This window comes from Notolepis coatsorum (assembly GCF_963971535.1).
Source record: "Notolepis coatsorum genome assembly, chromosome: 2".
NCBI classification, from domain to species: domain Eukaryota; kingdom Metazoa; phylum Chordata; class Actinopteri; order Aulopiformes; family Paralepididae; genus Notolepis; species Notolepis coatsorum.
In genome coordinates this window covers 167953321-168088039 of record NC_140166.1, presented here as the reverse complement: position 1 = coordinate 168088039, position 134719 = coordinate 167953321, and the positions used below count along the sequence as shown (strand labels likewise).

Sequence of the window (134719 nt, the reverse complement as noted above, 5' to 3'; positions counted from 1 at the left end):
CGGCGAGCCATATGCAGATTTTGCCTAGTTCCGAGCTGAGGGCTTTTTCAACCTGTAACTTGTTCTTGTCAGAGACCAGCAGGGCTGAGTCGTCCGCAAACAGGAACAAGTTGCAGTCACAAGCTGACGACATGTCATTTGCATAAATTAGGAATAGTAGCGGTCCTAGTATGCTTCCTTGTGGAACACCACAGCTCACTGTGAGGGGGGGGGATAGGGTACCGTTTACTTCCACCATCTGTTCCCTCCCCTCCAGGTAGGATTGTATCCAGCTCACTGATAAACTATCAAAACCAATTGCTTTTAGCTTGTCAATCAGAATGGTGTGATTGACAGTGTCGAAGGCCTTTTGTAGGTCCAGCATGACCATGCCGCAGTATTTGCCCGCGTCCACCTCTTGTTTGATGTAGTCGTTCAAGTAGAGAAGGCATGTACTTATATTAACTATATGAATTGAAAATGGGGGACCCTGATGGAAACAAGACAAACGTCTTTCTCAGGTCTGCATCCCCTTAACAATTGTATGTATTGAGCCGTACTGTATTGTACCCATTCTGCAATCTGTTAAATAAAGTTTTCATTCATTCATTCATTCATGTGTCAGTGGAGTGGGATGTTCTGAAGCCAGATTGGAATTCGTAGATTAGATTTTTTTCCGCGAGGTATTTTTCGATCTGTTCGTATACTATTTTTTCCATGACTTTCGAGATGGATGTAAGGATAGAAACAGGGCGGTAGTTACCCGGGTCTAATTTGCTGCCCTTTTTGTGCAGGGGTGTTACTCTCGCAATTTTGAAGTCCTTGGGGACGTGTCCCTGTTTTATGGAGAGGTTTATTATGTGTGTGATGACTGGGGTGATGGCTGCTGCTGAGTCTCTGAGGAATTTGGAGGGGATGTTGTCATGGCCAGTGGCCTTGTTTGGTTGGAGGGCGCTCAGTTTTTTGAGTACCTCATCTGTAGTTACTATTTCCAGTTTGAAGTCGTCTTTGTGGACGCCTAGGTTCATGTAGTATGCTACTATGTGTTCTACCCCATACTGCCCTGAGTGGGAGGGTAGTTTGTTTACCAGTGTTGTGGCTATGTTTGTGAAGAAAGTGTTTAAGTAATTGGCTACATCCAGCTTGTCTGTGATGAGCGTGTTGTCCGTCTTTATGTTTATGTTTGAGAACCTGGTTTTGAGTTTTTTACTGCAGCCTACGTAGTTGATTGTTGAGTAATTTCCAAAGTTCAAAATACTCTACACCCTCCCCATGCCGACAGTGGGGCAATGCGCGCAACGAGCAGGAAGGGAATTGGCATAACGACTAAATTAGGATGGGTGAAAAATACAGAAAGCCCAAAAATATATAAAAAAAATAATACAAAAAAGAATAGTGAAGTAAATGTAGGCGTTCAGGAGACCTGCCACTGGAGTCGAGCAGAGTTGACTCCGGCGTTGGAATTGGGGCGTATTTTGACCATTCTGGTAAGAAGGTTGCTGCTGACTTAACCACCGATGCTTCAGTAAAAGGGCCTCTACTCGCCACGAGCTTTGTTGTGTTGGGACATGGACAACAACTCTTCAGAATGTTGGGAGTTGAGGAATCGACTCTTTTGGAGTCCACTCTCCATCGTGATGTAAATATTTCATTATGGTATAATCTGATGAAATAAATAAATAAACACACGTGGGTCAACAACTGAACAGGACTCCCACTGACAACATGATTATTTCTGAAATCGAAGACAGATCATATTTATTACCTACTTTATTATGGTACATTGCACTTTGCATCAATTTCCACCCTGAAATTACACATGTTTAGCAACAGTTTATTTTCGCCATCATCACATTATTTTTGCTGTTAAATGTAAAGTTAGCATTTAGACATCAGCACATAGAATTCAAGGAACACCCCCACCTCCCCAAGCATTATACTGGAGGAACAACTGTATAGGCACAGCTGTGTTGTGCACTTATGAACAAATGTAGGCACTCATGCTTACATTGATTTATGAAACATTACTCTATACACGAGTAACAGGTCACATAATTACAACAAAATAAATGTGTTTGTCTAAAGCTGCGATTGAGCACTTAACATCAATTAAATATACTAGAGTTCACATTCAAAGCAGTCATTGATACGGTCTTGAATATTTCTGGATGTATTATCTTGAGGACTGTTTGACAGGTGGGCACCTACATGAATTTCCAATGTACAGTAAATACAAGTTAAATGTTCCGATTGTTGTTGTATGAATGTCACTTTATCAGTTTGTGAAATCAATCACAATACTGTACATGCTTGAAAGTAACAAGCAGTATGTGCCCCCCCCCCACAAATATAAATGACTGAAACAGAATCCATTTTCCATAATCCATTTTTATCAACTTTATTCAGTGTAAATCTTGACTCACTGCACTGTTACACTAGTCTCCAGTTCCTAACACACACCTTGATGTCACTACTGTAGTGACTTTTCAATTTACAAACGCTTCAAGGATAGGACTCTCAACCCGAGTCCTTAACCAGCTGTATGCTACGGTAATTACGACAGGGCGGCTGTTTCCATCGCAACCATTCATGTTTCTACACTAAAAGATGTGTTAGGAACTGGAGACTATACTGTACGTTCCCTGACCTTTTCACTAGACACCCTTTTGTCTCAATGCTCTCAATGTTCCTTTAACAGCTCCCTAATCCGACAGGAAGGAATGGACCGATACCGCGTTTTCACTGCCGATACTGATTGCCAAGTAGTCTTAAAGTACTGGCCGCTACCGAGTACTGATGTGATTCTTTATGTTCTTTTTACGTGAATAATACGGTCTTCGTCTATTTGTTTGGAGTCATCTGCTCCACAGATTTAACGTTGTTCTACAACACAGTCACTTGTTTTTGTATTGGAGTTTATTGTCATCTGCCCACTTTTAGCCTAGTGGCCAGATATCCACTATCAGTATCAGTGCTTTCCTACTTACTGATGAACAGTTTTAGGCTAGGGGACAACGGGGGGATGGTTGTCACACGGGTAGGTTGTCACATTCATTATATGTTGCTACCAAAAGGCGCCATCTCCCATATTTTGGTAAGGAAATGTCCAGAATTGGGATCAGAGCTCACCTACATAGTCTTCTTTGGAGTAGGACAGCCGAACTTGAGGCGAGAGGACTTTTTGTGTTTTTCATGTAAAATTGTAAATATTCAGCTCCTCCGTATTTTTCTTCTAGGTTTTTACACAATTGGTTTATAATGAAACAATTGTTACCCTTAAAAAGTGTGAGAGTTAGATGGTTATTGGCCTTGATACTAGCAAGACATTCCAGTTGGGGTTGGTCGTCACAATGTGTCAGTGTCTTTGATAGGTAATTTCCTCTTTGGTACAATACGTTGGAAAATGAGAGGGATACACATTTCAAGCCAACATCTTAAGCTTCAATTTAATGTAAGAATGACTATTGAAAGATGTTTTGATGATGAGCAATTAACACTAGAGTAAAAAGTGTGACAGCCATCCCCGTTCTCCTCTACTTGCCAGCTAGCTCTTTAGATCTACCTAAACCACCCCAGATTGTCCGCTCTAAACACTGACAAAAAAGCGAGTTATCTTTTAATTACAAGGCGAGCACAGCAGAAATGACTGGCTAGTTACAGTTGCTACCTGCTCTCAATGTATTATCTTAGATGTGCAAAAATATATTAAAGGAACACACCAACATTATGGGAAATGTGCTTACTGTCTTCCCCAGAGCCACACAAGAAGATATATAACAATTTCCTCTCTGTGCGTTCAGTAGAAATCTATCAGGCTGCAATCTAGCCTACAGTAGCTTAGCACAAATTAATGGAAGCAGATACGGACCACTAGCCTATAGCTTAAAACTCTGGGAGAGGTGTTTTGGTCAATTTGGCGTGTTCCTTTAAGGTGTCAATGATACGGATAAATATCCAATATACAGTAGCAGTGACCTCAACTGGTAATGAGTTTACATTGGATAAGTGCCCACCACCATTACTACACACCAAAGTGCATTTGAGTACTTATGTGCGATTCACTAAAACCCCTTCAGGTGTACGATCTCAGATGTGAGACTGAATTCTAGAACTGAACATTCTCATGACGACGTCAGTCAACGGCCACCGGTCATTGAATATGGAGTTCTAGAATTCCCAAATAGGTTTCTGGGAAAACGTTCTGAGAACTTTACACCTGGAAGGGTTAATGGTGATTAATTTATATTATATTTTCAAAATATATCTTTACATTAGCAGCAGCACTTCCAACACATCCTTATCATGCAGGCCATCATTTACCGTATAGCTGAATTACGTACAAAATCGTATTTATCAAAAATGTTACGCGTTTTATGCTTGAGGCGACGCACCTATAAGAGTCTAAATAGTTTTTAGTTTAACAAAGTAAAAACAGATTAAAAACTCTGTGATAAACCACTTGTTATGGCAACTCTGTGAACTGCATGTTACAGATGAGTGCTAAACATGTCTACAAATATTAACTCAGTGAATCATACAGAAAAGTTAATAATTTTGATTCCTGGTTATAACTCCACTTGTTAAATATAGTAATTGTTAAATGTTAGTAATTTGTTATTTATGTTTGTTATTTAACCTATATTCATACGTACCCTTTGATATTTCTTCTTACTCCTTACCTCCCACCCCCTCCCAATGTACAGTTTCCTCCCCCTCGTATGTATATATTTTCTGTTAGGATCTCTGTTTAACAGTACTGTATATTTGCATATCTTGTATGTCACAAATGTAACAGTATTGTATATCTGTATGTCATAAATGTCATGACATACTGTATCTGTATGTTGTGTATGTCATAAATATCATTATGAATTTTAAATGGGGGACCCTGATGTAAACAAGACGAAAGTCTTTCTCTGGTCTGCATCCCCTTAACAATTGTGTGTATTGAGCCGTACTGTACCTATTCTGCAATCTGTTAATAAAGTTTTCAATCAATCAATCAAACTTACAGCTGACTTAATTTTTTTCTTTTTTACTTTGATAGGACTGACTGAAAATAGTATACACCATAAAACATCAATCATAATAATCTATATAAGCGGCTTATTTTCTTATTTGGTTCTTACAAATGCGCCTATTTTATCAGGATGCTGAGGTGAGAGTTGTCTGTTTGGGCAAAGAAGGAGGTGAGACAAATTGTAGTTATGTCCTATGTTTGCTTTGTACAAGTGGAAGGATGCCATGAAAATGTGGCAAATGTTTTTAAAGTCTTTGGCAAAGCACCAAGTATTACCTTTCCTGTATTAACATCAGTGGTGGAAGAGGTAGGCCTACACAGTGCCAGAAATGTAAACGATTGTACTATGGTAAAAGTCCTCGATTCAAAATTCTACTTAAGTAAAAGGGGAGAAGTATTTGAAATTGGATATACTTAAGTATCAAAAGTAAAAGTACCCATTCAACACAATGTTTGTGCAGTCGTTGGGAGCATTACATTCTTGAATCATTGACCTCTAAAGGTTATGTTAAGAGTGGTATGTGGTCAATTTGTGCAACAGGCTCTGATTATGTCCTCTTGAAGTTGGCAGGCTTCATACACATTTGCCATGTTAAAAAAAAAAATTATAATCTTCAAAGTAACTAGTAACTGATGGGTTCAGATGAAGGTAGTGGAGAACATTTTATAATATAACCCTTTTAAATGTAGTGGAGTAAAAGTACAAAGTCCCCAGAAATAAATATTCAAATAAAGTATCTCAAGTACCTCAAAATTGTAGTGCAGTACTTGAGTAAAAACACCTAGTTACTTTCCACCACTGATTAGTCTATTTATAGCCTGGACATAATGTATGTTGACTTGACATTTTATATCTGCATGAGCAAACACAGAACATTTCATTTTTGTTCTTAAATGTACCATCAATCAAAAGTCAACTTTCACATTGCATAGTCTGTTTTCCTGTTTGAAAACGAAAATGAACTGTGTGGGTTCGACAACATTACACATTATGTTTAGAGAGGTTTGGAATACAATGATAACGACTTGTCAAGTGAATGGAGACCCAAAAGAAACAGGATCCCATTTTGTGTCGCGTCCCAATAGTTTAAGAAATGCTGCTCTACACTAGCCGTTTATGGCTACTGTGATTGTTGGCGCTTTGCATAACTTATAAATATAACTTATGTATAAAGTATATTAATTAAGTTGATAAAACTAATAGAATATCTGATCATATAGGCTAAATAATCTTTGATAATATATAGTTAACTATTTGTTGCAGGATTGATATTAATGGTGCTATTAGTACTATTTTCTATTGTTTATGATGAGGACCGTGTAGACAAACACGTTAAGTTACGAGGAATAAGGACAACATTTTGTGGTTGTGTTTGGTCTGTTTAGCCCGTCAAGAGTGAGACTCAAGACTCAACCATTAAATTAAGTGCTTATCCTCATCCCAAATTATCAAAAGATCTTACTTTACCTTATTTATGGATACACCGGGCAGTTTTGAGAAGAAAAAAATTACCTCTACAATAACTAGTTACATATGCTTGAATATTGTTTATAATCTCGACACAAATCCCCCAACATCACCCTTTGAAACAAAGTGAAGCAACATTGTGCTTAGAGGAGGCTTCTTTGTATGGTAAAGGTGGAGGGAGGGTAGGAGCACCACAGCCAAACAGATAATTTCTAGCCTGTTCAGCAGGGAGGGGATCTGGGGGAAATAGCGTGAACCTCCGCATGCGTTACGTTCCCCTAGTGAAACTCCTCGCTGTTAGGTGAAAAGAAGCGTCTGGCGACTCCACATGTATCGGAGGAGGCATGTGGTAGTTCTATTGATTGATTGATTGAAAAGTTTATTAACAGATTGCAGAATGGGTACAGTACAGTACATCTCAATACATACAATTGTTAAGGGGATGCAGACCAGAGAAAGACTTTCGTCTTGTTTCCACCAGGGTCCCCCATTTTCAATTCATCATAACATATATGACATACATGACATACAGATAGACAGTACTGCTACATCTATACATTTATGACATATCAGATTTGCAAATACAGTACTGTTTGTGATACAAAAGTGTCCAGAAAAGGAGTGTATATACATTTGGCGTAGAAACTGTACATTGGAGGAGGTTGGTGGGGTGGGGTTGGGTGGGTTGGGTGAGCACTGTACATTGGAGGTGGGGGGGGGGGGGGGGGTTGGGTAGGGGACACACACACATTTTACACTGTACATTGGAATGTTGACAAAGCCTTACTTGGTCATTTACTGTACAACTAGGTTAGGACATTTGTAGGGGCCAGTTTCGAATTGCAGTCTCACGTAGGTGTTTTTTGAGAGTGTTTTTGAAGGTGGGTAGTGATTCACATTCCTTTACAGCTTTAGGCAGGGCGTTCCACATTGATGTGGCATAATTGCGAAACGTGTTTAGTCCCTTGTTTGAGCCGAATCTGGGTTTTACATGATTTGTGGAGCTCCCTCTGGTGTTGTGATCGTGGTATTCACTGACCTTTGGGAAGTATTTTGACATGTACATGGGTACCTTGGTCGCGTAGTGTATCTTGTAGACCAGGCCCATTGCAAGTTGCTGTACTCTGTCGTCTACTCTAAGCCATCCTAGGTTGTCAAAGTGGGCAGGGGTGAGGTGGGTTCTAGGAGTCAGGTCAAGTAGTAGTCTGACTAGCTTGTTTTGAGATGTTTGTAATTTGTTTTTTAGTGCCTTTGAGGTGCTTTGGTACCATGAGGTGCAAGCATAGTCGTAGTACCCTTGAATGAGTGCTCCTGCTAGAGTCTTCAGGGTATTCTTGTTTACCAGAGAGGAGATCCGGTACAAGAATCGCGTTCGTTGGTTGACTTTTTTTATTACATTGGATGCCATTTTGTCACAGGAAAGATTAGCCTCTAGGATGGAACCCAGGTAGGTAATTTCATCTTTCCTTGTGACAATATTGTCACCCACTGTAACCGAGAAGTCGTCAGTCTTGCTGAGTTTGTTATTTGAACCGAAGAGAATGGACTCTGTTTTGCCCATGTGTAATGATAGTTTGTTGTCGGCGAGCCATATGCAGATTTTGCCTAGTTCCGAGCTGAGGGCTTTTTCAACCTGTAACTTGTTCTTGTCAGAGACCAGCAGGGCTGAGTCGTCCGCAAACAGGAACAAGTTGCAGTCACAAGCTGACGACATGTCATTTGCATAAATTAGGAATAGTAGCGGTCCTAGTATGCTTCCTTGTGGAACACCACAGCTCACTGTGAGGGGGGGGGATAGGGTACCGTTTACTTCCACCATCTGTTCCCTCCCCTCCAGGTAGGATTGTATCCAGCTCACTGATAAACTATCAAAACCAATTGCTTTTAGCTTGTCAATCAGAATGGTGTGATTGACAGTGTCGAAGGCCTTTTGTAGGTCCAGCATGACCATGCCGCAGTATTTGCCCGCGTCCACCTCTTGTTTGATGTAGTCGTTCAAGTAGAGAAGGCATGTACTTATATTAACTATATGAATTGAAAATGGGGGACCCTGATGGAAACAAGACAAACGTCTTTCTCAGGTCTGCATCCCCTTAACAATTGTATGTATTGAGCCGTACTGTATTGTACCCATTCTGCAATCTGTTAAATAAAGTTTTCATTCATTCATTCATTCATGTGTCAGTGGAGTGGGATGTTCTGAAGCCAGATTGGAATTCGTAGATTAGATTTTTTTCCGCGAGGTATTTTTCGATCTGTTCGTATACTATTTTTTCCATGACTTTCGAGATGGATGTAAGGATAGAAACAGGGCGGTAGTTACCCGGGTCTAATTTGCTGCCCTTTTTGTGCAGGGGTGTTACTCTCGCAATTTTGAAGTCCTTGGGGACGTGTCCCTGTTTTATGGAGAGGTTTATTATGTGTGTGATGACTGGGGTGATGGCTGCTGCTGAGTCTCTGAGGAATTTGGAGGGGATGGGTGTTAAATGCACTCAAACTGGGATTCAAAAAACAAAACGTTGCAGTAAGAATAGTGAAGTAACGAATCCAGCTGTCAGCGGTACCTCCTGCTTGGTCAGTCGTCTCTACTAACACAATTGGCAGTGTTAGTGGATGGGAAGCCGGTTGGGTATGTGTCCTGGTCGTTGTAAACTGCGACTCCTACTGGTCGGTCGGGGCGCCTGTTCAGCAGGGAGGGGATCTGGGGGAAATAGCGTGAACCTCCGCATGCGTTACGTTCCCCTAGTGAAACTCCTCGCTGTTAGGTGAAAAGAAGCGTCTGGCGACTCCACATGTATCGGAGGAGGCATGTGGTAGTTCTACACCCTCCCCAGGCCGACAGTGGGGCAATGCGCGCAACGAGCAGGAAGGGAATTGGCATAACGACTAAATTAGGATGGGTGAAAAATACAGAAAGCCCAAAAATATATAAAAAAAATAATACAAAAAAGAATAGTGAAGTAAATGTAGGCGTTCAGGAGACCTGCCACTGGAGTCGAGCAGAGTTGACTCCGGCGTTGGAATTGGGGCGTATTTTGACCATTCTGGTAAGAAGGTTGCTGCTGACTTAACCACCGATGCTTCAGTAAAAGGGCCTCTACTCGCCACAAGCTTTGTTGTGTTGGGACATGGACAACAACTCTTCAGAATGTTGGGAGTTGAGGAATCGACTCTTTTGGAGTCCACTCTCCATCGTGATGTAAATATTTCATTATGGTATAATCTGATGAAATAAATAAATAAACACACGTGGGTCAACAACTGAACAGGACTCCCACTGACAACATGATTATTTCTGAAATCGAAGACAGATCATATTTATTACCTACTTTATTATGGTACATTGCACTTTGCATCAATTTCCACCCTGAAATTACACATGTTTAGCAACAGTTTATTTTCGCCATCATCACATTATTTTTGCTGTTAAATGTAAAGTTAGCATTTAGACATCAGCACATAGAATTCAAGGAACACCCCCACCTCCCCAAGCATTATACTGGAGGAACAACTGTATAGGCACAGCTGTGTTGTGCACTTATGAACAAATGTAGGCACTCATGCTTACATTGATTTATGAAACATTACTCTATACACGAGTAACAGGTCACATAATTACAACAAAATAAATGTGTTTGTCTAAAGCTGCGATTGAGCACTTAACATCAATTAAATATACTAGAGTTCACATTCAAAGCAGTCATTGATACGGTCTTGAATATTTCTGGATGTATTATCTTGAGGACTGTTTGACAGGTGGGCACCTACATGAATTTCCAATGTACAGTAAATACAAGTTAAATGTTCCGATTGTTGTTGTATGAATGTCACTTTATCAGTTTGTGAAATCAATCACAATACTGTACATGCTTGAAAGTAACAAGCAGTATGTGCCCCCCCCCCCACAAATATAAATGACTGAAACAGAATCCATTTTCCATAATCCATTTTTATCAACTTTATTCAGTGTAAATCTTGACTCACTGCACTGTTACACTAGTCTCCAGTTCCTAACACACACCTTGATGTCACTACTGTAGTGACTTTTCAATTTACAAACGCTTCAAGGATAGGACTCTCAACCCGAGTCCTTAACCAGCTGTATGCTACGGTAATTACGACAGGGCGGCTGTTTCCATCGCAACCATTCATGTTTCTACACTAAAAGATGTGTTAGGAACTGGAGACTATACTGTACGTTCCCTGACCTTTTCACTAGACACCCTTTTGTCTCAATGCTCTCAATGTTCCTTTAACAGCTCCCTAATCCGACAGGAAGGAATGGACCGATACCGCGTTTTCACTGCCGATACTGATTGCCAAGTAGTCTTAAAGTACTGGCCGCTACCGAGTACTGATGTGATTCTTTATGTTCTTTTTACGTGAATAATACGGTCTTCGTCTATTTGTTTGGAGTCATCTGCTCCACAGATTTAACGTTGTTCTACAACACAGTCACTTGTTTTTGTATTGGAGTTTATTGTCATCTGCCCACTTTTAGCCTAGTGGCCAGATATCCACTATCAGTATCAGTGCTTTCCTACTTACTGATGAACAGTTTTAGGCTAGGGGACAACGGGGGGATGGTTGTCACACGGGTAGGTTGTCACATTCATTATATGTTGCTACCAAAAGGCGCCATCTCCCATATTTTGGTAAGGAAATGTCCAGAATTGGGATCAGAGCTCACCTACATAGTCTTCTTTGGAGTAGGACAGCCGAACTTGAGGCGAGAGGACTTTTTGTGTTTTTCATGTAAAATTGTAAATATTCAGCTCCTCCGTATTTTTCTTCTAGGTTTTTACACAATTGGTTTATAATGAAACAATTGTTACCCTTAAAAAGTGTGAGAGTTAGATGGTTATTGGCCTTGATACTAGCAAGACATTCCAGTTGGGGTTGGTCGTCACAATGTGTCAGTGTCTTTGATAGGTAATTTCCTCTTTGGTACAATACGTTGGAAAATGAGAGGGATACACATTTCAAGCCAACATCTTAAGCTTCAATTTAATGTAAGAATGACTATTGAAAGATGTTTTGATGATGAGCAATTAACACTAGAGTAAAAAGTGTGACAGCCATCCCCGTTCTCCTCTACTTGCCAGCTAGCTCTTTAGATCTACCTAAACCACCCCAGATTGTCCGCTCTAAACACTGACAAAAAAGCGAGTTATCTTTTAATTACAAGGCGAGCACAGCAGAAATGACTGGCTAGTTACAGTTGCTACCTGCTCTCAATGTATTATCTTAGATGTGCAAAAATATATTAAAGGAACACACCAACATTATGGGAAATGTGCTTACTGTCTTCCCCAGAGCCACACAAGAAGATATATAACAATTTCCTCTCTGTGCGTTCAGTAGAAATCTATCAGGCTGCAATCTAGCCTACAGTAGCTTAGCACAAATTAATGGAAGCAGATACGGACCACTAGCCTATAGCTTAAAACTCTGAGAGAGGTGTTTTGGTCAATTTGGCGTGTTCCTTTAAGGTGTCAATGATACGGATAAATATCCAATATACAGTAGCAGTGACCTCAACTGGTAATGAGTTTACATTGGATAAGTGCCCACCACCATTACTACACACCAAAGTGCATTTGAGTACTTATGTGCGATTCACTAAAACCCCTTCAGGTGTACGATCTCAGATGTGAGACTGAATTCTAGAACTGAACATTCTCATGACGACGTCAGTCAACGGCCACCGGTCATTGAATATGGAGTTCTAGAATTCCCAAATAGGTTTCTGGGAAAACGTTCTGAGAACTTTACACCTGGAAGGGTTAATGGTGATTAATTTATATTATATTTTCAAAATATATCTTTACATTAGCAGCAGCACTTCCAACACATCCTTATCATGCAGGCCATCATTTACCGTATAGCTGAATTACGTACAAAATCGTATTTATCAAAAATGTTACGCGTTTTATGCTTGAGGCGACACACCTATAAGAGTCTAAATAGTTTTTAGTTTAACAAAGTAAAAACAGATTAAAAACTCTGTGATAAACCACTTGTTATGGCAACTCTGTGAACTGCATGTTACAGATGAGTGCTAAACATGTCTACAAATATTAACTCAGTGAATCATACAGAAAAGTTAATAATTTTGATTCCTGGTTATAACTCCACTTGTTAAATATAGTAATTGTTAAATGTTAGTAATTTGTTATTTATGTTTGTTATTTAACCTATATTCATACGTACCCTTTGATATTTCTTCTTACTCCTTACCTCCCACCCCCTCCCAATGTACAGTTTCCTCCCCCTCGTATGTATATATTTTCTGTTAGGATCTCTGTTTAACAGTACTGTATATTTGCATATCTTGTACGTCACAAATGTAACAGTATTGTATATCTGTATGTCATAAATGTCATGACATACTGTATCTGTATGTTGTGTATGTCATAAATATCATTATGAATTTTAAATGGGGGACCCTGATGTAAACAAGACGAAAGTCTTTCTCTGGTCTGCATCCCCTTAACAATTGTGTGTATTGAGCCGTACTGTACCTATTCTGCAATCTGTTAATAAAGTTTTCAATCAATCAATCAAACTTACAGCTGACTTAATTTTTTTCTTTTTTACTTTGATAGGACTGACTGAAAATAGTATACACCATAAAACATCAATCATAATAATCTATATAAGCGGCTTATTTTCTTATTTGGTTCTTACAAATGCGCCTATTTTATCAGGATGCTGAGGTGAGAGTTGTCTGTTTGGGCAAAGAAGGAGGTGAGACAAATTGTAGTTATGTCCTATGTTTGCTTTGTACAAGTGGAAGGATGCCATGAAAATGTGGCAAATGTTTTTAAAGTCTTTGGCAAAGCACCAAGTATTACCTTTCCTGTATTAACATCAGTGGTGGAAGAGGTAGGCCTACACAGTGCCAGAAATGTAAACGATTGTACTATGGTAAAAGTCCTCGATTCAAAATTCTACTTAAGTAAAAGGGGAGAAGTATTTGAAATTGGATATACTTAAGTATCAAAAGTAAAAGTACCCATTCAACACAATGTTTGTGCAGTCGTTGGGAGCATTACATTCTTGAATCATTGACCTCTAAAGGTTATGTTAAGAGTGGTATGTGGTCAATTTGTGCAACAGGCTCTGATTATGTCCTCTTGAAGTTGGCAGGCTTCATACACATTTGCCATGTTAAAAAAAAAATAAAAATCTTCAAAGTAACTAGTAACTGATGGGTTCAGATGAAGGTAGTGGAGAACATTTTATAATATAACCCTTTTAAATGTAGTGGAGTAAAAGTACAAAGTCCCCAGAAATAAATATTCAAATAAAGTATCTCAAGTACCTCAAAATTGTAGTGCAGTACTTGAGTAAAAACACCTAGTTACTTTCCACCACTGATTAGTCTATTTATAGCCTGGACATAATGTATGTTGACTTGACATTTTATATCTGCATGAGCAAACACAGAACATTTCATTTTTGTTCTTAAATGTACCATCAATCAAAAGTCAACTTTCACATTGCATAGTCTGTTTTCCTGTTTGAAAACGAAAATGAACTGTGTGGGTTCGACAACATTACACATTATGTTTAGAGAGGTTTGGAATACAATGATAACGACTTGTCAAGTGAATGGAGACCCAAAAGAAACAGGATCCCATTTTGTGTCGCGTCCCAATAGTTTAAGAAATGCTGCTCTACACTAGCCGTTTATGGCTACTGTGATTGTTGGCGCTTTGCATAACTTATAAATATAACTTATGTATAAAGTATATTAATTAAGTTGATAAAACTAATAGAATATCTGATCATATAGGCTAAATAATCTTTGATAATATATAGTTAACTATTTGTTGCAGGATTGATATTAATGGTGCTATTAGTACTATTTTCTATTGTTTATGATGAGGACCGTGTAGACAAACACGTTAAGTTACGAGGAATAAGGACAACATTTTGTGGTTGTGTTTGGTCTGTTTAGCCCGTCAAGAGTGAGACTCAAGACTCAACCATTAAATTAAGTGCTTATCCTCATCCCAAATTATCAAAAGATCTTACTTTACCTTATTTATGGATACACCGGGCAGTTTTGAGAAGAAAAAAATTACCTCTACAATAACTAGTTACATATGCTTGAATATTGTTTATAATCTCGACACAAATCCCCCAACATCACCCTTTGAAACAAAGTGAAGCAACATTGTGCTTAGAGGAGGCTTCTTTGTATGGTAAAGGTGGAGGGAGGGTAGGAGCACCACAGCCAAACAGATAATTTCTAGTTTCAAACAGTGCTCCAGGGATCCCGTTTTTCTCTTGTAACACTTTATGTATTCAATACTAAAGATATATCACACTTTATTTGGACTTTTCAGAGGTTTGTTTCCCCCCTATACAAAAGAACTACCCGGAGCACCGTCAGGTGATATGGTGAATGTGTAAACAACCCAGTACTTTAGGAGGCCACGGGAAGTTCCAGGGGGGATAAGTGCTGTTCAAGGCTTGGGTGCGGAGGGGGCATGGGATGCTTGTCTTGGTGAAGACCCAATACCTCTACCATCCCCGTCCCTGAGCGAGGGACACTTGTGTGCATGAGGTGTCTCTGTAAATGCTTGATCCAGTCCTCCTGGACAGTCAGGGGACCTTGGAAGACGAGGTCGCAGAATCTGTAGAACACAGAATTGAATTTAGAAAAATTAAGTCTCTGGAAGAGTTGCGTCTTTTCTTTTCGACTGAAACATTATGTCCATTTTTACAGCCTGGCGCATCCACGAGCCGCCTAGATCAGGGTTTGGGAGGGTTTGTCTGGTCTGGACTTTAGTCAAGCTAACATTATGCAATGTTAGCACCATTAGCAACGTACATTAGTCAAACTAACATTATCAATGCTAGCAACGTACGAAGCTACCGTTACACAGCGTTCAAACTGTATAGTAACTTGCTATCCATAGCTAAAGATTGCACAGGGAAGCCACACTGTCTTGTTTCAAAATGGGTCATTTTATTTCAAGGTTGTTTTTAGTACCTGCAGGTGAGTCTGTAGATCTCCTCTACAGTGTTTAAGGAAGGGAAGACCTTCTTCTTTAAGCCGGGTCTTGATCTCGGCTTCTTTTGCTTAAAATCATAGGCTAGGAAAAAGACAGAACAACTCTACTAATTACTATGGAGTACCCAATTAACCTATCACGGTATTCCTGGAGGATGGTTTAGAATGGAGTATCCATAACTCAATAGTCAGCTAAACTCATATTTCAGTGAAATGTACTTATGTGGTGCCTACTTATGTGATGCTTGATGGAAAGGCAAAAAATACAAGATTTCTTAACATGAATATTCTAGTTTCCTCTGCTTCTAAATTCCGGATACTACTTGTAGAGTAGTAGTCATTTGTTTATTTTTACTCATACTTGAGCAATACTGCCTTTAGTGAAGCTGGCACAGCAACTGACAAGCAGCTGTTGACATTATTTTCCATTCACCAGAGTCTTGAAACGTACTTGTTCCTTCCAAAATGGCAATCCTCTTCCTCCGTGCATAGGCTCTAAGATGATTGGACAGACTCACAGCACTGGGGAAGATGGTGTTGCAGTGAATGCAAATCCTCTTATTTGAGTCACACTCCCCTGAAAAGGAAGACAGTGAAGGTAAACTCCAGAGCTAGGTGTACAGTACACTAGATGCAAATTAAGCTTAGAACATTGATTGTGTAAGAAAGGGCATTTTCCCCAGAATTACCCAGATTGTTATATAATCAACTTCATTATATTTTGAGTTATTGACTTTATTCGAATTGTTGTAATTTCATTATAAGCTATAACTCAGTTGCTGTATTGCCATAGAAAAGGATTTGAGGCAAACTGAAACCCTGTGTAGCAAATCATTGTTAACACATTCAGCGCCGACCCCGAGTATAATCGGGTTAACTCACCATCGCTTGAGCGCCAATCACGAGTATAGTCAGGTTTCAATCGTTATTTCTTTTATTAGCGATATCCATTCATTTTCATCCATCCAACCTGGTGTTATCGTTGGGAATGGGTCTGAGCTCGCAAAAGGGCAAATACCGCCGCCTATCGTCTCCCGGATGGTATTGCACATCATTGGATTGGATTGGCTGGGGATGTGCATGTGTTTTGGATATATAACATTTGATCAATAAACACGATCAATATTTGGAATGGCGATCAGGAATTGGATTAATCTTTTTGCAGAACATCAGATGTGAGGTAAGGAATCTATGTTACCAGTCTTGGGTTAATCAGATGTTCCTTTCACCGCCATCGGAGCGTGCGTGCGTGTCTGTGCGTGCCATTGGCGCTGACAAAGGCACGGATAAGCGATTTTTCAGCCCGCTTCTGTATTGTGCATAAGGACACATATACTATAGATAATCTAGCGTTTATTTGAAAACAATTCATAAATCAGCCGAAAAATTACAACATGTTTTGTGTATTCCACTAAAGGGCTATTATCACGTCTTTCTCTGGAATGACTAGAAATCACCAAAACTATACCCGTACTCAAAACGGTATAAAACGGAAATGTAACGATGAAAAAACAATCCGTTTCGTACATGTTGACTGCAAGCAAGTCATTGATAAGCGACAGGTGTATTAGACCCATAGCCATAATTTAAGATATATTTTAAGCACTCGCAAATATCCCCGTCCTCCCATTGATTAAAGCGTTGGCGTACTAGGCCTAATTTCCCGGAAGGGGCGTGGTGCTCAATGTGTTAAGGGTCTCAAATGTTTACGTAGAAGTCTTTAGTGGGCGATTCTCTGTCAGCTGCAAGTTCCATGCCTGTAAACCACCACTAGAAGCAGATTGGCGAACTGTGAGTGAGTGAGTGAGTGAGTGAGTGAGTGAGTGAGTGAGTGAGTGAGTGAGTGAGTGAGTGAGTGAGTGAGTGAGTGAGTGAGTGAGTGAGTGAGTGAGTGAGTGAGTGAGTGAGTGAGTGAAATTGTGAGCGAGTGAGTGAAATTGTGAGTCTATGATATATTTTGCATAGAAAAATCGATAATAATAAAAAACATTCAAATAGACATGAATTTATATCTAGTTATGAATTAGTGCACAGCTTAAAAGCATTAATCCCCAAACAGCCATTTGCTCCTGAAAAAAACAATGAACAAGGAATGATGCAAAAAATATATTCCACGTCTCCAAGGGTGTATAATGCCACATAGTGTACTACCCATCATCTCTGGTTCACTTCGTTCAGCAAATACATAAGTAGTTCTTTCCAATTTTCTGTCAGCTCGCGAAGTATACGGTTAGCAAGCCCACAAAAAGGCTAACGCCGGAACCAACTCTTTTTAGGAAAGGAAGACCTTGGCGTACTTGGTCCAGGAAGCCTTCAACCCGGGAGACCTTCAGAGACCTGCCAGAGATGACTGGAACTGAAGCCCTGGATCTGGGTTGATACAGCATGTTTTCGTCGTTGATGAATTCCATGACACATGTCAGCAGGAGGAGAAGAATCGGGACGCAAGCGCCACTGCCGCATACTTGACGGCATCAAAGTTGAATGCTTCGCCGGTGGTGGACGAGTGTGGAGCACTGGGGGCCGGTGGGTCATCAATATTGGAAACAATATGGGATGGCTGCATGAGTTCAGGAGATTCACTGAGCTCAGCCTCGACACACTGATTCACCCCACTCAGCACTCTGGCTGGAGGAATGGGGAGGATGATGAACTTGTCACTGGAGCCTCTCCCTTCCTCAGGCCATCTTCCTTGGGGGCAGAAGTCAGCTGCAAGCTTCACCTTCACCACAGAATAAGCGATCCCCCCGCCTGCACTATGAGTGTAGCACAGCAGGATGTTGTATCGGGCGCTCTTATCTGCTGCGACAGCTTGGCCCCGTCTTTGCAGGTGGTGGGATCTTCAACACTGTGCAGTGTGTAGTCCAGATCAAGACAGGTAATGCAGCGATTGTGTCAGTCGCATGTCTGCGCCACTCATTGTATATGATTGGCTGGCTGGTAGGTAGACTGGTGTTCAGGAGCCAGTGGCTGTTTGGGCATTAACCATAGTGCTATCTTTGAAGCAAAGCTCTAATGACATATAACTAATATTCACTTATTGTCTAGTTTTAGTCCTTGTATCAAGAGCTCAGTCAGTTTCAATTGCTTTTAGATTACGGCTCTGGCCTTTAAATGAACTCAGAAAAGGTTTTGATGTTACAAAAATCACTTGGGATGTCACATTGTAGGCTAAAGTAGGAATTGAGTGCAGACTTTACAGAAATGATTAGGTAAAACTGTTACTCCCTGTGTGCCATAACCTCATCCTTCCTCCATCTGGTTTCAAAGTCTTAAGGATCTGTTCTGCACAGTGTGCAGACTTAAATGTGTTGTTGGTGATGTTTAGCACAATCTCGTCTTCAGGGAGCCTATTTTCACTTCCATCACCTCATACAAGACATGGAGACATTCAGAATTTCACAGATCTGTGTTGGTCTTGTAACAGAAAACACAATGGAGCTGCCAACAGCACATATATATATATTCTATAAAAATTGCCCATTCATGAACATTGTAAATTAATTGAGATGGATAAATAAATGTTTCCCAGGCAAAGGATGTTTCCCGGAAAGCCACTGATATTTCAAATAAAGCTTCAAATTTACAACGAATTAGAAACACGTGTCACAATGATATGGTACTTTCTTCACAATAAGACTAAATGTGTCCCAGTTTGCTACAAATGATCAATTGAAACAATGCGTTATACATTTATTAGATATCTTGATCTTAATCCACCTCCATCTTAATCAGGAAACGGGAAAACATTTCAATTACCTTCTGTATATATATTTATTTTATTTATTAAAATGTTTTTGGACTTTATGGTGTTTTTGTTTTATTCTTGATTTATTGTGATGTTTCTTCTTGACTTGTTTAAAGAACACGTGTCTGGCCCATGGGGACATTAACGTGTGTTGTCGGGCCTTACAAATAAATTTGATTTGATTTGATATGTATAAAGGCATATCTGTCATGGTTCCTGCCGGGCAGTGCTCTCTCTCTCTTTTCCCTTCTCCCGCTCTCATTATTGATAAAGTAGGTGTGGTGTTCAGCGTGGCAGCTGATCTGACATCTGTGGGCCTATTACGTCGGGGATATAACCCCGCCCCAGATGTTGAGAGGCTGCCAGATCGTAACCTTACCAGTTAGTCATGTTACTTTGCTCTTGTTCCCTATTCTTTTTTTTACCCACTTTTTCTCCTTATTTTCAATTTTTCTCCCATCCCAATTTCGTATTGCCAATTCTCCCCTCCCCTGTCTTGAACGTTGCTAGACTATTCCCCCCACTGGTCGGTTGTAGTGAGGATAGAAGCCTTGCATCACATGTCCCCTCCGGTACATGAGGAGGCAGCCTGTCTCATCTTTTCACCAGACAGCGCGGACTCTCAGTGGCAAGGAGTAACGCGTGGGAGGCTCACGCTGCCCCGATACTTCCTGTCTCTGCTATGCAGGCGTCACCCAACCGACCTGTAGGAGTCGCTGTCCACAACGTCCAATCCCCACCCATCGACTTCCACCTGCTGACTCTGCCAAATGAGCCAGTGCGACGGCCGGCCCAAGCCAAAGGCAATGCTGAGACTGGGATTCGATACCGGAATCTCTTGCATTGGTGACGAGTGCAATCTCCGCTACGCCACCCAGCCGCCTCTTGTTCCCTATTCTGATACATCTAGTTGTTCGCCTGGACCTCATGTACTTCTCTCTTGCCCCCGCGCACGCCCAGACTATATGAGTACCTTTCCCGTGTATCGACCCCTGCCTGGACACTGACCACTCTAATTAAATATACCCCTTTGGGTTTTAACAAAGACCTGTCTGCCGTTTCTTTGTCTGCACATTGGGTTCCAAACTAAACTGTGATAATATCATTAAAATGGTTCATTATGACTACAGCTGCGGGCAGGGCCATTTCTAGCTTTTTGGGGGCCCTATACAAAATGTTGTTTGGAGGCCCCTATTTTGTGAAACTATGGTGGGGGGATTCCAAACCCTTTAAGGTGGGCATGCATTTAACATTTAAATGCATCAATCTGGTGCACTTTAACTCATTCAACGCTAGACCCGATGATAGTCGGGTTAACTCGCCGACCGTTGAGCGCCAATCACGAGTATAGTCGGGTTTTAATCGTCATTTCTTTTATTAGCGATATCCATTCATTTTCATCCATCCAGCCTGATGTTATCATTGGGAATGGGTCTGAGCTCGCAAAAGGGCAAATACCGCCGCCTACGCCTTCCAGCTGGTATTGCACTCCATTAGGAATGATGTAGTTTATTTTCTGGGACGATCCCAGCCGTGCGGGCACGGTTTAAATACTCAGGCGAGGTAGGCCTATACAACGATGGCATGGAACAGTAACCCTGCCGGCCCGTTCGTGTGTAACGCTCTGTAATGTGCGACGGACCTCCATGAGCAGTGTTTGGAATGGCGATCAGATCATTGGATTATTTCTTTTGCATTACATCAGATACCAGGTAAGAACACTATATATAAAAGCTTGCGTTGATCTGATATGTCTTTCTACCCCAATCGAAGCTGTCTCTGTGTGTGTGTGTGTGTGTGTGTGTGTGTGTGTGTGTGTGTGTGTTTGTGTGTGTGGCTGTGTGCCGTTGGGTGGGAGGAGGTGGCGGGGGGAACATCGCGCTACGAGGCTCTTTTCATTCTTGCATGAGGAAGGATAATAATGATGATCTAGCGTTGATTTCAGGAAGATTCGATAATCAGACGAAAAACGATTCATAAATCAGCCTAAAAATGACAACGTGTTTAGTGTATTCCACTAAAGGGCTATTATCGCGTCTTTTCCTGGAATTACTAAGAATCACCAAAACTATACTCATAATCAAAACGGTATAAAACGGAAATGTACCGATGAAAAAACAATCCGTTTTGTACATGTTGACTGGAAGCAACTCGACTGGTGTATTAGACCCATAGTTATAATTTAAGATATATTTTAAGCACTCGCAAATCTTGCAGTCCCCCCATTGATTAAAGCGGTGGCGTTCTAGTGCCCTCTCGCGCATTAAGCGATGGCGCAGAATGAGTTAAGAGGAGGCTAGATCCATGAAAAAAACGTATATATCTTTTTTTCTCACAAATTCAAATCAAACATCTCAAGTTAACCCCAGCAATGACAGAAAATTATAATAAATAGGAAACACTGGGGCTCCCCTACATCAAGAAACTCCAAGAAAACGTACAGGATTTACCGAATCTGCATTATCTCCCAAATGAACATAAATATGACAGATGCATTTTCCTTAAATTTCTGACTTACAATATTGAAATTTAAATGGAACTATTTAAGATAAAGTTAAAGATAAAAGTTAACAAGCTACTTGTGTATTTTCGTTTTTTATAAAGAAACGCCCACTTGCGGTCAGCAGTAGCCTATCGGTAAACAATTTTAAGCTGATGATTTGTTATATATACACATACAGTATACAGTGTATTGAGTAAATAAAAAAAAAATTATTATTATTATTTATTTATTTGCATTTTAGGGGGGCCCCTGGTGGCTTTGTAGGCCCTATGCAAACGCATAGTCCGCATGTGGCAAAAAACGGGCCTGGCTGCAGGTTCCGAAAGGAAAACATCTTTGTGAGTCTGTCATTGCAGCTGCCGCAACAGCATGAAACAACGCACGCCATTTACTAGGTTTTAACTTGAACTCAAAGGACAAACAAAAAAGCAATTTGGCTTTAAATCTTTATCAACGTCCTTCTCTGCACCTGATTGAAAGTTTGATTTGGATAGACATTAAACAAACGTGTGCAAACACAGCTGATGTGCTTCCAGCTCGACATCAAACGGATCCCATGTTTTTTTTATTTCAATTTCAAAGCCACTTCGTCGACACTCATTCTTTATGTGCGTTAGAACAAATAAATAGGTTTTGAACTTTTTCTCGCACGGTTTGCTGGCCCCAGCATGAAGCTCTCTATGTATCGCAGATTTATAATGGAGCTTTGTTTGATGGAAATTATGTGATTGAACATGAACATCAGCGAGGGATGGAATGCTGTGTAGAGGTAGCATTGTAGAGCATCCTAACAGCCACGGTGTAACATTATGAATGCTGTGTAGAGGTAGCATTGTAGAGCATCCTAACAGCCACGGTGTAACATCATGAATGCTGTGTAGAGGTAGCATTGTAAAGCATCCTAACAGCCACGGTGTAACATTATGAATGCTGTGTAGAGGTAGCATTGTAAAGCATCCTAACAGCCACGGTGTAACATCATGAATGCTGTGTAGAGGTAGCATTGTAAAGCATCCTAACAGCTATCCTAGCACCTCAAATGCGATAAAAACAAAATTACAAACATCTCAAAACAAACTGGTCAGACTACTGCTTGACCTTACTCCTAGAACCCACCTCACCCCTGCCCACTTTGACAACCTAAGATGGCTTAGAGTAGACGACAGAGTACAGCAACTTGCAATGGGCCTGGTCTACAAGATACACTACACGACTAAGGTACGCATGTACATGTCAAAATACTTCCCAAAGGTCAGTGAATACCACGATCACAACACCAGAGGGAGCTCCACAAATCATGTTAAACCCAGATTCGGCTCAAACAAGGGACTAAACACGTTTCGCAATTATGCCACATCAATGTGGAACGCCCTACCCACAGCTGTAAAGGAATGTGAATCACTACCCACTTTCAAAACCACTCTCAAAGAGCACCTAGGAGAGACTGCAATTCGAAACTGGCCCCTGTAAATGTCCTAACGCAACCCCCTCCAATGTACAATACATGTCCTATTAAACCCAATAATACACAAGACCCTCTTCTTGGGACCAAGTAAGGTTTAGTCGATAATCTAATGTACACTTACCCCCCCCACCCCACCACACCTACCCACCCCCCCCCCCACCCCACCACCTCCAATGTACAGTTTCCCCCCCACCCCACCTACCCAACCCCCCCCTCCACCCCTCCTACCAACCTCCTACCTACCAACCTCCTCCAATGTACAGTTTCTTCGTCAAATGTATATACTCTCTTTTTTAGACTCTTCTTGTATCAAAAACAGTACTGTATTTGTAAATCTGGTATGTCATAAATGTATAGATGTATCAGTACTGTCTATCTGTATGTCATGTATGTCATATATGTTATGAATTGAAAATGGGGGACCCTGATGTAAACAAGACGAAAGTCTTTCTCTGGTCTGCATCCCCTTAACAATTGTGTGTATTGAGCTGTGTGTATTGAGCTGTACTCAAGGCCAGATTAAGACTTCAGAGGCCCCTGGGCCAGATTCTTGTGGAGGCCCCCCCACACACACATACATGTGCACGCACGCACAGTGGCGTTTTTATATGTCACTTTAAAAAATATATAGAATATTTAGAAGTGGTGGGCTCTGAGGGCCAAGCTAGGATGGCTTAGAGTAGACGACAGAGTACAGGAACTTGCAATGGGCCTGGTCTACAAGATACTGCACGACCAAGGTACCCATGTACATGTCAAAATACTTGCCAAAGGTCAGTGAATACCACAATCACAACACCAGAGGGAGCTCCACAAATCATGTTAAACCCAGATTCGGCTCAAACAAGGGACTAAACACGTTTCGCAATTATGCCACATCAATGTGGAACGCCCTACCCAAAGCTGTAAAGGAATGTGAATCACTACCCACTTTCAAAAACACTCTCAAAGAACACCTACGGGAGACTGCAATTTGAAACTGGCCCCTGTAAATGTCCTAACACAACCCCCTCCAATGTACAGTAAATGACCAAGTATGGTTGTCAATATTCCAATGTACAGTTTTGCTTGTACAGTTGTACAGTGTCACCCACCCACCCACCCCTCCTACCCCCCCCCCCCCCCCCCACCCACCACCTCCAATGTACAGTCCCCCCCACCCCCCCAACCTCCTCCAATGTACAGTTTCTATGTCAAATGTATATACTCTCTTTTCTGGACTCTTTTCGTATCACAAACAGTACTGTATTTGCAAATCTGATATGGCATAAATGTATAGATGTAGCAGTACTGTCTATCTGTATGTCATGTATGTCATATGTTATGATGAATTGAAAATGGGGGACCCTGATGTAAACAAGATGAAAGTCTTTCTCTGGTCTGCATCCCTTTAACAATTATTGAGCTGTACTGTACTGTACCCATTCTGCAATCTGTTAATAAAGTTTTCAATCAATCAATCAAGAAGAGAAAAGAAACACATCATGTTTAGATGGGGGGATGACGCCATCCTCAGGAAGAGAAAAAACATGCACACACTTTGGAGACAAGAATATAATATTAGAATAGTAAGCTTACTTTTACGTGAATGTTAATTTAAATTATAATTAGGGAAGGGAGGGGGTTGAAATGTGTTTTTGTCCTGTGTTACTGTCTGTGAATGAATGAATTAATTAATGAAATTTTTATTTAACAGATTGCAGAATGGGTACAAATAATACAGTACGGCTCAATACACACAATTGTTAAGGGGATGCAGACCAGAGAAAGACGTTTGTCTTGTTTACATCAGGGTCCCCCATTTTCAATTCATCATAACATATATGACATACATGACATACAGATAGACAGACCAGATTTATCTGACTTACCTCTGGGGAACGAAGATCTCACCTACTATTCTTTTACCAACGGATTTCCAGTTCCGTGTTCGCGTTCTGCGATCTGATTGGCGACTGACGTTTCTTACGCGACTCTTTCGAAGTTGGTTAAGGTTAGAGTATGGAATCAGGGCTGGTGTTCTATCGCCCTGCTCTAAGACAAACTCTAACCTTAACCAACTTCGAAAGAGTGCCTAAGTTTAACCGGTGAAAGAAAGAGGCGTCACACGATTGTCTCTACCAGAAACGGCAGTGGCCAATCAGAGCACAGAACGCAAACGCGGAACTGGAAATCCGTTGGTAAAAGTATTCAGGCGTCGGGGCTGGGATGTGGAGATGCAAGTTTTGACTTTTTATTGCTGTTTTTACCTCAAACGGAAAACCTCAAACTCTTATGAAGAGGAGAAAAAATACTCAAGATTAGCCACTTGCAGACGGCAGGGTGTGACATACTGTATATTTTAGTTGATGAAATATTTTTGTTGACTAAATATTTTAGTTGATGAAATATGTTTTCATTTCAGTGTCACAGTATGACATCGATCTCCAAAATAAGAAAACAAATAAAAATTAAATGTGGGGCCTCTAGTGAGGCCCGTGGGCCTCACTAGAGGCCCACGGGCCGCGGCCCGGACGGCCCGGTTGTTAATCCGGCCCTGGCTGTACTCTATTGTACCCATTCTGCAATTTGTTAATAAAATGTTCAATCAATCAATCAATCAAACGGTGTAACATCATGAATGCCCATGTGAAATGGAGCAAAACAGAGCAGCTGCTTCCGAATTGTGAGTTTTCACACCTCCACTTAAGATCAACTTCTTTGAGCTTTTAATACGCTCAGTAGTGCAGCTATTGTAGTAGTGCACTAGCTCTTTCTCAGTGCTCAGACTGAACAAATTGACACAGGCGTGCACGTAAGAACACCAGAGAGCTCGTGGCTATGGAGGGGCTCCTTTCTGAGGACGTAATAGCGATTGCTCTGATTCCAGAGGACCAAATGTGTGGCCAAAAACAAGGCTTAAACCATTTTAACGGTGATGCCAGAGACCGCTGGCACATTAGTATTTTCACAGGTTTAACTGCTGATCTATAATGAGTTAAATACTTTGAAACTCAAAGTATTAAGAGCGATGCACTGCTCTGTTGTATGTTAGAACTTTGTAAAGAAAGTGTTGTTATATTCATTTTTATTTAACTATTTTTATAATTTTTTGCCTATTTTTAAACTGAATCAAACCGCACTTTTTTACTCTGTCTATTCTATTTTATTATTTTTATTACTGAATGAAACCGTAAACAGAGAGGCCTATTGGGATGCTAGATCCTAATGTGAAAAACTGTGATTTACCTTACCTTGCTACCTCTATCTTTTTATGCTCGCTTATCCCTGTATTTTTTACTGCTGTGAAGCACTTTGAACTGCAATATCTGTATGAAAAGTGCTATACAAATAAAGTTATTATTATTATTTATTATAAATCATAGTAAAATGTGAAGAAAAGAAAAAGCTAAGCTGACAAGTTGTTTTTCCTTACAGTAGATGTGAAAATATATTCTCTATATGCTTATATAATATATACTCTATATACTGAATGTATATCCGCTATATACTTACTCTCATTGCATACAAATCTATCCACACCTGTCTGTACTACCTGCACATAGTCCTTTTACATATCTGTAGATACTAGATCTATACCTGTACATATCCTACTCTTATGCTGGATGCTGGCCAGTATGACTACTACCACACTGTCTTTATATCTGTATCACTGTGCATATTATACTACAACTCTGTACATACATCTGATTAGCACTACACTCTGTAGTATTCTTTTATATATTTTATACCCAGTTTAATCACCTGTACATTGTATATTGCTGTTGCACTTTACTGTTAAATTTGCACTCTGGATGAATGCCAAACTTCTTTTCGTTGTGCTGTATAATGACAATACATATTAATCTAATCTGATCTAATCTAATCTAATCTAATCTAATCTAATCTAATCTAATCTATAAATACTGGGGGAAATAGGCTTGTATGACACGTCAGGATCCATGATTGTATCATGACAGCCCTCTCTACTACCACACTACTGGCTTTGTTTGCGTAGTAATTTATTGTATTGATGTTTTTTCTCTCTGAAATGTAGCCTTTGATACTAGGGATGATGCAGAAGTTAAAGATTTATTTTAAACTAGATTTACAGTATGCTTTCGATTATTATGCAATTTTCTTAAATGGTGGTCTACAGATACCATACAAGAAGCTTGGAAAAAGTGAATGGCCTAGGTCTTGGAGGAGGAGGACTTGTTTCTGACCAAATCGAAATGGTGGCCATAATGTTTTACGTATCACTTTTGTCAGTGATATCAGTAGGATATCATAAAGGGACAGCTATGTTTACATTTTCATCATGATCCGACAAACCGTTGAAGACTAGTTCAAGTTGTCAAGTTTGTTGCAAATCTGACAAAGCTGTAAAACATGTTTAAACATGTTTAACAAATGTACTGTATAGACCTGTTCGCTGTATACGTCAGACTCAGTGTGCGCACACATCACCGGAGCAGAAAATAACGTAATCCTGGTCAGAACAACGGGGCAGACTACAATATAATTTGCATTTGTTAGCCATGCTAGCGATCTAAACAATCAATCCATACCAAAGCTAGATATGGAAAAGGTGAAAGACTCACACTCACAGCCATGCTGATTTGGCAAAATGACATCCAGCCGTTTTCTTTTGAAACAACTCTTAGTCAGGGGAGTGCCATGATTTCTCCATAGAGCCCCGTAGGATTCTTTTAGCGCAGCAGCTCGCGCTGTCATGGTTTTTGCTTTATTTGGCGTTTCTGTGAGGGACAGATATCTATTTCGTCTTCCTGTGAGGGATAGCTGTCAATCACTGGCCTCTATTGGTTAATTGCCTCATGGTAGGGCTGGTGTGTGGGCTTGATTGCACCTGATTCAGTGCAGCTGTGCCTATGGTAAAGCTGAGTCTATTTAAGTTTGAATCTCGCAGTGTTAGCTTTAGCTTTCTCATTTTCCTCCGTGTTGGCTACCCTTCCGGTCAGGCTTTGCTATATTAAAGTGTAGTGCTGATCTCTGCCCTATTCAGCATTTAGCCTTTTCCTGTAGCCTGTGGAAGCCTCAAGATGAGTATTTTAAGAAAATAAATAAAACAGGACAACACTCAATAAAGAGGTATTATAGAAATAACTGAAATAAGCCACAAAGGCACCTCCTAATAACGGAGTTCATACAAATAACCTAAATAACAATAAACCTCCACTAAGGGAGTTTATGTGTAGTAGTGGACTAATGACAGTTCAAAAGGAAACAAAAGAAAACGGTCATAAAAAGAAACACACTACAATAAAAGGCTCAGCTACTAGAAAATAAAGTGATAAAATAAGCCAGTAGCTTAAAACCAGAATGGTAAAGGTTGTTTTTTGTTCTTTACTTTTCCCCTAATGCAGTTTAGTGGTTATTCGTTACACAAATAACTTATTTAGTCCCTATTATCTGCTTGTGACCCAAACACCCGCAGCCCTCACACGCGCAGGTCCGAGGCAACTTTTTAGTCACGTGACCAGGCATGCAGTTGTGCAAAGACGCAGTTAAACTCAGTTTAGGTAGGTCACTGAGGCAGAAGTGCGCGCAATGATGTGCACGCGCGCACACAAAAATGCGTTCACAATTGTCACTGGACTCGTCGCGCCGTGCGATAAGTACCCGGCCGGCACTTATCACCTAGACTTTGCATAATAATAGGATACCGATAGCATAACAACGAGAAGTGCCAAACCAAAATACAAGCCCTGTAGGCTACCAATTGGTGGGGGGTTGCTTGATCTGTGGTCCCAACTGGAAGGATGAGACAAGTTGTGCTTCAGTCTGAAGGAAACTGTCCTTCTGTAAACTAACTCTAAGTTACATTATTTAGTTTGTATTTACTTTTCTAGTTTAAGTTAATTCAATTAAAGAAATTGTAACTACAATTACATTTAAAACATTGTTATGCATAATAATCATCTGTTCTGTGCGCAACCGAGGGAACATGTATGCGTGTGCTCGTGCGTGCGCGCGTGCACATGGCGTTTGGGCAGTTCCCATATTACGACTGCATCACTGCACGTGACTCAGTTGGTATTGCTGATTGGCTCGAACACGGTATGTTTGTATACAGCGAACACGTCTATTCTCTATTATAAGCCCTTCAAATTCCCATTTTGGTTTCAGTTTCGGTTTCAGTTTCTGGGTGCGCTTGCTGTTAACTCCCCGGTGCTCCCGATTGATGTGTGGATATGAATGGCTTATAATACAGTAACGTTAGCGGAAATATACTGTAGGAACAAGTGGTTTATACAAGGGTGAATTAAGTTAAGTTTAACCTATATTAATCCCCTTGGGGAAATTCGTTCTCTGCATTTGACCCATCCTAACTATTCTAGGAGCAGTAGGCAGCCACACAGTGCAGCGCCCGGGGACCAACTCGAGTTGTAATGCCTGTACCTTGGTCAAGGGCAATGGCAGGAAACCTATCATGCCTAGTGACTTTCAAACTACTTTCAAACTACTTTCACATTGCCAACATCAATGGCAATGTGAACGCCGTTTAGGTAGGCTGAGATCAGCTAAAATACACACCGTATACACCTATGAACACAAAACGATTAACTCAGGGGCAATCTCCTGTAATGGCGAGAAGCCACCTTTTGGCTGGTATGGTCCTTAATTAAATAATAGATCAATTAAAAAAATTATTAAATGTTGAAGACGTAAGTTATGAGATTGCTTTACATAAAATCATAATCAAGCCCAAAATGGGAACTGATTCCAAACCTGTTGGCTGTGTTTCATCTCTGCTCTCTTTGGTCGTGTTAAAGTGCTTGCTTGTTGCATACGGGAGGTCTCGTTCATTTGTCTCCACGTCCCTCTCCTTTGTCTTGAGCAGCTCTACTAAAGTGCTTAGAGGCGGCTGATTGGCTCCTTGCGTCTCTACTAAAGTGCTTGGAGGCGGCTGATTGGCTCCTTGCGTCTCTACTAAAGTGCTTGGAGGGGGCTCATTGGCTCCTTGCAGCTCTACTAAAGTGCTTGGAGGCGGCTCATTGGCTCCTTGCGTCTTTACCTGTGGCTCCTTCCACTCGGCGCACACCTCTGCTTCCTGTTTTGGTACAAAGCTGCTCCATGGAGTAATGTCCCTCATCCCATACTGGATCTTCACCGGAATCCCTGTGGGCATCAGGAACAGGCCGGTGCTGCTGATGAACTTCTGGGAGACGAATGGACGGGAGGGGAACTGCTTCCTGTTGAGGATCTGGAGAATGTTCTGGTGCTCCTCCTTGTCCTGGAGCAGTTCATTTAGGATGCACACAGGGGATTTGTTGACGCTGGTAACGGTCTTACCTATCCGCTTCAGATGGCCCCTCACGTGGTTGGAGAGGCCGGTTTTGGTGTCGAACCAGCCCCAACACAGAGGACACGTGTGTTCTCCTTGTGATTCTGGCTTGTCAGCTGTAATACCAGTTCAGAAAAAGATTAGATTAGTGAACTGAAAATGGAAATATTAGATGGTAGAAACCTCAATGGTCACTATTTATAAATTAAATACTGTATATGCAATTGATCATATATGCCTGTTAATATGATAATATGATCTAAAACTAATTAAGACTAACTAACCAAATATTATCTTGGATGAAATTAAAATAAAAATGTTGTCAGAAGATGCAGCGACAACAAACACTGCTTATTGGAGCTCTTCAGTAATGAGGCCATTCAGACTATTACATTATGTTTTGGTGACTGAAACACATTTAAATACTGGGCCAGAATGTATTACACCAATCACAATCACACTATTGTGACCACAACAAAAAGTGAAATAGTACCATCACCTTTCTTCAGTCTCCGCATGGCGGAGGGGATCTTTCTGCGGATGCGTGGCTGGCAGTCCTGTAGCGCCACTTGCTCTGGCGAAACCATGTGACGAGCGTTATAACTTAACCCCACTCTGTGAAGGTGGCCTCGCACGTGATTGGACAGACCCACTCCGGACTCGAACACAGCGGGACAGTAGGGACAGGCCTTGTGCTCTGCCTCCGACATCCGGGGCGGGACTTCCAAGGGGTTACTTTTAGACACGGCGGGTGATTCTGGGGAATCTTCGCACACTGCACTTTCAATATACTCCTCTTTGATAATGAGTTGCTGTATGTCACTGCAATCATCATCTCCATCCTCCTCCTCTTTGATAGGGCGGTCGGTAGCTTCTGTGTCGTCTTTGACTGAGAATCTCTGCCTCCGTATGAAGTAGCTGCGTGCGTACGGGTTCTTGTCATTCTCGCTGCAGTCCAGGAAGTTGGCTGTAGCTTCGCTGGTGTAATCACTGAAGTCGTAGCTGTCCTCGTCGTCTTGCTCCGAGTCCTCAAGGTTACATGTACTCTGCTCCTTTAGCCTTCGGTTACATTTAAATAACGTGTCGTTATTCATCATATTGATGGCGTTGTTGTGCAAGGGTGTCGACATTTTTCTTTTGGAGGGAGACTTGTGGGTTGCTTGCTCTTGCGAACAGAAGCTTGCCATGGCATTCTCTGTGTTTCCCTCACAGGACATCTCGTCTGCTTTAAAAGTCTCGCCAGCGAGCGGAACAGTAGCGTTTGAAGGATAGTCTGTCTGCTCTGCGTCGCTTGAAACCCTGTGGTCATATTTGTGCTTATTTTCCTCTACATAAGGGAGACATGTTGTCACGTTGATTCTTTCTACTGGCTGCACAGGTAACTTTCTGTGCGTCTTCCACAGATCCGGTGACGGCGTGTTTGCGGTGCTGACGCTGCTCTTGAACTGTGAGGCGTTGAGGCTTTTGTATGAATTTGGCTCATCCAATTTCTTCATGTAAACGTCAGCTTTTCGACTGGACCAATAGGTCAAGTCAGCACTTCTCAAGAAAGCAGGCCGCTTACTACAGACGCTTGTCTTCAACAGCGCTGGTTTCGAATCATCAATTTCGGACTGTTCAGTGAACTTTAACTGATTGACCGTGGAATCTGCACAGGCAGACATTTCCTTTGTCACCGGGGTTTCACATTTGCCATGAAGCCATTCCTGATGCTCTAATTCAGAATGTCTTTTTAATGCTTGTTTGTCTTGGCCAGTGAAGAAACACTGAAACCGAGCAGGGTCCGGTACCTCAGTACCATGAGTAGGAGTCAATCTCAAATGTTTGGACTGGTGTGTATTTAAGTGCGCAGCATGTAAGTGGGCTTCAAGTGCATGGCGGGTTAGTGCAAAGTAGTTGCACTCCTCACAGCAGTAGCGCTTTACATTCTCATGTGTTTTGGCATGATGGACAAAGGTTTTCCGGCAATTACTTTCAAACGCACAGTGAGGACACTGTAGTTTGGCATCCTTGCTTTCATTTTCCAGTTTCTTGAGCCCCTTGATTTCTTCCATGAGTTTCTCTAGCCTCTCTTGATGAATAATGATGTGCTTCACGAGGGAGTTGCTGTCGCAGAACGAACGCCCACACTCCCTGCATATAAAGGGCTGTGGAATATTCTCATTGTGCACCCGATTATGCCCGTCTAAATGATACATCATATGTCTATGCAAATGCCCTTGTTCCTGGAAATTAACATTGCATATCGCGCACGGAAACAACGGTTGATCTCGCTCCGATTGCTCCGTCTTCAGCCGCTCGAGTTTTGGGCTAAAGCCGTCTTCCGCTTCTGGGTCATTCTCCTCATCGCAGTCGTTCTCTGCCTCGCCATGTACACGTCGGTCAGTGTCTAAAGAGAGGTTCCTGGAATGACCTTTGTGTAACTCGACAGAATATTTAGCGCCAGACGTTTTACCCGAGGGGGCACGTTTGTCGCCGACGTCAAAATAGCTAAAGTCGTCATCAGTACGGAAGTGTTTGTGCGTTTGATTTACGTCGTTGTGAACCTTTTCCGGAGAGCCCAGTGTTCCCACAGCGTGCGTGTTGTGCTTCTGCTCCCGTTGACTCATTAAACGCGGCACCGCCTCTGAACTTTCCTCTGACCTTCTGTTAACGGTGATCCCGTTCCACAGGGAGCATATGAGCTCTTTCTGCGAGTACCATCCGATCACTCCGCCGCCATCGCCATCGTCGTAACCGTCCGAGGAGCTCTCCGACAGCTCCACGTTCAGGTCCCACAGAGAGCTCGTTTTCGCCGCCTCGCTCGTCGCGGTGCGGCCAACCCGCTTTTGGTCCGAACCGCCGCCTGACGGGGCAGAGTAGGCCGGTTCAGACTCGTTCTCTTCAGAGTCAAACAGCGGCACGTCGGCGGCACCTGGCTGCGTGGCCGGTGTTTTTAGGACACGCCCCGCTGTGCTCCGCCAAGCGTCAGATTGGAGCTCGGCGGGTGGCGGTAACGCCCGAGGGCTTCCGTCCTTCCTCTGTCGCCGCGCGGCATCCGGGACGTTGTTGGATAAAATGCCACCTTTGTTCGGGACACGGCGTACCTCTGAGGTGGGGTGTGAACCAGGTCCATTAACAAGTGGCCCTGGAGGCAGATCGCCCGCATGGGGAACAGCGGGGACACCGCTGCGTACAAATGGAGTCGGCCGGGCTCCATTTAAAGGGTTTCCGTGTTCATCATCCGAGGACGGGCCTTCGGCATTGTTCTTGGGGGACAGAGTGTGACTCTGTAATGGCTCCTGAGTGGGACCTGGGCTGTCACACGCCAACTCCACGTCTTTGTCCTCTTGTGCATTCGTTTTCAGATCAGACATAGCAGCAATACTTTCTGGGGGGGGGGGGAGGAGGGAAAGAAACCCATCAGGAAATCATCAAGCATGCTGAACATTTTTTAAACATATTCGACACAACGTGAACCATACAGAATCTCAGTCACTTCTATCCATCAAGTACATGCCGTTTTGGGAAAGAAATAATTAATAATAATAATAATGAAATGGCCTTAAAGTACCAGATGAAAGGGTTTACGGATGGAAAATGACACACAATATCAACGTTTCACAATCAAAATCCTAGTACATTTCCAATTCTAGTGCATGTAATCTGGTCAAATCTAAATCTTTGTTGTTGTTGTTTTTTTGTTGTTTAATCCACATGACAAGTGGCCGCCCTTTAAATTCAGTTCTGGTGTATTCCCAGCACTCTGGGAAATGAGGGTGGTATTATTCTGTGCTGCATTATGGTTTTCTAACACCATTTCCACCACCTCTATTCACAACAAACCCTGCTGTTAGCCCCGGATACCCTGGTGAGGACGCTTAATTATGTGACTACATCTCTGGGACTCAACCTTCCTGCCCCCCCCCCCCCCGCTAAAGTTCTCCTAAAATTGACCAATTTCCAAGGGAACAAAGTACACTTCCAATGAGATCATATTGTGTCTTGTCACTTTGCGATGGTGCCAACACAGATCCCAGCACGAGACTGTTGTTACTTAAATCCTGACAAATTGGCAGCCACACACTCCTCTGTTTAAAACACACACACACACGCACACACACACACACACACACACACACACACACACACACACACACACACACACACATACACACACACACACACACACACACACACACACAGGTGTACACACGCACACACACACACACTCAGACACACACACAACACACACTGTAATTCAGTTGGGGCAGATTGTCGGATGTAAGCCACATCCTACTTTTCATTGATTGAAACAACAACAACAACACTAAAAGAATAGACAACTAAATAAATACAAAAATATACCTGGCATGATTATATCTGCCAACGCAATATGTATGTGTCAGCTTTAAAAACACACGAGGTGTCCCGGGCTGATTTAGCCCCGCTAACTAGTCTAAAATGTGTGCTCAGTGGAGTTGACATCCAGCGCTGGTCGCACTCTACAGGAAGCTGCCTTGCTAACGAAGTGGTAAATTCAGTGTTAATGAGTGGCTTCACTGTTACCACCTCAGAGGTAAAACCTTCCAAGCCCCATATTCTCCCCATCTGCTGTGGTGTGAGGGTTTTTTTTTTCCACGCGAGAACAGACGCTCCACATTTAAAGAGGAACTTCACCGCTACCCTCCCCCAAACAGCAGGGAGGAGGCAGCATCAAATATCTAAAGCTCGGAAATGTACGGGCCTCATTAGCAGCCGACTCACACCAACGTGGTTCCACATACATATAACAAATAGTGGGTTCAAAAGAAATGGGATTTTTTTTTGTTTAATTTGCTTCTATTTACGTCATTTAGTCAATGTTAAAAGGCTGACTTTGCCTTGCCTGGAGATATTTACAGGGATTATGAGCTTAAATACATTTAAGCCGTACGCATGGATCGATCTGCTGCTATATGAGCTTTTACTAACTCTGCCCTGGTTATTTTCCCCGAGACATTCGCCGTTCTCTAAAGCTTGGTAAAAACGAGGTTTAGTGGGAGAATCACTGTGTTCTGTTTAGCCAGAGAGTCGTTTGTTATGCATGGGGGGGGGGGGGGTGGAGGGCTGGGGGGTGGAGGGCTGGGGGGTTGTGGGGTTTCTTTCTTTGATTTCATATTTTTTCCCCCTTCCTTTTCGTCTTTCAGCACTTGCAGTAACACTCATGTTGCACCTCATCTTGAGGTTACTGCAGAAAAAAACAGTAAGGTGATAATTGCACATTATCATAATTATTCTGTATACCCTAAAGATAAACCTTTCTCCTCCTCTGGTCTTTGAGCTGGTCTCATTTACCCATTTCCTCATAACCACCATCAGCAACAGGGAATCAATTCATAATGATGAGAAATATCTCAAGTAGGGTGTCCTGGTAAAGTGTGCCGGGTCAGTCTACATCCTGGTGACTCAGTCTGCCGGGTCAGGGGTCAGTCTACATCCTGGTGACTTAGTGTGCTGGGTCAGGGGTCAGTCTACATCCTGGTGACTCAGTGTGCCGGGTCAGTCTACATCCTGGTGACTCAGTGTGCTGGGTCAGTCTACATCCTGGTGACTCAGTGTGCTGGGTCAGGGGTCAGTCTACATCCTGGTGACTCAGTGTGCTGGGTCAGTCTACATCCTGGTGACTCAGTGTGCTGGGTCAGGGGTCAGTCTACATCCTGGTGACTCAGTGTGCTGGGTCAGTCTACATCCTGGTGACTCAGTGTGCTGGGTCAGTCTACATCCTGGTGACTCAGTGTGCCGGGTCAGTCTACATCCTGGTGACTCAGTGTGCCGGGTCAGGGGTCAGTCTACATCCTGGTGACTCAGTGTGCTGGGTCAGGGGTCAGTCTACATCCTGGTGACTCAGTGTGCCGGGTCAGGGGTCAGTCTACATCCTGGTGACTCAGTGTGCCGGGTCAGGGGTCAGTCTACATCCTGGTGACTCAGTGTGCTGGGTCGGTCTACATCCTGGTGACTCAGTGTGCTGGGTCAGTCTACATCCTGGTGACTCAGTGTGCTGGGTCGGTCTACATCCTGGTGACTCAGTGTGCTGGGTCAGTCTACATCCTGGTGACTCAGTGGCGTTATTTTTTTCCGTAGACGCATTTTGCGGAAACGCTCTCTGATTGGCCACTGACTGACGCTCTCTGATTGGCCACTGACATGTGCGCCCAATCGCGTGACGAGCTGTGTCTTTGCCCATTTCCGGGTCTAACAGCCTGCAAACTACCTAATGCCTAGTTTATCACTGGTTAAGCTTAGGCGACTCTTTCAAAGTTGGTTAAGGTTAGAGTTTGGAATCAGGGCTGGTGTTCTATCGCCCTGCTCTAAGACAAACTCTAACCTTAACCAACTTCGAAAGAGTGCCTAAGCTTAACCGGCGTATAAACAGGCGTCACACGATTGGGCGCACATGTCACATGAAGTGGCCAATCAGAGAGCGTCTCCGCAAAATGCGGCTACGGAAAAAAATAACGCGACTCAGTGTGCTGGGTCAGTCTACATCCTGGTGACTCAGTGTGCTGGGTCAGTCTACATCCTGGTGACTCAGTGTGCTGGGTCAGTCTACATCCTGGTGACTCAGTGTGCTGGGTCAGGGGTCAGTCTATATCCTGGTGACTCAGTGTGCCGGATCAGTCTACATCCTGGTGACTCAGTGTGCCGGGTCAGTCTACATCCTGGTGACTCAGTGTGCTGGGTCAGTCTACATCCTGGTGACTCAGTGTGCTGGGTCAGGGGTCAGTCTATATCCTGGTGACTCAGTGTGCTGGGTCAGTCTACATCCTGGTGACTCAGTGTGCCGGGTCAGTCTACATCCTGGTGACTCAGTGTGCTGGGTCAGTCTACATCCTGGTGACTCAGTGTGCTGGGTCAGGGGTCAGTCTACATCCTGGTGACTCAGTGTGCTGGCTCAGTCTACATCCTGGTGACTCAGTGGGTTATATTGAGAGCGTGGAGCCAGTAGGTTATACTAGCTACTAGGGGTGTAACGGTACACAAAAACCACGGTTCGGTACGTACCTCGGTTTTGAAGTCACGGTTCGGTATGGGTTTTCAGTACAGTGGGGGAAAGTTTGGCTTTCCATGTTCCACTCAGGGGTGATTTAGTGTGCAGTAACTAATTGTACTTGTAGGGCTGTCAATGAATATTCTATATTGAAATTAATAATCGAGTTTTGAATTAAATTCTGCACGCAAAAGAAAGTTCTGCACGTTTGTTCGTTAGTGGTTACCGTACCGCTGTATTCGTTCGGTACACAGCCGTACTGAACCTTAGGTCCAGTACTGAAACGGTTCGGTACGGATATGTGTACCACTACCTTTACACCCCTACTATGTAGTGTAGGCTTTTTATTTTATTTTTTTTATTTTTTTTCCAACTTTTTATTTTGTCTTTTTTTTTTAAACAAGTTCAGAGGAAAGACATTCACATCAGCATTTCATATTAATTCACACAGTGGCATAAAAAGTGTCTTTTCAGTATATAGATTGTCCGTCAGTATATTAATATACTGTGTAGCCTGCCTGTTTGCAGTTGTGACAGTCTTTTCCTCCATCCTGGCGGTCCTGTAGCTGCAAGACAGCCCAGGTCGCTTCTTAACCCCCCTCCCAGCCCCCCGGGTTTACATAGACATTTTAGGAAAGGGGGAAGGCTAGTGTAGGCTTTTTTGACTAACTTTGCAGGCGAGAAAATATTTATTCCAATTAATATCCATTTAGATTTTTCTTTTGACTATTTTAGTTTCGGTTGAGACCTAAAACAATTCACTTGTACGCTCTCCAGCTGGGTTCAGAGCCCCTCAATATACTCAGAAAGAGTTTCTTGGAGGCTCAAAACCTTTGTTGCACATTATAAGCTCTTACTCTCTCTCTCACATGTGACCAATTATTCTCCACTGTGTACAATTCAATTAATTAGTAATGCTGTAAAGAAATAACCTTTGGAGTTATCTTGGTTGTCAATTGCGGCAAGAATCAAAGTAGTTATGAGCCTTTCATGTTCATAAGTTGATCCACATATATCGATATACTGTATTAAGCTGAAAGTGAAGCTAGAAACCATTGTACAGCCCTAGAACAAAGAGGAGCTGGAGTTAAGATCTGCTCACAATGAAACTGAGAGCAAAGGTCAGACATTATATAAGAAATGGGTTGAGGAGAAAGGGGTTTGGCGCTGTAGGCTTAGACGGTTGGGAGTGTCCAAGCAATTGTCTTTCTTCCAGTTGGACTGAGGACCCAGATCAACTGGGACCAGTCACCAGACCATTACGTCTGCTGGAGCTGTCCGTACAGGTAAAGGGTCATTCCCACGTCCCTATGCCGCTGACCCAGAACTGGAATGGATATAGAACGATCCCTTCATGGGGTATCACTAGAAGAGTCAGGGCTAGATCCACAAAGAATGGATTGCACGGTGCTAATTGCACCCTTACTTACCGCGCAGGTGATTGATTGAATGAAAATGTTATTAACAGATTGCAGAATGGGTACAATACAGTACGGCTCAATACACACAGATGTTAAGAGAATGCAGACCAGAGAAAGACTTTCGTCTTGTTTACATCAGGGTCCCCCATTTTCAATTCATAATGAATTGTAAGTAAGGGTGCAATTAGCACTGTGCAATCTATTCTTTGTGGATCTAGCCCTCAGTGTTGCCATAAAAAAGCCTTTAGTGTCAAATCTGGTATGTCATAAATGTATAGATGTAGCAGTACTGTCTATCTATCGTGTATGTCATATATGTTATGATGAATTGAAAATGGGGGACCCTGATGTAAACAAGACGAAAGTCTTTCTCTGGTCTGCATCCCCTTCAATCTGTTAATAAAGTTTTCAATCAATCAATCAATCAATCAGTCACCCCTGCAGGGACCTGAGTTCAGGCTGTTGTCTCCCAGTCCTGAACTCAAAACGCCAGGGCTGCATCCTGTCATGATATAATTCTAGGCATCTAATCTCTTTTGCTACACCATGAGATGGCTGCATGAGGATTTTGTCATCTTGAAGATGGTTTGTGACAGTGCATGTCACTGCATGAGACCGAGACATTTGGAAAGTTCAACACAACCGAATGTTGAATTAAATGACGCCTTTGACATGGTACGGTACCACACAAGTCTCACATGACAGATTTGACATGGTACGGTACCACACAAGTCTCACATGCCAGATTTGACATGGTACGGTACCACACAAGTCTCACATGACAGATTTGACATGGTACGGTACCACACAAGTCTCACATGACGCCTTTGACATGGTACAGTACCACCCAAGTCTCACGTGACTCCGTTGACACGGTACGGTAGCACACAAGTCTTACATGACAGATTTGACATGGTACAGTACCACACAAGTCTTACATGACAGATTTGACACGGTACAGTACCACACACGCTTTCTCAGTCTCACGTGCCAAACCACTGCACATCCCCATGAATGTCGATCGAGCTTTTGCGGTGGCTGCCCCTAAGCTGCAAATTAGGTCTGCCCAGACCCGACAGAGTTTTAAGGCACAGCTGAAGACTCACCTGTTTTTATTGGCTTTCTGAGGCTTGGTAAGCCACACATCCCTTGGTCGTGTCGTGATTGTTTTTTAAACTTTATTGTAGTTATATGACTTTGTGTGTGTACTGTATTTTATATTTCTTTTAGTATTTCTGTTTTTGTATTGTACAGCACTTTGGTACAACTTCGGTTGATTTTAAATGTGCTATATAAATAAAGTTGACCTTGACCTTGACCATGAAATGTTCTACGTCAGCCACCTTTAGGAGCAGCCTACCAACCAAACGACCATTCAGGGACGAAGATTTGACAGGGGATGACTTTTCTATCACTTCAAGTTCTATGGTTCCATGACCACTGCATTCACTATAGAAAGAGTCTAAACGGAAGGGAATGGCCCCTCAAGTACTACGCTACACAACTTCCTGGGCTAATGGGATCTATTGATTTATTTGAATTGAATTTATGAAGCTGCCTCTCATGTCTGCGTGAGTATCAAAGCATGGCTCAAAACAAAACAGACAAAGATTCAGCTTGACACTTCAGCAATCCCAAGGTGAGTGTGTACTCTCAATGCCACAGCAAAGAAAAGGCACTCTGCTTAGTTCTTCCTCTGGTGTCTTGGCCCTGCAGTTACCTACCTAGAGCCAGACACCAGAGAAGCGGGAGGAGCGAAAATATAGCACACTTCACACAAGTCATCGACGTTGACTTTTCAGCGCATTTCACAGAACAACTGAGAGAGAATTCTGAACTAACAATGGCAGTATCATAAAAAACACTCTACATTTCTTAAATTTGCGCATGAGGAATAAAGAGGGTGGTTTCACACAATGCGTTTGGCTGGATTACGTCCTCTTTTATCCCCCTGAATGCTTGTCAACCAAAGGTCATTTCCATAATAATGGTCTCCATTGTCCCTAATGGGATTTCGGGCTGTGATTATGTATGCTGGTGTCTTGAGCAGACACTATCAGCCCTGTCATCCTGAATTGTGCAAATGTAATTACACAAAGCCTTTGATAACCAAACAATGTAATTTACTGCTAGAATAACGATACCTACTGGATGTATTTGACTCAAATGGTATAATGAGAGGAATCGTATGAGTCCCGGAGGTCCATCTTGCAGAGGAAACCTCACTCTTTTATGGTGACTCTTTAAATACAAATTATTGCTGCAACATTATTTACTAACAATAAAACCAAAACAAATATTTAAGAGATAACGTAGAGAGATTAATAGTTAGAGAGTAAATTGGAAAGGATAATCCATTTATTTAAAGGATCTGATGAAATTTGGGGATGTAAATTTGCCTTTGAGCAACGCAAGTTGGAATCCGCCCCGCAACCGCAATCCTGTCCGAGCCTTTCGTCCAAGAAAGTGCCCACTTTCAATACACACACACACCCTCATCGTTACCGAACATCGCAATCACAAACCTCTCCCCTTAAAAAGAGAGATTAAACGAAATGGCCGCAACAGTAGATTTCACTGATGAGAAAAAAGGTGAAGCGGGGAACATTGTGAGCGATAAAAGGGGACAGACGGAGGTAGCGGGTGACAGTGGGGTTAAGACAGAAGTCATGTTCAAGAGCAGGTAGGAACATCAAACGGGAGGGAGAGAGTTCACAGGAAACCTATGCAACCTCGTCTTGAAGGGAGGATTTTCGGTTGTGTGTGTGGAGTAGATTATATCTGTGGGAGCTGCTGACGCGGCCTCATTTGCTGCCCGTAGTGTTAGAGAAGGGGATTAAACGATATAAACTTTGAAGCTTTAAACAATACCTTTCAAAATTAAACGGATTAAGGGAGGGGTGTCTGATGGGGGGGGGGTCCCAAGGCTTTGTTAGTTTTATACTCGTTTTAAGGTGAGAGGAGGAGAAAAAGAAAAGAAAAAAAAACACACAGCGGACAGAGAACATTTCTCATGGCATGTGACCGTTTTAATGAGGCCCGCTCTCACGTCGAGGAGGAGGTGGCCGCCGCCGTCGAGGCAGATGGCTCTCATAAACATCATATCTGCTTCTGTTTAGATACACACCCCCGTCCCCGTCACCGTGATAACCGAAAGGAAAACAAGGCGAACCATCGCCAGGAGCCCCCGATTCGGCAGCCACTCTCGGCTCGCTTCTTGGCAAACGCCCGTCGCCTGTTGAAATGGCACATTTCCATCTATAGTCTTGTTTTCCCCCGCCACTTCACAACAATATGCATGAGATGTGCAATTGATATACTGTAACCTCTAATCTGCTATAAGTATGCAGAGAGGAGAGATGCGGGGCGGGGGAGACGCGTCGGTGGGTGTTTTTCATTCATTGGTAGCAAGGGGTGTTGACTTTTATTAAATGTTATTATTACCATATAGCTTAGAGTATATAAATACACCAAGACTAAGCAGGATGGATGCCGCGGTGCTGTGATTAGGGCCTCCGTTCGGATGCAGATTCCTCTTTGGTTGAGACGGAGAAGAAGGAGAGAGAGGGGGGTGGGGGATCAAACTTTGTTGCCATGCGTTGCCGCAGACATGCGACCAATTAGATGAAAGGGGAGTCGTGTCAAACTCCTCTCCAAATTGAGGACAGGCTCTACAGCGCCGAGCAGACATCTGTGAGCTTAGATTCGGAGGCATGTCAAGCATCGCGGCTATATCAGGATGGGATCTCTCATCATTACCTTTAAGACATAATCTGAATCCAGCGCGTGGCGGCGGGAGATGTTTGTTGGTACGGTAACAACAAGGCCAGAGTCCTCGCCCATCACCGGCTTCATCACCATGCCGCAAAAACCAAAGGCCCGGCTGGTTTCTCAAACAGTCGTCCAGTGTTCTGAAGAACCCTTTCAGGTGTTACTGTTTTCTGGAATGTTTTCTTATTAATTCAATCTTGGAATTCTACGGTCCGTCGTTACGTCGTTGTTAGTGTTCGGTTCTCTAGGTTATATCTCCCGTGTGAGTTCGTACACCTGAACGGGGCTGAGCCTGAACAAGGACCGGACTCCCTAAAAATCCAGGTATCTCGTGTATAAACCCACCACTAGCGTAATGTTATTGGACCTCACGCCTTAACGGTCCATTGGACTCATGATGTCATGGTATTCATGGCGGCACGGTGGTGTAGTGGTTAACACTGTCGCCTCACAGCTAGAAGGTCCAGGTTTTCGATTTGCCAGGTACCCAGGTGGGGTATCTCCCAGGCCTTTCTGTGTGGAGTTTGCATATTCTCCCCGTGCTCGCAAGGGTCCCCCCCCGATAAGAGAAACCCAATGGAAAAACATGCACAACAGATCGCTAACGCTGTCACGTCCCTGACGAAGACGGACAGGAGCACTTGGATTGGTCCCCGGGGCGCGGTCCCTCGCCGACGCCCCTATCTGCTCCCGGCTGCCCTTGGGGGGAAGGACGATGGGATGGGTCAAGTGCAGAGACTCAATCGCATCGGCGACACTAACTGCTAACAGCATGTGTGTGTGTTCCTGTGTGTGTGCCGCCCATCGCATGTGTGTGTCTGCCTGCATGCCGAATAAAGACTTCTCCAAAGTCCAGTTATTATTATTATTATTATTATTATTATTATTATTATTATTATTATTATTATTATTATTATTATTATTATTATTATTATTATTATTATTATTATTATTATGTTAGGTCCTCTTGTGGGCATGACTTTGACTTTACAAATTCACACAAAGTAGATTTCTGTGACAACATGGGTTGTCCTAAGAAAGGTATTTTATCAGCTACAGTAGTTACCAAGTCCAATGTGAACAAGAATATCCTGCCTACTGCACACACATGACTCTTATTATTCATTAGATTTCTTTAGGTCTTGTTAGTTGCAGAGCAGAAGAGTAAAATAAACAAACTGGAGTGCATGAAGTGGTAGCCTATAGGCTGTTTATAGTATCCATTCTGTTATCTACATATAATTTACAGCTTTAGGATGGGTAGCCTATTTGAGAAAAGTAGGACTGGCCAACTGGAGCACTGTGTCCTCATCATGAGGTCGTGAATAAGGGGCTGTTCCAAGGTCTAGATGAGACTAAAGACGACCATGCTTTTGCCACTGGGGTGCCCAGACTTTGGAAGGAGTAGCATCTTTTAAATCATTTTGTGAATCCATGTGATTCATTATCCATGACTTATTGTCTTGTTTTATTGTTTCTACTCTGTTCCATTGTCTTTCATACTGTTATTATTATTACTGTTACTAGTTATTGTTGTTACCATTCTTGTATTCGTTGTTGTTTCTTAATTGTGCACTGTTGAGTCTGAGCTCGAAACACAAAAATGTCATTACCTGCAATGCCTCTGTATTGTTGTTTATTTGACAAATAAAGAACTTGAACTTGTTACATGTGATTGTCTTTTTAGCACAATGATTGTTGATTGTTAAAGCACGTTGTAAACCTTGTTTTAAAAAAGTCTATCTATAAATAGTTATCTATAATAATAATAATAATAATAATAATAATAATAATAATAATAATAATAATAATAATAATAATAATAATAATAAGTTATTATTATAAGTTACCTACTGTACAGTACACAAAAAGCCCATTTATCTGACCCTGGACACACTTATCAGTAGAATACCGGACAGCTTGAGCATGCTAGCCTTGACAGCAATGGGATTTCCCTCTTGTCATTTCACAAGGTCCACATGTAGCTACACACACGCGCACGCACACACACACACAGACGCAGACACACGCTTGTAAGATGATTATTCAGTGCTGCTTGTCAATTGCACCTTTTCAACCTGGATCAATGCGTGGTCTTGCACCAGGGGGCTGTACCCCCGCCAGTCATTAACACGTGAGTGGCACTCTATCAGCTCCGGCTCCAAATAAATCAAAGGGTCGGCCACGGAAGAAAAGGGGCTAATATTTCCTCAATAACCCCAGAGAGACTCCATGGAGAGATGCAAATTGCCTCCCAGGAGACCCTGGGGGCTGCGGAGGGGAGACTCGCTGGGAGGCAACGGGAAGTTAATGAGTATAATGGTAAATGTATACAAGGAGAGAGAGAGAGAGAGAGAAGCCTTCCCTCCCTCTCTCTATTCATACCAATTAATACAATCTTATCAATGGAGGTACGCCGCCAGGAGAGAGAGAGGCACGACGTCCGACCCGCCCCACCACCACCACCACCACCCGCCACTGATCACAGACTCTCCACGCTGCCTCCACCTTGCGAGCGTCTGTATTATTCAACAAGGGCCAGGCCACGGTCATTAGCCCTGCAGGAGCCCGGGCCAGGCCCGGGGGGGGTTAAGGAGATTTTAAAAACCGCTCACTCCCCACATCAAAACAAATCGGACCGAATCAAAGGGGTTCAGAAATGTCCCTTTTTGAAGAGAAAAGGGATCCCCTATTGTTTTGGAAAGACCTTGTGTTTTTTGGGGGGGGGGGGGGGGGGGGGGGGGGGTAGGTAGTTACTCATGTGGCGACGTTACAATGGCGGAAAATGCCATTGGGTTTCCCTGTAAAAGCTTCCGCCGCGACGCGGTGTGTTTATTAAAACATATTCCACTGAAGCTAGAGGGATTACTTTGTATTATCACATTGTTACAAGATATGAGGCATTAATGCTATTAACCGCTATAGGTATTAAACTTTGTGATTATTGGAGTAATACTTTCCTTAAATTAAATGCCACAGAATACTTGTGTTACGCAAGATTTGATCTTTTATTCCTTTGACTTTTATCAGTTTGCTATTTTCTTCTCTCGCAAATGAATTAGAATTTGTTTCAAGTTGGGTTTTCAAAGATTCACTCTGTCGTTCAAAGGGGAACATTTGATTTACTTTCAATAAACACCTAATTTCAAGACCTAAAGAATATCTTCAGTTATTATATGCATAATGCACCCTAGGGAGAAATAGCCTTTCACTGATATATCATCAGCAAAGGTGCCAGCGATATATCGGTGTTCCATTTTCTTTTTGTTCTAAAAGAACATGCCTTGACATTGATATATCTGACATAGCATAACCTTTTTGCCTAAATTAAAAAGGCGCTTTAATGAAACATTGGCGTAACATTACAAACAAGTTGTTTCCTTAATGCCTTATCTTGATATGGGTTTTAATCATAAAGACACTACAAAATCTATAAGAAAGGTATATCTATGACATTCATACATAGTGATGCGTGTGCTCTATGACATTCATACATAGTGCTGCGTGTGTTCTATGACATTCATACATAGTGCTGCGTGTGTTCTATGACATTCATACATAGTGCTGCGTGTGTTCTATGACATTCATACATAGTGCTGCGTGTAGGGCTGTAACGATGCAACCTCACAACGATTAATTTCGATTACGATTATTCAGGCAACGATTCAATGGCATGAAATCTCTTCATTTGACCACGATTCGATTCGATACATTTTCTTTACATTTTCTATCAGTTAATTCCCCAAAGAAAAAGTATACACAAATGTGGCTGGGGGAACTGATTCACTCCGCATGAATGGACTATAGGTCAATAAAAACAATACACACAAAAAAAATACATTAAAAAAATTATAATAATAATAATAATAATTTCGATTAATTTAGATTATAATCTATTCTAACATTTTCAAATCGATGCAGTTGAATCGTCACATTAGAATCGATGCATTTCGATTAATCGATGCATCGTTACACCCCTAGCTGTGTGTGTTCTAAGACATTCATACATAGTGCTGTGTCTGTTCAATCTAAGACATTCATACATAGTGCTGCGTGTGTTCTAAGACATTCATACATAGTGCTGCGTGTGTTCTAAGACATTCATACATAGTGCTGCGTGTGTTCTAAGACATTCATACATAGTGCTGCGTGTGTTCTAAGACATTCATACATAAGGCTATGTGTGTTCTAAGACATTCATACATAGTGCTGTGTCTGTTCAATCTAAGACATTCATACATAGTGCTACGTGTGTTCTAAGACATTCATACATAGTGCTACGTGTGTTCTAAGACATTCATACATAGTGCTACGTGTGTTCTAAGACATTCATACATAGTGCTGCGTGTGTTCTAAGACATTCATACATAGTGCTGCGTGTGTTCTAAGACATTCATACATAGTGCTGCGTGTGTTCTAAGACATTCATACATAGTGCTGCTTGTGTTCTAAGACATTCCTACATAGTGCTACGTGTGTTCTATGACATTCATACATAAGGCTATGTGTGTTCTAAGAATGACCAAAAACACATACAGTAGGGGAAAACGGGGGGCGTTGTCACACGGGTAGGTTGTCACATTCATTATATTTCACCACCAGAGGGTCCTGTCTCCCATACTTTGGTATTTAAATGTCCAGAATTGGGGTCAGAGTTCACCTACATTGTCATCTTTGGAGTGAAACAGCTGAATTTGAGGTGAGAGGACTTTTTGTGTTTTTCATGTCCATTTGTAAATATTCCGCTCCTGAGTATTTTTCTTCTAGGCTTTTACACAATTGGTTTTTAATGAAACAATTATTACCCTTAAAAAGTGTGAAGGGATGGCGGCTGGGTGGCGCAGCGGACATTGCACTCGTCACCAACGCACGAGACACCGGTATCGAATCCGGCTGTCGGCGTTGCCTCCGGCTCGGGCCGGCCGCCATCGGCAGAGTTAGCGGGAGGGAAGTCGATGGGTGGTAATCTGGACGTTGTAAACAGCGACTCCTACAGGTCGGTTGGGGCGCCTGCACAGCAGAGACAGGAAAATGGCGGGGCAGTGTGAGCCTCCTACACGTTACTCCTCGCCAAATGAGAGTCGGCGCTGGCAGGTGAAAAGATGCGACTGGCTGCCTACACATGTATTGGAGGGGACATGCGATGGGCTTCTATCCTCCCTACAACCGGCCACATGCGAGCAATGTTCAAGACAGGGGAGGGGAGAATTGGCATGGCTAAATTGGGATGGGAGAACAATTTTAAAAAAGAGGAGAAAAAGTGGATAAAAAAAAGTGTGAAGGGATAGCTATAGTTTAGATTGTTGTTAGCTAGCTAACTAGTTGTTAGATGGCTGTTAGCCTTGATGCTATCAAGAAATTCCAGTTGGGGTTGGTCGTCACATTTTATTTGGGGTTGGTTGTCACATGTTGTGTAGGCTATTATTGTTAGGCTGATTTATTGTGTTCTTATTTTGTTATATAGGATGGCCTAAAGATGTGTTTCCTGTTTATGTTCATGGTTATGTATTTGTCAACTTGTCAACTTGTCAATGCAATAAAACTTTCAAATTTTGTTGTCTTCTTTTTAAGATTGTCCCATTAAAACACATGGTGACAACCAACCCCATAGTGTGTGACAACCATCCCCATGATGGGGTTGGTTGTCACAATGTGTCAGAGTGTCTTTGATAGGTGATTAACTCTTTTTTACAATATGTTGGAAAATGAGAGGGATACACATTTCAAGCTTCAATTTAATGTAGGAATGACTATTGAAAGATGTTTTGATGATGAGCAATTCATACTAGAGTAGAAAGTGTGACAACTATCCCTGTTCTCCCCTACTGTATCTTAACACATCCACCGCCGGAAACGCTTTAGAGCGTTATTGCCCGCCATGTGTTGACCGCCCGACCTCGCTGTACAGAGTTATTGAGATCAATATTTCAAAGAAATCAAAGAAAGAAAGAAAGAAAGAAAGAAAGAAAGAAAGAAAGAAAGAAAGAAAGAAAGAAAGAAAGAAAGAAAGAAAGAAAGAAAGAAAGAAAGAAAGCATATGAAAAATGCTCCTGATCTATCATTTTGAAGGTCATTTATCAAAGCAGAGAAATATGCCTTGTGATAGCTGATTGGATGAGGATTTGTATCCCAGAGATCATTGAGAGGATTGAGATGAAGGTTAACCACTATGTAACTTCCTATATGTATAATCCTGTACTCCAGACTTCATTCAGCGGAGCTATAAAAGCTCGGCATCAGCATAATTGCCCATAACCTGTGCACCCCCTGCTCAAATCTCTAAAATATCACATCGGGCTCAGAGAATAAATGGAAAATTTAATGAGGAAAGTGCTGACCACAACCTTAGATAGATATCACCGGAAAGGTTTAGCTGTCTGTCTCCAAGTCAACGCACTGCAGAGCCTCGCTAATCAAAAAAACCCTTAAGAATGGAGGTCATTCGAATCTAAAGGAAATGTTGATCAAAACCACAGGGCCGTTCTGTTGGGAAGCCTGATGGTTCAGACAAATGAGGTTTTAAAACGTAGTGGCAAAATTCAGCCTTTTACCCTCTCAATCAATAGAGACGCAGGGAGTAGATCTGGCAGATTGGCTTCCAGTGAAGGAATAAACTCTGTGCACAGCCTTGGTTGCACTTGCATCGATCCTACAATATGCCACGTACAGGGAAAGTAGAAAAGCATATTCTGCACTTGTCTGTGTTTAGGGATCTGATAATTATGGTCAAGGTGGGGACTGGGATGTTTGCTGCATAAGGCCAAACAAAAACATTTGAACTAAACAAATATACTGAGTTAGTGTCTGTAACTTTATATAAACCAAATGTCATAATTTCAGTCAGTATTTATGTACTCTCAAGTGATTTAAACATTATGATATATAGATCAAAGATATAAGATATATAGGTAACCAACATCTTTTAAAGAAATAAATGGTCTGGCTTATGGAGAATGTATGTTTATGTATCTGAAATGCAGGTAGTATTTTTTCTAAAGATGTTTTCATGTAAATATCTGTATCTGTATGTGTATTGTCCCAGTAACAGCAAGGACCATGATGGAAACAAGTCTGGACTTTATCATGTTATCCTTGACACTGAATGAAAGTTGTTTTTTTCTGACTCATGCTTTTGTCAAATATTCTAAACAAAAACTAAACTAAACTAAAATCAATAAAAAATAAACTATTATCAGAATGAGATGGAAGTAAGACTATTTCTTTGTACTTACTCCCCAAGCACCGCCAGCGACACTTGTGTGTGACGGCGACGCCGACTCCACACACAGAAGCTCCACTCAAATTGTGGCGTCGCCGTTCTTCCATTTATGATCCTCCCCCGTCATCATCATGATTACCACCAGCAGTGGTGTTAATAGCGGCGGGGTCACTGTAGCCGGCATTGCTTTTAAATGCACCGTTTGTTGGGAGTGAGGAATTAAAAGCATCAGTGATCATATTCTGCCCCTTAGTGGAGGAAGTGGTCTATAACCTGAGTAATGTTGGGATAACAGGGAGGCTTGATGTGGAGAGGCTGAACCAGAAGGAGGCTGAGGTTCCTGGGCATGTAACAGCTCGTAGCTCAGCACTTCATCCAGCCTTTGATGGGGTACACAGCAATCTCACCTGCTGGCTCTAATGAAGACTTAAGTAGCTAAGGCCCGGCTTTCTCTTTAAACCAAATTCCCTTTTTCAGGAGTTCACACCGAAATCACCCCCTATGGCTCATTTAAAAGGGGAATATCGCATGGTTTAGGAATTTGTGTGTGTTATTCTAGGTCACGTTCCAATCAATATTTTCCAAACATGAACTACTAAGTAACTCCCGAAACTAGTAATTAGAGAACTACGGTTTGTGTGCTGTGTTATACAGCTGTACACTGGTGTGACATCACTGACTAAAGGGCCAGGCAAACTGTGCTCATTTCTGAACTGTTCAAGGACATAAGGACAGTGTATAGGAAGATGGAAATGCAGCGATAATTCCCTTTAAGAAATTGTTAATGATGCATGTTATATCTGTTTAAGAAGGGAGAGTCTGCACATTGTAAGAGTTCATTAGCAAATATCAATCAAACTGCAGTTGGGTTGTTTTGATCAAGCAAATATAAGAAAATACTGGTAACTTACTAAATCCAACTTTATTGTTTTTATTTATTTATTACAAATGAAGTTTTTTTTTTTTTGCCAATTCAATTAACCAGATTTTGTGCCACGTTTTCGCTACCTTAATAAATGTCATCTTTCCTCTTCTTGGCTCTGCCCTAAAGGACAGAAACTCATGTCACACTAACATCTTGTCAAAATAATACATCTTTGAACTAAACATGTAAACTTGACTTTGGGCCAAGGTTACACATGAACCGGATTTTGTGCCACGTTTTCGCTGTTACCTTAATAATAAAAAAATAAAAGTATTATAATAATAATAAATAAAAAAATCTTTAAAGATGACTTTGAGCCAAAGTTACACTGCAATTCACTTTCAGGCAGCATGTATAGTTCTGGGTAGCAGCCATATTGACCTGACCTGAATACTGCGTGCTGATTCACTGTGAACTGATGCTGGACTGTTTCCACTGTAAAACGTGAATAAACCTTACAGATGTCTTCCATAGACTCACAGGAATTGTGTAAAGTTGCCCAAATAGTGCTAGGAATAGCAATGCAGGTCCCCTGGGCTATGTGTCTTAATAGTAACTCATGATATTTTTTTTGCAAATATACTCTTATATATACATGAACATTACCGTTATTCTAGGCTACTCAAACAACATTTTGATCCTGGTGGAGTTTCGTCGGGTTCAATTCATAAAAAAACTTGTGCTACCAGATCCTTTTCATACTATTGTTTGTTGTCACAGCACGCCTGGTGCATCATGTTATTTGCCACCATAAGAGGTGGAGACAGAGCATCAGCTACACATGATAGTGGGCTATCAATCTCAATAACACTGCACAGAACACCTCTTTCTTCACTCCGTAAAGTCAGTGCTTTGAAAATCAGGCGCTTCAATTGGACACCAAAACTAATTTAATGTGTGAAGCTTATACATCTCTCTCCCTAAGAAACATAGTTGAATGTAGATGTAACACAACTAAACAAAAACGACAACCTAGATGTGGAACTTTTAACAACACACTTAAGCGTGTGTCTTTGAAGGTGCCCTATGCAATTTGGGGAAATTGCAGAGAAGTGCAAAAGTTCTATGGTATGTTTTCGTAACTGAAGAAACAAACTGTCCTCAGGGGAAGATTGGGTCCCTCGGAACACTGTTTGGAGCTAGAAAGCTACATGAAAAGTTACAGTTTTCTATTTTAACTTTGTTTACAAAGGCAGGACCCACAATTTTGTTACAAATTACAAATAGTTCTACATTCTAGGCTCACGTGTGGATCACTGTGCCTCATGTTGTGATTTGTGACTACATAAGACAGAATATTTAGGCATTACATGTAGACTATAATAGGCCTAAATATATAAACTAACTGCAGGCTCTGCTAATGTAAACTGCATAGTGCATCTTTAACTCAGGGGTATAACATGTGGTTCTCTACAACCCTCTCAACTATATGTGATTAAACAAAAAACAAACCAAAAAAAGATGATACACGTTGATCAAACTTTAACTCATTGCCCATATAACTCATTTGACTTAGTGGCAATTTTCAATATGAAAAAGTAGCTTTTTCCCTCCAACCAAGCATAAAAAAATACAAAAGAATAGACTACTTGCACAGTCTCTGGAGCGTAACAGTAAGAAGCATTTTGTATAAAAGTATTCTGTACTTCTGTATGACAACTATTAAAGAAACTTGAACTACTGTAAATACTATTTCGTGACAGCAAGCTTGTCGCTCCCACCCTGTGTAGGAGGAGTGGAGCTAATGACACATGTAACTGACATCTCAGATTTAATTTGACTGGTAATCACACCCAGCTATGGTATCAGAGCATTTCACACCTCTGATCTTCCATTCCAGGTGTTAAAAGACGGCATGTGTAGACACACAACCGTGCCCTCGAAATCCTCATCACACCTCTCCAGGCACACTGCGGTTTTGACTCTGCTGTAATAACGTTGCAGCGCACGTTCCGGATATCCCGCCTTTCGATTCATAATTTTTTATCAACGATTTAAAGTTTAGCTTGAAAAAGTACTTAATTTTTGGGTCAATATAGCTGTGTGAAATAAATCAGAGACACAGGCAGCAGGCATCCAATATCATCCTGATGTGATAATTGTGTAGTACACCAGGAGCAACATTGATAATTATGTTACTAGTCAAAGTTGTGCATGTTGTGATTTTGATAAGCATGTTTAAATGGATAATGTAACAGATTCTAGCAGAATAGATGATCATTTTAATACCAGTGTCTTGATGTAGTACATACCAGTCTGCTATGAAACACTGATTCGACCACTTCAGACATCTACCTGTAAACACAAGAGTTGAAGGTTGATTACTATTTGCTTTTGTATACTCTGTAAAAAATAAATAAACTGCTATATGCGTATAGATGATGTGGTGGTGGTTGTTTTAATTTCCAAATGGACAAAAGATTAAACTGCATGATAGCATAAATAGTAGAAGCAGATGATCTACCTATTAACATTTCCTCCCGGTGAAATTGTTTATATTATATACAGTAGGGATTTCTTTCCAACGTGGATCCCATGAAAATAAGCCGCTGCCCTTATTTCTTTGCCACTGATGTATTTTCTGCAGCAGGGCCTCGATGTTCTTGGTAGATCCACCTGATTACTAAAATATCTCATGTCTGCAGCTGCTCCTCAGCTGAGTTGCTAATTCAGGCCAGTGTACTCCCATTTAAGTACGTCCCAGGCGTCTTCACTTGCTGTGTAAGCAGCCAGTCAGGCCCAACAGAGAGAACACACATAACTGTTTGCTATGCTGGGCACTCAGGGGCTTCAGGCGTCTTGGTTAAAATATTTGACCTTGTCAAGTGACACATAATCAATTTGTGGATAACGCACCTCGACCGTCTGATTTATTTCGCCGAGGAACTCACACTCTCCGTCTCTCCTTCCCTCCCTCTCTCTCTCTCTCTCTCTCTCTGTGGTATACTGCTGCTATACTTGGCTATTAGGCTGTGGCGGCAAGTGAATTCTTCCCACAGCTTACCACGTAGACTGGTCCTTTGACACCTATAGTTACTCACACAGCGAAAGACTCGCTTATATAGTTCTACGGTGTTGATTCTACAAAATCCCCACACGCTGTTCCTGTCTGAGAGGACTATGACGCCTTCCGACGGCGACCTGCAATAGGAACAACATCTAACAATGCAGCGATGTTGATTATTTATTGCCCTGAATTCCATTGTGTTTGACCAATGGCGATTAGGATAATATTATCTCTAAACAAATACAGGGTGTAATTAAAGGACAGCTAAAGGAAATGCCAACATAAAGACCTCATGTCAGTGATGGTGGCTCTGCTCTGCAGTGGAGTGTGTTCCGCGATAACACAGATAACATAAATGACTACACGGAGACAGTGCTGGACTTTATATGTACTTTGGTGGAAGAAACAATCCCCACTACCACAATTAGAGTTTACCAAAACCAAAAACTCTGGGTAGACAAATCCGTCCGTGAGGCTCTGAAAGCACGAACTGCAGCCTACAACGCCGGGCTTGTGGCAGGCAACATGAATGACCACAAGGTGGCGAGATACAACATCAGGAGAGTAGTAATAGAAGCAAAGAGGCACTACAGGGATAACATTTTACTGCAATATGAACAGGCTGACTCTAGAGCTATGTGGCAGGGCCTCAGAACGATGACAGATTACAAAGACACCTCCCTCAATCTGAACAGTGACATCTCCTTAGCAAATGATCTCAACACCTTCTATGCAAGGTTTGAGGCTGGGAATAACAACACCAGCCTACAAGCCACTGCAATGGAGGGGGGGGGGGGGGGCTGCTGAGGGAGACTCAGGCTATGGTTAGACTAGTGTATTCCTGGCGTTTTTTTATACGTTTTTGACGACGTTTGATGTCCTATCTACACAGAAATGCGTTTTTTGGCGTTTTTTTGTGGATACGGCTGAAACGCAAAATTGTGTTTGCGTTTGGAGATACGCAAAAAAAACGCTTCGACAACAGCGTGTAGTCAGCACGGAGCAGTTGTTGCGAAAACGCCCATGCGCAGTAGATACCATCTGCGTGCCCTTCCGGTGACAACAGTGTGTGTGTTTGGGACAGAGCTCCGTGTCCCAAATAGCTTCAGCTACCATGTGTTGTCAAGTTATTGTTATAAGGACCCCAGTCCAAGCTACAACAGTCTGCATTCCCTTAACAATTGTTTGTATTGAGCCGTATTGTATTGTACCCATATGCAATATGTTAAATAAAGTTTACATCCATTCATTCTGCTAGCATTACCGATTGCATGAGCAGCTGGCTAACGTGAGCTATCAGGATTCAGACCCTGTTAGCTCAGAGTTCCTCTTTCAACTTAACAAGCATTAAACAAAATGGCCCAGTCATCTATTCACCTTTGTTTAATACACACAGCGTTGTCTCTAATGTTATCTAACTACTGATAGCTCGCGATATCATCAGTTTCGTGCTGGCTAAGTAGCGTGAGCTAACGTTAGCTTCTAGCCACAATGCTATATTGTTATAATGGCATACTCCATTGACGTTAGCATGCAGCTAACAATGCTACCGATCGTTTTTTAGACTAAACTATCCGCTCTTGGTGGTCACTTGTGTTGATGTTAGTTTTGTTTCATCAACAAATGACAGGCAGAACACACAGTGAATGTATCCGTTTTGTTTATTGCACTTTTATTAGGCTTTGCTGAAAAATTATTGCTGCATTGAGTGCATCTTGCATTGCAAGATGGTGGCGCGGCATAGGCGCCTGCCTTATTGACATTTTCTTTGCTGGAGCTTCCACCAGGAAGTGTATTGGCACATTCGTTCTGATTGGTTGAAATTGCCTTCATGTTTGCCACCTACTGCCACCTACTGCTTTGGCAGTGTACTACATCAGTGTGCTCGGCTGACAAAAATGGAAAAAAAACGAAAGTGTGACTCGAGGCGCATGACGTCGCGGCGATACGCGGCGATACGTATAAGAAAACAATACGAAATGATACGAAAGGTGTAACCTCAGCCTCAGTGTTCAGGGTAACAGAACATGCGGTTAGGAGGACCTTTAAGAAAGTGAATATCAGGAAGGCAGCAGGACCGGACGGTATCCCCGGCCGCGTCCTAAAAGTCTGTGCCGACCAACTGGCCCCGGTATTCACTGATATATTTAACCTGTCCTTGGAACAGGCTGTCATCCCCACCTGTCTGAAGAAGTCCACTATCATCCCTGTACCCAAAAAATCCAAGCCTGCTTGCCTCAACGACTACCGCCCTGTAGCTCTCACCTCTATAGCCATGAAGTGCTTTGAGAAGCTAGTAAAGGGCTACATCGGCTCCTCCCTCCCCATCAACCTGGACCCCCTGCAATTTGCATACCGCCCCAACAGGTCCACGGAGGACGCCATAGCCCATGTGCTGCACACAGCAGCATCACACCTGGACAAGAGGCAGGGGAACTATGTGAGAATGCTGTTCATCGACTACAGCTCAGCATTCAATATCATAGTCCCCTCCAAACTCATAGCTAAGCTCAGGGACCTGGGCTTGAACTATGACCTCTGCCAGTGGGTCTTGGACTTCCTGACGGGCAGACCCCAGGTGGTGAGAGCAGGCAACTGCACCTCATCCATCACCCTCAACATAGGGGCCCCCCAGGGCTGTGTTCTGAGTCCCCTCCTCTACTCCCTGTACACACATGACTGTGTGGCACAGCGGAACAACAACACAATCATCAAATTTGCTGACGACACAGTAGTGGTGGGCCTGATCTCTGCAAACGACGAGAGGGCCTACCTGGAAGAGGTCAAGGTCCTGGCGGGATGGTGTCAAGAGAACAGCCTCTCCCTGAACGTCAGCAAAACAAAGGAGATGATTGTGGACTTTAGGAGGTCGGGGGTCAGGGACTACAGCCCCCTCAGCATCGACGGGGCACCGGTTGAGAGAGTGAACAGTTTTAAGTACCTCAGAGTCCACATATCCGAGTACTTGACATGGACCACACACATTGACAGTGTTGTGAAGAAGGCACGGCAACGCCTCTACTTCCTCAGGCGCCTAAAGAAGTTCCAAGTCAGTCAGAAGATCCTTAAGAACTTCTACTCATGTACAATAGAGAGCATCCTGACTGGCAATATCACCTCCTGGTTTGGGAATAGCACCGCACAAGACCGTAGCAGACTACAGAGAGTGGCCCGTTCAGCCGAGCGCACAATTAGAGGGGGGCTTCCCACTCTCCAGAAGATTTACAAGCGGTGCATGGGTAAGGCTAAGAGAATTATCAAAGACTCCAGCCACCCAAACAACTGCCTCTTTGAACTGCTGCGGTCAGGCAAGCGATACCGGAGTCTCATGGCAAGCACAGAAAGACTCAGAAGAAGCTTCTATCCCCAGGCCATCAGGTTGCTCAACGAACAATAACACTATGCAACAACCATCAAATGCACTCACAGCACACACATCCACACGCACACACTCACTTTAAACAAACAACTCACTGCAGCACCCACTCTACACACTTTAGAACACCTAAACACACTTTATATTTTTTGGCAAAGAATTTGCACTACAACCCATACCTCAGTACACCTTACTGTAAATTGTACCTAAATTGTACCTCATCCCATTTCTGCTTTGCACTATATAGTAGATTGTATATTAGTATATTGTATAGTATATTGTATGGTAACTCAATTACTTCTACTCTGCATTGAACATATGTACATACTGAACACTTGTGTCTACGTACGTGACTTCTATTTTTTACTTGCTATACTTATTTTATGTTATACTTATCTTTTTTGTCTAGCAGTCTCTGGAGCGTAACAGAAAGAAGCATTTTGTATAAAAGTATTCTGTACTTCTGTATGACAACTAATAAAGAAACTTGAACTTGAACTCTGTAATGGTGCAAGTTGCTGTTTCTGGCGTGGTTTTTAGACCAATCATCTTCAAGGAAGGTGAGGTCAGCGCTTAATGCTACTAGCAACAACTCCGAGGACCGAGCTTGTCTTCTGGGCCTGCGCCATCTTCATGAGGTCAATGGAGACGCTATTTCAAACATCATCTCGCAATGTTTATGTTAGCCCTTTCACTACCACACTACCAAAAGGTTAACCCTTTCACTGCGACAATACAGAAGGTTAACCCTTTCCCTACCACACTGGGTTAATCGTCTGTAGTAGAAGGTTAACCCTTTCACTGCCACACTGGGTTAACCTTCTGTAGTGTGGTAGTGAAAGGGTTAAAACATAAACATCCTTAAACACCTTTAAATGCTCCATTAGGAGCATGATGTGAAAAGATCGCTGTTGTACTCTTCTAACCTCTCGTGCCTCGTTCACGACACAATCTGCAAGATATTATTCCTATAACAAAATAAATATATCATGCAATGAAGGTAATCGACCTGGGTCTGTTGAAGTTGGCAATGCTGTTTGCCATGGGCCATGTAACACATCCATGGTGTGTAGTTCAATAAATACTTATAGGCGTATTAGACTTTCTCTTGGCAATGGGATTGGGTTTCTTCATTGAGCGCTTATCCTTATCATTAGGGCACGTCTAATTGTGTTTTATTATAAATCTTCACATTAGTGTTTGCTTAGCCATCTTTGGAGATTCACCTCATGCCAACAGAGTTGGTGAAGTCCTTAGAAATACTGCCCTTCTGCCAAATCAAGACGACATGTTTTTGATTTGGCTTGATTGGTCATGATCAGTGGTCTAAGAGTACACAGTTCCTTTACTTAAGTGAAAGTAGAAATGCACAGATAAATGAGTACTCTGGTAAAGGTAAAAGACCTCCATTCAAATTCTACTTAGAAAGTAGAGAACTATTTGCTATTGAATGTACTTAAGTTGTCAGAATGGGTTTTAAGCAGAGCGCAATCGCTGAACACAGGAGAAGAGAGAATGGAGCGTTTCAGGATGTTTAATAGTATTCCCAAGTAGGCAAGAGTTACATCCAGAAATGTACAACAGATATGAATTGGGAATGTTCTTGGGGTAATGGGAGCAGGTGCACTCCAGTGCTACTGCGGACGGAAGACACAGGTCCGTGTCGAGTGAGTGCGCAGGAACTCCTTGGTAAGCTCCAGGGGGTCCAGACAGGGGCACACTGGCACGGAGGTCCTGGGCACAAGAGAAGGAAAGTTAGAACAGGGAATAATCACACAGGGGTGTCTAGCAGGTCTTCGGACTGAGGCGTCGTACCTAGGTAATGATACTAACACCACGACGACTTCTGGTCAGCGTCATCCGGTAGAAGTAGGGTCTTCATCATCAGGGGATGGGATACAGATGTGAGGAGTGAGGTGCCTGGCAGCGTGCGAATCAGGGGATGAGGTGCAGCTGAGTTGAGTGACAGGGGGTAAAGGGGTGCTGACCATATATGGGCGTGAGGCTTCCGTGGTGGATGGAAGGGAGGATGAAGAGGAGTGAGGAGGGTGTGTGGTGAATGTGAGGGGGGAATGAGGAGGAGTGAAGAATGCTCTTGCTGTGATTATGACAGGACCCCCCCCCTCTACGGGCGCCTCCTGGCGGCCCAGGCTTATCAGGGTTGGCCCGATGGAAATCCCGGACGAGGTCCGGGTCCAGGATCATCTGGCGGGAGATCCAGCTGCGCTCCTCTGGGCCGTAGCCCTCCCAGTCGACCAGGTACTGGTAGCCGCGGCTGCGGCGCCGCACGTCCAGCAACTCCCGGACAATGTAGGCCGGGTGGTCGTCGATGACCAGCGGAGGGGGAGGCTCCGGAGCAGAGGGAGACTGGGGACTGGAGACCACCGGCTTCAGCTGGGAGACATGGAAGGAGGGATGAATCTGCATATGGGAGGGGAGCTGGAGTCTGACGACAGAGGGGTTGATGAGGGACAGAATTTTGTAGGGACCAACGAAACGGGGGGTTAGTTTACGGGAAACAGATTTGAGCGGCAGGTCCCGAGACGAGAGCCATACCATCTGACCTGGTTGATAGCCGGGAGCCGGGGTCCGGTGGCGGTCGGCGAAGCGACGGTTCTGGTCCGTGGAGCGGAGAAGCACGGCCCTCGTGTCCTCCCAAATCCTCCTGCAGCGGCGAAGGTGATCCTGCACCGATGGGACAGCGATCTCCTCCTCCTGGGCAGGGAACAGCGGGGGTTGGTAGCCCAGAGAGGACTCATAGGGGGACTGACCTGTGGCCGCCGAAGACAGAGAGTTGTGGGCATACTCGATCCACGGCAGGAAAGTACTCCAGCCGGAGGGGTCCCGGGCTGTCACGCAGCGGAGGGCGGATCCCAGGTCCTGGTTGGCCCGATCCGACTGGCCGTTGGTCTGTGGGTGGTACCCGGAGGAGAGACTGACCGTGGGCCCCAGAGCCCGGCAGAAGGCCCTCCAAACTTGGGAGACAAATTGAGGGCCCCTGTCGGAGACGATGTCCACCGGGATCCCGTGGAGGCGGAAGACGTGGAGCACCATCAGGTCCGCGGTCTCTGAAGCAGAGGGGAGTTTGGGGAGAGCAACAAAGTGCACGGCATTCGAGAAACGGTCAACAATAGTGAGGATAGCTGTGTTACGGTTCGAAGTATTGTTCATTTGTGATCTGTTCCTCTGTGTGGGGTGGGGGGGGTTTGTTGTCGTGGGTGGGAAGGGGGGAGGGGGGGGTCGGATCCCACGCCGTGCTGGAACAACAAAGGGCTCGTTCCAGAGTCATGGTTGATTTCACTGTTAGCTATGCTGGCTATGCTAGCCAGCCGGCTATCGGGCGTCGAGATGTTTGAGTCCCGCGTCGAGTTGGTCGTCATGGTTGCGACCCTCAGTTCACCTCCTCTCGTCTCTGCCTCACGTGAGTTTGTCTGTTGCGGCGTCATTGGGGGAAAGTCGCCGCCCACGTTGTGGATGTAGCCGCGTGTTGTTGTTGTTGTTGTTCACGACGGACACCTCCATCACTTCTTGTGCAGCCAGTTCTAGCCTGAGTTCTGGTCAAAACCGGGCCTGGGTTTAATTGAATGTCTTCCGAAAGTAGCAGAACCAGGATGATCATGGTCCTACGGTCCAATCTGCCAGACGGGCAGGGGCGGGGCTAGGGGGTGACTACTTGGGCTCAAGCCCCGAATGTTTTCTGAAAAGCCCTGAATCTATTTTCAAAAAAATTAAATAAAAAAATGGACAATTAATCATTGTTACATGAAAATATGTTTGCACCAGATTTAGCAGAAGCTAATTTCCATCTGTAGTCTATCCAGCTGCTAACTGTATTTGAGTGAGTTAAGTCTTGGTGTTATGGTAGACTCAGACCTAAGCTTTAAATCACAATCAACAAGTTGACAAAAACATAATTCTTCCACCTTAGAAACATAGCTAAAGTACGGCCATTTATAAATCAAAAGGACGCTGAAAACCAGATCCATGCCTTTATCTCAAGCCGACTCGACTACTGTAATGCACTCCTTACCGGCCTCCCGAAAAAATACGATGATAACTATTTTATTGCAATGCACTATTGCATTATTTTATTCTATTTTACTAACTATTTTATTGCACTGCACTATTTTACTTTGTATCAGTGATAATCAAACCGTAAACAAAGACGCATATTAACACTTTCAGCGCCAGATGGCGCTGTTTACTGTTACTGTTGAAAGACCAGCGCCTTTTAACATGGGGATATGGCTGTGTTTGCAGGCCTAAAACTATATTATATATTATAGCTATGGATCTAATAATATAGTCGATTGTCATTGAGTTTCTTCCGGTCAAGATGCAAAAAACAGATCATTTTTCCATCCATACATTTCCGTTTTATACCGTCGTGAATATGAGTGTAGTTTCAGGGTGGTCTGGTGTCATTTCCAAAATGACAGACACCAAGCCACATCGTTTCAAATGGAGTGCAATAGCGGCCGCAAGGTGTTAGGCGGCGGTATTGGACTTTTGAGATCTCAGACCCATCCCCAGTGATAACACAGGCTGCCGGCATGTCTTTATGAATGGAAATATCGAATAAAAGAAACAACGATGAAAACCCGACTATACTCTGGTTTTCGGGGTCCTGGTACTCAACGTTCGGCGAGTTAACCCTAGATCTTAGATCCTAATATGAAAAACGATGTGATTTAATGTTCTATGTCTTACCTTGACTTTGTCTATTTTACTGCTATCTATTTTATGCTTTATGTCTGCACTTTATGCATTGCTCTTGATCTGCCAATGTTGTGCTCATTTTATGCCTGTCTTTTTGTACTGCTGTGAAGCACTTTGAGCTGCAATTCTTGTATGAAAGGTGCTATACAAACACAGTGTATTATTATTATTATTATTATTATTATTATTATTATTATTATTATTATTATTATTATTATTATTATTATTATTAATTATTATAGTTTGCTTAATTAATTAAAGGGTGTGAATTTAAGTGTTCTCTAGTGCCTTTTGTCCGCTTTAAGGTGGTGGTGTCGAAGTAAAAAAAATCCTTGCCCGCTAACGCGGGCACCTATCTGGGCAAAGCCCCGGATCTCCTACAATCCTAAATCCGCCCCTGCAGACGGGGTACGTTTTTACGTACCGGGCTTGCTGTTAGTAATGCGTGTATAGACGCAATTCCAACGTAGTGTGGTAGTGAAAAGGTTAACCTTCTGTAGTGTGGTAGTGAAAAAGTTAACCTGTAGTGTGGTAGTGGAAAAGGTTAACCTTCTGTAGTGTGGTAGTGAAAGGGTTAAAGCAGCACCATGTCACTTTTGCGAGTTTGCACTATAGGGCTTTCCTCGACTAAAGAAAGTTTTTGTTGTCTACTAGTCATATGACTTTGTTGACTAATTGATTTGTTAATTTATCGTCAAAGCTATCAAATAGTTTTCCATATGCAATCATGGAGAAGGACCAAATAAGTGCTTACCAGATATCTCATTATTGCTCAGGAAATTACTCATGCAGCGCTCCGGCATGTCACAATGCGGAAGAAGAGACAAATCCATTTTCATGCAACGCTGCTCTCTGTGATCTTTACACGTTTATAAAAATTATTTAAAATGTTTATTAGCAACGCCGAGCTTTCAAACCATCCCGCTTTTTTGTGTGAAACCCTTGTGCAACTGTGAGTATACCTTTGAAATTTCTCTGTGATATTTGTATAATGAACTGTTCGTCCAAAACCAGTGCTTCATGGGTTAGTAATGAAGAGCAAGTGACTGTGTATTCAAAGCATATTGGCGTGCATCACAGTCACGAAAGGGGCTATTGGTTACATAGTGCCGGTTTTAATGTTAGCACACTGGGAGAATGGATATTTTGATCCTACGTCTAAAATCTCCTCACTAACTCCCCATCTGCTCAGGCAGGGTATGTAGCTTAACGCAAATTCATTTGACACGAAAAGGTTTGGGAACTGCTGTTATATTTATTAACTAAAAGCAGTTGAAACAAAAGGAAAACACAGACATAAATTCCTGGGTTCAAGATTTTCACTTCCTCTTCTTCAGATCAACCCTCTACCCAGTTTCAAAAGTCCCAAGCTTGTCAGCATCACGACCAGTGGTGGACAGTAACTAAGTATTTTTTACTCAAGTAATAATTCATTACATTTATATAGTGCTTTTCTAGACACTCAAAGTGCTCCCCACAATGTAGGGTGGAAATGGCCTCCTTCACAACCACTGGTAGCACCTTGGGCTATGCAGGCTCAATGGCTGCCATCGAGATTGGCGAGGCGGACGCAGATCTGCACAGTTTTTACTACGGCCTCGCCAAGCGCGTTGCATGACGGTTAGAATGTTGTCCGACTTGCTCTGGAAATGTGACTAGGCGAGCCGCGGAAATCTCACGGGAGCGAGCCACGCTCAGCCTTCAGAGGCGCCACAGTACCTCTCACCCGACTGCTCGACGCAAATGCATGGTGGGAAACGACTTGCTATCGTTGCGCAAAGCGGCTATTGGCTCAGAAAAGTTGTCACCTGGTTGTCACCACCAGCCATGCCCAAAAGAGGAAGTTATGAGACGTTTGATTGATTGATTGATTGATTGATTGATTGATTGATTGAAAACTTTATTAACCGATTGCAGAATGGGTACAATACAGTACGGGTCCCGTCTATCCCGTCTATCAGATATATTTATTATTATTATTATTGGATACAGGAGTTTGGGTACCAAGAGCTTCCTCAAATAAATCAGGATAAACTTCAAGCTGTCAGACACCAAATTATTTTTATCAGAGTAATGAATGCTACCATCTTTGCAATGGAGTTTATATCAAAATAACAATATATCAACCCCCCTGAACAAATGGTGATTGCTTCTTCAAGTCAATTCTACAGACGGACTGTTTCTATCATCGGAATTAAATAATTATAATGATAATAAATACGACAATTACGTTTTGCATTTATGGTCATGACTCAATGAGCAATCGGAGCATTACCGCTCTATGTACAGTACTCCTCTAAGCAATCTGGCTCTCAGTTAACCCAATCGCTAGATACTTTCAGAGCCCTTGCTTAACCTTGATTTACCGGTTGAATGCCCACCATCCACTTCAATGTTAGCGTTAAAAACGCCTAATCTATGTTTTAAATTATGGCTATGTGTCTAATCTGCCCGTCGCTTATCAATGACTCGTTTTCCAGTCAACATTGTCGAAGCGGATTGTTTTTTTATCGGTTCATTTTCGTTTTATAGCATTTTGAAAAGCCCTCGTTTTCAAGGAAAATATAAAGATTCCATGATAAAAGACGTTTACTGGAATATTCTAGAATACACAAAAACGTTGTAATTTTTCTGCCTATTTATGAATCGTTTTCAAATAAACGCTAGATTATCGATAGTATATGTGTACGTATGCACGCTAGATACGCAAGCTGAAAAATTGATTCTCTGATTTCCTCATCAGCGATCGCACACACAGAGACACATCACACATAGGGCAAACGCTGAGATCTCAGCGAATACAACTCTGATTATCCCAAGACTGGTAAAATAGATTCCTTACCTCAGATCAGATGTTCTACACAAAGATCATTCCAATTCCTGTTCGCCATTCCAAATATCGATCACACTTATTGATTGAGTATTGGCTACTGTGAATATATATTCCAGGCTGATTCCCGTCCCGCGATGACTTCCATGTTGAGCAGACAGCTTGCCAGCTCAAGGAGCCAGCTGGCTCCGCCTCTCTACATATCGATCCCAGGTTAAGCGACTGACCTGCAGTTACACAGGGATAGACGATAGGGGGCGCTTTTTTCCATTCTGAGCTGCTGGAGGAGCTGCTGTACCAACGGGAGACTCGGTTGATGAAATATGAAATCAGATCACTAATAAACAAATAAAACAATATTTGTCGTCGTGGGCACTCAGTGGGGGGCCTAATAAAACAAGATATGTCGTCCGTGGCACTGAAAGTGTTAACGAATTCCATATAAATCTATAGTTCATTAACGATGCAGCAGCTGAGCTGATACTGTATCCTGCACACACACACACACACACACACACACACACACACACACACACACACACACACACACATACACACACGCGTCGTCTGTTTTGCCTCAATATATACTGTATAATTCTGTTTCGCCTCAATATACAGTATATATATATATATTGATGCAAAACAGAATTATTCAGCAGTGTGTGTGTGTTGTGTCTGCGTGCGCGCTGCGGTGGCCAGGAGCGCGCAACAAGATGGTATACATTATGGATTATGAATAGTATAGCTGTACATTTGAATCTGATCAAATTTTGCACGCGGCCATCGCATTATAATGAGCTGGACAGGTGTGTATGTGTGTGTGGTAACGTGAACGCGTATCTGCCATGCGAGACTAGGCGAGAGGCTGTCGTCAAATCTGAAGTGTCCGACGTTCTGACTCCTCCCCCGGCTGCACTCGTCTACTTTCGAGGCGAGCCGAAATCAATCTCGAACACGCCTATTGGCACCAGGCACACATCACACTACACAATGGCTGAATGGCTCAGGAGACAGGGATTGATATCAGCCAATTAAGGGGAAGGGATCATTAGGTGGCCTTGATGTCAGAGACCTGATTGGGAATTTGGCCAGGAATGTTGGGGAACCCCCTACTCTTTGCGATATGCGTCCTGGGTTCTTTAACTCTTTGGTCGCCAAAAACGCCTTACCACATCATTCCCCGCCATGCTCATTCTGCCAATGACGCAGCAACACGTCATTGATATCAATATTTCAAAAATCTGTGATCGCAATCATATTTCTCCCCCGGAGACTTGAGATCTACTGTTAACAAACTATCAATAATTCACTTCAATTCAAGAAGTCTGTACGCAAACTTTAACAGCATTAAGGAATACTTAAACCAGTTTACACAACCATTTAACATAATTTCCATTTCAGAAACTTGGATGAACGAGGAAAAGGGAATGGATTTTGAAATGGTCGGATATGAACTCAACTATATGAACAGAAAAAATAAGAGTGGTGGAGGAGTGGCTGTGTATGTGGATAATAACTTGAATTATAAGATTGTAGAAAAAATGACAAATGTGATTGATAATTTATTAGAATGTATAACAATAGAAATATGTGTAGAAAAAAAGAAAAATATAATTGTGAGCTGTATATATAGAGCACCAGGTTCGAATATTGAAGTTTTCAAGGACTGGATGGAAGAAATGTATATAAACAATAATCAAAAGGCTATTTTCATCTGTGGGGATTTTAACATTGATCTTTTAAATCCAAACAAACATAAAATGACTGAGGAATTCATCAACACATTGTATAGTTTGAGCCTTTATCCAAAAATCACAAGACCCAGCCGAATCACATCCCATTGTGCCACTCTGATAGACAATATATTTACGAACATTATAGAAAACAATACAGTGAGTGGATTACTAATAAATGACATCAGCGACCATTTACCAGTTTTTACAGTTTATGACAACAACTACACAGAAAACAAGCAGGACAATAAACTACAATTTAAACGAGTAAGGACTGAAGAATCAATGAACGCTTTCAAAAATGATTTGCTACTACAAAATTGGGAGATAGTATATAAAGAGGATGACACTGATAAAGCATATGAAACATTCTTATCTATATTTAACTTACTATATCACAAACATTGTCCAATAAAAGAATATAGCAGTAAACATAAACACTCAGACAGCCCATGGATCACAAGGGGATTACAGAATGCATGTAAAAAGAAAAATACACTATATAGAGAATTTATAAAACATAGAACTAAAGAGGCAGAAAATAAATATAAGAAATATAAAAACAAGTTGACTAATATTATGAGAAGATGTAAGAAGGATCATTATAGTAGAATATTAGATAACAACAAATATAATATTAAAGGTGTTTGGAAGATATTAAATGGTATTATCAGGAATGGATCAAGACAAATAAACTATCCTCAGTATTTTATGGAAGAGGATCAAACTATTAGCAATATGGATGATGTGGTTAACAACTTTAATACATTTTTTGTAAATATTGGACCAGAATTAGCGGGAAAAATCCCAGATCCAGTGACTCCTGAAGACATAAAAGACAATTACATTGAAAGAAATCCTAGTTCAATGTTTCTGGAAGCGGTAGATGAAAATGAAATTATAGAAACTACTAATAAATGTAAAAACAAGACATCTACAGACAGTAATGAAATAGATATGAAAATAGTAAAAAATGTCATTATTGGGATTTCAAAACCACTCACGCACATCTGCAATTTATCATTCAAAACTGGTCGATTTCCGAATAAAATGAAAATAGCAAAAGTCATACCTCTGTTCAAGACTGGAGATAAACACCACTTCACAAATTATAGGCCTGTTTCTCTACTTCCTCAGTTTTCAAAAATATTAGAAAAACTCTTCAACAACAGATTAGATAAATTTATTGATAAACATAATTTACTCACCGATAGCCAGTATGGATTCAAAACACACCGGTCAACATCACTAGCGTTAATAGAACTCATTGAAAAAATCACAAATTCCATAGATCAAAAAAAACATGTAGCTGGAGTATTCATTGACCTAAAAAAAGCATTTGATACTATTAATCATGATATATTAATCAGGAAATTGGAGAGATATGGGATCAGGGGGGTAGTATTGGACTGGGTAAGAAGCTATCTAAATAAAAGACAACAATTTGTGACAATGAGAGATTATAAATCTGAATGTTTGGACATTGCTTGTGGTGTCCCCCAGGGGTCAGTGTTGGGTCCAAAACTGTTCATCTTGTACATTAACGAGATATGTAAAGTATCCAATATATTTAAATGTATTTTATTTGCGGATGACACTAATCTTTTTTTTTCTGGTGAGAATGTCCAGCAGCTTTTAGAGGTCATCACATCTGAAATGAAGAAATTGAAGGAATGGTTTGATAGAAACAAATTATCATTGAACTTGAGCAAAACTAAAATTATGTTGTTTGGAAACTGTAGATTGGATACTCAGGTACAAGTTAAAATAAATGATGTGATTATTGAAAGAGTTTATGAAAATAAATTCCTAGGTGTAATAATAGACCATAAAATCTGTTGGAAACCTCACATAAAACATGTCCAATCTAAACTCTCACGAAGCATTTCAGTCATGAGTTAAGTAAAGCACTTCCTGGATAGAAAATCACTCTACATTCTCTACTGTTCACTAGTTTTACCATATTTAAATTACTGTGCTGAAGTCTGGGGAAACAATTATAAGTCTACACTACAACCACTTTTTATACTCCAAAAAAGGGCCATAAGGATAGTTCACATTGCAGGTTATCGTGATCACACTAACATATTGTTTCTGGAGTCAAAGACATTGAAGTTAAATGATCTTGTGGAATTTAAAACGGCACAATTAATGTATAAAGCAAAAAGTCATGCACTTCCAAGAAACATTCAAGAATTGTTCTTTGATAGGGAGGGGGGTTATAATCTGAGGGGAGAACACAATTTAAAGGTGCTAAACGTACGCACTAACATGAGAAAACACTGCATCTCAATATGTGGAGTGAAACTGTGGAACAGTCTTATTGTGGTGTTAAAGCAATGTCCAAACATGAGACAATTCAAACTGATGTATAAGGAAATTATGTTCACAAGGTACAGGGATGAAGAAGGGACTTGATATTCACAGGTGTTTACATTTTTATTTTGTTTCTATTTTATTTTATTTTATACATATATAGTTTTTGTTTTTTGTTTTGCATATATATATATATATATATTTTTTTTTTTTTTACTTTTCTTTTTTATGTTTAAAATAGTACACTCATTTGAGTAGTGGAAAAGGGGTAGGATTAAATAAGTGTATACTTCTTCCTACTCCTTTTCGAACATGCAGATTGAGTTGTTTTTCTTTTTTGTTATTGTTTGTTGTATTCATTGCATGTTCGAAATAAAGACTTCAAATCAGATCCCCTCTCAACTCTCCAACGGTTCAAGAGCGCCATCTGGTGGCCGATCGCTCAAACCGGAAACCGGAAACGGAAGCTGGTGCTCATTCCAATTCGGTCCGATCACTCGCTAATAGTCCCAGGACTCGAGCTAGACACAATGGATAGCAATCCGTTACCAATAACTCGATAAACAACATGATTTGGACGTATATACTATTATACAACCTGGAGATGGATCGCATATTTCTACATCCCATAATAGGAATATTTCTGCTCCACGCTCATCGCCCAACGCTACGAGGAAGCTACGGTGAGATTCAGCATTTTTTTTTAACGTGTTCGATATAAACTGCTCTAATGATCATATCACCCACACTAGATGAATCATCTAACGTTGGCCACAAAATTATAAACGACCCCCCCCCCCATCCGGTCAACATCAGATGATAAGTAGTAACTTCTAGAAGCACGTCCATTTGAAATTTTTTATCTCGCGCAGATTGCTATCAAACTGTATTTGATCATCAATATAATGCATTTGGGGCTATAAATCACGTTCTGGAGAATGCTGCAGAAAACGATAAAAACATACTTATACTTTAGACCGTATTTTAGTATGAATATGTGAATGAAAAAGTATAACGTTGCTACACCCTGAACAATAGATACTTGACGTTGAATGGGCCATAGTAATGTCAATTTAGCTCACAATGCTTGATTGAAAGTTTAGTGTATGCTATGTCTTTCAATCTCTGTGGGGCTACTATGTTTTCTTCTAATTTTCTCCAAGATACCAAAGCCTCGGGGTCAAACCATATCTTCTTCAATGGTCTTAATGTGAAGGCATTAAAATATTGTAAAAAATCTGGGACTGCCATGCCACCGTCTGCTTTATTTCTCTGTGTGGTGGATCTTTTTATGCGAGGTGGTTTGTTATTCCAAATAAATTTGTATGTGGAGGTTTGTAATCTTTTCCAGTAGCCCTCTGGAGGAGGTAACGGAAGCATTGAGCTGAAGAAATTGATTCTTGGTAATACATCCATCTTAACTATTGATACCCTTGCCTGTACTGAGTTTTTAAGTTTTGCCCACCTGTCCAGGTCGTCTTTGATTTTGTTCTGTATTTTTGTGTAATTGTGCTTCACCGTTTGTCTTATGGTGGGAAATATTTCCACACCCAAGCATCTGAAATGTTTGACCATGGGTATCGCACCTGGGAGGGTTGTCTCTTTTTTTGCACTGGTGTTAAGAGGAAGAAAAGCCGACTTAGGCCAATTTATTTTAAATCCCGATAAATCACCAAAGTTCTCTATCAACTTGAGTATAAGCGGCAATGTGTTGTTGGGGTTTTGCATGAATAATATTACGTCGTCCGCATATAAACTAATTTTATGATGTGTGCCCTTGATTACTATTGGTTCTATGTGTTGGGATTGTCTTATAAATTGTGCTAAAGGTTCTAATGATAGATCGAATAGTCCGGGACTAAGAGGGCAACCTTGTCTGGCTGAGCGTGATACCGGAAAGATATCGGAGATGAATGTGCCTGTTGTAATCCTGGCCGATGGGTCCTTGTATAGTACTTTAATCATATCAATGAAACCTTTTCCTAACCCCATCCTTTCCAATACTGCCCATAGAAACGACCATTCCAACCTGTCAAATGCTTTCATAGCATCCAGGGATAGTATCGCCTTAGGTGTGATGTCCTCTTTGTCTGTATCTAGTACGTGCAGTATTCGCCTTATGTTATCATTGATCAGGCGACCTTTTATGAAGCCTGTTTGGTCCGGATGAACTAAAGACGTCATATGCTTTTGCAATCTGATGGCTAATATCTTAGAGTACAGTTTGACATCGGTTCCGAGGAGGCTTAAAGGACGGTAACTACCGCACTCAGTGGGGTCTTTGTCTTTTTTGTGAAGAACTGAAATGAGTGCAGTATTTTGGTGTTCAATGAAGCTTCCCTCTTTGACTGAGTATAAGATCATATTTAGTAATAAGGGTCCAAATATGTCCCAGCAAGAAATGTACATTTCTGATGGGATACCGTCAATTCCCGGAGCTTTGCCGTTTTTCATTCCGGATATGGCCTTCTTGAGTTCTTCTAATGTGATCGGTACTTCTAACTGTTTAGCGTCTTCATCCGTAAGTTTAGGGAGAGTAATTTGATTAAGATATGTGTCTAATTTGTCTTGATCAAAGGTCGTTTCTGAGTTATATAAATCGGAGTAGAATTCTTTGAATGTATCGTTTATTATTTTGGGTTCTGTTACTAGAGCTTGTTGTTTCCTAATGGCAGTTATATCTGCAAATTTTGCATTAATTCTTAGTCGCATGGCTAATAGGTGACTAGGTTTAGAACCTTGGAAGTACTGCTGTTGTCTAGTGCTGCGTATTTGCAATTCCGATTTTTGTCTGTACATTGCTTTGATCTCTGTCTTTAGAATGTTAACTTGGTTATCTAGTCTAGTAGAGTTGTTGTATTTTAAAGAATTAAAAAGCGTTGAGTAAAGCGTTTCCATTTCAGACAGTTTTGTGTTTTGATTTTTGCGCAATATGGAGGTAAATCTATCCGAGAAATCCTTGATCATATTCTTTACCGACATCCATAATATTCTGGGATCTTGCACCGAGTTAGCATTATCTTGTAGGAATACTGTGAGAGCTTCTTTAATTTGTGTAATGAATTCCTTGTTGTTAAGCAGCATCGAATTAAAACGCCATCTTGGGGCCCGGGTAGATAGTGTACCAAATGTTGCTTTCAGGATTAAGTAGCAGTGATCTGATAGCGCATTGGGTGTCATTTCCACTTCATATTTATCAAATATTCTCGGGGATGCAAAGACGTAATCAATTCTGGATAGTGTGTTGTGTCTCGCCGAACGACAGGAGTACTTGCGGGTCATGGGGTTAAGTGAACGCCATAAATCAGTTACTCCTGTTGATTTCGACCAATCTTTTAATGCTTTAGATGAATTCTTTTGTTCGCTGGAGAAGGAAAGGTAAGTTTTGTCCATCCTTGGGTTCCAAATGGCATTAAAATCCGCACCTATTATATATGAGTACTCGGGATGGTTTAACATTTCTCCTGATAGTGAAGTGAAGAAACCCACTTCGTACAAATTCGGGGCATATACCGCTGCCAATGCAATTTTCCTGTTATTGTGTATAATCCTAGCTATAGTTATGCGCCCCTCAGCATCCGACCATACCCCTTTCAATTCGATATTTAATTTGCGTCTGACGACTATGGCTACCCCTCTAGTTCTCGTAGCAAAAGAAGAGTGACTAATATTATGGTATATGTTATCCGCTAACGTATTTATGTCTCCCTCTAAAATGTGCGTTTCGCTTAATAGAGCCACGTCCACATGTTCTTTTTTCATCAGTGTAAGCACGCTTTTGCGCTTGTGTTGTTTGTTTATCCCACCGGTGTTCCATACCATTATATTCAAACTAGCCATAGTCTATGCATGTTTTCGTGTAGTTTTTGGTAATGTTTCTGGAGTATGAAGCTACAATAGATGCACATCCAATTAATGAGGTCCCGTTGAGAGCTGAGCTTAAAAACATATATATATACAAATAAAAATCCCCTATTTTCCCCTCACCCAGAAAGTCGAACATGCCTGTGTTCCAAGAACACATCCTCCGCGATTGACTTTCTCCCATGGTCCACCGGATTGCCCAAACTGAGCATTGTAATCCTAATTTTCCTATGCTAATTGCCATAGGATCTAACATTTCCATTCTATTGCAATAGAATGTCGCTTTTGGTCTTGCACCTTCCCTTACTGTAATGAAGTATTGTGATAAATAACATAAAGATAAAAATAAAAAATAAAATAAAAAAAGAGAATAAACCTTTATCGACATATTCCTTTGAACCCTCCACTAACGTGTGGGGGAAAAAAAGGAAAAGATTGTAGAGCAATATTGACACCTTAATGTGAAGAACATTGGAAAAGAATAATGTGAGTTAAAATATATTTAAAAAATATAGAGTAATATTGACACCTTAATGTGAAGAACATTGGAAAAGAACAATGTAAGTTAAAATATATTTAAAAAATATAGAGTAATGAGAAGAAAAAATTAAATAAAATAAAAATCAATGGAAAGATATAGATAAGGAATAAGAGATAAATAATTATCAACGTGGAGAAGCCACTAGAACCGATTTAACTGATTAGATAAGATAGAAAAGCAGCGCCTTTTAGCGCTTCAATGTGCCTTTAATGGAGTGATTACTTAAATTGTTAGAATAACCTTGCTGTGCTCATACGTTTATGTGTGGTTAATTTTAAAGTATTATTAAGGACTGATTGCACTTCATTTAATTTATTATCTGCTATGTGTATACACACCGAATGTTATTGTTAGAGTTGTATGCTTCGTTGTCATGGTGCCTTATATTCTAGAAGGTTGTAGAATATACTAGTGCCTAGACTATTTTACATTCCAGAATGATCTAAGAGACCCAGGGCATTTGAGCGATAAACCCAGAATATTCCAGATAGATCTTTTTGCATTGATATTTATTTGTCCCCTCAGAGACCAGAGACTGAAATTATAATGTATTATGAATCGTATTATACACAGTACACTTTGTTATAGACGACTTGCATATCGTTTGCTACTTTGATGAACACAACAATGTCATTCCAACACTGGTGGAATGACCTCATTGATGAACACAATAAAGTCATTCCAACACTGGTATATATTTAGAGAGAGGCTTAACTGTTTCCGGCATTTTCGTCATGCTTTGGGTTATTTGCTACATTTTGATTCAGGAAATCCTCAGCTTCAAAAGGTGTATATGGACCTGACCTGCGGCCGTTATTGCCCAAGAATGATAACAGCGCCGGATATGCTATAGCCTTGGCTTGTAGCCGGCTTTGTACAGCTTTTGCATCACATCTTTGTATGGTAGACGTCGGATGATGGCCTCTTTGCTCAAATCTTCGTAGATAAATATTGGTTTATCACCATACTTCAGCTTCCCACGTTGGTTGCGAGCATATTTGATGATGTCATCCCTTGTTGTAGTTTTCCGCAGAGTGACAATGATGACTCTCGGCCCGTTGATACTTTGCCCCTGGGAACCGATTCTGTAAACTTGTTCCACTTCTGGCACTTTGTTTGGATCGGTGTTATCCAAAATCGTTGATAACTCTTTTGGAAAGTTGATGTCTTCGCAGTTCACTGCTTCATCAAGCCCCACAATGCGGATGTTATTCCGCCTGTGGTAACGTTGGGTTTCTAGTTGCCTCTCCATCGCTTCGTTTTTAAGCCCTTTTATTTCCCTCCGATATTCCTCTTTAGCTCTTTCCATCTCTTCTCCCATATCTGTCAAGCCACCTTCGTTCGCTTTGACTGCTTTTGTGTTTTCTGTCACCGAAATCTCCACTGTCGTGATTCGCATGGACTGTAAAGCGACCGCTCTCATAACCTCTTCGAATTTAGTATCGATGTGTTCAACGTGTGCTTTGGAAGCGACCATCTGTTCTTTTACGTGTGCTTTGAAAGCGACCATCTGTTCTTTTATCAGGATAGTCAGAGAGTTGAAGTCGGGTTGTGTAATTGAACTGCTTGTGTCAGTTGATGTTATTGGAGCAGTGAGGGATCCGATGGATGTTTTTGCTATTATCTTCTCAAAATCGCCTGCTTTTTCCTTCACGGTACTTTTTTCTGATGTTCCTGTTATGTTGTCATCTATTGTCTCCATCTCGGGGCCAGTTGTCCTTGGTCCCTGTGTATTCTCCTCTATATTCCCCGCGTCGGGGCTTGTCACCAACGGATCTGCCACAGCGTCGCCTGTCATTTTCCTTGAACGTGTTTCAATCGGCGCCGTTAGAATTGCTGTGTCTTGTTTCCTTCCACCCTTTCTCTTATCCTTATCCATGTTGTCTTTTGATATAGTTAGTAGAGGGTCTTATCAATACATACGATGTGGTCTACTCTCTTTTGGTATTGTCCAAATAAGGTTTTTAAACGAAATTAACGATAACGGGAGCGGAGCTGTAACCAATTGCGTGCGCTACATATTGCAGCTAAACCGGAAGTCTCATGCAATCAGGACATGGCGGGAAACACAAAGGAAATTTCCTAACCCTCAAGTATGGCATAATCACACTCCCATATTCAATAACAATGCTCTCTTAATGGGAAAACGACCTATAAGATTCCCTATATGGGAAGAGAGAGGCATACACTCATTAGGGGATATTTTTAATAACAAGGGCCTCTGTAGTTATGTCGAAATATGCATAAAGTTTAACCTCACCGAGTCCACATGGCTTTTTTACATACAGTTACGACTTTGTATGAGATCTCACGGTGTTCCATTACACATACCAATTGAACACCACAGATACCACAAATTTTTCTATGAAAGAGATACATTGGGAGGTTTTGTATCAGGTTTTTATTATCAATTACTAACGTCCTCGTATGAAACCCTTCAACTAGACAATGTCTGGAGGAGGGATATACCAGACCTGGAAAATGACTTTGATTGGCAAGGAGCCTGGGCAAATGTCCGACTTACATCAAGGAACCCGGATCATCAACAAATCAATCTGAACTATATTCACAGGACATACTTGACTCCTATAAGGCTGTGCAAAATGGGGCTTATACAAGACTCCAAATGCTCCCAATGTACAAATGGGGACGAAGGAACATTTATGCACATGTATTGGGACTGCCCACCAGTTAAGGCATTCTGGAAAGATGTGTCCCAACAATTATCAATACTCGTATTTTGGAATATACCTGTACACCCCGCGGTATTGCTATTGAATGATGTTTTTGAGTTTGCAGTGAATCCACAACTAAAAAGATTGGTTTTATCGGGTATCACAGTAGCTAAAAAACTGATCGCATCACGTTGGTTTCAACCGGAAAAAATGTGCCGGAAAGTGTGGTTTCTTACATATGTCATGCACTTGTCCTAATAAACTAACCTACACTGTAACACGCAACACTTTGATGAACATTGTTACTCAGCTGATAGTTATACCCTTCTTGCTGTCTTGTCGCACAGAACTTGTAAGTCGCTTTGGATAAAAGCGTCAGCTAAATGACTAAATGTAAATGTAAATGTAAATATCTCGATGTGATATATCAAGAAATATCTACAGCAAGAATTCTGGGGCTCAATGAATCCAAAATGTCAATGTGGTTAGAAGTGGTGGAGAGAATTAAAGCTAGCCTATAATGGTGGTGTCTGGTTAGGAGTGAGGGATAATGGAGGTACTATCCAAGAGGGGGTCCGGGAGGGGGGGGTTTGAGCTGGAGCATATGTGTGTAGGGTTTTAGAAAATAGGTATTAGGGGTATATTATATACTAACATTTATATAATTGTAACTTCGCTGGATATACACTGTATACGGTTAAAATGTTATTATTGACTATTTTTGTTTTATCCTGTTTCTGTACTTGCATATATTTTAACCACCTTTACTGAAAGTTTCATTATACATTGTGTGTTGAGTACTGACTTTTAATAAGTTTTGTTTTGCAATAATAAAAAAAACAAAAAAACAAAAAAAAAAAAAGTAATGTCAATTTAGCAATACAATTTAATTTAATTTAATTTAATAGAGCTGGCGTGGGATGGTTTATTGTGAATATAAGCCTGGCGACCAAAGTGTTAATGACCGAGATTCAGTCAGGACCTCGGTTTAGTGTCTCATCTGAAGGACTGAGTGCCCCCTTCTGTACAACAACACCACTTTCCAACAACGGCCTTGACCGGGGCTCGAACCGGTGATCTTCCGGAGTCCGGAGCTCTACTCATGTAGCCACGCTGCCGTGGTACTGTACTTAAGTAATGTTTTCGAGCTACTTGTAGTTTATGTGAGTATTTTCATTTTAGGGAACCTTTTACTTTTACTCCACTACATTTCAAAGGAAATATTGTACTTTTTACTCCACTACATTTATTTGAAACCATCAGTTCCTCGTTAAGAAAAAGATTTTGCATAGAAAACATGGAAGAAATGTATGAAGATATATATAATATATGTATACTTTCACATTTGAAGCCTGTGACAAAATGGCATCCAATGTAATAAAAAAAAGTCAACCAACGAACTCGATTCTTGTACCGGATCTCCTCTCTGGTAAACAAGAATACCCTGAAGACTCTGGCAGGAGCACTCATTCAAGGGTACTACAACTATGCTTGCACCTCATGGTACCAAAGCACCTCAAAGGCGCTAAAAACAAAATTACAAACATCTCAAAACAAACTGGTCAGACTACTGCTTGACCTTACTCCTAGAACCTACCTCACCCCTGCCCACTTTGACAACCTAGGATGGCTTAGAGTAGACGACAGAGTACAGCAACTTGCAATGGGCCTGGTCTACAAGATACACTACACGACCAAGGTACCCATGTACATGTCAAAATACTTCCCAAAGGTCAGTGAATACCACGATCACAACACCAGAGGGAGCTCCACAAATCATGTTAAACCCAGATTCGGCTCAAACAAGGGACTAAACACGTTTCGCAATTATGCCACATCAATGTGGAACGCCCTACCCAAAGCTGTAAAGGAATGTGAATCACTACCCACTTTCAAAACCACTCTCAAAGAACACCTACGGGAGACTGCAATTAGAAACTGGCCCCTGTAAATGTCCTAACCCAACCCCCTCCAATGTACAGTAAATTACCAAGTATGGTTTTGTCAATATTCCAATGTACAGTTTTCACTACCACACTACAGAAGGTTAACCTTTTCACTACCACACTACAGACGGAGTGTGGAACTATTTTTCTTGTTGGTGGGGACCCCATACTGGCAGAACTAATGGAAGAAGCAGCTGAAGTTGACATGATGTTGACCTGTCTCTTGAATTTTTCCATCCCTCTAATTAAAGTGTAGCCAATCAGTCTAAATATTGCAGTCCAACACTGAAGGACCGAGACCGAACTCCTTCCAGTACAAAGTGGAAAGAGGCCCCATAGCTGCTCTGATGTCACTGCCAACTTGATGGAGATTAAGGAGATTGATCTTATTGGAGGAGCACCTTTGTGAATTGAGCAATGACTAGTCTGACCTACAGGATGTCGCAAGTGGGTATAACTCTCCCATTGGCCGAGTCAAAGTAGGAATTATCATCCCTTTCCGAACTATTTCGCCTGTCCCTCGAGTTCAATGCCGCCCTACATGGTTGTGATTGGTCGAGGAACTCAATTCCTAGAAAAGTTAGACCTTTCTGAAAGACTTTTCTTTCTGCACTGGTAGTGCAGAGAAGACACAGACATTTTGGGAGGCAGGTGTTTTTGCTGTGCTGTCTGGCCCTATTCCTCTTAATCAGCCTCTCTCTCTATCTCTCTCTCTCCCTCTCTCTCTCCCTTACTCTCCTTTGCAACTTGTCTTGCAGTGTTGAGTCCTTAATGTCTGGATTGTGTGCAATCTTTTGAAACTTTAAAAATCCATTGTTTTGTGTCTATAAGTAGCAACTATTTGATAGAACTTCAATAAAAAAAAATAAAAGGGTAGGTGCTCTCAAGGCTCTATGTGTGCAGGTGCCTGGGAGGAGAAGTCTGGAAGGAGCGAGACTAAGCAGCCAGGTCATGTGTGTTGAATATGGACATGATGTGAATGACTCAGATGTGAGGGAACTATAATAGTATGTCCAATTTCAGAATTCATACATGTTATTCCTCTGGTCAGTGGTCAGAGACAGTCCAAACATATGAGTGAAAACTCTCTCCCAAATCCAAATACTAGAATGCTAAAACTCTGTGATGTCATAAAGTCTGAAGCTGCTCCCTAGACAATGGATTTAAGTTTAAGTTTATTTGGATCCCCTGTTACAAATGGCAACAGCTACTCTTACTGGGGTCCACACAAAACAATAAATAGAAACAAACAACATAATTAAAAATAAAAACAACAAACATACGAGACAATATACATAACATAATCAAACATAATTCACCCCCCCCCCCCCCACACCCATCCAACCCAACCCACCTCATTACATTAACATTATACCAATATATTACAAAAGACTAGTAAGATTATAAAAATGTTATATCAAGCATTGTGCCTGTACCCAAAAGTAACCTTTTTTACTTGCTGTTTAAAGCTTTCTCTGCTTGTTGCTTGAGTAATTTCATATGGCAACCTATTCCACTGTGAGGTGGCCCTATATAGCAGTTATTTTCATTGCATTTGATCTCAGTAGAGGAATTGAAACATGACCCCTGGTAACTTGCCTTGTCCTGTGCTCATGTCTGTCTTGGGAAAAGGTTATTCTTTAGTACAGGCAGTTTGGTTGTTTAGACAGTTATATTCCTGAATAATGTTAGTAGGCTGCGTGTCGAACTTGTCCTCTACTTTCAACCATGCAAGATCACTATGCATTTGGTCTACACACCTGTTGTCGTATATATTGGGATTTATTTTATAGATGACAATGGGAGCACCCAGGGGAATGTTCTGAGTTCATTCATAGGTTTCAGAACTGAGGACACTACTATAGAATAAAGCTCATTTGGATATTTAAAGAAAAATGGAGCAGCTCCAAACTTGATGACATCACAAGTTTGATTCTTACTTCTCTGGTTTCTGGCTTTGGGAGAGAGTAGCTCGTGTTCACAAATATTGATTGAACCGTCTTAGGCCAAGGAAATAACATATTAGAATTGTTTAATTTGTGTGGTGTTCCCCTTTAAGTATAACGTTGTACTGTATGTTTTATATCTATGGCAACACTCTTATGCAGATCTGAGGAGATGAGAGATGTGATTGGGCCAGCCCAGTGTCAGTACAGAAAATTATCCAATGGGCTGATGTCCCTGCTTTATGAGCGGCATTATTATTATTATTATAATTATTAATGTAAAAAAAAATATATGTAATTATATCAGCCCCAAGGTGCGTCGGCCCCCCGGGAATAAATGTCCGGTATATCATATTACCAGTCCAGCGCTGGCTCCAAGCCTTATAATGACTATGATTATCATGTTGATATACCCGTGCGAGGTGCGATTATAGACTATACTGTACCATGCGACATAACGACATCTCCATTGAGGCCAAGGAAAGAACCCACCTTTGACAATGACAACCATGCACGAAGCCTGGGTGCAGAAGTTATACTGTAATCGCCTAGTAGTCTCTGTACATATTACTGTATATTTTAGAATGTATATCTTTGACTGCGTATTCTTATTTTTGACTATACCTACTACATGTTTATTGTGAGCGATATCTGTGGTGCTGAATTTCCCTCGGGATTAATAAAGTACTTCTATTCTATTCTAGTCGCCTACGTGAGTTGAGACTGAGCTCATTGTCAGAAGTTGCTGAAAGGGTGTGATGTTTTAATTTAACGTCCGGTCGTCCATCAATCAACGCACGGGGATTCGGCTATACACCGCCCGTCCTTCATGTCCGAGCCAAGTGTCCGCGGTCATTCATGTCCCTCGTAGGTATGGAGGACCGCGACACCTCTCGTCACCGCCGCTCGCATAGATACCTGACAACATTGCATCGCTATGCGCTTTTAAAGAACAGGCTGTAAAACCTACCTCCAGACCGCAGGGGAGGAGACACACTTGCCGGGTTTTGTCATTGCACTTGGATCTGTTTTTCGTCCTCCATCCATTACACTACTGTCGCCATTTTGCTTAAAATTACGCAGGTTAAACTATGAATCTGAGAAAAGAGGGACGTTCACAGTTGGGGGGGGGGACACGAACGCCAGCTAAATAATATCACATCGACCCCAGATACGGCTCTCGACCATGTGTGTCCTCCGCCTGCGGGAGAAAGAAACGTGGGTGACACATTTTCGAGTCGTTCAAGCATTAATAACCGTCGTTTTTTTGATAGTGTCATGAAACGCCAAAAGGTCCCCCACTTATAAACAAAATATGGAGGATCCCAGACTGTAACTAGTACAACATTCTTGGTCAAGTGTGAGGAGGGAACAGGATGTGCAGAATGCATGGTGTTCACCCGGCCCACCACTGTCTAGTATTAGGCAGACGCATAATGAATTTTGATTTGCCCCCATAAGGTCTCACATCACTTATTATCACTAAACTCGCTCCAACACACACACACACACACACAAACTGTAGGCTACTTATAGAATTACATTTAATTGACCTTATCACACAATGTCTGTTTTACTGTAGAATACAGGTCTAAATGGTGCATTTCGTTTTATATAGTGTTTTTATCCAAAGCGCTTTACAATTTGTTACTCACATTTGACCCATTCACTCACACACCGATGGCGGGGGCAACCATGATGCAAGGTGCCAACCTGCTCATCAGGAGCAGTTAGGGGTTAAGTGTCTTGCTCAAGGACACTTCGACACACTGCCCATAGCAGGAATCTAACCGGGAACCTCTGGATTACCAGACGACTGCTCTACCTCCCGAGCCACTGTCACCCCCCAGGCAGGGGTGTAAAAAGTATAAAGGGTACCGTCTGAAAATCGTACTCAAATTAAAGTCAGAGTATCTGGCTAAAAACACACTTGAGTAAAAGTAAAAAAATAAATCTACTTTTAAATGTACTTAAGTACTAAAAAGTTAAAGTTAAAAAAAAAATAAAAAAAAATATGACTGTCTATTCTTCTGATAGCAGGTGTTTAATCAAAGATCCCCGCTTTCTAGTCTTGCACAAGAACCAATCAGCATGGGTATGGGCGGGTTCATTTTCCATTGATGGGGATTTGTTTGGCTGTTTTTAAATAAAGTGCGGCCGCAGGATTAATAACGTTAACGTTAGTTCGGCCAGAGAAACCAATATACTAATTAAAATGGTTGGACCTGCGAGATTTGTACTTTGTAGGTCTGCATTTTAAATGTAAGGAGTAAAAAGTAGGCTATGTATTTTTTCTCTGAAATGTAGCTAATTGAGTAAAAGTACAAGTATACAAACCTAATAATACTCAAGTAAAGTACAAATCCCCAAAAACTACTTAAGTATTGTAACGAACTACAATTACTCAAGTACTTTACACCCCTGCTAGGTTGTGGTCTACATCACATGGTTTACCAGTGGTTCTCAATGTAGGGTGAAGGGTTCCTTTGGGTCACCGGAAAAATGGAGAATAGTTTAATTTCACTGTTTCACTGACTAGAGGTGCCCAGTGAGACAATGTATAAGAACGACTAGATCGTATAGCTTTACGCTCTGCTCTATTGGAACTATCCCTTTATCCATTCTAACAATGAAAAACTTTCTCCACATGTACACACCTATTTACCTCCGCCTGGCCACACCCACATCCGCTCCTATATAAGCGGGGTCATGGCCACACAATCAGCTCCTTCCCTACTTTCACCACCGAAAGTGTCTGTATACACCACTTTAAGTTTAGTGCCAAACGTAGTTTGTTGGGAAGGAGCTACGTTGACATTGTATCTTTGTTTTTTCTCTCTCGCTATTTTTCGAAAAAACAAAGAGATAATGTCTTCACCGTCGGAGGGTCTAGACCAGTGTTTCTCAACTGGTGGGTTGCAGTGGCGGCCGGTACATTCTTCTCCATGAGGGGCGCTATACCAAACATTTTGCAAACATGTACCACGCATTGGCGAATATTTAATTAGGTACAACTATCACCATTGCCATCAATCAATATATGATCACAGTCAGTCAAATGCAGCCACGCTTCCAATATGCCCTACACAATCAGAGAGTGAGTGAGAGAGAGAGAGAGAGAGAGAGAGAGAGAGAGAGAGAGAGAGAGAGAGAGAGAGAGAGAGAGAGAGAGAGAGAGAGAGAGAGAGAGAGAGATATCGCAACTCTCACTTGTTAAGTTGAAACACACAGTGGTCCAGCAGGCAGAAGGGCTTGATAAAGTATATCCACTGTCCAGACTGTGTTGATGTCCATCCATGTCCACTGCATCCATATATAGCTTCTTGTTAGCCTTTGTTGATGTCCATCCATGTCCACTGCATCCATATATAGCTTCTTGTTAGCCTTAGGCAACAAGTACTGTGTGAGTGACGAGCTGTGTCTTTGCCCATTTCCGCGTCGAACAGCCTGCAAACTACCTGGCGTTCCTATCGCCCTGCTCTAAGACAAACTCTAACCTTAACCAACTTTGAAAGAGTGCCTAAGCTTAACCGTCGAAAGAACTTGCCGTCACACTCTAAGACAAAGTGTGACTGCATCACAACAACACAACAGCTAGCATCGAGTAACTATCTACTAACCAGAAACTGTCGTCGGCCAATCAGAGAGAGCGTCTCCGAGAAATGCGCTTTGTGAAAGTGGCTTCTCAGCTCTGGTCCAGCTGAAGACAAAGCGGAGGAACAGATTGGACATTGAGCATGACCTCAGAGTTGCTTTGTCTACCATCACCCCAGACTTTGAGACTCTTGTCAGGAGCAAACAACATCCCCAGTTATCCCATTAGTTCCCTGGGATGTTAAGCTAAGAAGTCTGCTAAGAAGCATATATTATTTATTATTATTATTATTTTATTTCATTGTATTTTTAGCCCTAGTTGCACTTTTGTTGCAACCCCAGTTATCCCACTAGTTCCCCCAAACTTACTGTAGGTCTGTTATGTTAAGCTAATAAGTCTGCTAAGAAGCATATTATTATTATTATTATTATTATTTTATTTCATTGGGTTTTTAGCACTAGTTGCACTTTTGCTGCAACCCCAGTTATCCCATTAGTTTCCCCAAACTTACTGTAGGTCTGTTATGTTAAGCTAAGAAGTCTGCTAAGAAGCATATATTATTTATTATTATTATTATTATTTTATTTCATTGGGTTTTTAGCCCTAGTTGCACTTTTGTTGCACTTTTTTGTGTTTATTTCATGTTTTTAACAGTGCATGAAAGATTGTGTATTACTGCAAATTTTTTTTTTTTTAAGAAATCATAGTGGTTAAAAAATCTGGGTCGCGACTTAATGACTAAGGAAAATATTGGGTCACGAGGCTAGACCAGTTGAGAACCACTGGTCTAGACCAGCGGTTCTCAACAGGGGTGCCTAGGCACACTAGGGTGCCTCAGAGAGCTGCCAGGGGTGCCTTGAGATTTATTGATCACTAAAGTGCTATCTGTTGCAGCTGCACTGTTTTCCATGAAAATACCACATTTGGATAAGTTTGACCATTTCTCAAAAACTGAAAATCATAAATTTTTTTAATATATTTTGGTAGCTTTTTCATTTGTTTATTGGACAAGTCCGGCAGAGAGGAAGGATGGGAGAGAGATATGGGGGAAGACATTCGGCAAAGGTCGCCGGGTCCGGGAGTCGAAACCGGGACGGCCGTGCACCACCCTGACTCCTACAGGTCGGTTGGTGCGCCTGCGCAGTAGAATCAGGAAGTGTCGGGGGCAGCGTGAGCCTCCCACGCGTTACTCCTCGCCACTGAGAGATCGAGCTGCGCAGGTGAAAAGATGCGACTGCTGTTACCTCAAGTACCGGAGGGGACTTGTGCTATGTATGACTTAGTCCACATTGCAGCCGGCTTGTGGGAGGCAAGAAACAGCGTTTGACAGGGGAGGGTTGAATTGGATGATACGAAATTGGGATGGGAGAAAATATAGAAAATGGGAGAAAAAGTGGATAAAAAAAAATAAAAAGCCAGTTCCCCAGGGGAAGTCGGCTAGGCAGTTGGCTTCATGGAGTGACCAGGTGTACATCGCCTCGAAACAGAGCCTAGCTGCAACCTCCAACATTGTGCAGCTGGTGCGCTACATGTCGGGGCTGATGGCGGGCGGGCGGTACTAGATGACCATCAACGGTACCTCCACGCCCAGGCGGCTGGAGCCATCCTGCATCTGACCCAGCTGCAGGCGACAGCCGCCGGGAAGGAGCGCGCCCTGGCAGGCGCGGGTGCCGGACCAGAGGAGGATTCCACTGCGTGCTCACGGCCCCCCTCTCCGATGCTGGACTTTTCGGGTCGGCCAGGCAGCAGATGACGGCAGCCTGCAGAGAGATGGAGGAGGATCAGCGCTCCGTGCTCCAACCCCATTTTCCCCGACCCGATGCCACCGGTGACGTGAGGAGGAGGCAGCGCCGGCAGAGGACTGTGGCCGTTGCCACCTTCACCACCGCCGCTGCTGGGCCTTCTGCGAAGAAGGCCAGGAGTGGGGGAAGTGCCGCTACCGCTACAGTCAGTCGTCCTGCGCCCGGGGGGAACGGTAGGGATCGACATGACCAGGAGGCTCCTCAGCACCGTCCCGGCTTCCTGTGGGGGCAAACACCGTTCTGCACGCGGCAGGCGACACTAGTGACTCCCCTGTTTGCCCCTGCGCGGCGTGCCAAGGGGGGAAGGGCCTGCTCTTGATTTGGGCCCTGTCCGATACGCTGGCGATGTGGGGGGTGGTGTCACCAGTGACCATCTGGTGGGGTCCCGATGCCACGGCCTCGTTGGCCTCACCAGGCCCCTTTTTTCAGGGGGTCCTAGTCCTCAGGTTGTCCTAGGGCTGGGACCTCCTCCGTGCTCCGCTGCTGCAGCCTTGCCACAGGGTTGGGTTCTTGACCTTCGACCCCGTGATGTTGGGGGCTGTGACGTTTTTTTTTTGCTTCCCGTCCGTTCCCTGGTGGCATGTGGGATGCGCGCCCGAGTGGTCGCGGGTCCTTCTGAACGAAGGTAAGTCCCACGGTCTGCTCACCCTGTGCGTTTGAGGTGCTAAACCCTCTTCGCACAGTCGGATCCGATCTCCCTCCTGTCCTCCACTACGGAGGGCCGGGGGGCTCGGGTCCTCCCCGGTTCTGATGGTTGTAGGGGGCCTCAGCGGGTACATCTGTCGAGCTTTTCGCTCTGCTCAGCTCCTGTGTTCCAATAGAGCAGAGCGTAAAGCTATACGATCTATAACGTAAGGTTATCCTATAACCCTAGTTATATGAGTATAGCGAGCGCTCTGATCTGACTCACTGAGGACCCCGTGGTCTTCACCTTCGGTGGTGAAAGACTTGGGAAGGAGCTGATTGTGTGGCCACGACCCCGCTTATATAGGAGCGGATGTGGGTGTGGCCAGGCGGAGGTAAATAGGTGTGTACATGTGGAGAAAGTTTTTCATTGTTAGAATGGATAACGGGATAGTTCCAATAGAGCAGAGCGCTCGCTATACTCATATAACTAGGGTTATAGGATAACCTTACGTTATAGATCGTATAGCTTTACGCTCTGCTCTATTGGAACACAGGAGCTGAGCATAGCGAAAAGCTCGACAGATGTACCCGCTGAGGCCCCCTACAACAATTTTTTTTATAAATTTTCTTTTATACTTTCTCTTTTTCCCCCTTTCTTTTTCCGTTTTTCTCCCATCGCAATGTTAGTTGTTATGCCAATTCCCAATCCCCTACCTGGTTGTTGCGTGCTCTGCCCCCTACCGTCAGTCCGGGAGCACGGAGACTATCACATGCTTCCTCCGACACATGCGTAGCAAATCCCCACTTCTTTTCACCTGGCAGCGCGGACTCTCACTGGGGGAGTGTAATGTGTGGAGGACACTACCTCCCCCAGGATCCGACCTCGCTGTGCAGGCGCCCCGACCGATCTGTAGGAGTCGCTGTTTTACAACGACCAGGACCCACCCTCGTCGGGTTTTCCCACCCTCTAACACTGCCAATTGTGTTAGTATGGACGGTCGGCCAACCCGGAAGCACCACAGCTGGATTCGATCACACTGTCTCTGTGGTGGTGGGCAGACGCTTAAACCGCTGCGCCACCCGGCCGCCCCGGTTATAGTTTTCACTCTCCAATGATATCTCCTGCCTGACAGTTATGGGACTCTGGACTAAATCACATGTAACAAAAAACATCTTCTCAGATGGTACCTGAGGCTAAATCTTATCAAATGGTTGTCCGTGGCCTAATGTATGCCACTCTGCGGATCGTTGGTGTGAGCAAGGTTGAGAACCACTATATCTATAGGGAAAATAAATACATTGTTGTTCTCAGTGGGGATTGACGGGCTACTTGAGTGTTTGATTGATTGATTGATTTGATTGATGGATTAAAATCACACAACAAGGGGGCGGCTACGTGGCGTAGTGGGCAAGGCGCTCGCCACGAATGACGGAGACGCTGGGCTTGCCTGTTCGAGCCCAGCACTCCACATTGCTTTCAGTTTAGCTGGTCGTTCATACTAATACACATTGGCCGTATTAGAGGGTGGGAAACTGATGGGTGGGGATCGGGCGTTGTGGACAGCGACTCCTACAGGTTGGTTGGTGCGCCTGCGCAGTAGAATCAGGAAGTGTCGGGGGCAGCGTGAGCCTCCCACGCGTTACTCCTCGCCACTGAGAGATCGAGCTGCGCAGGTGAAAAGATGCGACTGCTGTTACCTCAAGTACCGGAGGGGACTTGTGCTATGTATGACTTAGTCCACATTGCAGCCGGCTTGTGGGAGGCAAGAAACAGCGTTCGTGACAGGGGAGGGTTGAATTGGATGATACGAAATTGGGATGGGAGAAAATATAGAAAATGGGAGAAAAAGTGGAGGAAAAAAAAAACACACAACAAGGATCCAAAGGATAACATGAGAAAGAGAAAAACCCTTATTTCCGTCATGGTCCCAGGGCTTTTGTTGGGCCACAACAAAAACACGACAATAACACAAAACACATATATTTAAAACATTAGAAGACTAACCTATTGCTAAAATTGTATACCCCACAATAACTAAAAACTGATTGGAAACCCATTCAAACTATAGGGGGCTATTCCTCTATTCTGTCCATGAGCCACTTCCTGACGCTTCTCTTGAAGCTGTGGAGGCTCGAGCTCTGCTTGATGGGGATAGGCAGCTTGTCCCAATCCTGGGCTCCAGAGAAAGTAAGAGAGCACTGGCCCAGTTTGGATCGGAAAGAAGCAGGCTTCAGGTTTGCTATGCTTGCTCTAGTTCTGTGGTTGTGGGATTCGTTGACCGGGGTGAAGTAGTTCTGGAGGTATCTAGGGGACCTTTGGTTTATAATATTGTGCACTATGTTCAGTCTGAGCTGGGTAACTCTGGCCTCCACAGGAAGCCAGTTTAGCTCCTGAAAGTGACTCCTCCCTATGTGGGTGCGAGGGCCAAGACCCATTACCACCCTTACAGTGGCGGCTCGTGAATTCTTCTCCAGGGGGGGGCGAAATTAATTAGTATCCCCCTCTATCTCTCTTTCTCTCTTTTTCTCTCTCTCTCACTCACTCACACACAGCGCAACGTGGAATCTATCGTTACACAAGCAAGGAACTGCAAAAGATCAGACCTAGTAGTATGTAGTATACCAAGAATAACTTCAGTATGAGTACAGGGCTGTACACATATTTAGCATATTGTTAAACGAGCCAAGGCTAGCTCTTAAACTATCGATATGAATTGAAAATGGGGGACCCTGATGTAAACAAGACAAACGTCTTTCTCTGGTCTGCATCCCCTTAACAATTGTGTGTATTGAGCCGTACTGTATTGTACCCATTCTGCAATCTGTTAAATAAAGTTTTCATTCATTCAAACATAGACTTACCATCACAAGAGTTGAATGGGGCGAGATATTCAGCTGTCCAGTGCACAACAAAGCTTGTTGTTGTTGAACAAGCCATAATCCACTTCTTTTAAATCCAAAAGAAACTGGCAGTAACGTTAAAACAGTCCATACCGTCATTAGCTGGATCCAGCTACGGTAGAGTCAAGGTAGAATATACGGACTGCGATCATCCGGAAGGACCCTGCATGCTTGGAAGCTCACTCGAAATATATTTGCTTGACCTATTTCATTGGCTGGGAGGACACAGCGATGAGTCTGCCCTGCGTGATATGTCTCGCCCAGCCCAGACAGTGACTTCCTGTGACTCACAAAATAATTATTTATATTTGATATATTAACATTATATTGTGCATTGGAAACACAAACATACATAAAATGAGTAAATATTATTCATTTTAAACATGTTTATTATATTTCTAGGGTCTAAAATAAAAATAAAATCAAAATATTTTCTTCTTCTTCTGCTCTCTTTACCAGGTGGGGCGGCGGACAAGCGCCCCTAGTGGAGAAACCGCCACTGCACCCTTACCAGCTTATTTTGGGAAACCTGAAGCTTCTTTTTTATGGTCACTGTCAGGCTCTCAAACCAAGACACGCTACCATAGTCAAAGTGGCAGAGTACTAGGCTATTTGCTAGTAGCCTGAGGCTATCTCTGCCAAGGAGGTTGGCTTTCCTAGCTAGGTACCTGGTGCGGGCGTTGACTTTGCCCAGTACTTGGGAGGCCATAGCCTCCCCATCTAGGCTCCCGTCTATCATACAGCCTAGATACTTCGCTTTTTTTTTGTGCTGTTTTAGGGTTACAGCTCCTAACTGGATGTTAAACTCCCGTGCTTTCCTGAGCTTGGGCTTGGAGCCTAATAGTACTGCCTCTGTCTTACCTAGGTGAAGAGAAAGCCTGTTGTCCGAAAGCCAACTGCTGTCCCCTGCAAGTTCTTCTCCTAGCATCTGTTCTAGTGTGTTCTGATCCTTGTGTGAGACTAGCAGGCTGAGCATGCTGCTGACATGTCATTTATGTACAGTAAAAAAAAAGGAGAGGTCCTAGCACGCTTCCTTGTGGGACCCCACATACAATGGGCTTGGCCTCTGGGTGTGTAACACTAGCTTGAATATAATGGGCTGAGGACTATTCCTTTGGGATAGTCCTATCATATCCCAAATCCAGGCATAGCTGAACAGAAAATGATTAAATTTGTGTAATGAGGCTATATCAACTGAATTTAAAATGTTCTGTATTAATTTTTTACTGGTGAAAATATGCTAGAACTACTGTTGTATTTTTAATGTTCCATAGCTCACATATAAGTAGAGCAATCAGCGTATGACCCTCATTTAAATTGCATAATGACGATAACACACAGAACAATGCATTATTTATGTTATTACATTATTAATTTGCCAAACAGATGCCTTAATCCCATTTTTGTTATTATCGATTGTTTCCACAAGAAAACTATTAAACTTTCCAAATCTCTTGTGTTATTAAGCCACGTTTCTTAATAGGCAAGTTAGTTTTAACGATGCACCAACAGAGACATATGAAACATCTCAAATTAACATGTTATGATATCCACGGATACAGTGTTTACACCATCTCAGAATTTGTAGTAGCTTACCAAGTGTTCTGTTCCGTTAGGGGCTCTGCTTGGCATCACACTGCACTCCCTCGCGTACGTGCACGCGCACTGAATAAAATTCCACAAAATATACCTTTAATACCAGTATTAGTCTGACCACACCCCTCATCAGCTTACCTTCATAAGCAGGTGTGTGGTCACCTGCTCTCCTCCTTCTCGCTTTCACCACAAGGAAGTGCCTCGGTAGTACCCCACTTGACGTGTTGTTAGTTGAAAAGAGTTGTGACTGGTTTACATTGTGCTTAATCTTTTCTTCTCTCACATCTGTTGTACAAGAAAAGGTTGGGTCATAATGTATTCCGCGGAGAGTAGACCCGCTAGACCTACTCTTCACCACCGGTTCTCCATTCCCGCCTCCGTCGTGCACCTCGGTGCTGGGCTGTTGCCACTCTCGTGGTTGCCGACCCAGCCCGGGAGACTGCCGGTGGATAGTTTGCCTCACCGAAGAGCCGAGGGTTCGGTGCCGTCGCTCCGGCGATGGCCTGATCTCGACTCTGGTTCCTCTGGTTCTGGGGAATCGCCCGTTGGTGAACGGGGGGTTGTTTTGGAGCCAGGGGATTTGCGACGCAAACTTTTCGCGTCTGCTCGCTCGCGTTGCAAGATGGTGGCGTGCAGACGCGAACGGCCTGGGTTTGGGGAGCTGCTGGAGACCAGCGAAGATGCGTCCGGCTCGGGATTTCCAATGGAGACTGAGGACTTCATGGACGAGGCGGACGGATTTTTGTATGAGGGCCCCGTGGAGGAGAGTATCCCTCCTCAGGAGACCCCGGAGGGGGGGGAAATGGCTCCATGGGGCGCCCTGTTCGAGGATGTCGAGGAACCACCTTGGCCTCATCGGCAGGATGCCCTACTGTCAGCCACATCAGATTGTGGCTCCTTGACCAGTCGCAGCCTGCTGTATGTGAGGGATGCGGGGTCGGTGGAGGAAGGTTCGCAGGGGGAACTGCGGGCCTTGTTTCCCGAGCTCATGGCGGTAGCCGCCACCGCAAACGGTGTGCCGCTGCCGCTGCCATTGCCTGCACCTGTCCCTGATGACCTCATAGGCCATCCCTGGCAGCGTCCCCCAGTGAGAGGGGTGGACGTTGTCTACCCATTTTTCCCATCGATGGGGGCCTATGTTCGTCGGGGTCAGGCGGTGACCAACATCATGGGACTAACTCCTACCTACGTACCAGTTACGCGGGTAGCGGGGTTGGTCAAAGGTATGGGGGAGGGCGTGCCTCGGCTTGACAGTCCGATGGCCGCGCTCCTCTGTCCGGATATGGTGTGGGAACCACTATGCAAGCCGGTCCTCCAGGGGAAATCGGCTAGGCGATTGGCTTATTGGGGTGACCAGTCATTTATCGCTGGTACACAATCGCTGGCTGCGGCGTCTAACATCGCCCACCTGGCTAGATTTGTATCTGGGATAATGACGGGCGGCACGGATCTGACCGAGGTGAAATGCGATCAGATCACCCAGGCTGCGGGAGCTGTCCTGCACCTTTCCCAGGTGCTGGCCATAGCCATGGGGAAAGTGTGCGCCCTGGCCACCCTGGGCCAGCGTCACCTTTGGCTGGAGCAGGCCCGTGTGCCAGAGAAGAAGAGAGCTCCTCTTCTGACGGCCGCCCTCTCCGACGCTGGCCTGTTCGGGAAGGCCCTGCGGTTGATGACCTCAACATGCAGAGAGATGGCAGAGGAGAGGTCCATTCTCCAACCCCATTTTCCGCCTCCCGTCCTTGCCGGTGGAGGCAGAAGGCTTCCGCGACGTCGAGCTGTCTCCGTCGCCGCTACCACTGCCTCCGCCGCCGCTGCTGGCCCTGCCAAGAGGGCCAGGGGACGACATGGCGCTTCGGCCACCGCCGGCCCATCCCAGACCGGAGGAGACGGTAGGGAACGTCGTGTCCAGCAGACTGTAACCTACCGTCCCTCCGGGGCTCCTCGGGGTGGCAAGACTCGAGCGGCGCGAGGTGGCAGACGCCGTTAAGAGTGACTTTTTCCCCTCTGTGTCCCCTCTCCTACACCCTCCCCGGCCCCTCTATGATTTTGTGCCTTGACACGATTTAGTTATTAAATAAAAAAGTTCCCCGATGGAGGGGGACTGTGTTTTGGCCGAACAAACTGTGTGTTTCTTCAAACAAATCATATGGTGGGGTTGTGTATATATGAATCTGCCCTTTTTTACGTTGTGGGATGAGTTGTGTTGTGTTACGAGGTTAAGCAAGGTCTGCAACGTACACTCGGTAATAGGTTCTATTTAGCTTGATGCTCCACATGCAGTTAGAACTGGTGTTATTCCATTGCTTTAACTAAGTATATGTGTTTCACAATGCTGTGTTGTTTAGTTGCAGTAATACTCGTACGCACACATTTCACGGCTTAGCCGTTTACTCTCGATCAGCGTTTTTTTCCTATGTACGACATAGGCAACGGGTATAGGATTCACGCACAGGCGACTTGTGTTTTGTTGTAAAACCTTTTACACATTTTGTGGGTAGCGGACATTGTATTAGCTTCGCTATGCTTTGCTTTCTACCGGAGGTTTTTCAAGATGGCTACGGTTGTTTTTCTGTGTGTAGGGATTATGGGTGTTTTTTAGGGAGGGGGTGTCGAATAAACCCCTCCTTTCCCACTTGATTGGTTTAGGGGATTTTTGATCTCTTCTGCTGAGCCAGTCAGGGCCAAGCCAGTGCTTGGCAAGGGGGGGGGGGGGGGGGGGAGGGGGGGGGGGGAGGGGTATTCTACCGACTCCTGTTACATGACAGGATCCGGTAGGTTTTCCCCGCCCGTTGTAGCGGTGTTGCTATGGCGACGCCTTCCATGAGCTGGTGTCTTAAAGATGTCGAGGTTGGGCGTAGGGCTCACAGTTCTGCTGCGCCCGGTTTATGTGTCGAACTTGAGTCAATTGGTCACGTGACTCACAGTTTACTTTTTCTTGACCATAGTCTCATGTGGGAAGGTGTTTCTGGGAGGGTCTGGTCTTACACTCTGATTAAAAAGAGTGACTGGATTGAAATCATGTGAAAAACAGGGTTTTTACTCCCAGCTGTGCAGTTGGGTCGTACGGGTGATGCCTTTTCTTTATTTTTATAAAGAGTTGAATGTGTCTATGATGGATTGGAAATGAGGGTCCCTGATGGAAACAAGACTAACGTCTTTTCTCAGGTCTGCCTCCCCTTAACCTATTGTGTGTATTGCCGTACTGGGTTGTACCCTTTCTGCAGTCTGTTGGGTAAACTTTTTCATTCATTCATTCATGGAGTTGATTGCATCTCGCCCCTCTTGTCGTTTCCCTGGGCGTCTTGGGGATTCAATATGGTGGTCTAAACGGCCTATTGTTGATGTGGGTATGTCCAAACGCACACATAGTGCTAGCTCAGGATGTGCTTTTGGGGCATTGGCTGACTGGCGCGCCTTGATTGCTTGGGTGAAACAGCGTTTTTATGAAGCAATTGGGATGGGGGTTTTTTCCTCTTCCGACACCCTGTGTGGTTGTCGATGGGTTCCCGTTCATGTCAGGGGATGATGACGGAATGGGTCTGGACATATGGGGAAGGGTCTCACGCCCTAGGGGTGGGCCACCGGGCGCGGTTCATACCGACACGTCTGGGTGGCGCCTTCTTTTTATGTTGGGATCAACACGCATATCTGCCCCTTCTCCTGGGGTTGGCAGGTCGGCGTGATTAGGGCACGGGACTGGTTCTGGTCGCGCTGGTCCAGATCAGTTGCACCCGTTGTCCGCTGGGGATGCAGATCTGCTGTTCTGGTACCCTGAGGGACTTGGGGTTTTTTCAGGGGGAAAAATGCTGGGTCGGTCCGGGTGTCACAGGGTTGAGCGTTATGGAACCCTTGTTAGGTGCGTTGTATTCTGCACTGTCGTAATGGCTTACGGCCGTGCCGACCTGTACGCGCCCGATCTCGTCGGATCTCGGCCGCTGTGCGGGTTGGTCTTGGTTGGTACTTGGTTGGGTGACCTCCTGGGAATACCGAGTGCGGGGTGCTGGGGCTGGTCTTCCATTTTTGCGCTCTTCTCTTGCGCTTGGCGCTGACGGGCCTGTTGTGGTGGTTTTAACATCCTCGGGGGACCCTGTGCCCCCCGTATCACCGGGCCCGGTCCGGGGTAATGTTCGTTGACCCCTAGGCCCGGGATAGCCCTGTTGGAAACCAGAACGCGGGCTGCGGCGGTGCCGCAGGTGTGTTTTGGGGTTTCTTTTCCTGAGGGGTTATGGGACCAACCATTGCATGGGGTAATGCCTAGGTGGTTGGTTCTCTGGTGTGTTGCTGCAGTGTCAACTCCCGGTTCTCCGGTTGAGGGTGCCCCTGCACGTTCATGACGTCTGCCGATCGTATGGGCCTTTTCTGTAGGCAGCTGTCAGGATGGCCGAGTGGTCTAAGGAGCCAGACTCAAGGTGAACCTTCCATGGCAATGGGGCTTCTGGTCTCTGATTAGAGGCATGGGTTGAATCCCACTTCTGACATGCTGTTTAAAGGCTTGGTTATGCGACAACGCCAGCATACGCCCCTTCCGCCGGGGCGGCTGTGTTCAGCTGTCCTTCTGGCGCCTGCCTCGTCCGCAGTCTCCAGGCTTGGGTTGGCGGCCTGTTGCCTGGTCCTTTTTCCCAGTGCACTGCCTGCTTCCGTTGGTAACTCCTGTGTGTTGCGACCATGCTGTCTGCTTTTTGCAGGGCCTGTGTTCCAGGCGGTGTACTGTTGGGGAGGACAGGGCCCGCTCGGCTGAGGGGCCTTTGTCCGAATACGCTGGCGATGTGGGGGGCGGGGTCACTAGGTGCCCACCTGGTGGGGTCTTGATGCTGGCATCATGGACTTCTCCGGGCCCCCATTCCAGGAAGTCCAGTCCTTTTGGTGGGTCTGGGTCTTCCTTCGCGCTCCGCTGCTACGGCCTTGCCACGGGGTTGGGTTTGCCCTTGATCCCGTGATTCTGGGGGCAGTAACGAGGTTGTTTCCTACGTTCGTTCCCGGGTGGCATGCGGGTTGTGCGTGGGTGTAGTCGTGGGGTCAAGCCACGGTCTGCTCACCCTGTGCGTTGAGTTGCTTGAGTGCCTCTTCGCACGGTCGGGTCCGTCGCCCTCCCGTGAAGCCCCTAATAGGGGGGATGCCCTCCATTAGGGGGGGTCGGGGGGGCTCGGCCCTCCCTGTTCTGATGGTTGTGGGGGGCTGTCAGCGGGGTGTATTTGTCAGCCAGCGGCTCCGCTTGGCCTCCCTTTGTGCAGTGTGATGCCAAGCAGAGCCCCTAACGGAACAGAACGTTAGGTTATGGCTATAACCAAGTTCTGTTAGTTAGGGGTGACGCTTGGCATCAGACGGCCGCTGCAGCCCTTGACCTCACCTTGTGGTGAAAGCTTGGGTAGGAGGAGAGCAGGTGACCACACACCTGCTTATGAAGGTAAGCTGATGAGGGGTGTGGTCAGACTAATACTGGTATTAAAGGTATATTTTGTGGAATTTTATTCAGTGCGCGTGCACGTACGCGAGGGAGTGCAGTGTGATGCCAAGCGTCACCCCTAACTAACAGAACTTGGTTATAGCCATAACCTAACGTTAATGAACCAACATGAAACTCAAATCACCCATGGTTAGATTGTCACTCACTACACTGTCGTAGCCTACACTACCCATGCTGTCATTACCACTGTACAAAACACCCCATTTCATTACGGCATATAAAGTAATGTGTTTGACCAATGTGCTGGAAAATATTTAAATGTGGCGTCCGGGGCGGTTGAGTGAAGCAGAAATGTTATGAAATATTGATTAGATGAAGCAAATAACTAACACAATCTTTGAATGTACATTGCTCCGATGACATTGAGAACTGCTATTATCAACAAGAAACAGTCTGCAGACAACTCGAAAATCTCTACAAATCTAGTCTGTTGAATATTTATAGAATGGGTAAAATATATTTTATTTATTTTCTATAAATTATTAAATGTGTGGAATGCAGATCATTAATCATTAATGTTAATATATCAGAAAAACTATAAGATATAAATATTTGTGCATAAATATTTATCTTCTCCATGCCACTTTGGATCAACTTTGGGCTTGGTTCTTTATTTAGGAGTGATGTGTTAGGATCGGAGTCATTTACTACAGTCGGCTATTTGTGCTTGTTTAACTGTGATCTATGCTTGTCATTGTACGTACAGGGAGACAGTAGAAAGCACAAAGCATTTCCAGGGAGTGTCTTGTCTTTCTCTCAGAGATATAGGGATTGACACAAGCCCTCTGTTTTCAGAGCATGCAGTAATTATTTTAATGGCCTGCCAACTGTGCATTCCAAAGTTTGATTTTGGCCTGTAAAATGGGAGCAAAAAAATCTCTAACAATTTATTATGCTGTTTGTGCCTTGCTCCGCTAGTTATCATCTGCAATTTATTTCCTACCTTGGGGTACTGCGAGCCACTTTTCTCCATTTTCAGTGTCTCACTTTTTTTTCTTGATCCTGCTCACTGCTGACTAAACTCATGCCTCCAGCCATGGCGCTGGAACATCACAGAAAACGACATCATTATACTGAAGCTAGTTAACAAAGAGAGAGGCAGAGAAACCAGTTTAAGTCTCAGTGCAACAGTCAGAGTATATAAGATTACAGAGATCACCAGCTCACCGGAGGAGCTTCAGCTGGAACGTGTTGCAGACAGGGGCGTGCTGTGTTTTCATACCCTGCCAACCCAACACTACCCACTACCCACCCTGCCAACCCAACACTACCCACCCTGCCAACCCAACACTACCCACTACCCACCCTGCCAACCCAACACTACCCACCCTGCCAACCCAACACTACCCACTACCCACCCTGCCAACCCAACACTACCCACCCTGCCAACCCAACACTACCCACTACCCACCCTGCCAACCCAACACTACCCACCCTGCCAACCCAACACTACCCACTACCCACCCTGCCAACCCAACACTACCCACTACTCACCCTGCCAACCCAACACTACCCACCCTGCCAACCCAACACTACCCACCCTGCCAACCCAACACTACCCAGCCTGCCAACCCAACACTACCCACTACCCACCCTGCCAACCCGACACTACCCACCCTGCCAACCCAACACTACCCACTACCGACCCTGCCAACCCAACACTACCCACTACCCACCCTGCCAACCCAACACTACCCACTACCCACCCTGCCAACCCAACACTACCCACTACCCACCCTGCCAACCCAACACTACCCACTACCCACCCTGCCAACCCAACACTACCCACTACTCACCCTGTCAACCCAACACTACCCACTACCCACCCTGCCAACCCAACACTACCCACTACTCACCCTGTCAACCCAACACTACCCACTACCCACCCTGCCAACCCAACACTACCCACTACTCACCCTGCCAACCCAACACTACCCACCCTGCCAACCCAACACTACCCACCCTGCCAACCCAACACTACCCACCCTGCCAACCCAACACTACCCACCCTGCCAACCCAACACTACCCACTACCCACCCTGCCAACCCAACACTACCCACTACCCACCCTGCCAACCCAACACTACCCACCCTGCCAACCCAACACTACCCACCCTGCCAACCCAACACTACCCACCCTGCCAACCCAACACTACCCACTACCCACCCTGCCAACCCGACACTACCCACTATCCACCCTGCCAACCCAACACTACCCACTACCCACCCTGCCAACCCGACACTACCCACTCTGCCAACCCAACACTACCCACTACCCACCCTGCCAACCCAACACTACCCACTACCCACCCTGCCAACCCAACACTACCCACCCTGCCAACCCAACACTACCCACCCTGCCAACCCAACACACTCTGCCAACCCAACACTACCCACCCTGTCAACCCAACACTACCCAACACTACCCACCCTGCCAGACTGAGAGCAAGGGACACTCTTCAGACCTCAGCACTTAATTCCAAGTCATATTTTTCAACCAGATACCTGAATGATGCTGGGTATTTTTATTATTATTATATAATATATATATTAATATAAAATGGTTTAGTTAAGGACAGTACATCCTGTATTATTTCCAACACATATCTTTTGAGTGATGAAGAATATCCCTTTTCTCATTCATCAGATCATTACACTAATAGCAGGCCTAGCGTACTCTTGTAGTGCCTTCTCCATCAGACACGTTCGACTCAGGATTGCATTTCACCTTCTCCAGTGGGCTGCAGATGGATATTGCTGGTAGTAGAACGAGTGGTTCAGACTCGACGTGAAAGGACTTTTTCTTTCTCAACTAGAAATCTGATCTCCGGGATGGGGTGAGTCAGAAGCCTTCATAGGTAGACGTGGTCAGTGTAGCATGTGCAGTCCAGTGCTCTGTTTACCTTACACACAGCTACTGTACACCTGCTTTCCAAATGCTTTGAATCATTTCAAAGGTGGGACTGCAGAAATGGGATCAAGAAAATTATTTGACCCATATTTTGGATATCAACCTATGACCCCAGACCCCCCCCCCCCCCCCCCCCCCCCCCCCCCACCCCCCCACCCCCTCCACCCTTTCCCCCTGCAGCGGGACGAACGGCCACAAGGTGGCGGCGGGTAGCTTGCGGTGGTCCTTTCAAGTGTGCCTTTTTGAAATGAGACCATTACATCAGCTGCTCACAAATTGTATTTTGATATGTAAAACGATTTTTAAATGCATTTTATATGCTGTTTTAATCCTTAATATCAGTAAATATGGCACATTAGAGGCTTTAATATTCTTAGGAGATTATTAGGCACTCATGGCCTGTGTGCTTATGCAGGGCTTCAGCATTATCAAATATTAATTCTTCTAAACTAGCTCTCTTAAGAAGACCTCTTTGATGTTGATGTAATTTCTCATAGCCTAAGCAGATCTCACACAGCGGTTTCTGCTGGAAAGCAGAGGGGGCATAATTCATTGATGAGCTGTGTGGATGTTCACAGCACCCTAATGCTTATATGCAAGACAGTTTTCAGTTATCGAGGGGACACCTACAGTACTCGTATTAGTTATACCACTGGCCAGTATAGCTTACTACCTAGTGTATTGTTACTTGTATCGCTGTATATAATAATACTGTACAGACTAACACAGTCTAATTTACTTTACAGAGTAAATTAGCATATTGTCACGTTCTTTAGATTGACCTTGAAGGATGAGGAGAGGGTTTAGCAATCAAAGATTTATTAATGAAGTGAATATTCAATATTACAGAGTATTTACACAAACAGCTGAGAGTGGACACAGGTTCTACTTAGCTCTGGGCTCAGCAGGAGTGCGTCCAGCTCCCTCCATCACAATGACTTTTATAATTTCTGGTTGGTGTTGGAGTGAATGAGGTGGCTCTTACTGACTATACATGGTGACAGTTAAGTGACAGTTAAAATAGAAGATCTAGAATTACAGTCCGCCTCCTGGTGGTTCTGAAGGACAGGCTGGGGTCATGGTGACACATAGGCCTTTGCTTGTTTTAATACAATATAATAACACACTTTAATAGTACACACATTTGTAGATATTTGTCTATACATTCTTACAATAAATAAATGGATAAATGGATTGATTCATAGATATTATGCATATTGCAGATCCTGACATTAGTTCCTCTGGTCAGCCAAAACTGTCGTCTCATCAGTCCTTGGTCTGTGGGCCTGTGACTCTTAGCAACAGATGCACTGACCTTCCGGTCACAAATAGATCTTGACCACTACAGTAGCTACAGGCTGACAACCTGAGATTTACATGAAGACATGATAATGAAAGACATGGATAGATGTATCTAGGCCTAGGGACATGAATAAATGGATCTTAGCCCACAATATCCACTCACTAGCTTCATTATATATATCCCATACTGTTGTTACACTGTATATTGTTATGCACTTCACTGTTACCTATGGAAAGCCGAAAGGGTCATATTTACACCTCAATTACGCATCCGTTTGTACAATAATATAGTTACCTTGCACTCTGGTATTATAGCCAACTTCTTTTCGTTGTACGATGACAATACATTTGAATCTAATCTAATCTGATTTAAGTAGAGGGGGAAAGATTAGATGACTGTCTACACGTCACATGTACTGATCGAGTTTATAAATCGACTGGGGAAAATAATTCACAAATTAAACTGATTTAAGAATAGATAGGAGGGCGTTTCGCTGAGATAAGAGACTCTGTATGGGGCTGTTAGTAACTGTCCAACTGTACATATGACTGTTTACACTTGTAGCTGTTTACCTGTGTAGATCATTGTCTCCACCAGAGATTGCCATTGGTGCATATATATCTGTCTCCACTGGAGGGCGCTCTGGGCGTAGCTACCCAGGTATTCTACCTTAGGGGCGACTATAAAAGGCAAGGTCCCCACCCCTTTCTTTCTCTCCCCCAACGGCTCTCAAAGAGAGTAGAGTGTTGTATAACTATTGCTCATGTGTGAATAAAAGAAGCCAAGCCAGTTCAGGCACAAGATAGAATCCATGTCTCTTGACCACATTATTGACGCCCTAAAGCGAGTTCTGTTAACAAATAGTAATTCGTTTTTGTCAAATCACCAGTTGAAAATAATTCAAAAAGTTCCCTGTGTGAGTTCACAGGGACGAAATTGGACAAACGACTTTACTTTGATGGTGACCATGTCCTGTACGACACAGAGGCGTGTCGGGAAAGGAATATTAGAGAAGCAATTATTGCAAAACAGAAAGTTTAAGGTTATCACACCAATTAAATGATTCATCTTTGACAATGTTGGCCTCTTGGAGTTTGGGGATTAATCTCTCTGTAAACAAGTTAAAACAAGCGCGATTGAAATAAATTGGCAAAGACGAGGCCATCTTCGAGGGGCCCCCGCTTTCACTTTCATGTTGCACGACTCAGAGCGCCGCGCGCCGCTAATCAGAAACGGGAAGACCTTGGGCGAGCAACGCGGGCTGATTAGTTTTGTACACTGGAGACAAGCAGAGCTTTGGAGTCTTCAATGATATTTGTTTTGTTTTCACTCGATATCTGAGGAAGAGAAATAAACAGAATACTTTAAGTATCACCGATGTGTTTGTTCTCTTCAAAGAGAGAGAGAGAATCTTGTGATACTGTTTTTCGGAGCCCCATGTCAGATGTTGCGCGCGCTCTCTCTCATTATTTCAATAAAGCCCATTTTGGTTCCCAATGCTCTATAAAGAGAATAGCGGATGACCCCAGCTCTGGTTTTAAGTTAATGCATTTGCACAAAAGAATAATAGATGCTCATGCTGGTTGGTAGTGAGAGGCTACGATGAGACCCCCGGCCTGGCTTGTTATCAAGACCAACGTCTACTCTCCAATGGACAAAGTTGGTCTCGTCCCAGAATACAGGCCTTTGGCACATGGTAGAATCTGGGAGTTTGTAATTACACAAGTTACATTTCTGTTTTGTTCTAAGTTCTTAAGGGTTGTGCTGGGTAATCCTTGTAAAGTCTTTTACTAATAGGATAATTGATTGACAGTCTTTGGGCCTTTATGCAGTTATATTGTTACTGTTGTACTTGCATGCCGTGACACATCCAAATTGAATTCAGAAACTTTTTGGTTATAAGGAGGCAACACAGCCACAGGCTAAATCAAGCAATGGGACTGTTTTAATGACTCCCCTGCCAGGAAAGTTAGACTCACAATAGACCAAGCCTCTCTACCCTCTGATCTGACGACGACAGTGCATGTAGACAACATAGTTCTCATTGTTTTATCGCTCAGTGTCATCATCGTCCTGCAGAAGGTCCCGTACGGACATGCTTGTCGTTATCCGACTGGCCCTCCACTCGTCAATTTCAAGTTTTTAGATTTAAATTATGGATCGCTACATGTGTTTTTGACAGAGGTATAAAATTCCCAATAATGTTGAGTGACTGTGGCAGTATTACGCACGTCTTAGCTCAGAGCACCCCGAACCCCCCCCCCCCCCCACCCCCCCCCCAAATCCGACAACTTGGCACGACCAGTGAGGACGACGAGCCAAGAAGCTTCCCGTACAACCAGCTGTTGTAGTAAATGTACTCCCATCTCCAAAATCAGGACTGTACTATATTGCTGTGGAATGCAGACTTTGGCTGATGGATGCAGTCTGCTGTCCTCCACGTAGTCATGCCTGTCTGTCTGTCTGTCTGTGTTTGAGGGGGTCAGTCAAGTTCAGATATCTAACCGGCATCATTTCCCTCCTCTCGTTTTGGACCGGAGTGCCTACTCCACTACGAGCCGTGGTCCCTTTGAGATCAGAGAGAACAGTAAACACACTGAAGCAAAATGGAAGAAAACACTCGAAGCCACCTGATTTCACAACCAGATTCTCAAACATAAACATAAAGACGGACAACACACTCATCACAGACAAGCTAGATGTAGCCAATTAATTAAACATTTTCTTCACAAACATAGCCACAACACTGGTAAACAAACTACCCTCCCACTCAGGGCATTATGGGGTAGAACACATAGTAGCATACTACAAAAACCTAGGGGTCCGCAAAGACGACTTCAAACTGGAAATGGTAACAACAGATGAGGTACTCAAAAAACTGAGCGCCCTCCAACCTAACAAGGCCACTGGCCATGACAACATCCCCTCCAAATTCCTCAGAGACTCAGCAGCCACCATCGCCCCAGTCATCACACACATAATAAACCTCTCCATAAAACAGGGACACGTCCCCAAGGACTTTAAAATTGCGAGAGTGACCCCTCTGCACAAAAAGGGCAGTCAATTAGACCCAGGCAACTACCGCCCTGTTTCTATTCTTACCTCCATCTCGAAAGTCATGGAAAATCTTTTCTACGAACAGGTTGAAAAGTACCTAGCGGAAAAAAAGCTAATCTACGAATTCCAATCTGGCTTCAGAACATCCCACTCCACTGACACATGCCTTCTCTATTTGAACGACCACATCAAACAAGAGGTGGACGCGGGCAAATACTGCGGCATGGTCATGCTGGACCTATCACTCCATTCTGATTTACAAGCTAAAAGCAATGGGTTTTGATAGTCTATCAGTGAGCTGGATGAAATCCTACCTGGAGGGGAGAGAACAAATGGTGGAGGTAAACGGTACCCTATCACCCCCCCTCACAGTGAGCTGTGGTGTTCCACAAGGAAGCATACTAGGACCGCTACTGTTCCTAATTTATGCAAATGACATGTCGTCAGCTTGTGACTGCAACTTGTTCTTGTTTGCAGACGACTCAGCCCTGCTGGTCTCTGACAAGAACAAGTTACAGGTTGAAAAAACCCTCAGCTCGGAACTAGGCAAAATCTGCATATGGCTCGCTGATAACAAACTATCATTACACATGGGCAAAACAGAGTCCATTCTCTTCGGTTCAAATAACAAACTCAGCAAGACCGACGGCTTCTCAGTTACAGTGGGTGACAATATTGTCACAAGGAAAGATGAAATTACCTACCTGGGCTCCATCCTAGACGCTAATCTTTCCTGTGACAAAATGGCATCCAATGTAATAAAAAAAAGTCAACCAACGAACTCGATTCTTGTACCGGATCTCCTCTCTGGTAAACAAGAATACCCTGAAGACTCTGGCAGGAGCACTCATACAAGGGTACTACGACTATGCTTGCACCTCATGGTACCAAAGCACCTCAAAGGCGCTAAAAACAAAATTACAAACATCTCAAAACAAACTGGTCAGACTACTGCTTGACCGTACTCCTAGAACCCACCTCACCCCTGCCCACTTTGACAACCTAGGATGGCTTAGAGTAGACAACAGAGTACAGCAACTTGCAATGGGCCTGGTCTACAAGATACACTACATGACCAAGGTACCCATGTACATGTCAAAATACTTCCCAAAGGTCAGTGAATACCACGATCACAACACCAGAGGGAGCTCCACAAATCATGTTAAACCCAGATTCGGCTCAAACAAGGGACTAAACACGTTTCGCAATTATGCCACATCAATGTGGAACGCCCTACCCAAAGCTGTAAAGGAATGTGAATCACTACCCACTTTCAAAAACACTCTCAAAGAACACCTACAGGAGACTGCAATTCGAAACTGGCCCATGTAAATGTCCTAACCCAACCCCCTCCAATGTACAGTAAATGACCAAGTATGGTTTTGTCAATATTCAAATGTACAGTTTTGCTTGCACAGTTCTACAGTGTTCCCCACCCACCCCTCCTACCCAACCCCCCACCCCACCCACCGAACCACCTCCAATGTACAGCCCCCCCCACCCACCCCACCTACCCAACCTCCCCCAATGTACAGTTTTTACGTCAAATGTATATACTCTTTTCTAGACTCTTTTTGTATCACAAACAGTACTGTATTTGCAAATCTGGTATGTCATAAATGTATAGATGTAGCAGTACTGTCTATCTGTATGTCATGTATGTCATATATGTTATGATGAATTGAAAATGGGGGACCCTGACGAAAGTCTTTCTCTGGTCTGCATCCCCTTAACAATTGTGTGTATTGAGCTGTACTGTATTGTACCCATTCTGCAATCTGTTAATAAAGTTTTCAATCAATCAATCAATCAATCAATCAATCCTCCTGTCCAACTCTTGTGAGAGAGAAAAGGTCACCTTTGACGGACGTGCCCTGCACTCATCTATCCATCAGATGGTGGCCATTTTGCTCTCATGTCATGCTCAGGTTGGGTTCCTATCTCCGCCCTGAACAGGAATGCATCTGTCGATATCGGATTGGCCCTCCCTCCTCCATTTTGCTCTTATGTCATTTTAGGCAGGATGGAAAGGAACCCAACCTGAGCATGACATAAGAGCAAAATGGCCACTGACTATGATCAATTCTTGACAATCTTTAAAGGGTTTAGGTTAGAATTTTAACAGTTTGGGGTTTAAAGAATGAACTACGTGGTTCAGAGAGGTGGGATGAGAAGTGGAGATGGTCTGCTGATCATTGCCCTATTGATCAGAGAACATAGCTTTTCTGTCTTGCTTATACCCTATTTATTCCATGCCAAAGAGGGAGAGAGAAAGAGGGAGAGAGAGATAGAGAGACAGAGATTACATGAAGGGCAGAGCCATCATTTATCTTTCTCTCGTTGCCTAGACTGAAGTAATTTCCTGCATCATGACGTCCCTGGAATTCTGAAGGGACGGTCAAACAGATGCATTCCATATGATGTTCATATGAATACTGTATACAGTATGTACAAGATACGATAAGGGGGGGTAGCAGTTGTCAAGTTATGCATGACAATTATATTGTTTTTTTATGCATTTACCTGTATGCTGTAGTAATTAACTTGTGGTAATGGAGTTTTGATCGTTTGAAAAATTCATTATTGAACCGTTCAATTCAGCAAATTCTGCTAATTGCTGAGAGTGATCCTCTTCATGGATCAATTGGTATTTTTTTATTATCTTGTTTTTCATACTGAATGAGTTATTTCCGGCATGGATAATTATTCGCAATAGAATCAATAAATTACAATGGAATTCACAATTATTTAATGTGATTTTGCTCTAGATTTCAGGAGTCCCTTCAGCATGGTTGAATTCAAGAACAGAAATGTGGCAATCTTTCAGATTTGTTGATTAAATGGATAAATTAGACTATTAGTATGATTTTTTTAGTGGACGATAACCCTACTAATTAAATATGTGTGACATCGGCACTTATATACATTATATATAATTATCTGATATAGTTACTCTTCAACAGCGTGTAATTAGTGGCAGAACCACCCTTCCTCTGGCATCCTTTTCTTGACTCCTTCTGTATCACAAACAGTACTGTATTTGCAAATCTGGTATGTCATAAATGTATAGATGTAGCAGTACTGACTATTTGTATGTCATGTATGTCATATATGTCCTGATGAATTGAAAATGGGGGACCCTGGTGGAAACAAGACGAAAGTCTTTCTCTGGTCTGCATCCCCTTAACAATTGTGTGTATTGAGCTGTACTGTATTGTACCCATTCTGCAATCTGTTAATAAAGTTTTCAATCAATCAATCAATCAATCACACTGGTGGCTCTAATGAGGTTCCATTACCACAAGAGGGCGCTGCAGATGAACAAATCTGGCTGCATGGCATCCCCACACTGTCCAGTCTATTCAGTGGTTATTCAGTGGAGCAAGAATACCCCAATATATTAATAAATAAATGTATGGCATGAACACATTTACCTGTTGTTGATGTAAACAAAAAGTGTATACAGTTATACTGATAAGCAATTGATTATTTGTAATATTCAATGACCAGTGATTCTTCAATTATGTGTGTGTGTGTGTGTGTGTGTGTGTGTGTGTGTGTGTGTGTGTGTGCGTGCGTGCGTGCGTGCGTTCGTTCGTGTACATGCAAGTCCAAATGCAATGCACACAGACAGGCATATGAGTATGCCTACATGCAGGGCCGGCCCGACACAAGTGAACTAAACGTCTGCTTAGGGCCCCCTAGATTATGGAGGACAGAAATCGGTACTTATCGAGCTGTAGGTGTGTGAATCCTGCTTCCTACTGTATGCCTTGTGTTTGAAAAGATTGTGGCTTGCAATTTTGCTAAATTGGTGGGATTTATGAGCATTAAAAGTCAAAATCAAGAGCCGTATAAAGTAGGCATATGCATATGTATGCATAATGTAGCTGTGTCTGGGGGCTGCGGTCACAAATTAGTTAGGGAAAGTAATCATAAGTACTAACCGGTCAAAGGAGTCTTCAATAACAATAACATGGGGCGACAGTGGAGGTAGAGCAGTCGTCTGGCAATCCAGAGGTTCCCGGTTCGATTCCCACCCCTCCTGGGCACCGTGTCGATGTGTCCTTGAGCAAGACACTTAACTCCTAATTGCTCCCGATGAGCAGGTTGGCACCTTGCATGGTTGCCTCCGCCGTCGGTGAGTGAATGTGTGAATGAATAGGTAAAATGTGAGTAACAAATTGTAAAGCGATTTGGATAAAATCGCTACAGTATATAAAAAAGCAGCCATTTACCATTATAACATTGGGCCTCATTCACGAAGAAATATAAGAACAGATGTCCTCTTATTTTGTTCTTAACTAGCATTTTTTCTTATTTTGTTCTTACCTGGGATTCAACCATTATTCTCTTATTTTTGCTTTTCTCTTAGGCAAGACCAAATTCCAGTGGTCGAGAGCACTCTTACCCATGAACTCTACCCAGACGAGAGAAGGGTGGGGGGGAACACTGTACAACTGTACAAGCAAAACTGTACATTGGAATATTGACAACCATACTTGGTCATTTACTGTACATTGGAGGGGGTTGGGTTAGGACATTTACATGGGCCAGTTTCGAATTGCAGTCTCCTGTAGGTGTTCTTTGAGAGTGTTTTTTAAAGTGGGTAGTGATTCACATTCCTTTACAGCTTTGGGTAGGGCGTTCCACATTTATGTGGCATAATTGCGAAAACGTGTTTAGTCCCTTGTTTGAGCCGAATCTGGGTTTAACATGATTTGTGGAGCTCCCTCTGGTGTTGTGATCGTGGTATTCACTGACCTTTGGGAAGTATTTTGACATGTACATGGGTACCTTGGTCGTGTAGTGTATCTTGTAGACCAGGCCCATTGCAAGTTGCTGTACTCTGTTGTCTACTCTAAGCCATCCTAGGTTGTCAAAGTGGGCAGGGGTGAGGTGGGTTCTAGGAGTAAGGTCAAGCAGTAGTCTGACCAGTTTGTTTTGAGATGTTTGTAATTTTGTTTTTAGTGCCTTTGAGGTGCTTTGGTACCATGAGGTGCAAGCATAGTCGTAGTACCCTTGTATGAGTGCTCCTGCCAGAGTCTTCAGGGTGTTCTTGTTTACCAGAGAGGAGATCCGGTACAAGAATCGAGTTCGTTGGTTGACTTTTTTTATTACATTGGATGCCATTTTGTCACAGGAAAGATTAGCCTCTAGGATGGAGCCCAGGTAGGTAATTTCATCTTTCCTTGTGACAATATTGTCACCCACTTAAACTGAGAAGCCGTCGGTCTTGCTGAGTTTGTTATTTGAACCGAAGAGAATGGACTCTGTTTTGCCCATGTGTAATGATAGTTTGTTATCAGCAAGCCATATGCAGATTTTGCCTAGTACCGAGCTCAGGGTTTTTTCAACCTGTAACTCTCGCAAGTCTCTATGACAAACAAAAAAAACGTATTAAAAAACTTTTCAGTTTTTTAAATTTTTCGGACTTTTCAGAGTTTTTTAAATTTTTCTAACTTTTCAGAGATTTTTACATTTTTCTAACTTTTCAGAGTTTTTTTTAAATTTTCAGAGTTTTTTTTAATTTTTCTGACTTTTCCGAGTTTAAAAAAAAAAAAATCTAACTTTACCGAGTTTGGACATCAGTTGGACATTTCTATCTCAACAAGACCATTTCTTTGAAAGTTCTCCTCCCCAGGCGGTTAGGTGGTCGAGCGGAGATTGCGTTCGTCACCAGCCCCGGAGCTGTGAGCTTGGTTCGCCTGTTCGAATCCAGCTCACAGCTCCGGGGTTGTCACCAGCTTGGCTGGCCGTCTGCACTGATACAATTGGCTGTATCAGAGGGTGGGAGAAGCTGGCGGGGTGGGTCCGGGTCGTTGTAAACAGCGACTCCTACAGTTCGGTCGGGGCGCCTGCTAAGCGCGGATTGGACGTGAGGGGGATAGTGTGGTCCTCCCACACGCTACGCCCTCTCAATGAGAATCCGCGCTGCCAGGTGAAAAGAAGCGGTGATTGGCTGGACGTGTGTCGGAGGAAGCACGTGGTAGCCTCCACTCTCCCAAATGATCTGACTGTGGGGGGTAAAGCGCAGCGACCAGGAAGGGACTGGGAATTGGCATACGACTAACATTGGGATGGGAGAAAATCGGAGGAAAATGGAGGGGGAAAAAGACCAATAATAAAAAAAAAAAAAAAAAAAAAAAGTTCTCCTCCCCATAGACACCAATGGCTAGCCACTCTAAGAAAAGGCTGGTTTTATGGCTTTTCCCCCCTTGTGTTCTGATCGTCACTGCGGCCACAATTGTCGACGGCATGCCACAATATCGCACACAACCCTTCACATACTCCTTGAAGTGCTCATCTGCACTTCACAACGCTTCATCTCTTATCGTTTGCTTTTAATCATCGTGACAATGCAGTCATGCGTCTGCCCTCATTGAAATGCATTGTATCGAAAGTGCAAGTCATTCGTGCCTAATTAGGTAACAGGTGTGTGGCTCATGGCTCATGGCTACAGCTGACCTGCCAATGACCTCTCATGGAGTTAACCCTTACTCGCCCCTCTGTGTAGCAATACTGAATTGCTTGACAGCGCCCTCTGTCTTGCGGGTTGTGTCATTGTACTCAGTAGGGATGTGCTCTTTCATTGGTCTATGTTGACCCATTGTACTCGGTAGGGATATCCTCTTTCATTGGTCGATGTTGACCACTCCCCCGATCATTAGACCACGCCCCCTTAGGCCACACCCCCTCAGTGTATCTCTTGAACCGTTTGTCGTAGAGACTTGCGGGTTGTGCCATTGGACTCGGTAGGGATATCCTCTTTCATTGGTCAATGTTGACCACTCCCCCGATACTTAGACCACGCCCCCTTAGGCCACACCCCCTTAGTCCAGATTTTTTTTTTTTACTCGGAAAAGTCTGAAAACCACTTGTATCTATTGCTATGTCTGCCCACTACAATCACGCGAGCTGTCTAACGCCTGTCCCGTCTCCCTGTCTCCCTGTCTCCCTGTGAGTTGCTGTCCCAGAGTGTTGACCGGAGTGTCGGACATCCCGTGATGAAGACCGGGAGGATGCGACCCTCTCTGCGTGCCCTCCTGTCTCCCTGTCTCCGGCTGTCTCGTAGTGATGACCGGAGTGCTGGACGTCCTGCGATGATGTTGGGGAGGTTGCGACCCTCTCTGCGCCGCCCCCTATCTCCCTGTCTCCGGCTGTCTCGGAGTGATGACCGGAGTGTTGAACGTCCCGTGATTAAGACGTTCTTGCCTCTTTGCACCGCCCCTGTGCCTCAAATAGATTAGCTATCAGCTCTATCTTTAATCTTTCAAAATGTTCAGTTGCCATCGCTATCACCTCTATCTTTAATTTTTCAAAATGTTCAGTTGCTATTGCATGCACTCATCTGTGTGTCACTACACAAATGAGTGCATGCTTACCAACTGTCAGTCTGCAACACTACTATCACCGACATCTAAGAAGGGAGATCCCCCCTTGAATGGCCCTTCTAAGGTTTCTCGCCTCCACACTGCCTGTGGTGAATTTATTTCCTATTGTTAGGTTTTAGTGAGTTTTTTCTTACCTTCGCATGGGGTATTGTTACAAAGGGTCAGATTAAACCGAATATATATATTTATTGCCTGAGATCCCATGTATAATATTTGTATATCGTTTGATATCCCCTGTATATTCCTTGTACAATATGCACTGAATATCCCTTTACCTGGTAGCAGGACAGACCATAATATTCGTTCTCCTATTGGAAGCGATCCCCCGGCGCCACTGCCTTACCCCCTCGAGCTGACTTCAAAGGTACCGACGAGATATGTCTGTACATGCCCAGCTTCTGCCCACTAATACGGCTACCGAAAGCAGAATGGCACTATTTGTCCACGGTACATATAAATAGGGCGCAAGAAATGTAGAACTTCCCTTCTTGCAGTTCCCTTTCAGTTCGCCTTCAGTTCAGTCTGGTTCAGTTATCCAAGCAACGTCTCACCCACTACGCAACGTGGGCAGAGCAGGGCTCGCATTGCCCCAAGATAGAGCCTCGTGTTATCCTAATACGTCTGTTTGTCGTATCGTTCGCTATTTATTAGTAAACCTTCATTACGAGTCAAAGACCACGTGGAGTGAGTAATTGTGCGGCTACATAGAGCACTTATTGCCCGAGCTAATAGTATAGTAACGTCAAGGTCAACCGTGCACTACCGCACCGGAGGACATCTACACCGGAGCAGCAGCACCACGGAGGATTTACACCCCGCCAGCGGTGCCACTTTCCGGCAAGGACTATTATTCTTCATTCTTCACCAGCTGCTGGAAGCAGAGAACCGTCTACACCCACCGCTGTGGGATCCACGTGCCCGTGGGGACATCACTCAAGCCCGTCTTTGTTGTACCAGAGACCCCACGGCTTCACCTGCAAGGCGCGCAACCTGGGACCAGGCTGCCTATCCCCGCTGCTCCAGGGGTGACATCGCCTCCGTGAACCATTGACTTGCCTAGAGCTTTGCCTCCCTCTGCTGGCTTACAACCGGTAGTACCCCCTCCCCAGAATATCCCTAGATCTAATTCCTAACATTCCAGTATTGATTTACCTGCACATTCTATTTGCCTTATAAGCGCAATCTAAGCAAAGTATATTATGTAATACTATTCCTTTATGTAATAAATATTGTAAACGAGTATTTTGTGTGGAAAACCGTGTTATTGTGGGAGTGTTCTAATCTAATATACTTATGTACAGTATTGGCCAGTAGTACATAGACGGTAGTGATTTAATGATATCAGTACTTGATTAATACAGTCAGGGAATTGTACCCCTCAGTTACAATTGGTCCTTCGAGCCGGAGATAATAATTAGCGTAATATTAATATAATATTAATATTGACATGGCCGATGACGAACACTCCACAAACGGTTCTCCTAAGCTAGATCGCCCGCAGCGCAGACGGCAGCCACCTCCCTATCTAGAGGCATACTCTGTCAGTCCAATACCTAGCTTTAAAGGGAAATTAAACGCGGAAAAAGTAGAAAGTAAAATTATGTCCGACCCTAACAACCAGGCTACCCCGCCAACAGAGGCCCTAGTGGGTGCTAATGTAACTGACCAAGCTCACGGTGGGGACCAGGAGGGAACTGACACGACTTTACCCCCAGACAATACCGAAGAAATAGCCCCCGATCAGCTCCGGGAGGAAGACAACCCTAAAGAGACGTGCACCCAGGAGACGAATCTCCTCGGTACGCAACAGGAGAACGGATCTCCAACCAGTACTGCCGGGAGCCGATCGCCCCGAACGGCGTCTTCCCCCAGCGAGGCGGACAAGATGCTGGCGCAGGCACTCATCGCCACCCTGGCAGCCTCCACCGAACGCGATCGACTTCAAGCGCAACAGACGTGCGAGCGCGAACATTTCGCAGGTGAGCGAGAGCGCTTCCAGGCGCAACAAAGGAGCGAAGACGACCGCATAAGGCTGGAGACCAGACGCCTCCAGACAGAAGAGAACATCGAGCGAAGCCGCGCCGACGTCGCAAATGCACAGCTCCACGCCGCCCATGCCAGCGCCAATGCCCAGCGCGACGTCGCCAACGCACAGCGCGACGCTGCCCAGGCCAGTGCCAATGCGCAGCGCGACATCGCCAATGCCCAGCGCGAAGCCGCGCGCGACGCAGCCCATGCCCGGCGCGAGGCAGAGCGCGACCGGCTGCAGGCGGAGCTGATGGACAAACTGGTTGCCATGGCGACACCCCCTCACTCCGCACGGAGCTCTCAGAGGTCGTCAAGACATGGGTCTAGGACACATTCCCCTACCCGACGAAGCGACCCGGGACCCCGCCTACAGGAGGATCCTGTCCACGTCTCCGAACCCCCTCCCCAGCCGGTCCATACGAGACCTAGCAACCGGGGTACAGAACCGAACCACGCCGAGAGACTGAACAGAAGACTCCAGGTCCTAGCAGAGGAAGAGGAGGAGGAAGAGGAGGAGTGTCAAGCCGACCAGCAGCAACGTGCTCTGGCCCAGGAGGCCCAGTACAGCCCCGACCCGCAGCAACGTACTCAGGACCAGGAGGTCCAGTACAGCCCAGAAGTCAGCCCCGAGGCCCTGCGCTACAAACCCCCGACTCAACCCACGGGTGAGTTTGACGCACCGTCAGCCCCGAGGAACAGCACCTGGGTACCCGACCTTCGGTACCCACCAAGTACCAGCCCAAGACGACACGCAAGAGGAGACTCGCCTAGGAGGCCTCTCCCCCAACGCTCACCGATGTGCCAGTCATCCATGACATCATACATTGCCACGCCGTCATTTCCCGACTTCGCCTATGAGAGTCGAGCACAGTACACGGAGCTCCGGATGTGCCTAGAGACAATGATGGTGGATGTCGCTGATGAACGCCACAAGTATGCAATATTACTGAAGCACCTGAAAGTACCGCGAGCGCACAATATAGCGCTGGCCTATGCCACCTCTTCGACACCATACACAGCGGCCCTTGCAGCGCTGGACCAGAGATACGGACGTATATGGGATTACGTAATAGAAGAGATAAGGCATATTGACCGCTTACCCCCAGCCACAGACAATCGCTCACTAGACGACCTGTCAATCAAAGTGCAGTCCCTGGTAGGGATGCTGGGAGCGCAACGGGAGAAGGGCATGCATGAGCTATACGCCAACTCTAACGTCGAGAGGATTTTGGAGAAGCTGCCACCCGCAAGACAGGAGCGCTTTAGGCGGCAGAGAGATTACCGTGATCCCAACGGCCCCGAGCCATCCCTCCTTGATCTAGCCGACTTCCTGGCGAGAGAAGTCAGCAGCTTACGCCTAGATACATTCGGGCGGAGCACGCCAAGCTCCAGAGAGGGACCCAGGAGAATAAATGATGGAAGAAGATCGGTGACTGTTATGCACCAAGCCGAATCAGTACCGCAGCACTCCAACCACAACACCCCCTCGACGAAAGAGGACCAGTGGAAGATTGAGTGCCAGTACTGTGAGGGAGAACATCGGCTCCATCAGTGCGAGGATTTCAAGAAGCTGACCACGGATGATGTGAGCCAGTGGGTCAAGGACCACCGCCGCTGCTTCCGCTGCGCACGCAGCCACCTAGCAGCTGAGTGCCACTTGAAAAGGAAGTGCAGCAGGTGCGGTGGCACCCACCTGGAGGTCCTGCATGACCTCAACAAGCGTCAGCCAGGACAACCGAGTGGGCCCGTCGCGGTACTGTACCAATGTGAGGCGGTGGCACCAGCACCGAAGAGCCCCCAGACCGCTCCCTACTGTACCTACTGCGACGGCGGACACTGGCTGGCACAGTGCGCCGAATATAAGACACTGAACCCCGTCCAAGTGAACCAGTGGCGTGAGGCGGCCCAGGCGGGCGCCGCTTACCGCGCAGCATGGTGCGGAGCCCACCAGAAGGTCCAAGACAACCGACCAACAGGAGTGCTCCACATTGACCAGCACAGCGAGACCCCCCGAGTGCTCCTCAAAGTGGTCAGAGTGCTCCTGAGCCACGGGGACAAAGTCATGGACACTTACGCCGTCCTTGATGACGGGTCAGAGAAGACCCTTCTGCTCGCGTCCGCTGCGGCCCAGCTGGGACTGCAGGGGAGCGAGAACCAAATGACGATTCGGACAATAAGAAGAGATTTAAAGACGATAAAGGGCGAGAATGTCTCCTTCACTATCGCAGCAAGCGGGCAGCCAGAGCGACGGTATAGGATTACAAATGCTTTCACCAGCCAAGAAATAGGACTATCACAGTACACCTACCCCATCCCACAGCTGATGGATAAGTGTGTGCACCTGCGTCAACTACCTATCCCGCTCATAGACGGCGCCACCCCGACCCTGCTGATAGGCTCCGACCATGCAGACCTCATCGTCCCGATAGACCGGGTCCATACCGGAACCCGAGGCTGTCCTGCAGCAGTCGAGACCCGCCTAGGGTGGACACTACAAGGCCCCCTCGCTAAATCTCTCAACCGAACAGCAGCCACTAGCTGCCTCCACTCCAGAGCGACAAAAGAAGACACCGGCCTCTCCCCCATACAGCAGAGGCTATTGACATTAAGCGAGAGGCCCGTGAGAGAACCGTGGGTACCAGAGGGAGTTCGGAACTCCACCCCCCTCAGCTGCGCTTCAGACGTAGCTGACCTCGAACCCAGCACCCCAAGCGACTCCTTGACGGGGCGGCCGGGACCGGCCCCTCCTCACACGGGGTACAGAGCGAACAAGAGAAACTGACGGAGGAGGAGAAAGCACAGCCAAGCCCAGATCAAAGCAGTCTCAGGCCCGCTTCCTCCTAAGCCCCCCTTCATCCCGTCCAGCCGTCATGACCATAGACCAGTCACTACCCCGAGCTGCGTGGCCGGCCGGCCGCGTAAGCAAAGTGACCACTGGTGCCGACGGAAAGGTCAGAGTGGCAGAAGTGCTCGGCCAAGGGCGGATCTACAACCGACCCGTGGCGAGGCTGATAGAGTCGCCAAGGCTCCCCGACTTGCCTAATGACGACCATGACCCCTGACTTTGTGAACTGCCCGACCCCTCACAGACATTGAGTAGTGGACAGTGCGGTTAATCTGTCTCTGCTTAGCTAATTAGGTGGGACTAATTAGGGGGCGGCTGTTACAAAGGGTCAGATTAAACCGAATATATATATTTATTGCCTGAGATCCCATGTATAATATTTGTATATCGTTTGATATCCCCTGTATATTCCTTGTACAATATGCACTGAATATCCCTTTACCTGGTAGCAGGACAGACCATAATATTCGTTCTCCTATTGGAAGCGATCCCCCGGCGCCACTGCCTTACCCCCTCGAGCTGACTTCAAAGGTACCGACGAGATATGTCTGTACATGCCCAGCTTCTGCCCACTAATACGGCTACCGAAAGCAGAATGGCACTATTTGTCCACGGTACATATAAATAGGGCGCAAGAAATGTAGAACTTCCCTTCTTGCAGTTCCCTTTCAGTTCGCCTTCAGTTCAGTCTGGTTCAGTTATCCAAGCAACGTCTCACCCACTACGCAACGTGGGCAGAGCAGGGCTCGCATTGCCCCAAGATAGAGCCTTGTGTTATCCTAATACGTCTGTTTGTTGTATCGTTCGCTATTTATTAGTAAACCTTCATTACGAGTCAAAGACCACGTGGAGTGAGTAATTGTGCGGCTACATAGAGCACTTATTGCCCGAGCTAATAGTATAGTAACGTCAAGGTCAACCGTGCACTACCGCACCGGAGGACATCTACACCGGAGCAGCAGCACCACGGAGGATTTACACCCCGCCAGCGGTGCCACTTTCCGGCAAGGACTATTATTCTTCATTCTTCACCAGCTGCTGGAAGCAGAGAACCGTCTACACCCACCGCTGTGGGATCCACGTGCCCGTGGGGACATCACTCAAGCCCGTCTTTGTTGTACCAGAGACCCCACGGCTTCACCTGCAAGGCGCGCAACCTGGGACCAGGCTGCCTATCCCCGCTGCTCCAGGGGTGACATCGCCTCCGTGAACCATTGACTTGCCTAGAGCTTTGCCTCCCTCTGCTGGCTTACAACCGGTAGTACCCCCTCCCCAGAATATCCCTAGATCTAATTCCTAACATTCCAGTATTGATTTACCTGCACATTCTATTTGCCTTATAAGCGCAATCTAAGCAAAGTATATTATGTAATACTATTCCTTTATGTAATAAATATTGTAAACGAGTATTTTGTGTGGAAAACCGTGTTATTGTGGGAGTGTTCTAATCTAATATACTTATGTACAGTATTGGCCAGTAGTACATAGACGGTAGTGATTTAATGATATCAGTACTTGATTAATACAGTCAGGGAATTGTACCCCTCAGTTACAGGTATGTTTGGGAGTGTTTGCATTAATTCATTTATTTTGCTTTTATTTTAAATTGGTTGGACCTTATGGTGTTCTTGTTTTGTTCTTGACTTATTGTTATGTTTCTTCTTGACTTGTTTAAAGAAGACGTGTCCGGCCCATGGGGACATTAACGTGTGTTGTCGGGCCTTACAAATAAATTTGATTTGATTTGATTTGTAACATCCAGGAAAGACATCACAAACGTGCTATGTTTACTGATATTGTGACTTTTATTGAGCGGGAAGCGAGAATCGCTACAGACCCTGTATTTGGAGACATACAAGACGCTCCAATGACGGGGGCTCTCAAGGAAAGTGGCAGAGCTAGACCTGTGCCTCGTCTTCAGGCTAGAGGGAGTAGTTTTGCCACAACGTTCTCCACAATTGAAAGGGATGCTCATTGGGAAAACAGAGTTAAGGATGGATATGAGGAGACTTGCCTTTTCTGCAAAGAGGGTGGACACACACTGGAGTCATGTACTCTATTGGAGAGGAGAGCTCACAGCAAGAAGATGGAGTTCCTGAAGGAGAATGGAGTTTGCTTTGGATGCTTGTGCACTGGGCACATCAGCAGAGAGTGCAGGGAACGTCTGTTTTGCAGGACATGTGGCTCACGACACCCCAGCTTGCTTCACATCCACTCTAAGGAGAATGGAGATGCAGAGAAAGGCAGGAGCAAATCAGACAGAGCAGTGGACAGACCTCTAGTTGAAATCCATACTGGTGGCCTTACTGGGGCCGGTGATCAAGATTGCAAGCTTGCCATCGTACCAGTTAAAGTTAAATCAAACAAAGGTCAAAGGTCAGTGGAAACCTATGCCTTTCTAGACCCAGGGAGTTCAGCGTCCTTCTGCACAATGGGTCTGATGGCTAAACTGGGACTATCTGGGAGGAAAACAAGGATCCTTTTACGCACTATGGGCCAAGAAAAGGTGGTTGACAGTTGCATTACATCTGACTTGGAAGTCGCTGGATTGGACAGTGACCGATACTGTGAAATACCAAAAATCTTTGCACAACATCAAATGCCTGTCAATCGAAGTAACATCCCACAACGGCAAGATCTGGAAAAATTGCCTCATCTGAAGCATGTCTATCTGCCACAGATAGATGCAGACGTGGAGATGTTGATTGGTCTGAACATTCCCAGAGCCTTAGAACCACTGGAAGTCATCCGAAGTGTGGATGGAGGGCCATATGCAGTCAATACGATGCTTGGATGGACTGTAAATGGACCAGTTGGAGGAGACGACAGTGTCATGGCAGCGTTCGTAGCTAGTTCTGAAAGCTCGAGCAGCATCAATAAGAAGAGGGAGTATATACGTAAATCTCATCAGGAGGTGATCGACGAGGCCAAGCTGGAGTTAAAGATACAGAGAGGAGAGAACACATGGCTCCTCCCAGAGCTCGACCAACATCTTCATCAGATACAGCAGGAGACCATCTTCAAGACCAAGAAGAAGAAGAAAAGGTCAAAAAAGATCAAGAAGGAGAAAAAGGAGAAGAAGAGACAAGAGGAGGAGAAAGCCAAGGCAGAGGCCATCCAACAGGCTGATCTGCATAAGCTGGAGTTGAACCCATACTGGAAAGATGGAGGAAGTGGTCTTCCCCCAGTGCATAAGACTGGTACTGCAGCACATAAAGCCTCAGTAGAGAATGATGGAGGTGTTGGTTGGTTGAGGAAGAGTTTGAAGAGGATGAAGGAGCAGGCGGAGAGAGAACAACGCAGCCTCAGTGACGTGGTGTCTCAGAGATATGGATCTATGGAGAAGTTTCAGAATCGACTTGCAGAAGCTGAGAGAGCAGCACATGGAGAAAGGAGGAGAGGAGGAGAAAGAGAGGAGAGGATGGCAAGTGGAGGAGGAAGAGAGGACAGAGAGAAGAGGATGGAGGAGAAGAGGAGAGGAGGATGGGATGGAGAGAAGAGGATGAGGAGGGACTCCATACAGTATTCGACGAAGTGGAATCAATTCTCAACAGTAGACATCTCACATATCTGCCACAATTACAGGAACGACAGAACAAAGATCAAGCGGAACTTCATCCCCGATGACATGCTCAATAATGGACGATTCCGCACCACGGAATTCCTGGATCATTGGGAGGATTACAGAGACGATGCCAGACAAGAACTGACTTGTGCGACAGGTCTGGATTAAGACGCGGACCTGCAGCTTTCTCTATAGACCTGTGACAAAGATTTGCCTTCTTCGACAGAGTCATGAAGGCTTTGTTTCTTTTTCATGACTTTGGATTATTTTGACTTTTTCGTGACTTTGAAGTTTGAATTGACTTGACTTTGGGGGGGGGGGGGGGGTTCGATTTAAGAAGAGTATCAAGACCTTATGAACTATGAACTCCTTGCGCACAAAGAAATCGCAAAAAAAGAACAAATTTGGTGTTTGTGTTGGTAATTATTACTGTGAAATGAGATTATGTAATAATTAGGGGCTGGCTGGTTGGTGACAGGTATAGACAACTCGGGTTGTTATGGTCACGTCATTCACAAATGGGTCACGTGGTGTTGTAGTATGAGTAAAAAGTCAGCTGTTCACCGGCGGGTTTCAGGTATTGAAATGATGAGGGGGTGAACGGGGAAGTCACACTTTTCTGACCGCACGCTACTCAATACTAAATCAAGCTGTGATTTGCTTTTAATGCCGTTACTATACAAACTGTTTTTGACCGCAATAAAGTAACCAAACGCAGTATCCTGGAGCAGTGATTTCTTGACAATCGGCGCGTCTGGCAGGTAGAATTATTTCTCCGGTTTAGTCTCTCGGTGACTACATAAATGTTTGGATAGTCGCCATACAAACGTATTCAAGTATAAACATCATAAACATGTCACAACAGCATTTAGAATGTATATTATCATCAATACGTTAGTTTAGGAATAGGAATTAAAGTGTGTATTAGATCGATTTTCCTCTTCTAAATATCTATATAATCCGCGAGAGGCGACCATTTTGTAAAACCGGGGGAATGGAAATTGTAGTTTATTTGCCCGCCATTTTGTAACGGAGATCCATAGGTCTGGTTCTGTGTTGGAATTTTGAAAAACGACACTTCCCTTAAAGTTCTATGGGGTTCAAGGTTCAGAGTTCTGTATGAATTATTTCAATAACTGTTATTATTCGGGATAATTCTACCACAAAAGGTAGCGTTTTTGACAAATTTGAAAACGCAGTTAGTTTCTCTTCCCTATTGTTAGCATTCAGCAACAATTAGATTTGAAAATAGTTTCAAAATGGTGCCACCCTGATAAAAATAAAAAAGCTACTGTACATTACAGTAGGTTTCATTATCTGTTCTCATGCACGCCTGGTGATACTAAATCCAAATTGAACTCGGTCATTTGAAAGATAATATATGTATATATATATAAATGTGCGAATTGGCTATAATAAGGTCATTTATAAGCCTGCTATTCTATATTCTATAATAATATTTCAAATTGCATTGGTCCGGATGGGAGAATTCATTACTGTATCTACAGAACCTTCTGTTTAATCATCTTCCCTTTATTCATTTCCTTAGATTTCTTGTACACATGATCTCAAGAAGGTACTGAACAAGATCAGTCGCAGTTTTCTAATGTTTGGTCATTATTAGCATGGTGTTATTCACTGTCAAAGATGCAAAGAAAAATCATAATTCATATTCTCCTTTGTTTCATCACAATTTAAGCAAACCTAGTAATAGACACAATATTTCTGACACTGGAAATACATTCACTGAGGTCCATAGATGTCCCTAGATACCAAGAATATGCAAATGGGCCTTGTAGAAGTGGAGCAATATTCCATTTACTTAGGTATATATTTTAGGCGGATTTTCAGAAAATAGGCTCTGGGCTTAAGAGGTAAAGCACAGCAAAACACCCAACACATTTTATTTTATTAAAGCTGGTGGGGGTCCCCAAATCAATTTCTGCATAAATTCCCATAACGGCTTGGGCTGGCCCTGCCTGCATGTGTGTATGCAATGCATGTGGCAGGCATGTGTGCATGCTTGTGTGCGATGGCTTGGATGTAGGTTGTGCATGTGTGCGGGAGCCTGCCTGAAATATTTTGGTGATGAGCCAAAGATAGTTGAACTGTACAGTACAACATCCCCAGAGGGAAACAGAGGCATGTTGTGTACATTATCTCCCCTCACTATTGCTCTTGACAGGGCTACAAATTAGCTCATAGCTACAATACAGTAACCCACTGAGACACCATCTCTGCCCCCCCTCCTCTCTTCCTCATGCACCCCAAACACACTTCAACTCTGCCCCCCACTCCTCTCTTCCTCATGCACCCAAACACACTTCAACTCTGGTCTTTGAGGAGGGTGCATGGATTCAGCTCTAAGGCTTGTCTGGGTTACACTCCACTCATCACCTTATGATCTCCACCAGTTTTGGACCGGAGTGCCTACTCCACTACAAGCCGTGGTCCCTTTGAGATCAGAGAGAACAGAAAACACACTGAAGCAAAATGGAAGAAAACACTCGAATTTCCACCTGATTTCACATCCTCCTGTCCAACTCTCCTGAGAGAGAAAAGGTCACCTTTGACGGACGTGCCCTGCACTCATCTATCCATACCGTGTTACTTGTCATTTGGTCGCATGTGTTTTGTGTGTGTGTCTGTTTGTCTGTCCGCAGCTATTCTTGCATATCACTTGGCCGATCCGCCTAATATTTGATGTGCACAGTTATGACTGTATGACCCAGGCCTTGTGATTGCAGTGACCTGCAATGGATTGTAATCAGGGCTTGACATAAAACCTTTTGGCTCACCAGCCACTGTGGCTAGTGGTTTTCCAAAGTCACTAGCCACTCAGCATTTTCACCAGTCAAAATCACACATACTGTACATGTACGCACGCACACACACACACACACACACACACACACACACACACACACACACACACACACACACACACACACACACACACACACACACACACACACACACACACACACACACACACACACACACACACACGTCACACACACACACACACACACACTCTATCCAAATATCCAGTTCGTTTTTATAGTGTAAAGTGTGGCTCCTTGAGAGAGAGAGAGAGAGAGAGAGAGAGAGAGAGAGAGAGAGAGAGAGAGAGAGAGAGAGAGAGAGAGAGAGAGAGAGAGAGACTCTCATTACACGCGATGCAAGTAAGCGTGCACTGCGTTCCGAGAGAGAAAGAGACTCTCGTACGCACAATGCAAGTAAGCGCACACTGCGTTCCGAGAGAGAGAGAGAGAGAGAGAGAGATAGAGAGGACTCTCATTATGCGCGACGCAAGTAAGCGTGCACTGCATTCCGAGAGAGAGAGAGAGAGAGAGAGAGAGAGAGAGAGAGAGAGAGAGAGAGAGAGAGAGAGACAGACAGACTCTCATTACGCGCGATGCAAGTAAGCGTGCACTGCGTTCTGAGAGAGAAAGAGACTCTCATTATGCACGATGTAAGTAAGCGCGCAGAGAGAGAGAGAGAGAGAGAGAGAGAGAGAGAGAGACTCTTCACTACGACTCTAAAACGGTGACGCTGCACGGTCTACCCGCGAAAGTGGCTGGTAAGAGTGACAGAGTTACACGCCACTGCCAAATTCTACCCGCATTTGGCGGGTGGCGGGTGTTAATGTCCAGCCCTGATTGTAATACAGGCAGAGGCTCTTTGGTGCAGGCACAAGGCCATTCCCTTGAATTGGACATCGAAATGGATCCTATGCCACATTTAATCAAGACAGAATATGAAAGACCTCAGACTGAACTGACGGCAAGTCTACCAAGAAAGGAAATTAACATGTGAGAGATTACTGCTAGAGTTTGCCTGTCACGCTAGCTAGCATGACGTTACCAGGTAGGCTATTCATAACGGGAGCATGTCTATGTTCCCCGGGTCCTATGTTCCCCGATTGATTGATTGATTGATTGATTGATTGATTGATTGATTGATTGATTGATTGATTGATTGAAAATTTTAGACCACCAGCCCTGATTCCAAACTCTAACCTTAACCAACTTCGAAAGAGGGCCTAAGCTTAACCAGTTCGAAACAAGGCGGACATTAATAATTAATAAAATAATAAAAATTTATAAAATGTTCAATCAATTAATCAATCAATCGGGGAACATAGGACCCGGGGAACATAGGGATGATCCCTTCATAACTATTCATAAAGAAAAGATCTGAACGTGTTTTAATCAGAATGCAAGTTTCGGTATATCGGATATCGGTAAAAAAAAAAGGAAAAATATCGAACATCCCTACTCTTAAGGCATGCTGCCTGGTGGAGACTTGTGCTGAAGGAGGACCTCAGGGAAACGTCCTCTCCCTCTCACAGCTCTGCTTCCCCTCTCATCCCTCTGAGCTCGGCTCTGATAAGTCTCCCTGATCCTAAAGCCCCGGCCTCTGTCCCTCCCAGCCCCAGATACTAAACAAAGTGAGCTCAGCTCTGATGTTGCGCAACCACCCCCCTGCAATTGACACCGGTCCAACACAAACCTTCTGCCTCGGTCGGTAGTGTGCGACCGCCGCGGCCCTCCGCTGTGCCAACCAACACATCTGGAAGCAGCAGCCAGGCTGGAGACGACAACCCTGCCGTCTGAAAAAAAACCCGGGTGGTGCTGCTCTTTGAAGGAGACCAGAACACGCTCTGGCCTGCGCCGCCCCCTCTCTTCACCGTTAGACCACACCGTTAAGTATGAATTAAATGGAATTTAACAGCGAGAGAATAATTGGTCACAGAATGGATATGATGTGTGATCGGATAAAGAGGTGTAGCGCTGGTGTTGATTGCAGATTGAGATTGAGATTGAGGAGGACGCTGTCGGCCGGAGGACCCAGGGGTCAGGAGGCTTGGGGGGGCGGGGGGGGTAACATCTCTCAAGGGTGGCTCCATCAGCTCCCCCTTATGGTTTCTGTGTGACATGACACTGAGAGGAGAGAGATGGAGAAAGATGGAGAGGTGGAGAATGGGGAGGGGTTGAGGTGCCAAACAGATGAACTGTGACAAACAGAGGGCTGTGAGGTCTTACTGGTATATATAATAGTAATAATTGAAGAGTTGTAGTTGAGCTGTGCAGAGGTGGGACATAGGTGTGGTAGAGATGAGACAGAGATGTAGTAAGATGAGACAGAGGTGTGGTAGAGATGAGACAGAGGTGTGGTAGAGATGAGACAGAGGTGAGACAGAGGTGAGAGTGAGACAGAGATGTAGTAAGATGAGACAGATGTGTGGTAGAGATGAGACAGAGGTGAGACAGAGGTGAGACAGAGGTGTGGTAGAGATGGGACAGAGGTGTGGTAGAGATGGGACAGAGGTGTGGTAGAGATCTGGTAGAGGTGTGGTAGAGATCTGGTAGAGGTGTGGTAGAGATCTGGTAGAGGTGTGGTAGAGATCTGGTAGAGGTGTGGTAGAGATGAGACAGAGGTGTGGTAGAGATGAGACAGAGGTGTGGTAGAGATGGGACAGAGGTGTGGTAGAGATCTGGTAGAGGTGTGGTAGAGATCTGGTAGAGGTGTGGTAGAGATCTGGTAGAGGTGTGGTAGAGATGAGACAGAGGTGTGGTAGAGATGTGGTAGAGATGAGACAGAGCTGAGACAGAGGTGTAGTAGAGATGTGGTAGAGGTGTGGTAGAGATGAGACAGAGGTGTGGTAGAGATGAGACAGAGGTGTGGTAGAGATGTGGTAGAGATGAGACAGAGGTGTGGTAGAGATGTGGTAGAGATGAGACAGAGCTGAGACAGAGGTGTAGTAGAGATGTGGTAGAGGTGTGGTAGAGATGTGGTAGAGATGAGACAGAGCTGAGACAGAGGTGTAGTAGAGGTGTGGTAGAGGTGTGGTATGATGTGGTAGAGATGAGACAGAGCTGAGACAGAGGTGTAGTAGAGGTGTGGTAAGATGGGACAGAGATGTGGTAGAGATAAGACAGAGCTGAGACAGAGGTGTAGTAGAGGTGTGGTAGAGGTGTGGTATGATGTGGTAGAGATGAGACAGAGCTGAGACAGAGGTGTAGTAGAGGTGTGGTAAGATGGGACAGAGATGTGGTAGAGATGGGACAGAGATGAGACAGAGATGTGGTGGAGATGAGACAGAGGTGTGGTAGAGATGAGACACATAGGTGTGGTAGAGATGTAGTAGAGGTGTGGTAGAGGTGTGGTAAGATCAGGCCACGTGAGCGGATCGGCGCGGCCGAGAAATCCGCTCTTCGCTCTTTAAAGCTTGGTCCGCTCCGCTAATCGCTCATGTTGACCCCGCCCCCAAGTCGCTCTCCGCTCCCTCACCGCTCACCTTGAATCGAGCGCTCCCCGCTCCCCGCTCCCCGCGCCAGATCGCTCTGCAGATTTTTATTTTTTTTTGGAGCATGGTGTAAATTAGCTCAAACTACAACAGTCTACACCGCCTGGGCCCCTTAACAATTGTTTGTATTGAGCCGCATTGTAATTGTACCCATTCTGCAATGTTAAATAACGTTGTTTATCCATTCACTAGCTCTATTAAGCGATGATAGCTAGCCGAGCCACAATGCTATGGTCGCTGCCATTAACGTTAGCATGTAAGCTAACGACAACAACAATGGCGTCGATACTTTTTCTAACAGGAGTGAGTGACAAAGCCTGAACAGGATATCACAGGTTCACCCTTCTCATTGGTTGAAAATGGCCTTCATGTTTGTACATCGCCATCTGTTGCTTTGGCATTGTACTACATGTATATTATTACATCAGTGTTAAACCACTGTGAGAGGCCTGGAGTGGATTGGAGCGGAGGAGAACTCTCGCTCCGGACGTCGCGCCGACACATTTTAAAACCCACTCCTCGCTCACGTCAAAACCGCCCGCTCCGCTCCCCGCGCCACTCATGCTCCGATCCGCTCACATGCACTGGGTAAGATGGGACAGAGGTGTGGTAGAGGTGGCACAGAGATGAGACAGAGATGAGACAGAGGTGTGGTAGATGTGTGGTAAGATGGGACAGAGGTGTGGTCTCTACTCCCGAACCTAAGTCAATAATGACTACAATTCACTAGCAAGAGACCACACCATTAAGTATGAATTAAATGGAATATAATGGTGGGATGATAATTGGTTACAGAATCAATGGGTATGATGAATGATTGAATAACTTCTTAATTACTTTTTTTACTTACTTCTTTTTTTTACTGTATGTAGCACACTCGCAGGGGCTCATACAGAAACAAGCATTTCATCATAAATTATCTGCATTTTGTTGTGACAAACAATAAATAAACTTGAAACTTGAACTTGAAACTTGAATAAAGAGGTGTAGCGCTAGTGTTGATTGCAGATGTGTGATGGAGGAGTCTGTGAGTCCGAGGAGACTCAGGGTGGGGGTTGATCTCTTCTGAGGGCGGCGTACACTGTGGCTCCATCAGATCTCCCAAAAGTGTTAATCTCCTACAATGTGGTTAAACGTGTGTTGGGACAGTCCTTCTCCAGAAGCGGTGGTGGTGACACCAATGCGGAGTGACCGGAGTAATGCTCTAATGCCAGGTTTGGTGAGGACTTGATTGATTGATTGAAAACTTTATTAACAGATTGCAGAATGGGTACATTACAGTACAGCAATACTAACAACTGCTAAGAGGATGCAGACCAGAAAAAGACTTTCGTTTTGTTTACATAAGGGTCCTCCATTTTCAATTCATCAAGACCTTTATGACATACAAGACATACAAATATATGGTAAGAAAAAGAGACCATACAAAAATATGGGAAGGTTGATCATCATCATCATCATCATCATCATCATCATCATCATCATCATCATCATCATCAAACCTTTATTTAATACTTGTAAAATCATTGAGGTTGCCCTCATTTCCAATGATGATGAGTTACGGTTAAAATAAATAAGACTAAAAGTAGTAATACGACAAGATAAAAACAAAGGTAAAAACAGGATAGAAAATCTTACAGACTGATAGGGATTAGTGACCATGGCTTTGAACTGTGCATAGGTTGGAAGAGTATTGGTCTTTAAAATGCATTGAAGAATGTTCCATGTGTCAGGAGCATCAGAGAAGGCAGAACTTCCAAACCCAGAACAAGCTAGAGGAATCTTATATCATGGTCCCAGCCAGGGATCATGCTCGAACAATGTAAACAGTGGTTTTCTGCCGCCCTCTGGTGGCCAAACGCAGCAGCTCCAGATATTGGACCTTATCATCAGGCCTGTAGTCCTAGGTCTTCTGGATATTATTAATGCTACTGTGTTTTCTCTGTTCATGTTGTGTGGTGCGTTTTAGCTTGTGTTTTTAAAAGGTTTATCTTTTCATGTTCCTTTAAAGGTTCATTCCCTTTACATATGTTTTATGTAAGTGTTTAACTTTACATGTGTTCCTTTAAGGTTCACCCCTTTTCACATGTATTTTAGTGTTAAACATCTTTACATATGTTTCCTTAAGGGTTGTTCTTTTTATATATGTGTTCCTTTAAAAGGTTCATTCCCTTTACATATGTTTTTTGTAAGTGTTAACTTTACATGTGTTCCTTTAAGGTTCACCCCTTTTCACATGTCTTTTAGTGTTAAACATCTTTACATATGTTTCCTTAAGGGTTGTCCTTTTAAGGGTTGTTCCTTTAAAGATATTCCATGTACACATGCTTTTATCAATGATGTGAGTTTCTTTTACTAATTCTGTGTTCACCTGTCACCAGCTGGCACTTGTTAGTAATCACGGGCAGTACATAGAGCTGCCCGTTCCTCTCATTCATTGTCGCACCATTGCCTTGTTTCAGTGTATTGTATCACAGTTGGTTTCGGTCACTTACTCACCTCTTGTCTCTTATATTCCCCGTGAGTCCGTCCCTATTTAGTTCTTATTTTTCCAGCATTGCTGAGTATTGTTTTCGGGTTTGCAGTTCGCTTTTGTTTAGTAACCTTTGATACCGTTTGTATTCATTGTTGCTTGCTGACTGCTTAGTAAAAGCCTGTTCACTTCAGTACGTCGTCTCAGTCTCTTCTCTCTCTGCTCGTGTTAACTGCATTTGGGGTCTCCTCTTCAATACCACACCGAAACCATCACATCTTAAGCACAAGCAGGTGATTTGAGTGAGTCAGATAGGGTCCAAAATTCCAATCCTGCAACATTATGTAAGATGGTAATTTACCAATAAGGGCTTTGTATATAAACAAATGCCAATGATTATTGCGTCTCTCTGCAAGAGAAGACCAACCAACCTTATCATACAGGAGACAATGAGTATCATTCCTGTCACCAGTAATGAATCTGAGGGCAGAGTGATGGATGAGTCAAGTGGTTCAGAGTGGAAGCAGCAGCATGTCTATAAATCACTATAGTCCAAAACTGATTCAACAATCCTTTTCCTTCTAATCAAAGGAAAGCTAGTTCTGTGTTTGTACAAGAAGCCAATTTTCTGCCGCAGCCTGCTGGCAAGGTTGTCTATATGGTATTTAAATGAAGATTTCTCATTGAGCCAGATGGCAAGATATTTATACTCTGTGACTCTCTAAATGATATAACCATTCGCAGTGGATATATGCAAACCACTAAACATATTGCTGGCTCTAGTAAAGAGCATGAACTTTGTTTTACTTGCATTAAGCAGCCATTTAAGATTGACAAGCACTTGATGAAGGGTATTAAAGGAAGATTGTTTTCAAGTTCTCAATGACAATACACAATAGTGTTTGACAACCATTCAAAGAAGAGACAATATCATTAATATAAAAAGAGGATGGGACCCAAAACCTTACCTTGTGGTACAACGTTTGTTATTGACAAAACTAAGAAAATATTTTTTATTTAATCCATTTAAGTTGATTGTTCACCAGAGATTCCAGGACCTTTTTCTAAACAGGCTCATTTGGAGATTTGGAGGTCATTATTTAAATACTGTCTATCACCTACTTTATGTAAAGGAATATGGGCCATTTTCCAAACATTAGGACATTTTCCTGTTAAGATTAAATATTATTTGTTAATTGCTCTGTGATAATTGGGGCGAACAGTGTTAGAAAGAAATAATCCAATGTATCGTCTCCAGCTGAACTCCTGGTATCAATGGCTTGCAATGCATCAAGTACATCTTTAGAAGAGAAGGGATGCAAAGTGAACTGAGAAGCATGGTTTATGGCACACACACGATCATCATCCTTAACAAGGGGCCCGGAATAAGCCTTTTCAAATAAATGTCCAGCATCCGCATAATTATGTTAAATTCTTGGCAAATTTCTTTCTGATCAGAAATCAAACAAAATTAATACACATGGGTACTAGTGAATTAGTGGTTTTGATTTTGTTTGAGTTCACTGCCTTCTACAATTTTGCTGGGTTATGGAAGAGATTGAGCATGTAATTTGGTCTAAATCAATAATGTGACTTGGCTTTTCTCATAGCTGAAGTACATTTATTTCGGATTTGTCTAAAGTTACGATAGCCAATGCAAAGGATCACCAGAGTGTCTGGCATGAGACCAGGCATTATTCCCTTCTTTAAACAAAGCTGATGGCTCATGTGAGAACATTCTTTTATTCTTTTCTTCAGTTTCTTGAATGGAGCATGTTTATCAACAATTAAATGTACAATAAAGGTCCAGTGCCGCCTGAACATCTGAAAGTGCAAGTCGCTGTGTAAACTATCCATTCAAAATAAAAGTGCTCATTAAAATTTTTATTTCTCCTGATTACCATCTGATAGCTTTTTCTCCACTCACGCACTTCTGACCCCTGCCAAGGGCCGTGATCACTAATTCCGCAGTAGCTCCGAGACACCCCAGGCCAGACTCGAGGCCAGGACTCTGGCTGATTTTCAGGATTCGTGACTCGACTTGGACTTGAGCACTGATGACTCGGACTTGGACTTGGACTCGAGCATTGACTGCATTTGGACTCGGAAGGTGCAGACGAGGACTCAGACTTAATTATAATTAAGTTAATTGATAAATACAGTTATATATATGTAAAAAATATATATTATAGGCCATAATCATTTGGCATAAGCTATTGTTAGTGCATTTGTTTGGCTATTGTGTCACAAAGTAAATAAACTCCCTTTGAAATGTTTAATGTCAGCTCTTTGACTGCCAGAGTGGAGTGTACTCAACCTTGATGACTCGGACTCGGACACGGTCACGGACTAGGGTAATGGGGACTCGACTCGGGCTCCTCTTTGGTGACTCGAACATTGGGGACTCGAGACTCGACTCGGACTCGATATTTAGTGACTCAACTACAACACTGCCTCAGGCAATCATTTAGTCAATTATATTGGCATTATGTGAGGGCTGCGGGTGTTTCGGTCACTACTGGAGAAGATGATAGGGTGAATCATAAATGAATAACCACCACTTATGTAGACAATTAGGAGACGGAGGAAAAATAAACAAGAACAACCTTTACAGGTGGACTGCCTCAAAATAAGAGTTGATAATGAGAAAATAAAATCAGTCCAGAAGCAGAGGACAACTCTAGGTTTTATGACAGAAATACGTTTGTCAAAAAGGACAATAAACCTCCACCAAAGGAGTTCATGGTTTGCAGTACTGATGACAGATACAAGACAAAAAGGAAACACACTACAAACAGACACGCAGATCCAAACAGACTCTCAAAACAAAGTGCCAAACAAAGCAAGCAGCACAAAACTACAGCCAAAGAGAATGGCTAAATGGCTAAAGAATGGCTGAGACAGCCTGGTTGTAAGGATGGACACAGGAGAATGATGAAAAAGCAGCTAACACAGAGATTCAACCATTAGGCCCAGCTGCACTGAATCAGGTGCGATCAAGCCCGCAAACCTGCCCTCTTAAGGGGCAATTAACCCACAGAGTCCAGTGATGGACAGCTGTCCATCACAGGAATGAATCCACAGAATCCAGTGATTGACAGCTGTCCATCACAGGACCACCACACCACGTCAAAACCATGACACAATTAAAGTAGACCTTGAACAATCTTTCAAATTAGGTGGTTATGTTACCAGCTGAGTTAGATTTGGGCGACCACTAACCTCCTTAAAGAGTATTATTTAAGCAGTTAAGGTTACAATCACCCACTACAATCAGCTAATTAGTTAGAAATGTGTTCCACTATTGCGTTAATAGAATCTAAATCAGCAGAAGGGGGTCTATAGACCACTACTATAACCACAGAGGCTGAACCCTCAGAGCAGGAAGTTCAAAACATAAATTCTAGTACAGTCACAGAAAAACACTATATACAATTAAATTATATAAATAACCAACCCTCCTCCTCTCCCAACTCTGTTCAAGTTCAAGTTCAAGTTTCTTTTATTGCCACACGGCCAGGCCGGTGGAATTTGAGCACGGTGCAGGTGGTAGCTGTGACAATACACCACATGGAACACAACATAACATCAACATCAACATAACATAACATAACATACATAACATAACAGCAGGGGGTGAAATTAGGATGAGTTGGAGTTGAGTAATTGTATGGCCTTGGGGAAGAAACTGTTGTTGAACCTAACCGTGCGACTACCTAGTGACCTAAACCTTCTACCAGAGGGGAGGAGTTGGAAGAGGTGATGAGCTGGGTGCAGGGGGTCACTGATGATTTTGTGTGCGCGTGTGATGGTGTGATGTTTGTGTATGGAGTGTGCAGTTAATGATTTTGGATGCCCTAATGATGATCCTGTGTAGTGTGTGTTTGGGTGTGTTGCCGTACCAAACAGTGATGGAGAGTGAAATGATGTTTTGTATGATGGCTGTGTAAAATTGAATCATTAACGTCTTCCTAACCTTGTACTTCCTGAGTTGTCTTAAGTGAAATAATCTTTGGTTGAATCTCTGTTCACTCTATTCAAGTTGTAGCCCATTAAAGCTACGTCCGAGTCATTTATTATTTTTAAGCCATAACTTAATAATATCAATAATAATAATACTAATAATATGGACCATGGAATTGGTCCAGATAACACTAGTCCAGTGAATAATGATAATCCCATGAGGCCAGGAGAAGAAGCTGATACCACTGAGGTATACATGAATGGAGGAGGTTGGGATGTTGAGGCCACGACTGATGAAACCTGAGACGGCGAGGATGTCGAGAGAGGGGAAAGGTAACTGGTACAAAGTATGGAAAGATTTGAATCTGTTCCAACCAGAGAAGTAGGAAGAGAGAGTGTGCGGTTGGGAGGCTGTGGCTGAGTTGGAGAGTGAAGAGTTCAGTTGAAGGTCATGAGTGAAAGCAGAGGGACTGGCATTGGATGAACGTCTTGGGCTGCGTATATTTCATTGGTGGCTGAGCGAGATCCACATGAACCGCATGATTTCGAGTGATGTGAAGCTGTTGCTTGCAACGACTGCGGTGTTGTCAGAATGAACAAGGTCAACAGTGGCTCAGGAGGTAGAGCCGGTCGCCTGGTAATCGGAAGGTTCCCTGTTCGATTCCAGCTCCTCCTGGTAGCGTGCCCCTAACTGCTAACGATGAGTAGGTCGGAAGCTTGCATGGTTCCCTCTGTTGTCGGTCTGTGAATGTGTAGGTGCAGGGGTGTACAGAAAGTACCCAGAAATTATACTTATGTGAAAGTATGGGTACCGTCTCAAAATCGTACTCAAGTAAAAGTCAGAGTATCTGGCTAAAAACACACTTGAGTAAAAGTCAAAAAGTTTCTACTTTTAAATGTACTTATAAGTACTAAAAAGTAAAAGTAAAAACCATTTTTTATTCCGGGGCAATGAAATGTTCCGTTTCGTCCTCTTCATCACTCGTACTATCGTTTGTGGCCATATTCTGTAGCTTGTCACTTTGACTGTCTATTCTTCAGATAGCTGGTGTTTAATCAAAGATCCCCGCTTTCTAGTCTTGCACAAGGACCAATCAGCATGGGTATGGGCGGGTTAATTTTCCATTGATGGGGATTTGATTGGCTGTTTTTAAATAAATTGCGGCCGCAGGATTAATAACGTTAGCGTTAGTTCGGCCAGAGAAACAAATATACTCGTTAAAATTGTTGGACCTGCAAGATTTGTACTTTGTAGGTCTGCATTTTAAATGTACGTAGTAAAAATTTAGTAAAACTACAAGTATACAAACCTAATAATACTTGAGTAAAGTACAAATCCCCAAAAACAGTACTTAAGTATTGTAACAAAGTACAATTACTCAAGTACTTTACACCCCTGTGTAGGTGAACAGGTGAATGTGAAGCATAAGTTGTAAATCGCTTTGGCTAAAAGCGCGATATAAATGCAGTCCATTTAACAAGTATAGATTTTTGAGACCATTCGTGATCCCATAGGTAGGCACTAGGCAGCTATGCCTATATGGGGTATATCTCGTACAAGGCTGAAGAAGGACGCAGAGATTGTGGGCTGAAAGAGGCAAATCCTAGGGACCATTCGGAGGAGAACCTTTTGCCGCCATAGTATCCGCCAGGGCCAAAAGTGGGTGCTGCATTGGTGTAGAGCTGGATGTCGTGTGGATGGGGGTGAGGTGGTCGTCGTAGAATAACATGATGCCGTTCCAGTTGTAGTAGAGTCTCAGTTCCATGTTGCATGCCTCATCTAGGAGGGAATGGGCAGAAGCTGCCAAAGTAAGGAGGTTGGACAAGAAGGATCGCCCCTTGGGTGGCATAATTCAGGTGTCCGAGAGGAGAGAGAGAGAGAGCAGTTGCCGTTTGGTGCATCGTTATGCTAATTGTAAAATTGGAAAGGAAGAGAGAAATGCAGTGTCATTTCTCTGTGGGTAGCAAGGCTCGGAAGGAGACAGTGTCGACGGTGATGCGTAGAAAGGGCCCTTGGTTTCCTCTGTAGAAGTTAAGGTGGAGAGACCGTGGGTTGGAGGACGGCAAGGAGGTTCTACGATGAGGAAGTAGATGGTCCAGTAGATGGACTAGGTAACATACTTTGTGGTTGTTTGTGAGGATCCAGTCCTTTGGAAAGTGAGTCAAAGATTTGGTATGGTATGGTTTTATTCTTAATCCCAGAGGGGAAACATGGTTTTCCACCAGAGCGAATACAAATACAAATACACAAACAAGAAACAATTACATACAGTACAAATTACATAACACAGTAAAAATAAGAGAAGCGAGCCTCTCAACACAGAGCTAGCGGTGTTCGAAGAATTTAACCGCAGCAGGAACAAAGGACATTCTCAATCGCTCAGTAGAGCATCGAGGCATCAGAAACCTATCACTAAATGAGCTTCGCAGAGCATCAAATATATTGTACAGGGGGTGGCCTTCAAAAAATAAAATGGTGTTCAATTTAGTCCTCGTTCATTTAGGAATAATGATCTCCAAGAAATCAGGAGGGAGGCCATCACTGAGCCAGCCTTTTTAATGATTTTATTTATACGTTTTTTGCATCTTTGATCATGTTAAATCTGCGGGGTACGAGAAAATGCTCTAGCTCCGTCAATCATTTGGCGATCTCGAAAATCTTTGCACAGGGTTGTAGCCAATGAGTGTGGCTTTCCAATGATACCCCATGATATGATAATTGCGGATCTAATACGGTCTCTATTGATGTATTTATGATAAAGAAAAGCAGGGTCCCTCTATAGGGGGACCTTAAGGCTTAACGTTAACAGTTAGCTAAATCAAAGTGGGCTGATCTCATATCAGGTTTGACAGATGTATGCAGAGTGCTAACTGAAGAGGTGTGGTTGAGGTGTGTGGAGGTGTGGTAGAGGTGTGGTTGAGGTGTGTGGAGGTGTGGTAGAGGTGTGGTTGAGGTGTGTGGAGGTGTGGTAGAGGTGTGGTTGAGGTGTGTGGAGGTGTGGTAGAGGTGTGGTTGAGGTGTGTGGAGGTGTGGTTGAGGTGTGGTAGAGATGGGAGACAGAGGCAGCAAAAAAAATTGTAAATG

The 134719-nt window shown here is 43.7% G+C and overlaps 1 protein-coding gene across 1 annotated transcript; it reads right to left on the bottom strand.

The window, feature by feature from the left end:
• Nucleotides 1–14904: 14904 nt before the first annotated feature.
• Nucleotides 14905–80844, bottom strand: znf644b (zinc finger protein 644b; the record flags this gene model as incomplete). The annotated part of the gene is made up of 8 exons (XM_084308390.1): nucleotides 80768–80844; nucleotides 53097–53139; nucleotides 32298–33869; nucleotides 30999–32147; nucleotides 29944–30615; nucleotides 15947–16072; nucleotides 15475–15577; nucleotides 14905–15115 (listed from the first exon to the last, which is right to left on the bottom strand). The coding sequence occupies exons 3-8, from the start codon at nucleotides 33853–33855 to the stop codon at nucleotides 14905–14907; spliced, it is 3819 nt and encodes a 1272-aa protein (XP_084164516.1). The 5' UTR covers nucleotides 33856–33869; nucleotides 53097–53139; nucleotides 80768–80844.
• Between the last annotated feature and the right edge of the window lie 53875 nt (nucleotides 80845–134719).